We start from the raw sequence: 144,179 nt of genomic DNA, 5'->3' as shown, positions 1-144,179 counted from the left end.
TAAATATATCCCTTTCAAGAAGCAAAATGACGCAGTTCGTGTCTTCTTTGCCAGGCTTAGCAGCCACAAATGTAGTGCATTCATCTATTGCCACCAGAAATGCTTGGGTCTTCCGTACTTCTTCCCCTTTCTTTTTAAGTTCAGCGAAGTCAAAGTGAACTATACTTCGAATGATTTGCCAGAGTAGGTTCGCAAAACTATAAGATTTCTACGAGGTCTGAATTTTGCCTTGCCTATTTGGCACTCATGGCAATTCTTGATGCACTCAGCAACATCAGTTTTTATGTTTTACGGTAGGTCCTCTAGAAACCATTGCGTCCACCTGACTCAGGTGTGTTATGATATAGACGCAGTATGGTTGAAACATACGTCTCAGGTATGTGCACCCGGCCATTCTTCACCTATAAGTTTTGTGCTCCCTTCCATAGATGGGCAAAGTTTACACTTTAAGCGCTCGCTGCTTAAGATACGTGAAGTCTTGTCAACGCATCAGCACCCCGACTATTCAGCCCAGAGTGATGTTGCACTTCGAAACTGAATTGATGAATCTCGCTGATCCATCGGACCATCCTTCCTTTAGGCTGACCTAATTGAAGGCTTGTAAAGGCTTGATTATCAGTGCAGAACTTAAAAGTGCGCCCTTGCAAGCAGCTCTTGAAATATCTTAGAGCCATGACTATTGCGAGTGCCTTTTTTTCTGTAGTTGCGTAGTTCATCTGTGCTTTAGAAAGCGTTTAGGAGTAGCAGCCAATCACTTGTTGCCTTCCACTGGACTTCCGCATGTCTCTTTGATAAAGAACAGTGCCATTTCCATAATGTGAGGCGTCAGTTTACAATTCCAAAGGCAAATTAAAGTGAGGCAATGTGAGTATAGGGTCCGATGAAATGGTCCTAACAAGTTCAGCATAGCAACTTTCGCATTCTTCGGATCATATGAAAGGGACGTGTTTCTGCTTTAAAACTATCAGGCACGTTGTATTTGCAGCGTAGTCTTTAATGAACGCTCGGAAGGGGACTGTGAATCCCAAGAATACTCGAACAGAACGCAATTCGCATGGCTTGACGAGTTGCGAGATACGTTGACTGCTTTCCTCCTTCGTGCTCTTCGTTCTTCCACTGAAAGCCTTGCTGAGAAAAACAAGACAAAATAACTCACTCTTGTTGATATTAATTTTCAGTCTTGCTAGACTGATTGCTTCAAGAATTTCCGATAAGTGGATCACCTGGTAATCCCTTGTTATCAAGTAGACGACCATATCATCAACGTAGACGCTGCAGAGCTTTCCGATGCACCCTTTTAGAACCAAATTCATCATTTTTTGGAACCACGCCCGTGAATTTTTCCACCCGAACGGTATACCCTGCTGTGCTCGTATATGCCAAAATGTGCAAGAAATGCTGTGAACTTCGTTTCTTCTTTTAATGGGACCTGCCAGTTTCCTTTACATAGATCTATTCTTGAGAAACATTCACAGCCACCCGTCTCATCAATAATTTCGTCTATGCGTGGCATTCGAAAAGGGAAGAGTTCTGTTTGCTTGTTTATTAATTGGTAGTCCATGCACAAGAGGATTGATCTGCCTTCCTTGGGAACTATGGTTATTGTTTAAGCAAATGGTGAAGCTGATGGTCTTATAATGACAGAATCGAGTATACCTTGAAGCTCTCGATCGAGCCAGAACTTTTTCACTTGACTTAAGCTATAGGGCTTTTTCCTCACAGCGAACACATCTCGCAAATCAAATGAAACTTTTATAGCCGTTGTAGGTGGTGGATATGTGCCTGCACAAATTAATTCTGGAAAGCTAGACGCAACATCTTCAGAACCTGACGCAGTTCTTCTTGTCTTCTCAATGGTTGTTCCATATCTTCTTTGTTCATCTGCAGTGATCACGTATTTCCACAGTAAATTATTATTTCAAAGTTTCATGTCTGGCCTTGATAAGAGAAAATCAAACTCAACCCCAGACAATACCTAACATTTTGTCGGTATCTCGTGGTCTCTAAACTGGACCTTTGTATCTGCCCATCGTTTGAACTCCTGCGAGGCTCCATCGTATAACTATGGACTCTAACTGACTTTCCCTTGGTAATGTTCGCCTCGTTTGAACCCCATCGTTTGAACTCCTGCGAGGCTCCATCGTATAACTATGGACTCTAACTGACTTTCCCTTGGTAATGTTCGCCTCGTACACAATTTCTTGCATTTATGAGGCTGATTTATGCCCCAGTGTCTACGAGCGCTGTCGCTTTCCAGCCATTTACAAGCATAGGGACGAAAAGAATGTTAGTCTTAACAAGAAATATGCTCTCGTTTTGTTTGATTGCTTCATCGTCATTGCAGTGTGACTTCGTAACTATTTCCTCACATTCAGTCAGCCTCCTTTGCGAAATTACGGTCTCGCAATGATGCCTACACATTGGGTAACTTTGCATATTACTCATAACCAATTTGTCAATCCCCTGCCCTGTTGTCGGGCATGTGGTTTCGACAACAGGTGGTGGTTCTGAGATAGTGACATATCTTAATAATTATAGAAGGTCATCTACGGTGGAAGGCCACCTGATTTGGACATGTTTGCCAGTATTCCCTTCTCATTCCGAGCATGACATGTGGCACAATTGGTGAGTCGGGAAGCATGGGTTCCGCTATTTGTAACAGACGGTGCTTTTCAAAAAAGTAATTCAAAAGACACTCATCTTTCTGGTTATAGGCGATCGCCTTCTCCCACAAGTCAAGTGGGTTTCCTCTAAATGCATGCTGAAAGCTATTCCTCCATGTTTTAAACGGCTGCTTCTTGTTCTCAGAGATGCCAAGGTCGAACCATTTTTTTTTTCACATTTACTCCAAGGTAATTCCGCATCTGAAACACGCGATCAGTATCGATGTACCAGTTATTGCGTTCGCAAGCGTACTCATAGTACACTGGCCATGTAGTGGTACTAGACGAAATACCGTCGAATGACTCAGGTTCCACCGGTAATTCAACTCTTCTATAATTTGCAAGAGCTGTTATAAGAGCTTTCTGCTGCTGAGTTTGTTCCATTTGTATTGCGGCAAGCTTGGCGAGTGCATCTGAGAGATTAACGGGAGACGAAGGCGCGCGCATGGTTGCGTTGCAGTTAGCCGGAAGACCATGGCTTATCCAAAGGGGAGCTCACTCAGTTCCACGTTGAATTTTGCAGCACCTTTAGCAATGACGTCTTCCACTGTAGTGACGATGACATCGAACAGAGCCGGGGTGGTCAGCTCGTCTTGTGCACAAGCGATGTCTCCCTCATCCGGGGGATCGACCATGAATCAGGTGGTGAAGGAGCTGTTATCAATTTTTTTTAATAAGTTAGGCTGAAATGAAATTTATTACGATAACTCAATTTCCAAATGTGATCTCTTTATTCTGTCTTCCTCTTCTTCCCTTCTTTGAACGCTTTGTTATACGTCTTCAGCTTTACCTGCTTCCGTTCCCAACCAGGGTATCTTATATGTAATTTGTTGTTTTGTATAATATTTTTATATTTTGTGTAATGCCTTTCCTTGTGTAATTCAATTTAGGTATTCTCGATCTCTTACGATGCTTGTGCTTCACCTCTCCACTCTGTTTTTTATCTTTCTGTCTCTTCTTACCCCTTCCCAAGAGTAGGGTAGCAAACCGGATGTTTAGGTTAAGCTCCCTGTCTTTGGCGTGTCGTTTCTCTTTCTTTCTAATTATTCAGCCCATCAGTCATTTCTTGCCCTTCTTCTCACTTTTGTGCCATAGTGCGCAACGTGACGCTCTTATCGTAGTTTTCTTTGTCACGTGGCGTAGGTCAGCATATTCATTCATGGTTGCACGCTCCCATACGTGCTTCACACTGATTTCCCTGACGTGGGATAAAGCGTGTGGGAGTGACGAAGGGTGTGGCTGGTAGTCGGTACCAACGGGAAGGAGGGCCGGTGAGTGCGAGTGGACCTGAGTTTGAGCAAAAGTACCGGTTAGCGTGTGTATCAGGAAAAATTGATGACAGAGAGTTTGAATGAATGTAATTATGAACCTAAGGGATTGTCAGGTGAGTGTGAGTGGAGTTCAGTACGAACGTAAGTGCTGGTGAGTGCGAGTGGACACGAGTATGGGCATCAGTAAGTGCCGGTTAGGTGAATGAAAATGAGTGGGAACGCAAGTAAGCGTCGGCGATATGTGTGGGCTGCAACTTGAGTGAGTGCCGACCAGTATGAGTAATATCAATGTGAACATGTAGCCCGAAAATATATTGGTGAGGGAGTATGAGTAAGTATTCACTTATTATGCCGACCTATGCACATGGTGATTGCACTCAAGCCTTCTCATGGGTAGCAGAATCACTTGAGAGGCCCTTACAGCCTTTCTTTATGTTATCACTTTCAGGGCTATATTATAGGGTAGTTCTCGCAATCTCTCGGGCTCTCTTTTTTGTCCTAGTTTGTGTATTGTTCTGGGCAGCTCTTATGTACATTTGTCCATATTTTTGCCGAATTTGTCCTCCGGTTCCCTTTTGTGTGGTACCTGCGTCGGTCTTTGGGATGAATAAAGGAGAAGTACTCGAAATTCAGTGTGACTAGAAAGAAACAACGCAATGAGTAATAAGTAATGTCTAGTCATGGGATATGCGACATATTATAGCTGTAGAGCAAGCTTCTAAGGGGGTTTCTGTGTAATCTTAAGTAGGTAGGAATGGTACGTAAGTCAGAAACTTTGATAATTTAGTGTGTGAAAGTGATGAAAAGTTCGGCGCTTGGAATAAAAGGACAGAAGCACGAACGTTACAAATTCGTAACTCCGAAACCAAAAACAGATATCTCAGTTCTATAAACTGCAGTTGTTAGGGCATATAAAGCGGAGAAATTTCATATGTAATTTGCAGCTTATGTAATTTTGTTTCAATGTCTACGAGGATTTTGGAAAATGTTGCAGTTACAAATTAGTGGTTTAATTCGGAGAGGCGAATAATAAATTTTGTCCTCTTTAGAAGCATTATTCAGTCTATAGACGGTTGCAGAGGCTTGTCGACTTAAGGTACTGCTATAACAGCGCCAATATAGGGGGAAAACACATGCGTCTATTTCTTCACGTTTGATACGCAAACTTCAACACCCGCCGTGGTTGCTCAGTGGCTATAGTGTTGGGCTGCTGAGCACGAGGTCGCGGGATCGAATCTCGGCCACGGCGGCTGCATTTCGATGGAGGCGAAATGCGAAAACACCCGTGTACTTAGATTTAGGTGCACGTTAAGGAACCCCAGGTGGTCATAATTTCCGGAGTCCTCCACAACGGCGTGCCTCATAATCAGCAAGTGGTTTTGGCACGTAAAACCACATAATTTAAATTTAAACTTCAACCATCACCCGTTGTACCATGCTCCATACTCGAGGAAAGCTTTATTGACGGTGTACTTGGCGGAATTTCATGTGTTTCGGTAGCTAACCTAGAAAACGCAGCTACAAAGCGGGTCACATTTTCTAGCGCATTTTTGCAGGAGAATGAATATAAAATGCAGAGTTACCACAGTTAACCGCAGTCTCGCTGCACAGTTACCAAACATTGAATTTGGCTTAAATTATGCAGTCACCGTAGCTCAGGTAAGTGTCGCTTGGAGACGAGAGGCTTGATGTACGTTTACCTTTGATGTTTATCTCCGTTTAATGCTAACTGAATCGAATTAAAGCTGACGTCGCTCTTCATAAGGATGACAATAATATACTATTACCCAAGTATCCCAAGCATGCTCTTGTTAACCAGGACAGTCAGATTTAATCTCTCTCTCCACATTATCAGAGCTGATAGCAGAACTTCCATACTCCTATGTTTATTAGCAATTTACTTACTTCGATAGAGGCGGCCAGTTTTGAAGCTCGACTCCTCTTTATTTTGATGGAACGTAAAACGATCTTTCGTTGTGGGTTCTTCATCAGTTAAAAGAACGAACTCGAACTTCTTTTTTTATTCTTTTGTTTTTCGAAGGAGCAGGAGATTGGGAAGTACTTGCGCTATAAGCATAAAAAAAGCAATGTTGTTCAGGTTATGTTTTTTTGCAAGTATAGCTCGAGATCTTAACGGGAGACTCGTGCTAAAGCCCCCTATAGAATGAGTAAATTACGTATGAGAAAATGCATTTGTGTTTCCGTTTTCAAGTTCGCAAAAGTATTAGAGCTATAGAAAGAAATTCTCGAAGTGCAAAAACATCTGCCGACAGCCATTGGCTATGTTTCTTTTTTGTAAATTCCATGTGGCATTTAGTCCATGATATCGAAGCTTGATGTTGTTTATCGCAAGACGCAAGCACGTGTTGTCTTACGACAAACATGGTCGCAAGCGTTAGAGATCGTTCAACCGCCATTCCAGTGCCTCGATGAGAGGCGAGAGTACCACGATCCGCAAGCACACGTAGAGTTAAAAAACCCACCTGCCTCTGTGAACCCACAGCCGACGACTACATGAACTTGGCACTTGATCACTTCACGGAATTCCCGGCTGACTCAGTGCGCGGCCGTCCCCAACTGACGAGGTCACTTGTTGCTCGGGCAGCCGAAGTCACCGATGGGAGCATCTAATCTGTGAATTGAAATTTTTGGACGGCTATAGCGTCATTAGTAACTGCCGTATACGATGCCGGGAGCAACGCAAAGCCTTTAGTTATGTATCGAAATCGACGGTTCCCCTGGAACGTACAACCTTTTATGCTACTGTCAATACTCCTGGGAGAGCGAGAAGACGGTATTTCATTTTGACTTAGGCTAATATTTGATGTCCTTCTGCTAACTTTGGCATGAGTCCTTTGGCTGGTTGGGCAAATAAATTATGGATGATAGAATATATATTACGCATTACAAAACTGTGTGTCTACAAGGGGCCCCATGTAAGTTGTGCCAAAATTAAAAAAAAAAACACGGAAAGTGCCAGGCGACTAGTCGCACGGCACGTTTTTGTGTTTTGCTGGTTTTCTTTCAGGACTTGAAAAAAAAGACTTTTAAGCTGCACGTATAAAGCAACAGAAAGGCTGATCGGAAATTTTTCATGATAGTCTAGAATTTCCTGACAGATACTTTTGTTCTGATTATAGTATTGGAGACTTTAATTAATTATAATAACTAATTATGTAATTAGGCAAAATACATAAAATAGCCTGACTTTCTCCAAGCGACGGAAAACAACATTACCTTGGTTCTGTCCAGCTATGTGGCACTGGCATATACATTAAAATTTTGGCGCAAGTTATGTGGAGCACCCTGTGTTTTATAAACACAGCTACGTACCTGCGTTTAAAGGAGCGTTCTTTTACATGAGCCAACATGGCAGTGAGCGATGATAGCTAACACTCCCACGGCTAATGTACGCACAAACGAATGCCTAACAAAGTGGACAGCAGGATGGCCGCCGGCGTAGCTTTAAAAGGAAACTTAGCACGAGAAATGGAGAAATGCTCTCATGAGACAACCGCTCGACCGAATTAATTTTTTTTTGCGTTATAGCGAGTAGGCTATATGTTATCGACTGTAGGCAGCAGAATTTTCATTTAGGGTTTCATATTACTTAGAAACGTTCCCAAATATTAGTAAGCATAAAAATATTGAAGCACACGGCTTTTAAATCCGTCAGTCCTTAGCAAAAAGACAGGTGCCACAGTTTTGAACACTGTGATAGTTAGGGCACCTTATGCGGAACATTTTGATACTCCGTAACATTAAAAAAAAAGAAATGTTGTGCTGAGTGTTTTGCAACAGTCCTACTTATAAATCAGTGATATAGTTCACAGCAGTGTAACGCATTATTTTTGTCCGCTTAAGATGTCTCAATAGGCGCAATTTGCAGAGTTACGATATCTTATATATTGCAAGTCACTCAGTTGTAAATTTGATACCTCGGTTTTATCTAGGTTTGCAATTCATATATAAAAGGATTGACCCCCTAAATAAAAAGAAATGGCTTGCTACGGTCACTATCTTCTAACGAGCTCGTTTAAGTGCAAGAAACCTCATTAAATTTGGTTCATTCGATGCCGGGCTAAACAATTTCTCCGTTCTCTTGTATTTAAATAGGAGATCCTGAGCCAAACCTTTCTTTTCAGCGGTAAATCAGCGCAACGACTGATAGGAAGGATGTGGATTCGGCTCCCACATGCGGCAAGTTATATTTTCGTCCGCTTTCATTTCCCTTACCTTAATACTGCAACATTTTAATGAGACATAACAATTCAGCGTGTGGTGCTTCAGCCTTTCGTCTGTTTATTCGTATGATTACAATTTAAGGTGAGAAACACGTGGAAATCGATTATGTTCGTTCGGTGCTATTGTAAAGGGTTGAAACAAGGGACCACGTCACATTTGAGAGCGCTCTGAAAAATCATGTTTGGCAGTCTGGATTTGCATGACTCATTCACGTCAATGTCGGTCTCCTGGCTCTGACACTCTCGCAGCGGCGATACGTAGCTGTGCCGCAGACGAGCAGTCGCATACGTGGTCAACGAGTGCAGCTACCCGATCGAGACTCGTCTCGTCGCAACCCGCCAGCACCATGCGTGCGGTCTGTGGGAGGCGCCGCAAGAACAGCTCGTGCTAAATTGGAAGTTTGCTCCCGTTTGCGGAGTCGCCACCCAGCAACTGACACAACCGGTGCAGGAGTTGTGACGGTCGTTATTCGCCGAGTTCCTCGGAGAGGAGCTGTGCCTTTCAGGTCGTCGTATGCTGTGTCCGAAACTGTGCCCGCTATCAAGTAATCTACGACATCGGCGATGTCCGAGGATAGCGCGGCGACGATGTGCAGATAACTTTCTTTCTATGAAGTGACGAGCTGGAGTTGAAAACGGGCCACTACTTGCATAAACCAAACTCGAGGATTCTTGTGCCAAAAGCTGGGAAAGTGAAGCTCTGCGGCGATGACAGGAGACGTAATCGTGACGTCTTCTCCGCCAGTAGGAGCAGGAGCGGCGTCGTCCATGGCAGTATTCGAAAAAAAAAGTAAATGTCCTGGTCACCACTCATTGGGAACTCGGTTTAGCGAAGGCAAGTAATACATGCTTTGCCAGGTCGAGAACTGAGGGTCGACTGGCTTTATTCCACAGTAAAAGTAGGTTTGCCGCGTGGCGGTGGTGGCGCCCCTGGCGGGCAGCCACCTCCCTTCCCATAAGGAGCAAGGGGGCAATGACCCCCACGTGGAGGCCAGGCGATCGAGGCAACTGGATTTCCCAGAAGCGGGGAAAACGTGTAGTGAGGGACGGTCGCTACAGGCTATAGGGAGACTGCTATGTCTGCAGAGCGATTCATGACCAACGGGACGTGGTTGCTCACCAAGCGGGCCTGCATAATTTTAGTTTATGGCGCAAGACTTGGGAACTAACTTTAAACACTAAAAATCGCCCCACGTGAACTTTTTTTCACTAGAGCACGCATTCAACACCAGGCATAAACCATTTTAAAGCTACGCTGAAGAGGGTACATTAGGTTGGGTATTTATTTTATTTCCATGGAATTTAACTGGTAACACAGACATTGACATGGTTAAGTACCAAATTTATTCAGCAAAAATTTAAAACACTCTTCAGACGCTTTGAGACATGGCGTGCCTATCATGGAATATACCGCAATTTGAATATGCTGGTGCGATGCTAGATACTGAACTGCAGTGACTGAAGGGTGCAATAAATTGTAGAATAAGTGGAGCCATCAGATTTGCAACAAATTTCTGCCCATGGACAGTACGTGTAATGTAAATAGAAACTCGGACCAGACTTGGAGTATTACATACAGACGATTGACAGCCCACTGCTGGACGCGGCCATATTTTAGCAGAGTAAACTAAAGAGCATGATGTAGACAAAGCCTTAAAAAATCGCTGGCTCTCCCGTAACTGAGAGCCAGCAGTAGATGTCAGCATGACATGGCTACTTGCAAAGGAGATTGGGTGGAGATGATAATAGCCACAATCTTAAAATGGATGTGGTGCATGTTCGCAACGGTACACCCCACCCCACCACACCACGCCATACTGTGCACTGCTTGATATGGAGTCTGCCCAGTTGCAAGAAAAAAAAACCGGGTGAAACCTGCACGACAGGCAGCGAAAGACACCAGGAGACAGAGTGCACTGCCCAGCTTGAAGAATGAATTGAATTCTGTGGTTTTACATGCCAAAACCCCGATTTGATTATGAGGTACGCCGTAGCGGAGGACACCGGATTTATTTTGACCACCATTTTCGATCGCCTCTATCGACATGCAGCCGGCGCGGCCGGGGTTTGATCCCGCGACATCGTGCTTAGCAGCGCAACACCATAGCCGCTAAGCCAGCGCGGCACCACGCAGCGTGGCGCCATCTCTCGAGATGACGCAAAACCCGCGCCACGGAACTCGCGGGCCGCTGGCGTTCAGTGCTCAGCGCCAAACGATAAAAACTAAATATATAGTGCCCTGTATCTGCCTTTTGAACGTCGCCACTGGAACTTCAGCGTACTAGAAGCTACAGTTTGAGTGTATTGTGAACAGACGTTGTGAAGAACTTGGAAGCAATTTTTTTTGTAACTTGTTTGGGCAGTAATTAGCGTATGTAATGCGGTCCTGTGCAAATGGTTGGGGGCCAGAGACCGCATTATTTTATGTTTTGAGTGGTTGCCCGGATGATCTCGTTTTGTCCTCGCAAACGTGGCCGGCTGTTCCCGTTCGAGTGCCCTGGTAACAGCTCTGGCTTTTGGCTCAAGGTCACTTGAAGGTCGTCGACAATGGGAGCTAAAAGCATTTCATGCTTTAAATGTTTGTAGGTAAGAGGGGCGCTGACCCAAACTTAAGGTTTACTACTGGTGGGCTTCAAAATTATGCAGCTATAAAAAAAAATAACACCAAGCACGGAACATGTGCTTGCACCAAGGTAAGCACCAGGGCAAGGAAAATTTTTAAAGTGACAACAAAATATTTTTGCAGTTACAGCATGTGCCAAACGCGCCGTTCCGATGCTATAAAAATATTTTTCGAGGATAAAGCAAGGTTAAAAAGATTGCACCGCTTATCGATTCATGGGTTGATGGATTTAATTGTGTTTATTTATTTATTTAGGGAGTATCTGTTCCAAAGCACACAGTTACCATGAGAGACGCAGTATTAGAAATCGGCAAGTTAATTTGTTTGTACTGCCTGGAAGAGAGAGAGAGAGACGACGCAATGGTGACGACTGAATGACGACGATGGCCTAGTGAGAAATGCATAACAACGATGGAATGACGACAACGGAAGAATGGTGACTGCACGACGACGAAACAATTACGGCAGAGCGACAACCACGGAATGACAATTCTCTAAGTGGCCCTCGGTACATGAGCGTTTTTGCAAGCAGCCTTAGCCGGAAATCTAGCCCCCGAGCTTGTACTCGCAGCATAAAGGATTTATCGCCGTAGGAAGCGCGTTCGGAGGCACCTGGCATGTACCTATAATCGGCGCAAACATTGCGACATTAAATTAGACTAATATGCGTTTCCAATATGGTTAGGTCCCTGTGAACTAGAAGCTAGTAGTTACAGTCCCTCAACGTAAAGCTTTGGAGCGCTTATTTATAAATGAGGTTGGGTTTCTTTTCCCTTATGAAATGCTTTTATGTGTTTGTCTTCTAAAGGAGCACAAATGTTCTAAACATTCATGACAGTGCAGGATGGCGTTTCTGTTTCCTCCTTTGCCTGACAGTTCCCCCCCCCCCCCTCTAGTGGCCGGATCACTGCATTGCTACGAAGGCATTCCTGCATGCCACCGAGTTCCCTCTAAAGCCCAAAAGTTGCTATTATCGTTCGCTCACTTCTTTATTTCCTGTCTTGCCAGCGCTTGCTGCCAATTTTCTGAATTTTATGTCATGGTGGTCGACCGCTATAGGTTGCTCGCGGTAGAAAGCCCACGTGGCGGCGTTTATTTTTGTGAAAAGAAAATGAAGGTTTCATTAGACATGTTAGGTTTCTTTTCCTTTTTGACTAAGTGACCCAACTTGTCAGGCGTTCAGCCCAAAGTCATCATAACACGCTCTTTTTTATTTTTCCGGGCAGTAAAAACTTGACTATTGACTTGTTGTTTTCATTGAAATTTATTGAGCTTGAGATATTTCTACATACACATCTCCGGGACTACGTCACGGCGAGTCGGTGACGGGGTTTTCAGGTAAACGTGGAAGTGTTATTTTGAGGGCGAAAAGCGCGTCGCATCTACGTTGGTTTGCGCAACAGAGGTGCGATCGGAGATCTTTGTTCGATACGCGTTCTGTTCGGTTGCTGCAACGTGAGAAAGTGGCAGTATGCAAAATTTGTGAGAACGTGGCGGTGAGTGCAGCCAGTCGGCAAGCCAAGCGGTGAACTCCTCGGAAGTTGACTTCCCTCGTTTGTCGTCTGCTTACAGACAGTATACTACAAAACGAAATGTTTCTCGTCTTCCAGTGAATGAAATGTTTATTTAAAAAACATGCATGTTTTTCTTCTCAAGCTTAAAGACGTTTTCAAATAGTAATACGTGTGACTACTACAATTTATAGCTATTAGTTTGTTAGCGTCCTCTCTATGAGGTGTCACGCACAGCGAGAAAAAGAAGTAATAAACGACGGGAGCAGTGGCGTACTTTTCAGGAGGTAACAACATTCTAGTGGTTCGCTGGCACCCAATGATGGGGTCGAGTTCGCCGCCCAACCAACACACTATTTGTTTCAAAAAGCGAAAGCGACGCTGAATTCACTTTCTGCCATTTCTTCAAACGCGTTTCGCACCTCCACTGCTCTCGTTCCTCCTAAAGCTAGGCTAATGCAACAAACGAAGTTCCCATCACATGCACCATTTCCTCGGATTGAACTATGGATTGAATCCGAACGTGCCATTCTGCGGCCGAAGCCGCCGTTTGAATCCAATCCAATCCACCAGACGCGCCATGCGAGGCCGGCCTCATACGAGCGTATGATCGCTCCAAACTTCCCAACTCCCGTCGCGTTCGGCGCCTAGCAGACGACGTGGTCGGTAGCAAGATTATTGACAGAAGCGTGTCGTCATTTTGACGACACCAAAAACCGGGCTGCGCCCTGCGGCTGGTGACGTCGGCGCGGAGTAGGCTAATCGCGCACTCCCGTAACCGAATGAACGCGCCGAACAACGATCTCCGATCGCACCCCCCAGCTTCATGTACCGCGTCTGTTCTTTCTTTCTTTATTTATTTCTCTCTGTGTTTTATGCGCGTCCGCCAAGCTGGTTCATCATTCCGGCGAGTTGTTGCGCAGTTCGGTACGTAACACGCACGAAAACCTCAGTGGAATCAGCTTTTTCTGTTTCCCACAATACGAGAAACGGCGACAAGCGTGCGTGCTGGCAATGCACCGCGACGAATGACAGCCCTCAGAAACCGAGGGAATGAATTCACTTATTTCGAAAAGGGAGGACTAAAGGTCGTTAAGTCTATTGAGCTCAATTGCACATATCTCGAAAACTCGAAAGAAGTGGCTGCTGCCTTGGCAGTGTCCTGGTTCTTTCATGCTGCATCATGTTACTTTAGAGCGCGTACGATCGCGGAAACCACGGGGACAAATGCGGTCACGCTCGCGTTTACGTGATCACATGTAGGCAGCTCCCTACTTGACGTATTGCGTTAGATTAGTGCAAACTAATCTGAGTGAAAACTAAATACACTATACTAATGGGCGACTTTAATGCCAAGGTAGGCAAGAAGCAGGCTGGAGACAAGGCAGTGGGTGAATATGGCATAGGCACTAGGAATAGCAGGGGAGAGTTATTAGTAGAGTTTGCGGAACAGAATAATATGAGGATAATGAATACCTTCTTCCGCAAGCGGGATAGCCGAAAGTGGACGTGGAGGAGCCCGAATGGCGAGACTAGAAATGAAATAGACTTCCTAACCCTGGCATCATACAAGATGTGGACGTGCTCGGCAAGGTGCGCTGCAGTGACCACAGAATGGTAAGAACTCGAATTAGCCTGGACCTGAGGAGGGAACGGAAGAAACTAGTACATAAGAAGCCGATCAATGAGTTAGCGGTAAGAGGGAAAATAGAGGAATTCCAGATCAAGCTACAGAACAGGTATTCAGCTTTAACTCAGGAAGAGGACCTTAGTGTTGAAGCAATAAACGACAATCTTGTGGGCATCATTAAGGAGTGTGCAATGGAAGTCGGTGGTAACTCCGTTAGGCAGGATACCAGCAAACTATCGCAGGAGACGAAAGATCTGATCAAGAAACGCCAATGTATGAAAGCATCTAACCCTACAGCTAGAATAGAACTTGCAGAACTTTCGAAGTTAATCAACAAGCGTAAGACAGCTGACATAAGGAAGTATAATATGGATAGAATTGAACATGCTCTCAGGAACGGAGGAAGCCTAAACACAGTGAAGAAGAAACTAGGAATTGGCAAGAATCAGATGTATGCGTTAAGAGACAAAGCCGGCAATATCATTACTAATATGGATGAGATAGTTCAAGTGGCTGAGGAGTTCTATAGAGATTTATACAGTACCAGTGGCACCCACGACGATAATGGAAGAGAAAATGGTCTAGAGGAATTCGAAATCCCAAAGGTAACGCCGGAAGAAGTAAAGAAAGCCTTGGGAGATATGCAAAGGGGGGAGGCAGCTGGGGAGGATCAGGTAACAGCAGATTTGTTGAAGGATGGTGGACAGATTGTTCTAGAGAAACTGGCCACCCTGTATACGCAATGCCTCATGACCTCGAGCGTACCGGAATCTTGGAATAACGCTAACATAATCCTAATCCATAAGAAAGGGGACGCCAAAGACTTGAAAAATTATAGACCCATCAGGTTACTGTCCGTTGCCTACAAAGTATTTGCTAAGGTAATTGCAAATAGAATCAGGAACACCTTAGACTTCTGTCAACCAAAGGACCTGGCAGGATTCCGCAAAGGCTACTCAACAATAGACCATATTCACACTATCAATCAAGTGATAGAGAAATGTGCAAAATATAACCAACCCTTATATATAGCTTTCATTGATTACGAGAAAGCGTTTGATTCAGTCGAAACCTCAGCAGTCATGGAGGCATTACGGAATCAGGGTGTAGATGAGCCATATGTAAAAATACTGGAAGATATCTATAGCGGCTCCACAGCCACCGTAGTCCTCCATAAAGCAAGCAACAAAATCCCAATAAAGAAAGGCGTCAGGCAGGGAGATACGATATCTCCAATGCTATTCACATCGTGTTTACAGGAGGTATTCAGAGACCTGGATTGGGAAGAATTGGGGATAAAAGTTAATGGAGAATACCTTTGTAACTTGCGATTCGCTGATGATATTGCCTTGCTTAGTAACTCAGGGGACCAATTGCAATGCATGCTCACTGACCTGGAGAGGCAAAGCTGAAGAGTGGGTCTAAAAATTAATCTGCAGAAAACTAAAGTAATGCGTAACAGTCTCGGGAGAGAACAGCAATTTACAATAGGCAGCGAGGCACTGGAAGTCGTAAGGTAATACATCTACTTAGGGCAGGTAGTGACGGCGGATCCGGATCATGAGACGGAAATAATCAGAAGAATAAGAATGGGCTGGGGTGCGTTTGGCAGGCATTCCCAAATCATGAACAGCAGGTTGCCATTATCCCTCAAGAGAAAAGTACATAATAGCTGTGTCTTACCAGTACTCACCTACGGGGCAGAAACCTGGAGGCTTACTAAAAGGGTTCTACTCAAATTGAGGACGACACAACGAGCTATGGAAAGAAGAATGATAGGTGTAACGTTAAGGGATAAGAAAAGAGCAGATTGGGTGAGGGAACAAACGCGAGTTAATGACATCTTAGTTGAAATCAAGAAAAAGAAATGGGCATGGGCAGGACATGTGATGAGGAGGGAAGATAACCGATGGTCATTAAGGGTTACAGACTGGATCCCAAGGGAAGGGAAGCGTAGCAGGGGGCGGCAGAAAGTTAGGTGGGCGGATGAGATTAAGAAGTTTGCAGGGACGACATGGACACAATTAGTACATGACCGGGGTTGTTGGAGAAGTATGGGAGAGGCCTTTGCCCTGCAGTGGGCGTAACCAGGCTGGTGATGATGATGATGATGATGATGACGACGACGTGGACAGTAGTTTGCTTGTGTAGCGAACAAGCATTTAGACCTCCTGCCAACCCGCCGCGGTTGCTCAGTGGCTATGGTGTCAGGCTGCTGAGCACGAGGTCGCGGGATCGAATCCCGGCCACGGCGGCAGCATTTCGATGGGGGCGAAAACACCCGTGTACTTAGATTTAGGTGCACGTTAAAGAACCCCAGGTGGTCGAAATTTCCGCAGTCCTCCACTACAGCGTGCCTCATAATCAGAAAGTGGTTTTGGCACGTAAAACCCCATAATTTTAAAAGACCTCCTGCCACATCGATTGATGCAATACGGGCACTTTCAATCACCGCCGAGCGAGATGCGTATAGAGTGCTGCGACACGGGCATTTACAATCGCCATTTTGCTCGATCCAGATTCATTCAATCGTAATCGAGCGTCTTAGATCGCGATCATAGATTTCAATCGTCCCCACTCTCAATGCTCATTGAGCTCAACCGCACATGTTCCTGAGCATGCTGTGTGGCGTTGTCGAGGGCTCGCAGCATTGAATGCGCTGCAAGGAAGTGGGTGACCAAGGGTGACGAAGGGAGACCAAGGAGGTGCAATATGGAAAACTGAAGGCCTGACACACAATGTTTGCCAATTATAGCTGCAGAATATGCCATACGTTTGATTAGCAACAGCCTGTCAGCAGTGGATGCTCGTGAAAGGGACATTAAGTTTGCTCTCGTCTATAAGAATATTTACTGTATTTTTAACATAACGAAACATTTATTATTTGAAGAACTATTAAAAATAATTCAGAATTGTTGTATTCAAATTATTTCATATTTTAACGGCTCTTCAAAGCAAAGCTTGTCTGATGTAAGACACCGCTGTGCGTGTACGAGCAGCATAGCGTGCTGGTATATCTTGGTCTCTCGTAATTTAGACATTCAAGGGCGAATATATTATGTACGCAGCTTCCGCCAGTGTAAGTTACGCTGAATATTGAACATGGCTGCGAAGCAACTACGCACTTCGGCAAGAGTGACACGAAGTGTTTCTATAATAGCAGAGTATAATGTTGGGCAAGTTTTTGCATAGGTTTAACGAAATAGTTGTGGTGCAACGTAATGGACAGGAAACACAAGATGGACAGGGTAGGACAGGAAATGCTTCTATAATACGAACGTCCGTAGAGCGGGGTGTAAACATAGAGCTCCTGTCGGCCTGGGGCGTTTTTCATAGGAAGGTGGGTCACGGAATGGCAATATTCGTCTACTGCCGTAATAAATGCCCAAGCAAATGTCCGAGAGAAAATTGGTGGTATATTTTTCTACTGCTCGTGCGCAGCTTCTGCATTGCGGAGTTATTCTGTCGACTCGGCGATAACGCACCCACTTTACCTGCTAGCCTCGAAATTTCCTCAAGGGCCATATGAGCTGCAACGGCCAATCATATGTTTAACCTTTGTGAGCGTGCGCGGCTGCAATATAATGGGAACATTGATGCAAGAATGCTGGCCCTGGGGGACAATTAGCCCGTGCGTGAATTGAATGAGTGAGTGGGTGCTCTTTCTTGTTATTTATTTTTTTTGTAATAAAACGATGGCGGCTGTAGCAGAAAGCTGTGATTGAGGTACCTCGAGGAGCCCAAACTACGCGGAAACATACGAATGTAACAGATCATAGGATAATAAATATTTTTATTGGAAAAACAAGAAGAGGAACTTTCGTCACAGTCCCCCCCCCCCCCCCCCCCCCCGCTTATTTTCCCCTGAAACGCAATATGGCGCGAAAAAACAAACAAAATATGCGAAACCTTTTCTGAAAAAACAGAAAGTTACCTTAGTGGTAAAAAGTATAGTTAGCGAAATCTTCATAACTGAATGAACGTAACAGCATAAGGTACGCTTATTACGAGACCAGTAATGCATGCTTAATAATAATGTCAAGCCAGTTTATGGCTTTTTGACTGAGTTACCGTGGCATTTCGGTGTCGAAACATAAATATTTCATTCAATTCGAAGCCCTGAAATCACACCCATCTGGCGAACATCTCTGTAGAACACATGAATGTCACAATTGCAATTTTGGTAAGTGGTCTCTTAGGTAATTTAAGTGGTGCTAACTGCGGAATAATCCAGCGTTAATTCACGAATATTTATTATTATTATTGGCTCCGGACAGGCCGCCATTGGAATCTGAACCTGGCAACGTTTAACGTTAGAACGCTATCTAGCGAGGCGAGTCTAGCAGTGTTATTGGAGGAATTAGAGGGTAGTAAATGGGATATAATAGGGCTCAGTGAGGTTTGGAGGACAAAAGAAGCATATACAGTGCTAAAAAGCGGGCATGTACTGTGTTACCGGGGCTTAGCAGAGAGACGAGAACTAGGAGTCGGATTCCTGATTAATAAGGAAATAGCTGGTAACATACAGGAATTCTATAGCATTAACGAGAGGGTGGCAGGTCTTGTTGTGAAGCTTAATAAGAGGCACAAATTGAAGGTGGTACAAGTCTATGCCCCTACATGCAGTCATGATGACCAGGAAGTCGAAAGCTTTTATGAAGACGTGGAATCGGCGATGGGTAAAGTCAAAACAAAATACACTATACTGATGGGCGACTTCAATGCCAGGGTAGGCAAGAAGCAGGCTGGAGACAAGTCAGTGGGGAAATATGGCATAGGCTCTAGGAATAGCAGAGGAGAATTATTAGTAGAGTTTGCAGAACAGAATAATATGCGGATAATGAACACCTTTTTCCGCAAGCGGGTTAGTCGAAAGTGGACGTGGAGGAGCCCGAATGGTGAGACTAGAAATGAAATCGACTTCATACTCTGCGCGAACCCTGGCATCATACAAGATGTAGACGTGCTCGGCAAGGTACGCTGCAGTGACCATAGAATGGTAAGAACTCGAATTAGCCTAGACTTGAGGAGGGAACGGAAGAAACTGGTACACAAGAAGCCAATCAATGAGTTAGCGGTAAGAGGGAAACTAGAGGAATTCCGGATCAAGCTACAGAACAGGTACTCGGCTTTAACTCAGGAAGAGGACCTTAGTGTTGCAGCAATGCACGACAATCTCATGGGCATCATTAAGGAGTGCGCAATAGAAGTCGGTGGTAACGCCGTTATACAGGAAACCAGTAAGCTATCGCAGGAGACGAAAGATCTGATCAAGAAACGCCAATGTATGAAAGCCTCTAACCCTACAGCTAGAATAGAACTGGCAGAACTTTCTAAGTTAATCAACAAGCGTAAGACAGCGGACATCAGAAACTATAATATGGATAGAATTGAACAGGCTCTCAGGAACGGAGGAAGCCTAAAAACAGTGAAGAAGAAACTAGGAATAGGCAAGAATCAGACGTGTGCGTTAAGAGACAAAGCCGGCAATATCGTTACCAATATGGATGAGATAGTTCAAGTGGCTGAGGAGTTCTATAGAGATTTATACAGTACCAGTGGTACCCACGACGATAGTGGAAGAGAGAATAGCCTAGAGGAATTCGAAATCCCACAGGTAACGCCAGAAGAAGTAAAGAAAGCCTTAGGAGCTATGCAAAGGGGGAAGGCAGCTGGGGAGGATCAGGTAACAGCAGATTTGTTGAAGGATGGTGGTGAGATTGTTCTAGAGAAACTGGCCACCCTGTATACGCAATGCCTCATAACCTCGAGCGTACCGGAATCTTGGAAGAACGCTAACATAATCCTAATCCATAAGAAAGGGGACGCCAAAGACTTGAAAAATTATAGACCGATCAGCTTACTGTCCGTTGCCTACAAAGTATTTACTAAGGTAATCGCAAATAGAATCAGGAACACCTTAGACTTCTGTCAACCAAAGGACCAGGCAGGATTCCGTAAAGGCTACTCAACAATAGACCATATTCACACTGTCAATCAAGTGATAGAGAAATGTGCAGAATATAACCAACCCTTATATATAGCTTTCATTGATTACGAGAAAGCGTTTGATTCAGTCGAAACCTCAGCAGTCATGGAGGCATTACGGAATCAGGGTGTAGATGAGCCATATGTAAAAATACTGGAAGATATCTATAGCGGCTCCACAGCCACCGTAGTCCTCCACAAAGAAAGTAACAAAATCCCTATAAAGAAAGGCGTCAGACAGGGAGATACGATATCTCCAATGCTATTCACAGCATGTTTACAGGAGGTATTCAGAGGCCTGGAGTGGGAAGAATTGGGGATAAAAGTTGATGGAGAATACCTTAGCAACTTGCGATTCGCTGATGATATTGCCTTGCTTAGTAACTCAGGAGACCAATTGCAATGCACGCTCACTGACCTGGAGAGGCAAAGCAGAAGGGTGGGTCTGAAAATTAATTTGAAGAAAACTAAAGTGTTGTTTAACAGTCTCGGAAGAGAACAGCAGTTTACGATAGGTAGCGAAGCACTGGAAGTGGTAAGGGAATACATCTACTTAGGGCAGGTAGTGACCACGGATCCGGATCATGAGACTGAAATAACCAGAAGAATAAGAATGGGCTGGGGTGCGTTTGGCAGGCATTCTCAAATCATGAACAGCAGGTTGCCACTATCCCTCAAAAGGAAAGTGTATAACAGCTGTGTGTTACCAGTACTCACATATGGGGCAGAAACCTGGAGGCTTACGAAAAGGCTTCTGCTGAAATTGAGGACGACGCAACGAGCTATGGAAAGAAGAATGATGGGTGTAACGTTAAGGGATAAGAAAAGAGCAGATTGGGTGAGGCAACAAACGCGGGTAAACGACATCTTAGTTGAGATCAAGAAAAAGAAATGGGCATGGGCAGGACATGTAATGAGGAGGGAAGATAACCGATGGTCATTAAGGGTTACGGACTGGATTCCAAGGGAAGGGAAGCGTAGCAGGGGGCGGCAGAAAGTTAGGTGGGCGGATGAAATTAAGATGTTTGCAGGGACAACATGGCCACAATTAGTACATGACCGGGGTAGTTGGAGAAGTATGGGAGAGGCCTTTGCCCTGCAGTGGGCGTAACTAGGCTGATGATGATGATGATGATGATGATGGTGATATTTAACAGTGAGGTTAGTGTGTATTCAAGTAGTACGCAACCATAATTAGTACGGCGCGTGGGACATACCATGTGACTTTTAATTTATCGACTACGACCGATAATTACACAGAAATAATTGCACCTAAAAAGAAATAAAGCCATCCGACGAAGACGTGACAACCAGACCACCCTCTGTTGCATCTGGGTCGCAAGCCCCAGTGGTAGCGTTGGCCTGGCGGCCTGGGGCACAGCTGGAAGCATCCGAAGGTCCTGGCAAAGGATCAGTCGACTGCTAACAGAACAACTTGTTTATTATAGCATCGCAAAAGAATGGCCGGTCAGGTCGACCGAAGTGGAGAAACGGGAGACCACGTTACTCGACGGTAGAAATCGAAGCCTCTCTTGGCGTCCGGGGGCAGCTGATTTTATACTCTCGGAGTCGAGGGCAAGAAGGAACGCCTCGATAGAGGCGCACGTGACGGCGGCGCCCGGACACGTTGAGACGAGAAGCGACGCATCCGCAGCGCCGGCGCCGGTCAGACCTCCACGCTTCACAGTTGGGGAGTTTCTCTCCCCGGCTGCCGCGCTTTGATAAGCGTGGGCACCAACATGCACACACACACACACACGCACACACGCACACACACGAAGACACGTGGCATTGAAACATGCCTGGACGCGCTTGGAGGAGGCGTTGCGACAGCGCTGAACTGGCCAAAATGTCCGCCGCTGTGAACGAAGCCCCAGCGTCCGCTGCATCCGCGCCGGCTATACCGCACGTCGGAGGCGAAACGTAACATCTCTCTGTACCCTGCAGGGTACCAAGTAGTGAACAAACCATAGAATAGAAAATGTGACGAAAGGGCGCGTTAGTCGTTCGGCGATATTGTCGTTCAGCTCATTCTACTGCAGTAATTCTGATATGCTTCTCTCCCCAACCACAGAATAATTTCAGTAAATAATTTTGATAAATATAAATTAGCCGTAATGTTATTTAAGGTAATACGTAATCCTTCCCCAGTATATATATTTTCTGAGGCTGCATTGGTTAACATAAACCGTACAAGATTTGCCGCGAACAACAATTTCTTATTGCCACTAATGCATACTAATTATGGTAAACAATCTGGATATTTCGCAGCATTATCTACTTGGAACAGCCTCCCACTAGATGTCAAGCGCTCTTCGTGTTTGGGTTCCTTCAGGAAAACATTGTTCACTTTTCTACTAGATAGCCAAAATAGTCCGCATATCTAAGCTATTCACTTCACTCCTGCTCATTTCTTTTCGTTTTTCATTATTGTTTAGTTTCTTTTTCATTTGTGGCCTTTATAAATATTTTTGGTTTGTTCTGTTACGAATTCATTAAACTGCTATTTTAATTCTACGACTAGCTATTGAGATGATATTATTTTGCAGTTTGTACTACATTTACTTTGTATAATCTTTCACTTAGTGACTACTGTATCGTTGTTTTATGCTGTGTATTTGCTCTCATGTAAATATTTTCTGAAAGGAGGTCCCCTTTCAGCCACAAGCTCTGGGACCTCCTCCTGTATATTTGTGTAAGCATGTATATCTAATTAAAGAAAAATAAACTGAAACTGAAACTTACAATACACGACAAGGAGTATGTGAACACTGAGTTAGAAGCATATAAAGGATCAAAATGCGTCGCATTAACCAGCAATCTTGACAACCTCTCTGTATTACCTCTCACAAAGACAATGTCGAGAACTGAAAGCCCGTTTGGTGCAGACCTGCTTCTGTCCAACAGAAGCCGGCACACAGCAGTATGCCCGAAAACTATGGAATGCCTTCTTTGACTGCGTGTAGCAAGTTCGTCGTGTCCTTCCTCAGTTAGCATTTAATTTGAGCTAGTCCTTGTAGTATGTAGCATGTAGTACGATTTCATTGTTTTCCGTGAGGAACTGTCGAGCAATGCTGACGACAGCGAAATGTTAAAATAGTAAAGTGCGCATCCTGACTCGTCGTGGTCGTGAAAAACGAGCATGCGTGCTCGAAGTGAAAATAAATAAATAAATAAATAAATAAATAAATAAATAACTCAATGGTGGCCAGGCACTTAAACACAGGTCTGCTCGCAGGGCAGAATCGGGTCCTGTAAGGTCCGTCCGTGGGCAGGGTCACCTGTGCAGGATTCACTGTCTGCAAATAGACTGTGACCAGTCGAAGAATACATGCGGGAATGCCACTAACTCCTCGTAGATAACAGTAAAAATCTGTGCGGCGATTTAAGACAGGACGTCATGCTTTAAGATCGAGACCCCATTGAAAAGCATGATTTGGAAAAAAAAGGTTGACCTACGCGTTTGCCGTGTTATCTGCTAAAATAAAATTCAGCGCTATATATATATATATAGATGTATGTTTGTATATATATATATATATATATATATATATATATATATATATATATATATATATATATATATATATATATATATATATATATATATATAAAGCGCTGAATTTTATTTTAACATAGCACCACGAATTGCTTCCCAGAGGAGTTTGCTCCATTGAGCCCGAAAGCAGGATGGACAGTTGAGCATTGCTGTTTATGAAAATTAAGCAAGGCCTGGCAAAACAAATGTTGTCATATAACAGCGGTGTTATATCTCATGATTGAAGTTCCTCCTCGAACTACAAAAGATATATGGTTGGAAGATGGCCACCCGGGAACACTATTCTGTTTGCTTCTTTTCTTGTGTGCAAAAAGAAATTGACTCCTGAGCTATGCGGATGCAGTACGCCTATAATTTGCAAGGCCGAATGCTGCCACGGAGCATATGGCGGAAACAATCGCTATCGACGCTTCTTTAAGCATTGTAGGTATACGCAAAGGCTGGGCGTTTTGGGGTTTAGAATGAAGAAAATTGAAAATTGCCGTCGCTTTTGCCGAGAACGTCACTTTATTGTACACCGCTTCTGACCCTTCTCAGAACATTCTGCTGAACTCGGGCCTGCAGTGTTGGCGGTTGTACGTGCATGCTTAAAGCGCCGGCTTGGTATAGCACTGGATTCGATCTTGCGTAATTTTGCGGCTTGAAACATCAGTAGTTGAATGTGGGATGTGCTGCGCAAGCCTACGACGCAAGTATAAAGTAGCGCCGCAGAGGCTTCAAAGGGTACCGTCCGGAATCCAAAGTCCCGATGGAAAAATTTAGATATCACTGCTAAACGTGAATGGCACCAAGGCAGAATTCATTGCCAGAGCTAATGGACACAGAGAACAGCTCTTAATGCCACTGCACAGCTCATTAGCACTTTATTCAGTGAAGGCCTCCATTTTACTCTATCCTTCACTTCAAAATGCAAGCCTTTGTTTGTTTTTACGCATTAGCTCTCTCCAAATTGCAGACGCTATCATCACAGGTGAACGCTCATATCTGTACAATCCAGGGCTTTCATATGTTCGATCATGCTTGCTGTGAGTGGTGTAACATTGTGCTAGCCATCCGTTGAACGAACTAGGCTGTGAACATGCGCGACATGTCGGACGTTATTTACGCGGTATTTTTGCTTTCAGGAATACCTGCTTTTCGTTAACGGAAACATAAGGTGGTTTCAGCTTAGCTCGAACTGCTTTCAGTAAACAGCAACTTCCCCTTAGGACATCTACTATGTCGCGTTATGTTTTGTGCAGGACTGCCCTGATAAATTTTGTGCAAGGTAAGAAATGCATAGCAATAACACTGGTGCAACCATTTTTTCTTCTGTTTTTACATGACATTTTTTAGACCACCTCATCTTCAGTGAAACAAAGTAAATCAATAAACAACAAAAGGTAAAAAAGGAAACAACGTTAAAATCAGTTTACCGCAGTAATGAAAGCCGGATCTTGTTAAGAAGATAATGTGGACACAATGAAGCGATGCCGACACCACCCCCAAGCAGGAACTGCGCGGTGCAGCCACAATTGGTCGAGCGCCTGAAGCGTTAAATCTGTAAAACGAAAAACAAGTCCTGTTACCACACTTGTTTTTCGAATCCATTACTAAAGGAGTGTTGTGAGCAACGGTGTTTTCTTCTTCGGTGTTCGCTGCGCCGTGGGCCTCACCTTACGATGAAGTCGAAGAGCAGGTAAAATCTGAGCTGGTTTCCCTCGTCCTTCACCTTATTGGAGCTTGGCAAAAGTGCACAGCGCTAGCTCGACAGAGTAAAAATAAAACGCGAGCATCGAAAACGGGTATGCTGGAGGTCACTAGCCTGGCGTGCAAACAGGCAGGGCGTTGGCAGTTTGCCGAGGCGGCCGCGCTCGCTTCGGGGCTACACGTGCCACTCCCGGCTTGACGTTTTCGCGTCGAAGCGCTGAAGCAATGCGTGGAGCTCCTTTTGAACGCTTCGTCTGCAAACACAAAGTTTGCAGAGGAACACAAACACAAACGCAAACACAAAGGTCTATAGATCCTTAGCGCTATAGCAAGGGAGAATGGGAGCTTTAACGAGAGCTTCTGCGCCGCCAGCTGCTAGCTGAATGCTGGCGCATGCTGTTATAGGGTACTGCAAAGGCATCTTCCTTTAACTGCGCTCGAGCACTTTCAGATGCAATTTACCGCACTAGCTGAAGGAAGGTTCGTAGCCGGATTCAGTGCACCATGTAATCGTGGCCATGTGTATTGCGCATAGCGCATCACCTGGCGGTGGGTGTATGAATAAGAAAAAAATTGACCTTGTTAGGTCAGTATTTCACACATTTCGTCAATATCTGACTCCTAGATAGAAAGTCAGTCCTTTTCAATGCATTTGAATGCACGGAGATCGCATGCATATGCAGGGTGTTTCAGCGAACACTTTCGAAAATTCTTAAAGGTTGCCCGTGGTAGATAGCACAATTCTAGTTCAAGAGGTGGTCCACTCATAGTGGCGGACACTGCTTGCCCAAAAAATTGATATGCATAAGCGAACAATTAACGAAAATGCACTAATTACCTTTCTAACTAATTACCGTACGGCCCATATTGCAGTTTACAAATTCTAACCGTGGAGTTCGCAAAGCGGATTCACTTGGAACAAAGGAACGAATTCTCAGGATGACACCAGTTGTGAGATATTGATTCCCGAACTTTGTGGAGAAATGCATTGGCGTTTCAGGTTGCTTGTGTGCTTGAATTCATAAAGCGACGTTTTGTTAAGAAAGTAACTCCTACAAAGTGACAATGTACGTGGCCTTTCCTTCCGCTTTGTATGTTACAACAACGACAACAACAAAAAAAGAACAACGCTGTGCCAATATCTCGCTGTTGTTCAGCTTTTAAGTTTGTGTGTTGTTTTATCGCACTACGTTTCGGAAATTTGCACATATTGGCGTATCTCTGAAGTCATTTTTGGAATACAGTTTTGATTTAGAAACAGCGTTCGGAACGAGAGGCAGTGTCAGAACTGCATTAATACCGGCTCGTAATCACAGGGGTATGTCATGAGAAACATATTGTTGCATCACTGTAACCTTGCCTCAACAATCCTAAATATTTTCTGCTCGTCGGAAAAGCGCAATAAATGACAGTTGACAGGCCAGATGTAGAGAAACCGCACAGATAGGAAAAGGAAAGAGAAAAGTGAAAATAGGTTAGAGGTTGCACAAAAGAGCGATCTTTTACCAAGAAAGGAACATGTAAGTGACGATAGCAGCTATAGCACGGCGAGTGGTCGTCTAATCCAGTAACACTGTTTATGTTTGTCTACCCTTTATAAATGCGACATCGCACATTCCAGAGCAGTGCACGGTGCTCGCGTAGTGTCGAGAGCATCGTGTACACTACTCGCGCACCTCGTACAACCTGATTTGAACAACCGCTCCCGCTACTGGAATGACAGATACTGCACGAGGAAGAGGCAAGAAGAAGAGAGGAAAGGCAGGAGTTTAACCAGACGAACGTCCGGTTTCTACCGTGCAATGGGGGACGGGCCTACAGGGATGGAAAGAGAGAAAGAAGCGAAGGGAAATAGCCCTAACTGCACGCACATGTGAAGATGCGCAGCATCGGAAGTGTACACAATATTTCCAATATAGCAAGCGTGTCTTGCGCCAGAGCCGAACATTTAGGTGACACATCGGTGAAAGCGACCACCAGGAAAAAGTTCTCCTACGCTCGACAATATGATTAGCATTTTAGACGCAGAACAGGTTTAGAGGAGTCGCTTTTCCTTCACCCGCAACGCAGAAATATTTCCTGTGCCACAGCAAGGAAGAACTCAGTGGCCCCTGGCGGGGGCCTCGGATACCTGAGGCAGTAGTAGTTTTGGAGGAAATTGAGAGATGGCTCCACATCAGGTGCATCTCAATGTAGACATTTCGATTCGCAATAACAAAGCAGCAAGTAGCTCTTTACGCTATAAAGTTGCTTGAGTCCAGGAAGGAACGGGAGGGCGTAGGGTTTGCAAAGCCATCGTTGTGTTCTCATCGTGGCTGTTGCTTCGCGGACGTGTGATGCACAGTAATGCGCAGTGGCAGGGAGGCGGCATTGCTGCTGGCAATCCACACTTTGTGGTTTTCAACTTAGTATGTAGCAGAAGCTGTTTTCGTTATGTTCATCACTCCTAAGTATCAAGGTGTGGAGCACTGCCTCATAAAGTTAACTCCGACCACAGACAAATGTTGAGCTCGACAGTGCACCTTAAGCTCTGCATTACACAAATCTGGTAACTTTATCTGAAGCTATTTATTAAGCTATAATAACCATGCTTACATTATTGAATGACGATGGCTATTTCAAAACAAACTTTGTTGAAGTTGAAGTTTTGTTCACAAATAATTTATTGAAAGTTTTGCCGCCAATCTTTCATCGCCTATCAAACAGTAGACGATGAATTTAGTTTGCAACTGCATTTGCGTTTCTTTTTTTACAACTTAAGCTCGCCAAAGCTTGTACCGATCACCAACAGCTCAATGTTTCCATGCAAGTGATGAAGCAGCATGTACTCATAAACCATTCTAATTCGATATAATGGGCACTGGTGTTTAGAAATGATCCTCTGTGAGAAAGGAATGCAAATTATGATTGCTGCTCAAGTTGACGCAAGCTTGGCGCAGTTGTTCTGCAAATGCGCGACTAGACGCGATTTTAATGAAGTGGCTACAAAATGATTCCGATGTCTACAGGTTGCAGATGTACTGACGTCTCTACAACGTTAACAATCAATAACCATATCAATATCTAGGTAGGTGTGATGGCAGCGTGCCGGAGCATCGGCTAGGACAGTAAAGGCGAACACGAAAACATCGGTGCTGCAACCTTGATGGGGCACAAAAACGAGCGTACTGTGCCAAATAGAACAATGTCAAATATCCATTGAAATTTAAATTTCTACAGGAGGCATGCGTTTGGATTTCAATAACTTTTTTCACTGTGCATGCGATTACTTTTTTTGTTATGCGCTAGTCATCAGCTCGTTTATTTGTATTCTTTGAGCATATAATTACTTGCATTTGAACGGCAGTGGAACGCCTGCTTTATGGTTTTTCAGTAATTCTGTTTGCAGGACAGTATTTTGGGTGCACTGATACAGGTTGAGAAAGCCCAACGCGCCACAAGATCTCTTCTGAACTTTCTATGTGAAACGCGCTTATAACACTAGCCTTTAGAACATACAGGGTGCGAATGAGAGTGTACGAAATGTGTTTGCGTGAGGATGTTTAGGGTGGACTCAATTATTTCTTCGCGTAGTACGTACTATAGTGCACAGTGCGTGGTAGTGTGCATATCTCCTTGTGCTCTTCCATTGTCATCTGGTGTCTACGTATTCCTAACCTTGTCTCTCCCTCTTATAGTATAGCCCGGTGGGGATTAGCAGGCTACAAGCATGCTTCGGCCGATCCCACCTCCTTTCGTTTTCATTGGAAGCTCCTTCTCCTCCTTTGTTTGTATTACAGCACGTGGGTGTTCCAGAACTTGTTAGGCTACTTGCCTATTGCTACGTGCTCCCTCAAGTCTTTTTCTTCTCGTTGCCTGATCATCTGTATTCTTGCGGTCGCGTTCCGGCCTCTGCCGTCGACACCGGGATATGTAAGCTAAAACAAGTTATTATGAATGGGGCGGCCTATGTCTTTCATTCATTATTAATTTTTTTTAAGACAGTGTTAACAGATGCTCTTAAGGGACTCAGCTGAAGGTAAACATTTGTCTGACTGGGCCGTGTCGCCGGTACAGTAGCAATATGGCAAAACGGCAGGGAGACACTCACTAGGCCACACAAAAAACTAAACTTAGTAAACATGTTTCTAAACTGTTCGATACATAATTCAAGGGGAAAAAAGAAGAAAAGCTTGCCTTATCCAATTTGCTAAGTACTTCAAACACAAAGAAACATATAAATCACATTTTATACTCGTAGCTTAACATTTGCATCACTCTTGCAATATTTCTTTTTATATTATTCTATTTTATATATTTATTATTATTCTATTCTATATTATATTATGCTTAAAAATTAGTCTCAAAATTCCCCGATTTAGGAGGTCCAATACTAAGGGGTATTCATTTAGAAGGTCGAAAAGTTGTACTTTGCACTACCAATTTTCGATCTCCGTATGTTGTTCTCCAAGGTGGTTTAAATATCAGGCCTTTCCTGGAGTTACAGCCAATCATTTTACCGCCGCATTTGTTTTGGAGAGAACATTTGTCTGCCCATAAAATCCATGATGTTTCCAGAAAAAAATAAATGTTGTAGTATTGTTAGTATTATATATTTGTTATAGTATGGTTTGGGCAGACTCAGTACATCCCATGTTTGCTATAGTACGCAGTACACGGTTTTGAAATGTTTGAAGAGACCTTACGTTAGGTTGCGTATAGTTGGCGACCAAACCAGGCAGCAGTAACTCTAGAATGTATAAGCGCTTATTAATGAGTGCGTTTCACATTAAATGGCAGCGAAGGATGCAATCTGTTTAGCGCAGTTAAAGCACGAGAAATATCGTTTTTGAGAACACATAAGTGGGGTGACGAAGACAGGTTCTCATGGAATATGTTTCCCAGGAATATAACTGTTGATGCTTGTTCAATGTTAGATTTTCGAAATTGTAGATGTAATTGCTGATGCGTTATCTTTACTTTCGATTTGAATATAGTTTGTTTTATTGATGCTTATTGGCATTCAGCCATAAACTTAATTGCCGCAACCAAGTGCTAGCTTGCTCAAACATGTTTATGTATCTCTTTACCTGATAGGAACACGTAGTATCACCCGCATATAACATTAAAACAGCCATGAATATTTAAAATATCATTAATGTATAGTTAAAACAAAATAGGCCATAAGACGGATCCTTGTGGCACCATACAATTAATAACCTGAATTTCAGAACTAATCCTATTTATTATTGTGTGCTGCATTCTCCAGGTGTGGTAGCTTTTTATTAAAAATAAAGCGACACCACGGATTCGATAAAAAGGTAGGTTTTGGAAAATAACTGCTGCACATGTTGTAGTCAATTGAAGGCTTTCCTAAAATCGAAAATGATACCAAGAGTTAGCGTTCGCGTTTCTATGTTGTCCAGGATTTGTTACTTTATTTCGAGTAAAGTGGTTTACGAAGATTTACTGTTGCAAAAATCATATTTATCACGTGCTTTTGCTTAATATGCGTATAAAACCCTGAGATTCTTCTGTTAACATGTTCAACTTCAGAAAATATGGAAATTGTCGTGTGGTGGCTCATATCGTTAACTGGGAGAATTTCGTGGGCAACAGTGACTTTTGCTAGCTTCATTTTATCTGGAACCCACCGTTGGAAAGAATGAGATTATATATATGTGCAATAGTAACGCTTACAACTTCTCTAATTGCCTTCAAAGGCCTCACTTCAGTGTCCTTTGCGCAAAAAAAAAAATATACACAGCTGCTTTTTAACAGTTGTGCTTTTACTTTTCTTCTGACGATACTTGACTTTGTGTTGACGCCGCAAAATACTAGTACATCGTTTTTCAATGTTCCTTCACCGTAAATCACACACAAAAGTTGCGCGCGCACGATGTGGACAGAGGTTTTATTTTATGGGTACAACTAGACAGTGCATTACTAAGACTGAATGAGATAACATTTTGTGTGCCTATTCTCGTGAATATGCGTAACGTCAAAGAGAAAGCAAGAATGAGCAGCTGAAGAATCCCGTGGGCGCATCCATGTTTGATCACATGGTGACGTGTCCATTGCTTGCCTCCGTTGCATCCGTGTTTACAATGAATGCGCATGACACCCGGTGCTACTCGGCAAACGCGCGTTTCGGCGGATTTTGTAGACAGTGAATAGGGGGACAACACGAAACTTTGGCCACTGCTTCAGAGGTGACATGTAAGCATTTTCGGAGCTCATTGAGCCTTGCACGAACAGCGTGAGCAGCTGCGTATAATGTTCTCATATAATATCCGCAGTACATAAGTGGGGGCTGGAAATCTTCAAGCATTCCCAACTGTATCAATTTTCCGCTTATGAATTAAATTAGGATCGGTGCGCCTTGCTCTTTGTTCTTTATTTGGCTAATAATTTGAAGGAGAAGCTTGTCATGTTTCTCACTCAACAAAGTTCCTAGACATGGTCACTATCTGATAGCTTTTTTTCTGCCTGATCCTGCGATGGTGTTCTAAGTGGCGATACATCTGTCTTTGCTGCGCACAAGGACGTGTAAGGTAGCTGCTCTCTACGTTGTGATAGCTTGTAGCAAAGACGTATTATCGATCACCAGTCACTCAGTTACTCTGTATCAGCGCGCATATACATGTAGAAATAACAATTACCATTCGCATATGTGAATCAGTCGAATACAAGAAATTGAATGTCAGATTATTTATATGTTATTAATGCAGCCAGCCATGCGCGTGCCACGGCGACACAACACAAAACGTTCAGCTTCGAACGTTTGTGTGTTGTCGGTGTGGTCGCTGTCACTCATCCTTCGGCGCACCGATTGCAGTGTGCGCCCATTCACTTATTTTTTGATACGTTGACCATGTAGTGAGCGTACGTTTGCATGTTGGCTGATGTAAATGTGTGCAGATAACGTGCCAGAAACTTACTATACCAGGAATCGGCGCTACTCTCTTTGTGATTGTGTAACAAGCGGCGTTCCGACGTTGAGCTTCTGTCTTTGGAGGTTAATGATTCAACGCTGGCATATGAGCTAACTTTCTTTCCTCGAGAAAAGTCATGAATCGCGAAGGGACGGCAACACAAGCAGTTCTTATGTAGCTACGGTTGGTTGACTTGATCACACAGATTTACTCCATCCCTCAAAGGGCCCCTCACCAGGCCTGGTTGTTTTGAGTTGACAAGCGCCGCACATACAAGGCGCGTTAACGATCGCCTCTGCTAAGTATTACCTCGCTGCGCGCCGCGGAAAGAACTGAAATTTCTAATCGAACGCCCTTCTCTTCGCGGGCGCCGCGCTCCAAGCCGGAGAGTCAGCGCGTATCGCACAAGTGCGCCTACGTAGATGGCAGAGTTGTGACGCCGATCGTAGCGGCACGTGATTTCGAGAATTATTCAAGGAGACATCTGTTATTTGCGTAATATGTTTCTTTAATAGGCGAATTAAAATTTAGAGATATAATAAAATACACAAACCGAATGTCTGCGTGTTTCTCTTTTACTTCGCATCGTAGCAAGAGAGGTGTACTTCCCTTTTCTCTACTCGTTCCCACGTCGTGCAGTCGCGCGCTCAGGCAACGAAACTATGTCCTTCTCAACCGTGTTCGAGCGCTCGATCATGTTCTGTGATCTGTTTGTGCCTGCCTCAGTATATGTGTAGCACTGTTTTATACTGCCAGACAGGTGTTCTTGTGCACAGCGCGCAAAATCGTGCGCTGCGCGAAACGTAACAAACGCAACATCTCACGCCCGATGCCGTCAGCAAAAGTTTGCCGCGCAGCAAAAAAAAAAAAAAGAAGGAAAAAAAAACGAGGAAACAAATGAAGGCGGGACCCGGGACATATGTCTCACGCGATCCTCAAGTTTCGGTATGGGAGAGCGCAGGGAAGGAATATCGCTTGCGGAGGCTAGACGGGGCAAGTGGAGAGAGTGTCTCTCTTGGCATTGGCGCTCGCCTCTTGAAATCACGATTTTACGGCACAGAAATATTTCTATCTTGGCTATTAATGAACCAATTCGAAAAATTTGTGCGGCAGAAGGCTCCCTAGAAGTCCCGTAATAACGTGCAGCGTATAACTGAATGAGAGGAGCATTCCGGGCATGTTAATAATCCATTACTGAAGTATTACTGCGCAAAAAAAAAAAAAAAAAAGACACGGACGTCAGAGACGAAGACACGCCAAGCGCTTGGTGTGTCTTCTTTTCTTACGTCCGTGTTTTTTGCTGCGCAATACTTGAGTGATCTATAACCGAAGTTTCCTATGCGGCCTTGGGAAGGGAACCTTAATATGCTAGTCACCATTTTTTTTGCCGCCGAGGACTGCACACGTCTTCCCTTTACAGCCACACATTTTGCAGCATGATTGGAACACTGTGCGTTAGCGAACAGCGTTGAATTTTAGACAGCTTATTGCACAATAGTAAGGCAGAAGTGGCGATGGTTTCGTATTCGTTCGCTTTTGCTGAGGCAACGTGCAGCGCGTTGCCGAAAGTGCCATCTGATTCCTCTAGAGCAATCTGTTCCGCAAAAAGTGTCTATAAGAAACACGGAATACAAGGAATATGAGGAGATTAAGAAGAAAAAACGAAAAAATAAATAAAGTCATGCAGCGGCCAGGACAACGCGAGGTCATTATGATGAATCTTTGGCGGTGTCGTTGCCGAACATTCTATCTTTCCACGGCTGAAAAATGATGTATTTTTTTTTAATCAGGCAATTTGAGGAAACGATCTTCCTTTTGCATTTTGAGCAGCTATCACATCGTACGCATTATTACGCGTCGATAACTTAAGGGACACTAATGTGTTTGCTCGTACATCCAAAATGTTGCTTCGCAATTTAATGGCATTTTCTGCCATTTCTATTCACGTAGCCAGTTTCTCCGCGTGTTGCTGTCGTGTAAACTCACACATGTCGTCTAGCTATCGTTTTCGTAAGATGTGGGACCTTAATGTGCACCTTTCCGCGTGTGTTTTACTCGAACAAATATTTACGCTCACGTGCTGAAGCAGGGTGCCGCGGTCAGCTTATAACGATGCCGACCTTCAAACGAGGAAAATTTGGCAAGTTCGCAGAGCCAGCCTCGGGGAAGTGGCAACCGAATAAATATTTAAAGCTTCCTCTCTAACGCAGTGATGACCTCGCTCCTATGCTTCACGTGTGACCACACAAACAACGCTTCGAAATTCGAAACTCGAGGGCCAGCGAGCGCGTTCACGTTGTGGAGGAGAGAGGCGCGGCGGATTCTGCACAGTGGGGCCCGTATTCACAAAAAGCTCTTACGCTAGGATTGTTCATTCTATTAGCTAAGATGGCCGGCCGACGACAAAGAGCACTTGCGAACCAGAAGCTTTGTGAAGTCGGCCCCAGTTCTGTATGGCACACGAGCTTTACGACATCCCGCTTCGTCAACAACAATGACGTGGCATTTCAGCCTGAGCACAATCGAGAGCAAAAAAAGGACGCCTTTTTAACCGTGGCTTCAAGTCAACGTAGTGAATTCATTTCATCATAACATGTGGCCTTTTTTGTTCTGTGGAGAATGCGAAAAGAAACATGCGCTACGATGTCCTATGATTGTCGTCTTAATTGGCTCCGAGAAGACAGTGGGCATTGCGTGGGCATAACAGAGTACGTAAATCTCCGCACAAAAAAAAGGCACCGACTCGATCAACAGCCGCCGAGACCATGACTGCGCTAAGCAGCTTCCACTTCAGTGTGCCCCTTCATATGAGCAGCAGTCAAATGAACCTTTACATAAGCAATACTCTAAACTGGTATTCCCTTCAACGGCACTGAGCACTGTTAAGTAACTGTTGCCAGTTTGTACCCCTGCAAGAGGACAAATTCATCTTAAGCGCTGGTTCGGGTTATCGGTCACATGATGAAATTTGTTCTCGGCACCATCAGATGGATGAGTCAGGAACCATTCTCAACCAAGATGCACACCTCGAAAGCGGCACATAAAGGAGGTATTGTTATGGTAGCAGATTCTTGTGCGGAAACTTCGCTTTGAACGAAGGCGTCCAATGTGTGACTCTTCAGGTACGCGGGGGCTCAGAGAAGGCAAGGATCGACGCAACCTACGGCGCAGTGCCGCAAATCTCGGAAGCCATGCAGCTGCCTAGTTCCCTTCTGCATACTCTCCGCTTGATGGCGCTGCACATTTGCTAGTTTCACAATACTTCTATGTCTAATTTTACTCACAATGTTGATTGCACATTGCCGAGGCTACCTTAATGATACCCGGTAATTTTAACAGGTGAATTTCCTTGCTTGCAAAAATGGTTTTAACCATTTTGTGACTAAGGCAAAGCAAGTTACAGTGCGATTCATTTCTCTCTCTCTCTCTCTCTCTTTCTCTCTCTCTCTCTCTATTTTTTTTTCGGAGAGTACAATGCGGTGAAGAGACGTGCAAGATGTGCATTTATTGGTAAATTAGCTAATGTGAAATCAAAAGCGAAGAACAATCTTGAGCATTGCATAGGTAAATTTAAAGGTATAAAACAATTTTGAATGGAAATAGCAATTCTGAGGGCGCAATTTCATGCGTGGTGCACCTTCCTTACTGACCCAGGGACAAACTGACCTGTCAAGTCGACTAGGCCCGCTTCTCATTGTTGAAGTTGCCCTCGTGTATTTCTAAGCTGCAATGTATATGAAAAGAAGGAGAAAATGTCGTTATGCTAGGATGTAATTAATATGTCCAGTTAAAAGAATATTGTAGAGTGAAGTTAGGCCATAAATCAAAAATTTTTTTTTCCTTTGAGAGGTGACAGAAGACGAGGACTGTTGCTTGTTTGGTGGGCTTTTACCTGTAGACCTTAATTTATACCCTGAAAGAGGGATTTTAAATTTGAGATGCAATGTTTATTGCAACCCCTTAAAATCATTTTGCGAACTTGCTGAGTAAGCCTATAATAAAACTATATTTCACCGAAAATGCAATTCCGTTGTGAAGTGTAATGACCAGAACCCCCTTCCCCCTCAAAAAATGAAGAAGAAACGCAAAAAGGAAGAAGAGGAAGAGAGGCAGAAATAAAAGCACGCCTGCCTAGCAGTCGAGAGAGAGAGAGCGAGAGAGAAAACTTTATTTGGTCCATTAATGGTTTAGCGTTCGGTCTTCGTCTTCATCGCTGCAGACGCTTGACCTTCTTAGCAGGGTTGGGCCCCTAGTCCCGGGCTCCACTGAGCCGCGCTGCTTCGCTTGTGTGCTGCACCATTGCCCTTTGGGCGGCGAACTCGCAGCTGGTGAGCCGGCTCTCCCACTGCTCCGCACTCGGGGTTTTGTGTTGGTGGAATTTGTAGTTCCGTTTACACTCCCAGGTTATATGGTAAACCGTGGGGGTTGCCCCGCACCACGGGCATGTGTTCCTAAATTGTGTAGGATATATCTTGCTTAGTATATGTAAGTTAGAGTAGGTTCCCGTTTGCAGCCTCCGCCAACTAGCTGCTTCTTGCTGTGTTAAGGCTTTGTGTGGCGGGGAGTATCTAATTCTCTTGACTCTGTGGTAGTTCAGTAACTCTGAATAGCCGATCTCCACGGTGAAGTGCTGTCCTAGGGCGTGTGGCCGCTCGACTCGGTACGTGATCTCGCGAGCCAGGCTGTCTGCCCTTTCATTTCCTTCTATCCCCGTGTGTGCCGGAATCCAGATTAGTTTGTTGGTTGCAGTGTGTCTGAGGTGTTCTGCCTTGCGGATGATAGCTAAGGCAGCCCTGCAGATTCTACCCTTTGTGTAGTTCCTGCATGTCTCTTTTGAATCCGTTAAAATGAACATTGATTTGTCTTTCGATAGCCCTCAGCCGCCGCCAGCGCAACAGCGACCTCCTCCGCTTCCACTATCCTGGCGCTACGTGTAGTTGCGCAGGTGATTAGCTTGCCTGCGTTGTCAACCACTACCGAAGCTGCCTTAATGTAATTTGTATGTCTATTCCATGGATACAGTGTAGCATCCGTGAAAAGCATGTTTTCTAGTTTGGCTAAATGCCTTTCCACATAATCTGCCCGCGCCTGCCTTCTGGCCGCGTGGAGATTTGTATCCATGTTTTTCAGAATGGGATTGACATGCAGGGTCTTATGGATCTCGTCGGGTATATCGGCGGATCGATCGAGATGCCTCCTTGGGTCGCGACCTAACCTTGTCAGGAGCACCCTTCCCGTAGCCGTGTCTCTGAGCTGGTGAAACTGAGCTCCAAGCTGTGCTTCTGCCAGTTGGGCGAAGGTGTTGATAATCCCTAGCTGTAGCAGCTTGTCGTTCGGTGTGTTTCTTGGTAGGTGGAGGGCCGTCGTGTAGGCCTTCCGCAGGATTTTCTCTGCTTGTTCCGTTTCACTCTTGATCTTCGGGTGGTATGGCAGCGAGTAGAGAAAACTATGCAAATAACACTGAGAAAAGCTCTGCCATTAGATGCTTAGGAAATTAGAATTTTGGCAGCGCAGAATGCTGGCGATGTACCCTGCGGTCCCATTATGTTGCTAGAGTTTTGTAGCATATGGAGAAAACGCCTCGTTGTTTATCATGTCAACGTCAGTAATATTTACGTTTAAGTTTGCTCCGGGGAAGCCATTACTGAGTTCATTTGAATCAGTTAACAAAGGAGCCCATTCCCTGACTTCCTCCAGAAATCAGTCACTCACTCACACACACACACACACACACACAAAAAAAAAAAAAACATAAATATACCTAGAGTCCCTGGTGAGCTTGGGTTGGATAGCGGCGTTTTCAGTTTGTTAGAATTAATGTGTTGACAGCTAACGAAATTTGGCCTCCGAAATATTTAAACACGGTTTTCTTCATGGCACAAAAAACTTTCAAGTTTTCGGCTTTGTCTTACCTGTAAATATCGTTCTTCCAACATTTTACTGTTATTTTATTCCTTATTCCCACCGTTCTGTAGAATGTTTCAAACCTCAAATTTCCCTAAACGCGAATTATATTGTCAGCCTGTCAGCGGTCCTATGCACGCCAGCAGAAATCTTTACCTCCTGATAAAGAGCTTCTCTTTTTCTCTCTATAAGTCTGTTATAATTTGTGGTTTGTTTTTCTCCACTTGTGTGAGATAATAACAACAAGGCAATAAAGAGCTACAAAACAGGGGAGAAAGGGGAGGGGAGGTTCTTGGTTCGAACCTCAGGAGCACTATTATATTGCTGTATTTTCGTTCGCAAGGCTTCAAAAATGACGTTAGAAGGAGCCTTGATGTTACAGCAGCAAACCGTGACGTTACAGCTATATCCTTATACCTGGCCCAGGTTTGCTTAGTTCAGTAAAGCTTTTGGAATGCTGAATTTGCGAAACAAAATATATAACGGCCTAAGCGTGGCGCCAACTAATAAAGTACAAGAGTATTTTGTACTTCATCGTAGATGCAAGGCCGTGTACATCATTACTGCCTGCTGGATGTTTAGGCCGCTGCGTATTTCACCTTCCTAGTAAAGCTTCACAGTGGATACTTTTGTGGGAATGCGTACACAAGCTATAACATAGGGCAAATTGCATAAAATATGCTTTGTAAATTAAGAGTACGAAAATGCTCGCAGAAGATGCATTTCATTAGAGGAGTAGCATGTACTTAATAAAAACAGTGTTTGATAGACAATTCAAATGACCAGTATAACAAAAGAAATAATTAGCGAGAATGAATTGTGGGCGCATGTTTATTTATTTATTTATTTATTTATTTATTTATTTATTTATTTATTTATTTATTTATTTATTTATACATACTGCAACCCTAAGAAGGTTATCGCATGAGTGGGGTACAAAATCAAGGGTGCCACATACACACAGCAAAAGGGGGTACACAAGTCTAAGGTACAAGGCACACAGCAAAGCACCTATGTAATATGCTGAAACAAAAAACGGTCTCAATACATACATATATGCATATAAACATAGTGTATAATACGTGGTCCTAGGAATCACGGGCATCAACCAGTGATTGCCTTATCAAAATTATCAAGTGTCAATTTTTGTATGCTAAGAGGAAGCTGGTTCCACAATTGTATGGATCGGGGAAAAAATCATATTTGAATTTGTCAGTGCGGGCGTGCAGGGGTGTTATATTTAGAGGCTAGAAATTCCGTGTGTCAGACGCTTTAGCAAACTTAATGTATTGCAAAGATGAGCAACGTTCAGAGTTAACCAGTGGTGTAAAACAGTTTAAGACTGCGTACTTTGGCACCATATTACCACGTCAAGGCACCCAACCAACTACTCTGAGCTTCCCATTTGTTACAAGGTTTCGTTAGTGGTAAGAAAAAGACTGCATACGCAACAATATTCTATTCTTCTGAGGTATTACAACTTCTAATATGCAATTTAGATTACCTCTAATCTTGCAGTTCGTAGCGACAGTGTAAACATATTACATGTCGAAATAGCATCAGAGCCATTGAGCGGCAATGAATAATCGCAAGGCATTCCTAGAGACCATGAATGCCTTCTGCAGCGCAGCCATGACCAGCTGCTCAATAACATCTTCCCTGTGCCTCTTTCCTTTTTTCGAGGTTACAGCGATTTACTTTCCTTGTTATTCCTACTGGTACCTTCTGTTTGGACGAGGAAAACTGGCCACGGTGACCGCCACTATTTGAAGAATGTGCTGGCCTTGCCTGAAGAAAAGAAAACCACCTGCTATTTCGGTGCCGGCGCGACTAGATTCTTATCGTCGAACTGCACGAACCTCAGTTGCCTGGAACCAATAAATAAATACAAACAAAGTTATAGAGGGAAAGAGAGAGCATGAGAGAGAGAGAGAGAGAGAGCACGTGCTTGATTTATGTTTTGAAGCCCTAATACGTGCCAAGGGATATTTTATTTGGTAGCTTCTGGTTCTTTCTATATGTCTTGCGTATCGAAAAACATGAGCGTTGTTTAAGTTATGCATATGTGCACTGCTGCCGACTAAAGTTTTAAGCACGCTAAGGACATAGTATTTCTTAGCTATAAAGCACTTTTATAGTTACGGCGTTAAAGCGTGTATCTGGCAGCTAAGGCACATGTCAACCTTGATTCAACGCAGGAGTGCATCACGTACAACAGAAGTTAAAAACAGTGAACCGGCAAAATACAGAATAAGAGAGACAAACCAGAATCTTGAGAGCGCTTGGGACCAATTTGGTATCATCGACAATGCAGATGATGTCGCTAGTGTGAGCGTAGAAGCAAGAACAATGACATACGAGTCTCTTCAGCATGGACCTCTACGCCGATGCAACGATAACATCACTACAGAAATCATCATGCTGTTCAGCACGCTGTCAATAAAGACGTGTGCGTTGACCACCCTATAGGGAGCTTCCATCTCGGTTCATGCTTCCTCAGTCACTGGCTTTGCATTCTGCCACACACTGGTATAACTGCAGCCATACCTTAAGCGTAACGGGAAATAAATAGACACGTCGATGGTTGAGCACTTGTTTCTCCCGTGTGGCGGTATCTCCGGCAACAACCTCGCTGACAAAGCTGTCAGGAAAGCACATGAAGGAGCAACCCGTGTTTCTGTACCTTTACCGCGGACTGACGCAGCCCAACACTTAAGCAAGCTTGCGCACCGTATGACATTATATAAGTGGGACCCACCTGAATTCACCCAACATCGACTGCATTCCCTCGACCCATCTATGCAACTACGGTTGTTACCAGGGCTTTCGCGAAATGAGGAAGCAATGCTGTGCCGCTTAAGCTTGGGCGTCGCATTCACCAATGCCTATACGTGTTTTATTGGAATGGCTGGCAGCACCGAGCGCAATGCCTACGGTGTCGAGGAGACTATAGAACATCTACTGTGCTAGTGCCCATCTTTTGAAAATGAAAGAAATGACCTCTGCACAGCTTGAAATCAGTTAGGTAGAAAACCGTTCACCTCGAACGAGATATTTGGACCATAGCCCCGCATATCGCAGCTACAAAGGCCACAAAAGCGTTGCTGCGATATTTAAAAGCTACCAGATTGAGTCACCGTCTGTGATTCGGACTGAGTGACGGATAAATATCCCCATTGGACTTTCTCCTCTTCTTTTAATCTTTCCCTCCCCTTTTTACTTTCCCAGTGTAGGGTAGCCAACGGGGTACAGCCCTGGTTAACCTCCCTGCCTTTCATTTTAACCTCTGCTCTCTCTCTCTCTCCTGCTGCTAGTTCCGTAACTCTATGGCCTAACAATTGTGCAGCGCAAGATGTTATTTGCTCTTCGAACCCGCTTTCTAGCGTTTTGCAACCTTGTACTGCACGACTTTGTGCGACCCTCGTTAAGCGCCTTGACATAACTGCACTGCTTTCTATGTTGCTTTTATACTTGCAGGGCGGCATGCAGATTGTCTAAAGTGACGCATTTCAATAGCCGCGTTCAAGGTGACGTTGCCTTTCCTTCTGCGCTTGTGCGCTGCCGCCTCGAGGATTTGAACTTCCTGTTTCGTCTATTGCACGTGGATTAGAGTCCCGCGCGAGTTCTCGTTAGTTATTTCCTTGTCACTCAGGTTCGGCGATTGTTGCTCAGCGTGCGCTTCACTCGTGACCTTCAGTATTGCCCATTCCTGAATGCTATATGCAACAGGCGTGGCGTTTCATCGCCACGTGAAGTTAATCTGCCCAGGAGGAGTTGTGCTTAGTAGGCAATTCTTGACATACTACAACTCGCATTATATCCCCAGCGTGCAGTTAACGCTCGAGTCGTGCGCACGAGCCACGGTAATGGCATTCGTCAGGCTGTCTTTGTGTCTTCGTGGGATGAATACGGCGGAAAGTACTGCCCATGCTCGCCGACAGCCTTGAGGTGTGGAACATGGTTTGGTCTGCAGAGAGTTGGAAGTTTCCCATCTAGGAGACGAACTAGCTTTGTTTTGGAGTGACACATCATTGCTCGGATCTTTTGAGAGGCCGCCAATCCTAGATTTTCATCATCATCATCATCATCATCATCATCATCATCATCATCATCATCATCATCATCATCATCATCATCATCATCATCATCATCATCAGCCTGGTTACGCCCACTGCAGGGCAAAGGTCTCTCCCATACTTCTCCAACAAGCCCGGCCATGCACTAATTGTGGCCATGTCGTCCCTGCAAACTTAATCTCATCGGCCCACCTAACTTTCTCCCGCCCCCAGCTACGCTTCCCTTCCCTTGGAATCCAGTCCGTAACCCTTAATGACAATCGGTTATCTTCCCTCCTAATTACACGCCCTGCCCATGCCCATTTCTTTTTCTTGATTTCAACTAAGATGTCATTGACTCGCGTTTGATCCCTCACCCATTCTGCTCTTTTCTTATCTCTTAACGTTACACCCATCATTGTTCTTTCCACAGCTCGTTGCGTCGTCCTCAGTTTAAGTAGAACCCTTTCCCGAAGCCTCCAGGTTTCTGCCCCGTAGGTGAGTACTGGTAAGACACAGCTATTATACACTTTTCTCTCGAGGGATAATGGCAACCTGCTGTTCATGATCTGAGAATGCCTGCCAAACCCACCCCAGCGCATTCTTATTCTTTTGGTTATTTCCGGCTCATGATCCGGATCCACCGTCACTACCTGCCCTAAGTAGATATATTCTCTTACCACTTCCAGTGTCTCGCTACCTATTGTAAATTGCTGTTCTCTTCCGAGACTGTTAAATGTTACTTTAGTTTTCCGCAGAATAATTTTTAGACCCACTCTTCTGCTTTGCCTCTCCAGGTCTGTGAGCATGCATTGCAATTGCAGTGCCTAGATTTTATGGCACTGAAGTTAACACTTTCATCTTGGCTGCATAGTGCTCACGTGCCTGCTTCGGGACAATTCTCCTTGCTGGGGCTTTCTTGAACGTAGCCGAATTTCTAGTAGATGGCAACAACGGTTTTGTACGAAACAGCGGCTGCAGAACCTCATTGCCACGCTCTCTTACAGCCATCACCCGCTTACAAATCACTCGTACTGCCATGTCCGTCCCCTCTGATCCATTCTTTGATGTCTGCAAAGTCGATGCAAAGAATTAGTGCGGGCAGGCGAATGGAGGTAGCTTGCTAAACCTTTCCAAACAGAGGAATCTGTCGACAAGAATCAGTCCGTTAAGTTGCCTGATAGAATATTAAAACACATAGCTATTAACAGAGTTGAAGGAATGTAGGAGGTGTGGGTAGGCACAGCGGAAGTCGAAGCGGAAATGCAATTTTCGAAGAATCCTCAAAGAAAGAAGGATAGGGATTTATATATGAAGAGAGAGAAAAGGGTGCATAGAAAGGCAGGGAGGTTTACCAGAGGTAGTTCCGGTTGGCTACGCTGCACGAGGGAAGGGTTAAAGGGGATAAAAAGAGAAAAAGAGTGGAAGGGGGAGATAGAGAGAAAGCGAGACGAGCACTAACAAAGCGGGTACACTATAGAGTGGTAGGGGGCGGCGTTCTAAAAGTCTATCGTGAAGCCCCTTACACCGCAGGAACATTAAGAATGCGAGTAAGGCGTTCAACGCGGTTGTTCTTTGGGAGCACTGACCTAAAGCTTTTAGTTCTTACAGTGGACGACTGTCCAACTGGTCCTGTACTCTGCACATCACTTGTCTCTGGACACTATATCGCGGGCAGACACAGATAATATATGCGAGCGTCTCATCGCTATTGCATGTGTCGCACGTGGGCTGTTGGCCATACAAATAAGGAAACAATATGAGTTCGTAAATGCAGCACCTAGCCACAGAGGGTACAGCATGGTCTGTTCACGTCGTGGTAACCCAGGCGGCAGGTGCGTCTGTATGTACAGAAACAACGAACGCAAACGACACATGGGGAAAACGTTCGAGTCCCACAGGGGCAAAGTACATTGATGGGACATCAATCGGAGCCCAGCCGCACCGTCTGTTCGTGAAAGTGGAATGAAGACGCATTGACCACTTTCATCTGCAGTTCGGGCGGCTTTGTCGGCGTGGTTATACCCGCGGATGCTGCAATGTTCTGGAAACCATTGAAATATGTTGTATTCCTTATCATGGCTGCGATGATGTACGTATCGAATTTCTCAGCTCAGTTCTTTGGGTCCGTGGCGCATTGGGCTTTGCATGCACTGAAGGGCTGCCTTGGAGTCACTAAGGACTGTCCATTGTTGTAGTAGTTCATGATCAATGAAATCAAGTGCAGCACGGAGGGCCGCAAGTTCTGAACCCATCGATGTGGTCACACATGAAGTCATTAATTTGATTTCTTCAGATTTTGCCGCGATGATTACTGCAGCAGCAGAGCTGTTGAGTTTTACCGAACCATCTGTGTGACGACATGTTGCCGGAATCTGTGCACGTTGTGAATGTGTTCCAAAGTTGTTTGCTTCAAAGCTTGTAATGGTGCTCCAGCTTTCGTTCCGACGCCTGGAATTGTCAATTGTACTTGCGGCCGGTGCAGATGCCACAATGGGTCTGATAATCATGTAGCAAGCGAAAATTGTGATGGCAAGTAGGACTGATGTCTTACAATACCTTTGGCAAAAGCTGAATGTGGCATCTTTGCTGGCAAGCAAGCAAGATGGTGTGAGTGAATCCGAGTCACATGTCGGATGTGTGCGCTCAAGACATATCTGTCAATGTAGACTGTCAAAGGAGCGTCTCTGGCAATGGCTACTGTTGCAATCGATGACGTAGTTTTTGGGACACCAAGACAAGTCCTGAGTGCGTGTGCTTGCTCACTCTGGAGTTTGCGGATATTTGTAGTGCAAGTACTTCCTATTACCGCAGGAAGCCCAAAACATTGCTTTATATAGTTGCAACATAGATTGTACTGTTGTGCCCCAGGAATTCCCGCCCAGAAACACAAGAAAGTTGACAATGGTGACAATACGCTTTGTTATGTGCGAGACGTGAGGGCTCCAAGACAAGTCGCTATGAATGATGACGCCACGAAATCGGCGCGTTCGTCCGTATCGTACGGTTTGGTCAGTAATCCGCAAAGCATACGGGGCCATAGCTTGGTGGGTAAAGGCAATGAATACACATTTCTCAGGGTAAGAGCTCCAGGCCTTGCCTTCTCAGGTATGTTGACACGGCCGTTGAAGCTTTCTGAAGTCGTGCGCGAATTTGTACACGTGTCACTCCTGAAGCCCATATGCAAATGTCGTCTGCTTATATGGAGAACTGAAAGGTTTGCGGTAACGAATCAGCGAGACAAACGAGCACCAGGTTGAACAGGGTTGAACTTAATACTTCGCCTTGCCGTACACCGCGAATGGTATTGCTAGACGGCGTTGGTCCGTCTTCAGTCAAAATTAACAAAAAATATCTTCCATTTAAATAGGTGCGTATGCGGCGTAAAGCATGTCCATCAATCCCTACAGCTTCTAAGGCCTCCAGAATTGCATAATGATCTACGTTGTCATACGCACCTTTAACATCAAGGAATAAGGTTGCTGTGATTCGTTTCAGATGTTTCTTATGCTGTACATAGGCTACAAGATCAATAACGATATCCATTGACGAGTGACCGCGTCGAGAGCCAGCCATTACCTCTGGATAGACATAAAATTCTCAGTACCATTCTAACCATGTAAGGATCAGCCTCTCTATTACCTTTCCGACACAGCTGGCCAGTGCTGCTGAACGGTAAGATGACAATTCTAATAGAGATTTACCAGGCTTGAGGAGTAGAACAAGGTGACCGGACTTCGACGTGGTAGGGACTAGGCCGTCATGCCATGATGCGTTGTATAGGCCAAGAAGTGCATCTCTGGCCTCTTGACTAAAGTTTTCAAGCGCAGAGTATAGGGTGCCGTCGAGTCCTGGTGATGAAGATCACTTGATCCCAGCAAATTCGCCCTCCATTTCTTCGATGGAGAAAGGAGCGTCCATATGATGATCTTGGGAGCAATAGGGGGACAATAAGCATAGGTTCGCAAAGTGAGTATTTGAACGCCGGGCCCGCGATCCTTGCGCAGTCATCTTCGGCTACGTCGAATTCTCAGCGTCCTTGATGGAGGGCTAGAGATTTAAATGGACGGCGCTGTTGAGGAGCTGTTCGAAGTCCGCGGACTGTTCTGCAGACAACGATCAGGGGTTTACGCTGATCGAGAGACTCACAAAACGATTTCCAGCATTGATTTTGCAGTACAGCAAGGCGACGTCGAATTTTCTTTTGAATGCATCTGGCCTCTCTAAGGTCGTAAACTGATTTACTCCGTCTGTACCGTCGCTCCGCTCGCGAGCGGAGTGCACGGAGGCTGTGTATTTCCACATCAAAATCTGCGTATTTCTCCAATGGCCGAAATGAAAGCATAGTAACCTGCATAGCCTTGGTGATCTGAATTTCTAGTGTAGAAGTAAAGCCTTCGTGGCAAGCGTATTCCATAAGTCATTCAAACACGGGCCAATCTATTGTTTCTTTAAAATTTAATGGAACGGATTTGTTTAAGCATTTGATCCTCAGGTAAGTAGGAATGTGGTTGCTCTCGTGGGTTTCTACATCTGCGAACCAATGGACGCAGCGAGGGAGGAATCGCGAGACAAAAGCTAAGTCTAAACAACTACTGCACGTCGGCCACACAGAAAAATGGGACTCCCATCGTTTAGACAGCAAAGATCATGGTCGCAGGCGAAGGAAGCGAGGTTTCTTCCTTTGGAATTTACTTTGATGCTTCCCCAAAGTGAATGATGTGCGTTAAGTTCCCCAACAACAATCCATGGACCAGGAGTCACATCTATAGTGTCGCTCAGTCTCTGTCTGTTGAAACGACTTGATGGAGAAAGGTAAGCGCCCATTAGAGTGAACGCAAGTTCGTGTTTTTTCATGGTCAAACAGACATACTGATTACTGACATTTGGCCGCACTGGCTGAACAACGTAAGTCAGTTCACACTGTATGTAGATGATCACTTTACTAATGTCATTACAAGTCTATGATACATAAGGTTCATAGCCTGAGATCTGGACGGGTTTCTGTAGGTTCGGTTCACAGACGACAATAATGGGGAATCGATCGGGGAAAACTTAATGATGAAAATTAGCAACACGAGATTTCAGTCCACGGGCATTGCATAGTAGACGCTTGCTTGACATGTCTAAAGGACGGCTGACGTGGTAGAGCCATTGTGCTTGCTACTCGAGGCTCGCAAGAAGCGGATCCAGAACGTCCAGCACTTGCAGTGCACCCAGAGCACATGGCGTCTGCATGCCGTTTATGAACACGCGAATGACTTTAATTAGAGACTTGATTATAGCGATTACTTGCTTGTCTTGGCCTCGCACGTGATCTGTGCCGTCCATGGTGCGTCGGTAGTCCACCGTCGATATTTGTTGTGCTGGAGGACATAATGTCGGAAGTGCAGGCCAGTCGTTTGCAATAGGCGTATTCACTGCGTCACAAGCCACCATGTTGTTAGTATGGGTAAGCGGCTTGGGAGCACCAGCTGCAGGAAGTAGCGTCTGTCTCACGACGGTATCAGTATTTATGGTAAACGAAGATCGCCTGCGGTGACGGCGGACACGACGCCGTCGCACTTTGGCGGTGGCCTTTCTGTGCGTTGACTTGCCTCTTACCATTTGTTTTAGGACTTTCAGCTCTGTCTTGTGTCTCAGGCAGTCTTTCGACAATGCTTCATGGGACCAGAGCAATTGGTACACTTGAAATCAGTCGCACAGCAAGCATCAGCGCTGTGCTGCTCAGAACATTTGGGCCCGCGGTCGAATTTTCGCATATGCCGTTTACATATTCGATCTTCAAACAATTACGGCACTGAAGTGGTCTTGGAACGAACGGCCCCACTGGATGATGAAAGAATCCAACTTTCACGTGTGATGGCAAGCTTCCTCCCTTGAAGGTTATCTTTACACAATGTGATTCCCCTAGGCGATGAATTTCCATAATAGTTACATTTGCTGTGGCGGATTTAACCAAAACAGGCAGATCGTTGTCGTTGATTGTCTCATCGATATCATGCAGATCGTTGCCGTTGATTGTCTCATCGATATCATAAATCAGACCCGCCGTGGTTGCTCAGTGGCTATGGTGTTAGGCTGCTGAGCACAAGATCGCGGGATCAAATCCCGGCCCCGGCGGCCGCATTTCGTTGGGGGCGAAATGCGAAAACACCCGTGTACTTAGATTTAGGTGCATGTTAAAGAACCCCAGGTGGTCGAAATTTCCGGAGCCCTCCATTACGGCGTGCCTCATAATCAGAAAGTGGTTTTGGCACGTAAAACCCATAATTTAATTTAATCATAAATCACACCTGATGAAGTATTGCTGTCATGTGGTATTATGGTGAGAAAATTTCTCTCTCCCGGTATTGTGACAGTACTCAAGATATCCAGCGCTTCTCTGTTCTTGACATCTACCGCGATAATGTTCTTGCGGGTGTTAATTCTCACACCCGTAATCTCACTCAGAACAAGAGCCTCCAGTGTGACACATATAGTTTGCCTGTTTAGCCGATTCAGGTCATCGGTCGGCGTCTCGGGAAAGAGGATTGTATGAGCCCTGTCATTGTTATTTGCCATCGTTGTCGTCCTTGTTGAAGACGAGGAAGCAGGGACGATTCTCTTCTTTCCTTTTTGCCTTACAACTGTTGAGTAATCACCGTCATCCAACAGATCATCTTCTGAAGCAGAGTAGTGCAGCAGGGTGGCCCTCGCTGCCTGTGTCGCTCATGAGGTGACTGCGCTTCCTCGGAGCGCTTGACGCTGTGACCTCTGTCTCCTCCGGACGTCGAGCTGACTCCGCTTCCATCGCCGAAGGTCTCGGGAGCTGCACCTTCTGAGAATACGCAAGAATACTCGTAAAATTTGAGCAGTGGAAAACGAGGTTCCGCACAAGAGCTACTTCTTCATCTTCGTCTTCTTCGGATTAAGTTGGTACGCAGGATTGTCAGCAGACTACGCACATACTAGCGGCGCTTTCAAAGAGTGCTTGGTAAAATCATAAAAAAGCGTGGGTGTTCGCCGTTGCAGCCGCTGGACTTGTAACGTTCTAAGTGATCTTCATGTAGACGTCTGCAGCCTGGAGAAATATCCTGAATATGCCTGCGTCAACAGAAAACGTGTGAAAATCCTCGTGGGCCTCATGAATACCTGCTGAAAATTTTCCTACACCTGCTAAGCTTATGGCTTTATAATAATAACGCTGCAGACAAACCTTTAGACAGGTGAACGAACATGAACGTTTATGCGTGTTTATTTGTTTCGCTTTTAAAGATGCCGGCAAATGCGTCGCTCACAATTGTATGTCGCTATCTCATCTGGTAAAGAGCACCTCTTCTTGAGGAGTTCGATGACCCTTGACACATTTTACTATGAATGTCCTTCATTGCAGTATGCCGATTTAATTTGGTACCGAACATCTAGTCAACAAACTGGAACTCACAAATAACACGGGCCACGGTGGCCCAGTGGTTATTCTGTTGTGCTGCCCATCACGAGGTCAAATGTTCTTGACAACGGGTGACAGCGGCTGCGGCGGTTGCATCCGTATGGGGGCGGAATACGATAAAGGCTAGTGTAGGATACTTTGGGTGCGCATTAAAGAACCCTAGGTTGTCTATACTAAGGAGGAAATCCAACTTTGGTGACATTTATAACCAGTATGTTGCTTTGGGATGTAAATTGAAATAAATAAATAAATAAATAGATAAATAAATAAATAAATAAATAAATAAATAAACTGGGAGTGTGATTTCTGTACTCCTAATGCTCAAAGCAATCAAGGGCCTGTCAAATCTATTTATTGAGGTAAACCTGCAACCTCTCTCACTGTGAACAATTATGCTGACGCCGACACTGAATTGAATATTCACAGTCATCTTGAAACAAAAAACTACTTACTGCATGAATGCTTACTTTATTGTGAAAAAAAAAACAGACAAGGCTTTGTTTTGGCCAGATGTGCTGAAACAAAAGTATATTGTTCTGAAAAAAAGAAAAACACGTATAGTTCTGATATTGTGAGCAGAAGATTTGGGTATCCTACATAGTACACCATGCAGTTACAGGTTTATGTTGTTAATATACAGAAAGGAATTCTGATGGTTGAAAACATGTAAGAAATAACCGAGCCATTAAATACTTGAAACATTGATGTAAAAATATGGAGCGTATTTGTTGCAGTTCCATCTAGTGCGAGTTTAAAATTTAAATTGTACCATACTTGGCTGAATCATTGGTATACCAAATATATAGGCAATATATATGGGCACGACACTGCATCAAGGATGGAGCACTTGCCGCTCATGCTGTTTCAGATCACCCTTTTCCTGCATGCATCGGCTGCCACGTACTGCGCTGGTACGCCTATTGATCTCCCGCCACCGGACACATTCGAGGCACCGGCAAATCCGCCACCTTTAGAACGCATGCCCAGCTTCGATTGGCAACCGAGACAAACAACGGTCACATGGCCTGTCACTATCACGGCACGAGACAGATTTAAGCTGGCGTCCGGAGAGTTCCTGTTGGGGCACGACACTGCATCAACTTACCGGGCATGCTATTTCAGGTTAGCTTGAAAATTGTACCGGCCTTGCAAGCAGTAAACGCTACCTGTTTTTTTGTGTCGTGCCCCAAAGAGTGGTTGCATATCGTATACTATTGTGCTTACGGAACAGTGTGTTGTTTTAGCGATTTGTTATTAATTATGCCTGGCAATATTGAAACAAATTCAGGCCCTGAGCATGATGACGTTGTGGCGACGGTCTTAGCAACAGTTCAGGTGATTATCTCAGGACAAGATAAAATAAGGAAGAGCTGCTCGCAACAAAGAACTGGCACGCATCTGTATATGTCGAGTTGAGGCAGCTGTCTACAAGAATTGGCGCAATTGAAGTTGACACTGCGGAGATCAAAAACTCCCATAGCGCTTCGGAATTCAGCTAATCTTTTTCGGCTTGTAATTTACCGAACAAACTAAGGATCCTACACTCCCGCTGTGAGGACGCCGAAAACCGAATGCGAAGATCAAATTTGCTTTTCTTCGCTATTTCTGACTGTGCTTCAGAGTCATGGTCTTCTGCCGAAGAAAAGGTTATAGCACTCAGCACGAATCGTCTTGGTATCAATCTGCAATCTTACAAATTGAACGCGCCCACCGCCTCGGCCAGTATAATGAAGATAAACGTAGGCCTGTCATAGCTAAATTTACCTCCTTTAAAGACAGGCAACGTGTTTTCGAACATGGCTATAAATTCAAGGACACTGGTTTTGCCGTGCGTGAGGATTTTCCCCTTCAAACACGCATTGCCAGAAAAAAATCTTCTTGACTATGCTAAATCTAAAAAGATGCCGTTCAAGCTTAACATCGATAAGTTGAGGATTGATAAACAGGTATACATGTATGATTCTGCTTCAAACACTGTGCTACAGTCTTCCAGATGGCTCAATCGTGCCCCGGCAGTACGTCCACAGGATATTAGTACGCGAGCTTCAAATGCTTGCAGGCGACCATCGGAGCTTAAGGTATCATTCACTAATATTCGTAGCATTCTCCCCAAGCGTACTCAACTGTACTCTCACTTAGAAAGCAAAGGTACTGACAACTTATTATTAACAGAAATTTGGCTCAACTAAGACGTTGCTGATCACGAAGTTTTATTTGACACCGAGAATTACATCATTCACCGGAATGATCGGACCAATAGAAGGGCGTCCTAGTCGCCAATAAGAACAGATCGAACATTTTCATGTTAATGTTTTCTCCCCACTGGAAATCTTGTGGGTTTGTATTCCTTCACAAGCGCAGAAGTGCCAATTTGGGGTAGGTTACAAAGCACTAGATCATACGAACTCGTACATTTCAGACTTGACTGATAACCTTAATGCAATTAAACGGAAATTCCAAACAGCTCATAGCTTCCTTTTGGGCAACTTCAAATATCCTGACATCGACTGGAAATACCTAACATCCCGTTCTACCGACTCTAATGAATTCATAGAGCTTGGTCTAGATTTCTCATTTGTCCACATAGTAAATCAACCTACCCGCGCTGATAACATCTTGGATTTGAACCTTACGACTGCTCCCGAGTTTGTTAGCCCAGTGTTTTTAGGGAAGGATTTAGTGACCATCTGCTTCTCGAATTAACAATTACTACGTCCTTTTATCAGCGTATCACAAGGTCCAAACAAATCTTCGATTACAAAAAAGGAGACTACGGTGCCATCAACCTCGGTTTAGAAAACTTTTGCCGCACATATAGTCCTACTTTTTCTGGCAGACCGGTCAACGAAAACTGGACTTTATTTAAAGAAGAATTAACAGAGCTTTTTCATTCTTACATACCGCGAATTTCGTTCCGGGTTAATATATCAAAGCCTTGGTTTCACAGGTCCTTGCGCACGCTAAAGAAAAAAAAGATAGTTTATTTGGGAAAGCAAAACAATTAAGAACCATCAAAAATACTGCCAAGCTGTACGCAAAGCTAAACACACGTTCTGTTCATGTGATCTTGAATCTCTTATCAAGAATAACCGGTGAAGATTCTGGAAGAACATATCACCGAAAAACAAGGATGCTGATATCTAACTACAAGACGACGTCGGGGCGCCCATAAGTAAACAAGAGTACCCGTTTGTTTTTAACACTTTCTTTAGATCTGTCTTTATCAAAAACACCATTCCAGTATCCCACAGCTAACCGATGTCCACTATCAGTACATGGAACCTATAAACGTGACTGCTACTGGAATTGCATCTTTAATTAATAACCTCAGGTTATCAACTTGCTGTGGCATTGACGGCGTAAATGCTAGAATCCTTAAGAACACCGTAAACCATTCCAGCGTCATCCTCTGTAACATATTCGAGCAATCATTGTCTACCGGGCAAATACCTGATGATTGGAAAATCGCTTAAGGTATTCCCATTTTTAAAGCTGGTGATAGAAATCATGTCAGTAACTATCGCCCTATATCTCTAACCTGTATCGCATGCAAACTTCTTGAACACATCGTCGCATCAGGCATCGCGCATTACCTTGAACGCAATAACTTCTTTTTCCCAAACCAGCAAGGATTTAGGAAGGGATATTCGTGTGACACGCAGTTAATAGAATTCACCAGCGAACTTTTTTCTAACATGGATGAAGGTTTCCAGACTGACTGCATTTTTCTTGACTACTCCAAGGCATTTGATCGCGTTCCACACTCCCGCCTAAAAACGCCTATCGTCGTTGCACTTACATATTTCAACGATCTTATGATTGCGTAATTTCCTGTCATTTCGTAAGCAGTTCACCGTCGTTGACGGATATTCATCCGATTTAACTGACGTCTCCTCCGGTGTTCCCCAGGGCAGCGTCTTGGACCCATTACTGTTTTTAATCTACATCAATGACCTGCCGTCTACCATTACTTCAACCATTAGACTTTTCGCAGACGACTGCATATCATATCGGAAAATTAGCTCACCCTCTAAATACCTTGAACTTCGGAATGACTTAGATCAAATCACTAACTGGTGCACATCGTGGCAAATGACGCTGAATCCTGACAAATGCAAAACTTTGACTTTTACCCGCAAAAAGCCGCCTTCAGCATTCCCATATTCACTAAATTCTAACCCTTGTGCACATGCGACTTCATACAAGTACCTTGGCGTATATCTAACTGCCAATCTTTGCTGGAAGACTCACATTAATAACATGACCGCCAACGCATCGCGTACTCTTGGCTATCTGAAACGTAATCTTCGAGATGCCCCATTAACCACTCGCAAACTAGCCTATCAGTCTTTTGTTCGTCCTAAACTTGACTTCGCCTCGCCCATATGGTCACCGCATCAGGCATATCTAATACAATCACTAGAACGAATTCAGAACCTCGCGGTACGTTTTATAACCAGGAAATATGACTGACAGACTAGCGTTTCTAACCTGAAGTTCTCGCTATCACTCCCGACACAAAAGCTGCGAAGGAAGGTCGATTTTCTCTGTCTTTTCCACAAAATAATTCATAGTCAGCATCCTAGTACCCTCCCCCTTACCGAACCACATCGTACATCTCGTCCTCTTTGTAATAGCCACAGCTTTAGGCTCATATTTGGACGAACCACGGCTTTTAATTCATCAGCGCTTCCGGGTGCCATAAGCTACTGGAATGATCTTCCTCATCGCATCGTTGCCATTCATGACTCTGCAGTCTTCAAAGACCAAGTACTGCTCTGGTTTTCTTAGCTGTTTTATTCACTGCCTATTACTTTGTTAATCGCCCCTTTAGCCACCATTTCAATGTTCCTTCAGAGATTGCATATACTGTGCAATATTTTCTATGGCCTTGTATTTGTAGCTTTATACCTGTCATTACTTCTCTGCGTCCTGTGAAACCGTTACCCATTGTATAATGATGCATGAGCTGCTCCTTTGTGTCCTTCCTTTTCTGTACATGCCCCCTCGCACAATACTCCAATTTGGAGCCTGTGAGTATTTTGAATAATATTCATTCATGAATTGATGAATATAGGCTGGAATGTTTAGAGGGCTTCATTTACCGTGAAGTTTTGCATTGAATAGTCTTTAAGAAACTGACGCAAGCCAGATGGATGCCTTCTTCTTGCTCTGCGAGTTCCCTGTTGCTGCTGTTGCAATGAGGTCTTTTAATACGGCAGAGCCCACGCTATGTCTATCATACAGGGTTGGAATATCTTTCTGACCCACCATGGCTGCTTAGTGGCTATGGCGTTGGGCTGCTGAGCACGAGGTCGCGGGATAGAATCTCGGCCACGGCGACCGCATTTCTATGGGAGCGAAATGCGAAAACACCCGTGTACTTAGATTTAGGTGCACGTTAAAAAACCCCAGGTGGTCAAAATTTCCGGAGTCCCCCACTACGGCTTGCCTCATAATCAGAAAGTGGTTTTGGTACGTAAAACCCCATAATTTAATTTGTAATATTTTTCTGACATATTTAGGACAGTTATGGTACTAAGACAGGATATAGCCGGCTATATTGTTATATTTTGCCACCAAATATGACCTGTAACGAGGAAACAAATGTCCGCTCTCCACAAAAAGACAACCCATAACTGCACACTGTATCATACAGGGTACGTCACTTAACTTGAGCCAAACTTTAAACATATGTAAATGCTACGTAGCTGGACAGAACCAGGGCAAAATTGTTTACCGTCGCTTGGAGATGCTCAGATTACATTTTGCATTCCGCCTAATTAGACGATGTGTCCTGATTAATTAATGAACTTGTGAATTATTATAATTAGGTGAAAAATGTCAATGAGAACATTGTAGAACAACATAAAAAAACTCACGATACAGCTTTCTGTTGCTCGATACCCGCTACATAAAAGTGTTTTCTCGAGCGTGGAAGTAGCCCGCGAATACCATCTGCTATCTGCTAGCGGCCTGGTTCGCTCAGATGGTAGAGCGGCGACCCCGGAAAAGTGGTGGTCCGGGTTCGAGTCCCAGACCAGGACGAATTTTTCTTCAACTGCGAAGCTTTTCTTTCGAGGAAACCGTTTGAGTTTCCTTTGTAGCATTTAGCTACGTTTGGGTAGCTAAATACATCAATGAAGGATGTAAATACATCCTTCATTGATGTATTTACATTAATCGACGCGATTTCTATAGATAATTTTTTATTTCAAATAGTTGCGTTCACCTTCAGACATAGCCTCCACAAAGCCTGAAAGGCACGAAATCACTATTAAAGGGATAACTATTATTTGTTTTACGGCCGAGTCTCCGTGGGTACATGCATTTGAAATAATATTAAACATTCATTTCGGCGAACAAGCTCGTTCACCCACGTCTACCGGTAGCACGCAGTTGTTAGAGCAAAGCTGTTTATGGTGGGGGGGGGGGGGGGGAGGGCTAGAGTTCCGTGCACTTTTCGTGTCCGTCAACAAATGAGTGTGAGCAGAAACTTCCATTATCAGCAATGGCCCGTTCCACTGCTCGCGCGTTAGTCGTCGTCTTCTACCTCAGCTGGCTCGCTGGTGCCCCTCGGCGTAACCGCGCGAACGCGCTCGTGCCACTGCGCTCGTCGTCGTCTTCCTCCACAGCTGGCTCCGATGCCGCTGGTCGTGCCAGCGCTCCCATACTGTCCCTCCCTCTGCGAAGGCGCTGACGGCACTGGCTCACTTCCAGTCGGTGCGGTCATTTCAATCTCAAATTCGTGTATCGCGAAAAGAAAACACGAATGTATATAACGAATGGATAACACGAGTGAACGCCGGTGTATAAAAATAAATGTGTGTGCGTGCCTTTCGCCACGGTGATCACCGATCAAGACAACAAATGTGTTCGCGCCATTTGTTCAAAATTCTGTGTCACCTCTCTGTCGTGTGCTACACAGCTCCCCTGGTCACCCACCTTCACAGAGGGGAGTGGCCCATGATACACTTCTTTTTTGCTCATTCACCGTCATTCTACTTGTACTAAGCAGATATCTACATTGCAATGAGGAGGTCTGGGAAGGGTCACCATTTTTTACAAGATGTTTTTTGTTATGCTGCTGTGTCGTCGCCGCAACTCCGGTACTTCTACGAATCTTTGTTGTCTTTCGTGCATAGTGTTTACGTTACAATGAGCGCGAGATCGCGGGATCAAATACCGTTCACGGCGGTCGATGTTCGATGGGGGGGGGGGGGGATACGAAAACACATTTGAACTTAGATTTAGGTGCACGTCGAAGAACTCCAGGTGGTCCAAGTTATTACAGTGTCCCACACTACGGCGCGCCTCATAATCACATTGTTGTTCTGGCACGTACAACCCCATAATTTTTTTTCGTTGCAGTATTGTAGAAGCGTAGGCTATCTGATGTAGCATTGTGAAGAATAAAATAGCGCAATACACAGGACAGACAGCGCTCCTGTTACTTCGTCTTGTTCTCCGTCATTTCTATTGCGGTAATTTATCCTTCGAAATGTTTACGTTTGCAGAGTTGCCAAAATGAAAGAGTCATGTAAGCTGGATTATGGGCTTATTTTAATAAAACGAGGCTAAGAAATGTTGCTAGAATACGAGTTTGAAATGCCGCCCCAATCTTTTATTTTTGGTCTCTGTCATTGAAGCCGTGCAGCCTTAATTGCTTTACAATGCAGTATGCTATTTGTGAATAATACGTATTAGCGTACTGGGTAATTTGCTTCTTAAGAAGACGAGTTACTTTTATCTTTACGTGCCCACAAGCATTTTCGGATTTCACGCTGAAATAATTTTTTGCGCGGCTCAACCAGTTAACCTGGTTGACAAATGAACTGTGATGTAGCCACCCATAAGTTACTGGACAGTTAATCGACGAACTCGTCCCGCCATAAAGAAAGTAAGACTTGCTCTGTAGGTTTTCAAGTAGAGGTAAAAAGCAGATGGCTACAAGTGATTTTTGTGGGAACACCATATTCACATACATAGCTACATTGCCGTGGCACAGAACACGTCGAGCATATAACTAAAAGCCTTCTAGAGCGCGTATGAGTCTCACAATATTTATAGGGAAGAGGAAAGGAATCGATATGCCACACACGGCAATGGAAACGTACAACAGCACTGAAACAAGGCACAAAGAGCAATTTGCATGAGGTCGGAAATAAAATTTGGCCTAATTATGAAGACTTTAATTTTCTGACTAAGAACAATGGTGGCCGCTGATTACAACGTTGAATAAGTAAGACACTGTACCATCAGAATAGCACAAATCAGTACGGATGCAACGCACCAAATTAAAGCACGAACAGCTGCTTAACATAGGTATCAAAGGGGAGAATCACGCTAATAAATAAACACGGAATAAGATTGTCACCGAAAAACCTGAGGAGGGAAGAAAATATTTACATATTTACTAGATCATTCGCATATTTTCAATATTAGTATATACATATATATATATATATATATATATATATATATATATATATATATATATATATATATATATATATATATATATATATATATATATATATATATATATATATATATATATATATATATATATGGAGAAGCATGTGAAGACAGCAAAATTCGGCACAAGGCACTAAGTAGAACGTATAATATTTAGCTTTATGGGAATGATGTACCGTTGCCGATACCTAGGACGGGGGCTAATGTGAGGGGCGGAACTGATGCTCTGACTTCGCTATCTTAGTGAACTGTGGCGAAGCCAAATGAGTCAATAATAAGGATGCAACTCAAGCATTCGTCAAATTAATTAGCCCTGTATGTCGACTTGCCATTTTTCATTCTGCAGAAAGTTTTCCTGCAAAGGTAGGTAGCGCGAAAAACTGACGTGCACCCGCAGGCAATTCCTTGCGGTTGGGAATTATTCGGAGCCTAGCAATTTACAGAAAATAATTAAATGTTCTTTTTGTACCTGTCATTCAAGATTTCGTTTGACAGCAGTCAATTACTTTTATTTGAAAGGAACCTGGCCGTGCATCCACATCGCAGCTAAAGGGGTTTTGGAACACTTGTAGTTTCTCCTTCCTGCAATAAAGGTCACAGAACCCCTCCCAAAATTCCACGTGCAGATTGCCGAGGATTCGTGTTGCAATAACGGAAGAAAATACCATATTTCTATGCGCAGTAATACTTGAACAGCCGCAGAAATGCTCCCACTTTCGATTGCGCACATGATACTAAAAAAAGAAAACACAAAAAAAAAACACGGCAATTTTAACCCTGTACTTTTTATGTCCATGTGAAAGACTTGAATGAGGTGTACCTCTCCTTGCAGTTTCACATCGAACTTCTTCATGTGGTTCGTAAAGTAGACGCATAAGGCCAATTTCCAGGGCCACTCGAAACAGTACAGTAACGGTTCGGGATGAGCCTTCTGCGCACGGAACTATTTATTCCTTCCCTAGGGTAAAGAAATGAGACAGTACTTTTCCAGAGATCAGCCATCAAATTGCCGTGTAATGAGCCACTTCTACGAATTCAGATTTCACCGCATTTGGAAATTTACGGAACTGGTGGTGGTTTAAAGCTTACGGCTCCACATTAACTGCTGAAGTAGCATGTTTGAGAACTCGGGGAACGCCCACGTGTACTTCCCACTGAGGAGCTGCTTGTGAATCGTGCACAGCAAATAGACCGTCACTGAGAACTGAACAAATTTAGCAGCGTTTATACTTGCCCTGCCAGTTATTTTTTACCTCCGGACATGTCCCCCCCCCTGACCCCCCCCCCCCCAAATAAATTGTTGCAGATTTTAGTTTGCCAGAGTGAGCTGTACGCTGAGAAAGTGTTTCTTAATTCGTTAAAGATGTCCTCTACTGTTTCCGCACCACACAAGCTGTGGACTGAAGGAAAAGAGAGAACGGAAACCATAGGGAGGCAAACCAGGTCGCACCTTGTTTGCTACCCTACACCGGAGGAAGGAGAAGCTGGCAAAAAATTTAAAAGAAGGAAAGGCAGAAGGAAATGTCTGAAAACGGGGTTCTATAGTACACAGAACTATTTACATTGCATAGTTGCGCAGGCGAAAGCTTTCTGGGCCCAGCGTGGGCACACTCGAGAAAGCGAAGTGCATCTTCTGCCATGATTACTGAAACCGGCCAATCGGAGCTGTTGCCGCATGAGGTCTCTGATTGGTCGGTGCCGTCTTGGGTGGCGTAGTACCGGGGCAGAATTTTGTAACTGCAGTGAAGCAGCGCCACAAAAGAAGCGTAATAGCATAAAGTCTGGAGGTCCCTGCGTGTTAGCATCTAAAGCGGGCAATTTCGTTATATGAATTTACAGCTTACGCGCAATTACAATGTTTACGAAGGTATCGCAATAGTCCTACTCACAAATTGTTGATATATTTGAAAGTGGCGTATAGGACATCAATTTCGCCCGCTTTAGATGTATTATTGAGGGGGCAGTTTACAGAATTGTGATATTGTTTTTAATATTTGACTTATAATTGAAGCTTACAGGCACAATACTTTTTTTCCGTTTCACAATGTTGAACAATACTTGTGAAAAATATTTATGGCATAAATAAAAAAGCCGCTTTAGAGTGGCACTATTATTACTTCTTTTTCTTTTAAATCCCACAAACCCGCCTCATTTTCGTGCAATAGTAGCCATAAAAAATATTTTCTGTTCCCGTCCATTTTGGTAGGAGCCCCTGAGCTAACGCTTTCCCTTAAGGCTACGCTGCATGCGAAATTAATTGATTGCCCATGTCTGTGCATGAACGCATGCTGTATTTCGTGTACTTCTATAGAATAGCCCAAATAAGTGTGTGGACCATCTGCTACTAAAGTAAACCCGTGAGGCTCCATCCAGGCTCCATCCATTTTCCTAAGACAAAACTCACCCGCAGAACATCAAAATACATTGTATTTCCAAGCAAAATGGCACAGACATACACACACGTATTGACTAGATTTGGCTGAGCAGAGCTTCTGACGAGGAAATTCCCGCTTACGTGGCCGCGTCAGGCGACGTCGCATTTCTGTAAAACAAGCCAAAACCAGCCACGTGTTACACTGATGAAAAGAACGTCACGTATCGGCCAATATCAATGATGAGCACTCCGGAATTCCTTTATAGCGTTGCCGCAATAATGCACGTAAATATGTAGCAATTGTAAAATCGCCTTTTCTGTCTTTATTGTGAAACTTCATAACTTATTTTTTGCATCAATGTGAGCTATAGAATATTGCGATTGCCATAACACATTTCGGGAGAAACATCAAAATAATGGCATATTGCTGTCAGCCAGGCGCCAAATGATAAAATGGTGATACAGTGCCATTAGCAAAACGATGGTCCAGCTTAACTTTCAGAATATTCAAAAAGAACGTGTCTTTCTATTGAGTTATTGACACAGTGTTGTCTTCGACGTCCGTACCGCGGCAAGCACGTTGCGCGTCGCGGCTGTGAAGTTCAAGTAGAAAGCCCCAACCAAGGAATTTAGGCTTACGCGTGCTTAATATTTAGGGTGCATCTGTAATGCAGTGCGAGATTAGCATTTGCAACAGAACTTACAAGCATGAAATCAAAATTTGATTTAGATATGAAGTCATAATTTAATTTGTGGCATAATAATTGCTGCAATTCTTGAGAAAGCACGTTAAAGAACGTCAGGTGGTCGATATTGCTCGCAAGTCCCGATTATGGCTTGCCCCATAATGAGATCTTGGTTTCGACGCGTAAAACCCGAGAAGGTAATTAATTTAGATGGCGATTCGTTAGAATAATTGTGGCGCAGATGCGAGGTCTGAAGCTGAAATAACCTTTTCTAATGGAATGTCGCTTCATGAAGATTTATCGCTAGCAAGATATAAGTATTACACTAAAACTCTAAACGGCCTTAAACACATCCATTTAAGGACACTGCACAAAAATTTGACAGTAAAAATTAAAGTCAGACACTTTTATACTCGGCCTAATGAAGCAAGTTTATAGAATTGGCTGTATACCTAAGTTACTATTAAAGTGCAACGCTGGTTCAAAATATTAGCTTTAGACTGATTTTGCCATTTCTTTTTTGATCAGCTGCAGTTTGCGGATTTAAGCAATCTGCTCGAATATATAGTCTTAATGCAAAAAGATTTCTGGCCTTTCGTCTCTAACGAGCGGAACAAAAGGATGGTTTCGTTGGAGTTTCTTTTTTTTCGTTTCCACAAATACATGCGGAAAAAGGCGAAATGTCATATGGGTTATCATAATTACTGCAAATGCAAGGTTACTTACGTTCCTAGCAGGATCGGCTTCCACAGACTGCATCTATTTTGAAAATTATCTCGTTCCTTGGTGTACTTGTTCAACTCTATGTGAATTACGTTGGGATTCTGGAGCGTGTATTCAGGCCATTCGACAACAGGTGGAGGTAGCACAGGTTTTCTGCAATAAACATAATGTAATTAAAAACCAGCAATTATGACAAGCTAACTTCATAAGGTGCGACCAAAAATGTGCTCTATTTACGACGTAATAGAACATTTTTACATTGAGTCGTGGTTCAATTTGCAATTGTACGAGTACAATTTTCTTATTATACACGCAATCTCATAACACAGCTTAAAAACGAGCCTTTACTATTTTCTCTGTGGAAAGAAAACCTATGTCGTTTTATGCAACACCGTCATTATCGCCTTAGATTGAATTACTAATGACCACCGCGTTGTATTTGCACGCTTTCTGGGTGCGCTTACCCTGTTTTCACAAACGAGGACCAGATCTGGACGATGTTCTTCATGAAGATCTCTTCTTCCGGCGTGTAATGGAGGCGGTCGGCATATTTGATGGCATTTGGTCCAAGATGCTGTGCTAGCAGCTTTCCATCTTTGAAGAAGGGCAGTGATCCTAGGGTGTAAGCAATGTCCTCCGCGTGAGCCACTCCCATCCATTTGGGCCAGAGACTGTGGGTTGCCCGGTAGTTGAACAGGTACCTGTAGGTGTGAATACCCTGTTCGGCAGCTATTTGCCCGAAGAAGACGGTCGGACAAGTGAACACTGCGTCGCCAAGCATCCTGCTTATGGTGGCAGCCAGTTGTTTCTCAGAAGGTTGTTCAGTTGTGTCGCCGAAGTAGCCTTTCACGAGCTTCTCGCCGTCCACAGTGTCGATGTTGAACATCTCCGACATTAAAAAGGAGACTAGAGTGCGATAATCACTGTAGAGCAGCTTGCTGAAAATGGGAATCGATTCCTTGAGCAGGTTGTAAAACACAGTGCCCTCATCAGCCACTGACCCGAGAAGGATTTCTTTGGCGGCCAAGTGCTTCCAAGTGTCTGCGGATAGCACCTTGCCCGGGATAAAATCGTCGTTTTCTGACGGCGGAAACATCTGTTGTGTCATGTCCAGGGAATCGAGCTTCTCGAATATCGCTGGTGCATCCATTTTCCGCAGGCAGGTGGCAATAGCCTTGCCCTGGTCTTCAAGCTTTTTATGTTTGTCGTAGCAGTTCATTGCCAAAGCGGTGAGAATAATTTTGGCTCTGCCTCCGAATGCAATGCCGAGGATCAGGGAGAGTGGGGTGCCGCTTTGCAGCACCAGTCTCTTGAAGAGGCCGCGACTGTAGGGGGACAGTGAGTGCAGGGCCGCGGATATGCCACCGGCGCTCTGGCCTAGTAGAGTGACCTCGTCGGGATCACCACCGAACCGATCAATGTTCCTTCTGATCCACTTGAGCACAAGATTCTGATCCCACAGGCCTATGTTCCCCTGGATACCAGCCGCCTTGGAGTCAAGAAACCCAAAGATGCCGACGCGGTAGTTGAACGAGACAAAAACGACATCAGCGAGAGCGACGAAGTTCGACGGGTTGTACACGAACAGAGATGAGTCACCCCACTGGAAGGCGCCGCCGTGTATGAACACCACAACCGGGTGCTTCCTGGAGCATGCAGCATTTTGCGAGGAGCATGGGGCGGCGGGCTTCCATACATTGAGGTAGAGGCAATCCTCGGACGCCATGTGGGAGTAGTCGACGGTCAAGTTCGGCAGGAACCTCAGTGGTAGCTGCCAACAGGGCTTCGGCATTTGTGTGGCGTCCAGGATTCCCCTCCATCGAATAGCTGGCTCTGGCCTCCTGAACCGCAGAGAGCCCACTGGTGGCACGGCGTATGGTACGCCCAAGTACGCTTCCACGCTCTTGCCGTTGATGCTCAAACATCTGCCACGTATCAAGCCCTTTTCCGTGCGAACGACTGCATTGCAGGTTGCTGCTCCATGGGCGAACAAGCGCCCGCTTGCGATACATGCCAGAACGAAGGCAGTGCAGAGCACCGGCAGTAATGAGCGCCTTCCAATGTCGACAGAGAGGGGCAAGGCGAGTCCCATAGTGATTGCTGCCAACAGGAAGCCGGTCCAAACTGCTGCCCGTCGGCTCTCAACGGAGAGTCACGCGAAACTGCTATGCGCGACCGAAAAGGAGGCATCCTTTTTATTCTCACTTGGCAAGGTTACGATACGCAGAGACGGAAAGAGAACATAAAAACTTGAGGAGAGTTTGCGATCAAGCGCTCGCTTTCTCTGTTTCGGCCAGGATAGGGGAAGGGCACCATTAATAAAGCAGAAGGAAGCCGTCACGTTTACACAGTTTTGCATGATAACCCCGCTAGGTGGCACGTGTCCCTGCGTTGTTGGTGTACGACCGTGACCGCACGTATAATAACACGGTTTATATTTTTCGGTTGCCCCACTCTTTCGTCTCGTTGCTTAATGGGGAGGGGGTGAGAATATTGCTGGCAAGTGGCCCGCGAGAGATAAAAAAAGAAGTATACCATAGAAACAGAAAGCGACAACTTTGGCTGTAGACCTCAGTTAGGCTTGAATAATTCATGAAAGTGCTGAAACTAGCAGTCACGTAGGACATTACTCTGGCATGCACTGGCCGTACTTCAGTGATCTTGCTGTCCAGATATTAACAGAGACGGAAAGGGCAGCCATTCTGTGGAGTACCTTCTTGTGACAACTGATGCGTGTCCAGCCTGTATGGACGTTTCCTAAAGCATAATCCGTTACTAATTTAAGACTCCCTCTCATGTAGTGACTAGTGCACGAACCGGACATCTCCAGACAAAGCTCATAAACTACGTGTCGCAATAAGCTACACAGCCGAATGCGCAAAAATAAAATACCAAAGAAGGGCTCTTAGGAAACCACTATCGTCGCCACGTTCTTTCTTTTTTTTTATCATAGAGCATTCCTCAGTCCATACCCTCAGGAACTGTTGTGTATTCAGTGTGGATCACGTACGCATGGAAGGAGAGCTGAGGCGTGGCAAGCATGTTTGTCAACTTCCTGACATGAGAAATGGAGTTTCTTACTTTTTTTCTTGAAATTCGGCCAGGTGTTCCTTACGGCAGTAAGCACTGTTGTATTTGCATCTTCTGCACCGCCCGTATAACAGGTTGTTGCTGAAATCGCCCGCAGCCTTATCTATCCGGACGGAACGGATCCCCTGAGGCGGAGGCGAAACCACCTTAGAGTCTTCTATCTGCATTTCGGTCTGCGCTACATATACGTATATAAAATGAAAACACATAAAATTTTTTTATAATGCTTTTGCTGCACATTAAAAAGAATCATCATGGTGCACCTATTGGTATTCGGGACTTAATGATGCGCAGTTTAAATTATATACCAGGTGTTTATTTTTATGCGGAACACTTTTTTTTATAAGAAACTTATATCTGAGCCCCTGCCATGTTTGCAGATAGACTACCTGGCTGGGCGGACATTAACAGCAAGAAAAATTTAGACTAATTTCGCTAATTACGTCAAATGTGGACATAAACTGTTTAGTTATTCTCTTTAGGGCAGACGTAATTGCAAAATTGAAGCCAGCGAGTAAAGTGTAGTCGTGTATCCTTAGTAAAAAAATTGTAAGACTAGCGCTACTTTCGAGGAGGTGGCTTTAAAATTTGCTACGAAATACGTTGGCATTCCAGTTAGGTTTCCCGAACCCGTGCATCTAACAGTTCAGAACGATCTTAACTGGAACATTACAATACACGTTTACATGCGCACCCACGCACACACATACTATGCACAAGTAACAAGCACACACACCTAGCGTCTCGAGCGTCTGGTTCAACCTAGTTTCCCCGAGGCAAACTAATAAACTGCGCCTTAACTCTCATTACGTTCAGTGGCTTCGGTTCATACTTTATTTCAAAGTCCCTTAATTTAGATAGCAATCACTTATTTCGTTTCAGCATAAGCAACCGCGCACCGAGCTCTTTTGTGAAGTTGCGATCGCTGCTAATTCTTCAAGAGCTGCAGCAAAAGAAAAGAAGTTACAATTAGAATATACGAAAATTGTTCTCTGAGTTTCTCTACATGACACCACTGACCGCGAACCTCTAGGACTAAGAGTTTTCCGAAAATAGAATTAGCAATCACAGACAGATCATGTAGACTCCCTTTGTGTGTGTGTATGTATGTATGTATGTATGTATCTATGTATATATATATATATATATATATATATATATATATATATATATATATATATATATATATATATATATATATATATATATATATAATATAGTGTGCGTGTCCTTGTGCAAGGACGAAAGGACGATCACGTACCAATTATCATGCTCTCTCGGCGCAGTTTGTTACATAGTGCCTTGTTTTTTACTCGTCCCTTCCGCAGCTTCGTTTTAAGAACTTCCTCAATAGAGCCTCTTTAGCTGCTGTGTCGGCTCGATAGGTAACGTTGGGGGCATGAACTGCCTTTTTTCCGCAATGTGTGCGCCGTCAAGGAAGTAACAATGACTGTTGTAGCAGAAGGCGCAAACGTTCGTGTACACCACAGTTTCGCCGCGTGTCAATGTTACCGGGGAGGCCCTCGTAACTGGATAGCTGTGGCGACAATAAAATAATAATACGATGATGTACCCAGGGGCATTTGCAGTTTTAAAGAATCAGTAACGATGTCCATTCCTATATATTTGTCCTATCAATGTTGCTACAGCTACGCTGTTGGAAGAGAAGTAAATGTTTCCGTAGCACTCATCTTGCTTTTGTTTTTTAGGTCAAAAGCCGCAGTGACGCGACATGACTAGCGCATCCAAAAGCGATCAAAATAAGTGCTGCTTTGTGTTGGGCCTTTTGGTATTAGAACTTTGATAAATTTTTTAGCTCCCTCAGGGGCATCTGCGTCAGAAGCGTTTGGTGTGTTGCGACACCACGTATCCGAGCACGCGAGGGTTGGACCAACCCGCGTCTAACCGCGCGCGTCTTAACCGTGTCCGAAGAAAATGGGATCCTGGAGGTTGAGTTAATGCCCGGTGTTTGGACCTTTACGGCCTCTCGGCGGCGGCAACATACTTCTTTGGCCTCGGCTTCACGTAGACGGCACGCCCGGAGTAACCCATCCAGGGAAAATCGGTAGTTGCCCTTTCCTGTCTATCTCTCTGAACTTCGTCTTTCTCTCTGACTTCCAACCTTTCCTGTATCCTCCTCTCTTCCTCTTACTTCCGATTTCCAGGCAGCAAGGGTTAACCTGGTGTAGTCTATCCAATCTAGGATATGTTGTATTACGTTAGAGTAGCTACGTACAGCTGGCGTCTCCGTTTTCTTCGTGTCTCGCAGCGTCCCCTTGTTTGGCTCGGTGGTGGGTAGCTGGCGTAGTTACTAAAATAAAATAAGGTATTGATAACTTTTAGTACCTCTCCCCGACTGCCTTATCGCCCTCTTTCGGAAAGAAGGCGCACCGAATAAACTTTCAAATTTGTTGCCCAATGCAAGGAATCCTTTCTGGACTACCACATGATACATAGTCAATGCCCCGAAAAAACAGTAAGAACCCTTTCACCATTCACTGTTGCGAAAGTTCTTACCGACGTGCAGGGTCCAAGATACACTAAGGAGGAAAGTGAAAAGTAGAAGGCAGGGAGGTTAACCAGAATAACGTCCGGTTGGCTGCCCTGCACCGGGGGAATGGGAAAGGGGAAAACAAAGATCAAAGGGAGAGAGAGAAGGGAAGGAAATAGGAAAATTGCGGTGAGTTCGCTGACGCGTGTGGCCTTACAGAAATTGCATTAATAGTTAAAGATGGTCGCACAAGCCCGTCGTCCTTTAGAAGAACAAAAGCGCCTTCACCGCTTTATGGGCCGAAGGGCGACGGGGGCTGTGTTCCAGCAGCACCTGCACAGAAAGCGGCCGATTGTCCAGTTTTTGGAAAGCTTTGGCAAGTTCTTGTCTCTCTGGGGTGTATCCTGGACAGTGACACAGCAGGTGGTCGATGTTTTCTTCGGTGCCACAGACCTCGCATGCTGCACGGTCAGTCACTTCAATTAATGTAGAGTATGCTTTTGTGAAGGCAACTCCTAACCAAAGGCGACAAAGAAGCGTAGCTTCACGTTGAGGAAGTTCGAGTAGAGGTCAGAGTTGCAAAGAGCGATTTAGTCGTTGCAGTCATGTAAGTCGTAAGTTTAGCGAGTTTCCCGGATACCATATCACTAAAATGGCTAGCGTGATTTACTGCTTGAATTATTCTGGCTTTTGGTGATGCCGAAGTCACAGTAACCCTACATTTCTTCATGAACACATCTACGGGAGTGGTATCAGATGCTGATCTCTTGAATCTGAGTGAAGAACTGTTCGAATTATGGAAGCAGCAGGACGTTGTCAGAGTACAAAGAATAACGATTAAACGCGACAACAAAGAAATCCCTACAAAACATCTAATTCTCACCTTTGCTACAACTGTACCGCCAGAATCTCTCAATACATGCTATACAGAAACACGAGTGAGACCATCCATTCCAAATCCACATAGATGTTTCAAATGTCAAAGATTTGGGCATGGCTCACAAGCTGCCGAGGTCGTCTCACTTGTGCAAAATGTGGTGAGCAAGAGCACGCTTCCGACAACTGCAATGGCACGTGCGCTCCATTGTGCGAACTGCGACGGTGATCATGCTACATATTCCCGATTATGTCCGACGTGGAAAAAGGAAAACGGTATTATCACACTGATAGTTAAAGAGAACATATTATTTCAAGACGCGTGGAAACTTGTTTCACTCGTTCATAACGCAGGGTATGCTGGCGCGGTGCGAAGGGGGCAACACCGCAAGAGACTCCGGCGTCTGCCCGGCTCACAAAGAGTGCGGCCTTGGCGACAGCAGCCAGCGCTGCTTCGCCTTCACTGAAAGAGGGCCCATCGACCTCAGGGTTGGTAGGCTCCAAGGCTTCACCTGTTCAGGCAATGCCTTCCCGACGAACACGCCGCTCACAAAAGCGAACGTCCAGTGCCTCTCATAAGGCAATGGACACCACTCCAAGCCAGACGGTGCAGCCAGCACTGAATGACTGCCATGAGTCTCAGGACCGCGGCCATAAAGACAAACTCCGCATTAAGGGGAACGGGAAAGGGCGTGTAACCTAAACAATTTTTCCTCGCTAATCCCAGATCATACACACTTCTTTTAATATGGAGACAAATATTACAGTGGAACGTCAGGGGACTTCTACGTAACCTCTATGATGTCAAGGAACTCCTGCGTAAATATAATCCAAAGGTGCTGTGCGTCCAAGAGACCCATTTAAAACTTGCACAGACGGGCTTTCTACCACAATTTAAAATTTTACGCAAAGATGGTGACGATGCGCTCGCTTCGTCCGGTGGTTTCGCAATTGTAGTTCATAAGCGTGTATCATGTCAGGCCTTAGAACTCCGAACGCCTCTTGAGGCAGTTGCGGTTCGAGCCTTTTTGTTTGGAAAACTCGTTACAATCGCTTCTATCTACACACCGCCCCACTATAGATTCCAAAGAACAGAATTTATTAGTCTAATTGGTGAGCTGCCTTAGCCTTCCGCACTAGTTTGGGACTTCATCGCCCAGAATACTCTCTGGGGAGACTCTTGATGTGATGCCATAGAACATTTCCATGTTTCTTCATGCGCATGCTTATTAAATAAAAAGGAGCCGACATTCTATAGTACAGCACATGACACGTACTCTGCGATAGATTTAGCTATCTGCTCTGACACACTTCTGCTATGCCTAAAATGTGACGAAGTTAAAAGCCCATATGGGAGTGGTCATTTTCTCCATCTGCCCCAAAATTTTAGGAGAAACTTAATTCCTCCCACATACCTCTCAATGGAAAGTTGCACCCACGGATTGGAAAAAAAAAATTGAGGGAATCACCTATATGCAACGAAACGCTTTTAAAGATTTTAGTGTGAACTATTCTATTGCTTATTTTATCGCTTTTATAACTGACGCTGCGGTAGAGTGCACTCCGCAAACGAAGGGGACTGCAAAAAAGAGGCACGTGCAGTGGTGGAATGAACAATGCAAGAATGCGTGTAAGGAGCAAAACAAAGCATGGTGTTTGCTACGTCGTTCTTCAACGCCAGAAAAGCTCATAAACTTCAAGCAAGTGAAATCCCAAGGCAGACGAACGCTACGTATTGCTAAAAGATAAAGCTGGGAAAAATACGTCACCAGCATAAATTCCTATATGCAAGAAGCCAAAGTCTGAAAGAGGCTAAGAAAATTAATTAGTCCACAAACTTACTTTATGCCTTTGGTCGATGATCAAGGCTTCAGCCTTCAAGACCAGGTAAATACTCTCGGACATTTCGAGCGTGTGTGTAGCTCTGCGAACTACTCACAGTCATTCCAGAAACATAAGCAGATAGCAGAAAGTAAGGCACTGAACCGTAAATGAAGGGGGACTGAACAGTACAACCATTATTTTAGCATTGCAGAGTTCGAAGCTTCTTTGAACGGCTGTGCAAAATCTGCACCAGGAGGTGATAGTCATGTACATAATGGTAAAACATCTTCACTCTGACATGCAGGTGGCTCTGTTGTCTCTTTTCAACATTACCTGGGCAACAGGAGGCATTCCATTGACATTGAAAGAGGCGATTGTCGTACCTGTCTTCAAGCAAGGTAAAGATCCACCCTCTGTAGCAAGCTGCCGGCCCATAGCACTCACAAGTTGTTTATGTAAACTCTTTGAAAAAATAATAATTTCCGGATTTTACAGTTCCTTGATTCAAACATGCGCCTTGACCCATATCAGTTTGGTTTTTATAGAAGGCCGATGGATGACAGACAACGTCATTCACATTGAAAAATATATTCGCGACGCTTTCATACACAAACAGTTCTTTCTTTCCGTGTTCTTGGACATGGAAAATGATTACGATAGCACGTGACGGTATGGAATACTACGTGATCTATCGGAAATGGGCATCCGCGCAAGAATGCTTGATGTAATCGAAAGTTATTGATCAAATCGCACATTCCGTGTCAGAATCGGTACTGTACCCTCGAGACCATTTATACAGGAAACTGGGTATCGCTTTGTGGCGTGCTTAGTTGGACACTCTTTATCATAAAAATAAATTCCTTGCGTTCATAAATATCGCGTAGTATATTTTATTTGGTATACGTTGATGACGTTCAGATTGGATTTAATTCATGTACATACCGAGACAGGTACAGCTTTTTCTAAAGAAGGTGTCTAAGTGGGCCGTTGAAAATGGTTTTAAGCTCTATGCCAACAAGAGAACCTGCGTTATTTTCATACAAGAGAGAGGCCTCATAGCCAATCCTGATGTAGAACTTCAGGGGCAGCACATACCTATGAGCACAGAACACACATTTTTACGCATAATTTTAGACACGAAATGAACCTTTATTTTAAACATAAGTACCTTAGAAATAAACGCCTAAAAACCATGAACATTCCTAAAATTCTGTCACACAACGTGGGGCAGTGATAGGAAGTGCATAATGAACATTTACGAGAGCCTTTTTCGAACACGCTACTACGGGGCCATAGTTTATCAGTTGGCTACTCCTAGCGCCTTAAAGAGGCTGGATCTTGTCCACCACGAAGGTATCCGCCTGGCAACCGGTGCGTTCAGGACAAGTCCTGTAGAGAGTCTTTAAGTTGAACCAAATGTGTGGGCGCTTCATATTCAGCGGCCGTACTCAAGTTTTATGTACTTTGTGAAAGTAAAAGCAGACCGCGAACATCCCTCTTAAGCAAGTGTAAACAACATGGCATCTGCAACTTTCTTTAATAATCGACCGGCAGTTAGAGAACTATTCTCACTGCGTGTACGGAAACTTAGTCAAGAAATGGATGTTCCACTTTTTGAAAATCCTCTAATCGCTCTTGTCACAATCAAAGAGCAGCCATTGCCACCGGGGCAATGGCAGTTCGTTGATTGCGATACATCATTTGTTGAAGTAACAAAGAACGCTCCCCAGGTGCACATTCAAATGCACTCTCTTGAAGTTCAGTCGAAGTATTCTTGCCAGGAGTTTTCCACAGATGCCGCAAAGTCGCATGCCGGCGTTGTATGCAGCCGTCGGCCCCTCATTTTCAGAATCTAACGTCCTGCATTCGAAAACAAGCATCTTCTCTGCTGAAGCATATGCTGTACTGACAGCTGTTAAACATATATAGAATACAAAAGTGCAAAATGCTATTATATTCACAGGCTCTCTTAGTGTCGTAAAATCTCTAGTGTCACTCCAGAAACACAACAATCCGGTACTCAACGAGCTACATTCACTCCTGTGCACAGTATATACATCTACTGAGCACGTTATGATATGAGGGGTGTTTGGTCTCAGGTGCACTGAGGACTTGCTTGCAGATGAAATTGCCATGTGAATCCATTGCAACGAACTCTCTTCCGTAAATATGCCAGCCACAGACGTAAAGCCGTTTTTGAGCAAAGAACTTATAAGGCATTGGCCACAGAAGTGGCACACCAAAACCTCCACTTAAATTAATGTAATCAAGCCACATTTAGGAAATTTGCCACCAATAACAAAAATACGGCGAATAGAGATATTTTTAGGTCGTCTTAGGATAGGTCATACGTATGGCACACACTCTTATCTGTTTACCAGTAGTGAACCTCCCATATGCTCAGATGTGGGCTAGACACTAACCGTCTTTTATGTCTTGCTGGAGGGTAGAGAAATGGAAACTTAAAGGAAAAAACACTTCCCTTTAGCCTACCGACAGAATATTCTTTTTCATCCCGCAATGTTACTATGTGCTGACCCGTTTTCTGACAGAAAATCAATCTTTAACTTTGTGCAAGTTGTTAATTCATTGCAAGTTATAGGCTCAAGGATTTCGTAGCACAGCACCTTGCCAGAGGCTGCTGCTGCGGTAGTAGCATATTGTAAAGCACGTTCCTACAGGCCCTTGCATTTGGGGGCCTCATTGAGGCAGTAGTGCTAGTGGCATTTATATATTTTAGTATCTTATTCCATCAGAGCATATCTTTTCGATTCATAGCACATATGACAAGTCATTGTGACCATTTTAATACGTATATATTTATTTTACTACTGTTTTAGGCTCTCATATATATCCACATTGCATTGTAATAGCTAACCACGATGCCATTTGTCATTAATTGCATCATTGAGTGCATTACAACATTGATTGGCGCTCCTTGGCCGTAAACATAAGACATCACATATTGTCATCATCATCATCATCATCATCATCATCATCATATTTAGCACCAGTTGACGGACGAAAGGGAGGCATAGATACTCCTATGTACTTAAATTAGCCTGACTTTCAAACAATAGTTTTCGCAGTTGTAGATTTGTGATAAATTCAGAAATCTCCGAGCTCGCACGCCAGGGTGCGAGAGAATCTCATGTTGAATACCAATGGTGGAGTCGGAGCAAGTTTTTCTGCTCGTTTCGGAGCAAGTTTGTTCCAATGACTGAGTAAGAGCGGGAGTAAAATGTTCCAATGAGAGAGTCGGAGTGGATTCAGAGCGGGAGTCATTCCGTGGAGCAGAAAAAGATGCTGCGCCACAATCGGCGGAGTGGACCGGAACTCTGCGTGACGTATTTCCTTTACCACGTTTGTCGGCTGGGAGGCGCCACCGGTCACGACTCGCGAGGAAGCAAAAGCTGCTGCACGCTTGGCGAGATATCCATTCCGCACTTTAAAGAAAACGACAGGTGAACGGCGCTGAAGAGACAAGTGACCGGTGCGGCCGGTGCGGCGGTGGTGGGAGCAAACAGCGGAAGGAAGTGACAACACGCAAGGTATCCTGGGTAACTCGGCGATACAAGTTCCGTTTCCGCCTTGCTCCGGCGGCGCAGGTTGTGTTCCACTCGCGGATTTGGAGGCGTTGCTCTGCGCCAGAGTCGCGTGCTCGCTCGCGGAGTCCGTCGGCTGCTCCGACTCCGCCATTGGAATTCAACATCACACAGGAAGCGAGCCCTGCCGACTCACTCAGCTGTCAGCCTCATTTCAATGGCACCAGCTGACGTACGGTTTGCACATGGGAACTGGCGGGAGAGAGGTCGAAAGGGGGCGGCGCTAACAGGCCGCACTTCAGGCTCTCGTGGAGGTTGCTGCCGAGCGATCGATTGTGTTATGGATAACTGAGTTCTGAGGCGACGCCCTTACTTTCTATCATGGTTCTCAGTGATGCGGTTACAGTCCTGCTAATCGTCGGGTTGAGTGCGTGCACTGCTCACTCTCTCCCTCCCTCTTTTTATAATCCTCTTTACTCACTGTAGGGTAGCAAACCTGGAGTCCGTCTAGTTGATTTACCTACATTTGCTCTGATCGCGCCCGCCATGACCCCTCACAGCACCGTCAGACGAAAATTGCACAGTGACGAAGTAAAACACAAACGAGGTCGCAACCTTGACTGATCGCTTTGGTTATCGCTTCGCGTGACGTAAAATCGAGTGGTGTGCCTCTTAAAGCAGCGGGCTTTCCTCAGGGTCTCGGGGAACGTCCTTGCTGCCCATCTTATGAACGCACTGGCGTATAATAAAGCAGGGGACACGCGTACCGTATAATGAACAAGTTTCTCCGGTCCCGGCCACTTACTTTTGTCTTACTCACGTCCGTAAGCTGAAAGCTACGCCCTCGTGGAAATAATTGATCGAGAACACTGCTAATAAATGAGACATATTTGCTTTGCGCGGGGTCGCAAGGTGAGATGAGTCCAGCGGAACTGGGGCGCGGGAGACCAGCCTCTGAACGCACATCGCAAAGTACGTACCTAATTCGCCAGATGGTGAAGGCTTGCTCTTCCACACCACGTCGACGACGAGCACGGTATTCAAGCGCAGCTTGGCTACCTTCTACCGCCACAGTTTCATGTGAAATAAAAAGACTGAGATTTAAATTTTTTATTCTATTTTCGGTGCCAAAATGAACCTGTATCGTTGACCATTTGTCTCGTCTCGTATATTGTTTCCTGGAGACGGAATGGTTGATTTCAACAGGTTCTGTGTGTACGATTCTTCAGAATCCTTCTATTTCTCAGTAAATGTTTCTCCTGGCATCATTTTGGTGCAATTGTGGCTGAATAGATGATATTGAAAGCCATAAATTCATCAATGGAAAAACCGGAACCGGTACATTTTAAATAGAGTAATCTCTGAATGCGCGAAAATCAAACGAAAGAAAGTCTGTTACTCCCATAACCGTGTAATCATTCTCAAAAGGCCGGATTGCTTGTGCTAAAGAAACGCATCGCTACACAATGTCATTTAGCTTTGTTTACCTGTAGTCTCGCTTCGTGCTTTAAATCACAGTTTATGCATCAAGCTTTTCTTTTTTCTGGTGATTGGACGTGTTTAGCGTGTTTATCGTATTTCCTTGTTTGATTTTCTTGGCTGTGCGCACTAACATGCATCTGTTTCGATAGTACATTGCACCTAATAGTCAGGGCTGTCCTTCTGAACATGGAGCCCGTAATAATGACTGCACTTTTAATTAGTCTAAGTTGAATGCTTTCGCTAGGCTAGCACTTTATTTGGCGTGTAAAAACTGGATTAGGATCACCACTTTGGTTATTTCTCTTTGTGAAATACACTAAAATTAGAAGGATGTTAGAAGTTAGAAGGAAAGATCAGCACGGTTTGTGGTAGTAAACGCTCCGCCCCCTTTGTCAATGTGCGTTTCCTACAGCAAATATTAAAAGAAAGGGTCCTAAGGATTGTAGTACATGATAACAAAAATATCTAAGTAATTTACGCTCTTGACAGTCATGCGGGTGACTAAGCTTTCGTGTAGTAGTTTACGACGCTATATGAATTGGCGGGAAAATGTCGCAGAAAATGGCAAGTTTATATTCACATTGGGATTTCTATTTCTTTTTCTATAGCGAACAAAAATAAATATCTGTAAAAGTTCTATGCTCTTGCCCCTCATGTTCTTGATAGCAATGCACCCGACAAACTTTGAGTTTATTATGGTAACCTCTAATCTACCGCTGATCGATTCGGCTGAGGCTCCGTGACGAAGATCACGAAGAGGCATTCCTATCTTTTCGCATCTCCGCTTTCCATAAAAGTTAGTTCCTAGACCTCTACCGAGTTAGTAAGCTCATAAGTTTCACCACATACGAACATGTGCTTCTTGTGGTGTCTTCATATTTATTGAAAGTCTCGCGCTTCGGTCGTTCCCCAGATGCCCAATATGACCTGATTTTCCTGCCACGTTTTGGCTTTCAATAACCTTGAAGGGTGATCTTACATTTTGTTCTAATCGTGAGACAAGTTGATGGCGAAGTTGTTTTGCTACTGAGCTCGAGGTCGCCCGCTTTACGCCTCCCAGCCTGACCGCAATTCTGCACAGGATGACCGAAGTGTGGCTGAGTCTGATGTTACAAAGATTTATCTGCCACTCTGCTGCATTCGCAATTAGCAAGTAACAGATGTGTCGAATTCTGTGCTCTCGGTGGGTCACTAGCTGTGCACTGATGTTCCATACAGAGCTGGTGAACTTCTTTCGGCATGGAACGTTTCAAGTATACGAGCGTTTTTCTTCTTTCATGTGCCCAAGAAGTTACCGGAATATTTACTTCGAATAAATAAATAAATAAATAAATAAATAAATAAATAAATAAATAAATAAATTATGGGGTTTTACGTACCAGAAATACTTTCTGATTATGAGGCACGCCGCAGCAGGGGACTCCGGAAATTTCGACCACTTGGGGTTCTTTAACGTGCACCTAAATCTAAGCACATGGGTGTTTTCGCATTTCACCCCCATCGAAATGCAGCCACCGTGGCCAAAATAAATAAATACGGCATGACGCAGATAACCTCACCATGCGTGCCATGCGGTCGCGCATTACGCACTGTTTAGGGTTCGGCCAACTTTGCTATGACACTGTCGACAGGGCCGTCCCATTGCACTGTTGTACTATATCCAAAACCCGTTCGGCGTATTGGTCGTGGGATCGAATCCCGGCCACGGCGGCCGCATTTCGATGGGGGCGAAATGCGAAAACACCCGTGTACTTAGATTTAGGTGCACGTTAAAGAACCCCAGGTGGTAGAAATTTCCGGAGTCCCCCACTACGGCATGCCTCATAATCAGAAAGTGGTTTTGGCACGTAAAATCCCATAATTTTTTTTCCCGTGTATTCGGCGACAAACTGACCGAACAGTCTCGCGACACCTCGCGAAAGAAGCCAGAAAAAACTTCGCTTTTCGCTTAAAATAAAGCTTCCCTGCACCTACGGCACTGCCGCTTAGTAACGTCTACTCAAGAATTGGTAGCTTTGCAAAAATAAGTGAATAGAATGGAATAGATATCAATATATAAATAAATATAAATTAATACATAGCGCGCGCAAACCCCATAAACCCAATAACGTTCGGAGCATGCGCAGTGATAAAAACCTTATTTGTTCACGTACGTAATGCGTTTACGTCAGGGTGCAAACGCTACTGTAAAACGGGCTACTGTCGCCGTCACCATCGTTGTTTTCTCTCTCTCTCTCTCTCACACACACACACACACACACACACACACACACACACACACACACACACACACACACACACACACACACACACACACACACGCACGCACGCACGCACGCACGCACGCACGCACGCACGCACGCACGCACGCACGCACGCACGCACGCACGCACGCACGCACACACACACACACACACACACACACACACACACACACACACACACACACACACACACACACACACACACACACACACACACACACACACACACACACACACACACACACACACACACACACACACACACACACACACACACACACACACACACACGCGCACACGCGCGCGCACCCACACGCGCACACGCGCACGCACACGCGCACGCGCACACACGCACGCACACACGCGCACGCGCACACGCACGCGCACAGACACCCACGCACACACGCACGCACACACACGCGCACACACGCACGCATACACGCATGCGCACACACGCGCACACACGCACACGCACGCACACGCACGCGCACGCACACGCACGCACACACGCGCACATGCGCACGCACACGCACGCACGCGCACACGCACGCACGCACGCACGCGCGCACACGCACGCGCACGCACACGCACGCACACACGCGCACATACGCACGCACACGCACGCACGCGCACACGCACGCACGCACGCACGCGCACACGCGCACACGCACACGCACGCACACACACGCGAGCGCATTTGAAAGATTCAGTTTGTTCAGGTGGAATATATGAGGAAGCGGACATTACTTGCACGAAAAATATAAGTGACCATGTAGCTAACTTATATATATATATATATATATATATATATATATATATATATATATATATATATATATATATATAACAGCAAGAGGCATACGGCGGGAAGCACCTCATCATTTCTGCTATATTTGCCTTGATTGTACTCTACGCCGTTGTACTTGTGCTTCTTTCTGCATGGTTTCGCTATATAAATGCTGCCATATGCGGTTAAAGGGGATCTGAGAACTGCTCTCTTGCTAACTGATTGGAGAAAGGTAATGTCTAGGTGAGTGCTTGTATTCGAAATTTTGAACACACGCGCACACGCACGCACACGCGCACACACACACGCGCACACACACACGCACACACACACGCGCGCGCACGAGCGCCTTTGAAAGATACTGCAATTCAGTTTAAAAGATTATGGGGCTTTACGTGCCAAAACCATCAATTCAGTTTGTTCAGGTGGAATATATGAGGAAGCGGGCATTACTTGCACGAAAAATATAAGTGGCCATGTAGCTAACTTAGAAGATGTACTAGTACGGTTTCTAAATATACCCTTGAAGTTGTGACGTTAAAACTGAGACGTAGTGAAGTCATATCTCCTTAGCAGCAATCCTAAGATTAGCATCACTTTCGAGCCATATGTCCCCAAAATGTGCTGGGCATCATCGATGCAGTTATTGTTCTTCTAAACTGTAAGAGGGAGCTTCTTTTGAAACTGTTAGTAGGAACGCCATTGTATTTGGTACTACCGTAAAAAGCCCGCACATAATATTGGCCCGCATATATTGAGAGGCGAGATACGAAGAATTGCGAAAAGCGAAAAAAAAAAGATTCATGCGTATGTAATATACGAGTGAGGTAAAGACGGCGAGAACGCTTACTTACTTTGGGCTTGTCCCATTCTTCGGCGCCCAAAAGTTCTTTAGCATTCTGCTTCACACAAAAAGGGCTTCCTTTTGTCGTCACCAACTGCGAATGGTGCTATCGGTCACGACGAACTGCCTCCCGACGGTAAAGTTGCCAATGTTCTCTGCAGGTGAAATCGCCTTGCTCTTGAAGGCAGCTGATCGTACGGCGTTCGTGGTCCTCACATTTTGCTTCTTCACCACTGCGGAATAAGCAAATGCAATGTCGTGAAAGCTTGCTTTTCACGTAGTTAGAACGTTAGCTCATGCGCTGCTGAGGTGCGCACTTGCTGTGGTTGTAGGTTATGGCAGCCAAACCCACACCATCTCTATATGGCGTCTTGTATACACTAGAGGATTATGAGGATGATTGTAGCCGCGCAGCAATAGCGAAATTAGAACTTTGATCCCAATACGTGTCGTTTACGTTCGTTGTCTTCGGACATACGGATGCACCTCGCGCCTGGGTTACCACGACGTGAACAGACCATGTTGTACCGTCTCTGGCTAGGCGCTGCCTTTAAGAACTCACATGCTTTCCTCTTTGGAATGGCCAACAGCCCCACGTGCGACACATGCAACAGCGAAGAGATGCTCACACACATTATCTGTGTCTGCCCACGATATAGTGCCCAGAGACAAGTGATGTGCAGATTACTGGACCAGTTGGACAATCGACCACTATCAGGACTGAAAGCTTTAGGTCAGTGCTCTGAAAGAACATCCGCGTTGAAGGCCTCACTCCCGTTATTGAGGTTCCTGCGGTCTCTAAGCTCCCTGTCTTTCCTCCCCTTTGTCGCCCCCCCCCCCTTTGCGGTCTACAGGGCTTAACGATAGACCTTAAGAACACCATCCCCTACCGCTCTATGTACGCGCATTGTTAGTGCTCGTCTCGTTTTTTCTCTATCTCCCCCTTCCACTCTCTTTCTCTTTGTATCCCCCTTAACCCTTCCCCCCGTGCAGGGTAGCCAACCGGAACTACCTCTGGTTAACCTCCCTGCCTTCCTCTGTATTCCCGCCCTCTCTCTTGAGCCCAATTTTCTGGCTGAAATTTTGACTTGCGTCTGCATATAACACGAGGCGGAAATTTGGAACACTAATAAGTGGAAAAAATACTCGTATTTAGACGGGGTTATTGTGATGAATTTTAGAGATGGATATGTGGAAATTGTTGCTAGTCTTGCTATTTCCGCTAAGCTGACATGACTTCACACCTGCTCAATTTTATAATTTAAACCTGCAACATACAGTGACAAACACAAGGTTAGTTAGTGAAAGTTTTCAATTACACTTGCGTGAACATTGCGAGTTTCCGCGAAAATATTGTCACACTTTTCATGATAACCCATCTGAACGGGACGAAATGTACTTCCGATACTATTTAAAAAAAAATTATAATTAAACAAAAATTAGGATAAACGTAAATCGCATAACTTTCTTGTTGTTTAGAAGGCACATAGAAGTTACTGTAAAATACTGTAGAAACGACTAAAGTAAACAAATGCAGAATATGCTCGTAGGAGAGAAATAAAGCCATTAACGAAAATAGTACACGGTAAAATATAAATAGCTGCTTCTACAAGGTAAAGTGTGTACAGAACGCTGTCTCAATGAACGGCAAGAAGGACTTTGAGGAGTGAAAACACACATTCTTAAAAGAGAACATTGTACATATATCATCTCATGTGCGAAATGCTTTATTAGCTACTCTGCTTAATTGTTTGCAGGGGTAGCGGCACCTTGTGATGCATGTATAGCATCGTAATGTTATCTTTTACTGTGAATAAAGCTCCGCCCTTTACACATTTCCAAACTGGGTGTTTCAATTACAGCGCCACCTGTATTTATTTTAATTATTCAGTGATGTTTAACACTAGCATGAAGAGATAATCTTATCATCACCTTGAGGCCAAAACAGTGCTCTTCCTTGAGTTAGGAAATAGAAGCGATTTATCTGGCTCTGAAGTGCATCACGAACAGCAACAACAGAAATCAATTTGAAGAGTTCAATAATAAAAAGAAACGCTTACTTACCCTTTCTATAAGCAAGCTTTTCAGGCTTTTGTAAGTTTCTAGCTGTGCCTTTAAATTACTCTTGTATTGCCATTCATTTCCTCCCTTGACGCATTGGTGCGGCCTGCTGCCTTGTGAACTTTTTAGTTAATTGGGAATAACGCAACAATTCTTTTATTAGATCACAATTCATCCATCGGAGTTCATGCTGAACGCACTAGCACTAAACATATTGCACGTCATTGTTGCTTGTGTGTGAAATCAAAGAATCAAGCAGGCAGACAAACGAAGAGCAGACAGATCAACAAAGCGTCAGGCCGGCAAACGAAATGAATAAAATAAGAGCCGAGCAAAGAAACGTGGATGGGCTTGTTGCAGTTTGGCCCGTGTTGTCGACTTCGTTAGTTTTTGTTTCTTCCTTTTTGCTTGGCTCTTCTTCTTGATTGAAGGAGCGTTCTTCGGGCTTAGACCTGCATATACACAGTGAAAGAAGCACACGTAAAAGAAACGTTACATCTAGCTGCGCTACTAGCACATTCAAATTTTGTTTTTTTTCAAGACGAGTGTCCCAAAATGAACTGACATATGACTGCAGATTACGTAGCGTGGTCGAACGCACTTCATTGAAAGAAAAGCTTTAGCTGCCATGCGTTAGCTGCGGGGCGCCTGAAAAAAGTATTAAATAAGTTTCCTCATGTCATTATAAAGCAATAATTCAATAGTTTTTCCGACAACGGGCAAGAAGAATGGCGATAACGGTGCCTTGTCGAGAACTTCGTTTCATTCGATATTACATACAATGCAAGACGTTATTCGAGGCTAAAGTGGGGTCTCCGCGATAGTTTGTTGTGCATGAAGCATTCCAAAGATACAGACCGCTGCGCAGTTTCATCTCTCCTGGCACAAGAAAAAACTATCTCAATAAAACTTGCGAACTCATTACATAATAGAAATGCATGCGGTAATAAATTCTGTTGTGACAGTGGCAATTTGTTTTGGCGTTGCACGTAAAATTTAGGAAAGTCGTCTAGAAAGCACGCTAGCCACAAAGGGAGAGGAGTGTTTTCAGCGCTTAGTTAAGTGAACGCGGTTTATCCATCAGTCGTGCTTGTGCTTGGCCTGTGCGTACACCCATGGGAATGGCTCTTCGCAAGAAACGTGGTAGCCTTGCAATTAAGGCCGGTAATTGATCCGCCTCAGTTTCTCTTGTAATATCATATATTTATTTAACGACACGTCCATTCTCTTAGTAATGCTAGACAGCCTGAAACTTTCTTGCACACTATGGATGGATGCAAACAACTTTATGGAAAATCCGGCAAAGTTTAACGACCCAGGCTCAGGTCTCGCATGAGGGGCCTTCGAGGCCTTGCCTCTTCGCCACCTCTTGGGCACGCTGGACTGCCCATTTTTCTGTCTTGAGCTTGGAGCTGCGCCGAGTGGCGGCACACTTCGACGGAAGGGCCTCCGGAGCTACTGCCATTTTAGCTGATATAACAGGACACCCCCACAACATGTGTGAGAGTGTCGCTCTAGTTACCTGACATAACTTGCAAAGAGCACTCGGGTATTGCGTGGGGAAAATGTGCCACAATCACGCCGGACTGGGGAAGGTGTGTGTCTGCAGTTGTCGCCAGACGACTGCCTGGCGACGTCTCAGTTTGGGGTGAAGTGGAGGCATATATCCGTGTGCCTAACTGGTAGTGCTTGGCGACGTCGTTGTATCTGACTAAGCGTGCCCTCGTGTTTCGCGCCAGAAGGCCCGAACTCGAAAATGAGGTCTCCGACTCTGCACGGGGGTCATTCCTCGCGCAGAGCGGTGCGCTACCTCCTTCAAGTTAGGGGGGACCCTTGTTGGGGGGGGGGGGGGGCGACGTGCGTTGGGAACCACATGATTTATCGAAGTGCTGTCGACCAGCTTTTCTTCGGATCTGGAGAGCTTCGGAGGAAAGGCGCCCCTGCGCGTAGTTACGAACTGCGGATTGTGAGTCGCTAAGAGCTACCTCGCAGAGGGGGTCGCTAAGCGCAAGCGCTTCCGCTCTTTCTGGGTATTCCGTGCTCACACTATATGCGTGCGTAAGCCGAGAGTTGATATCACGACTACCATCATGAACTGGTGTTCTCGTGTGTATTCTACCGCTTCTACGAAGCGCGTAGTCCTCTTCCCACCAAACGAGCACAGCAGTGCCTTGGCACGAACCTGGCGTCGGCCCACGTTATGTTGGGGGTGCATGTTTCGTGGGATAGAGGCTGCTATCAGCGTGTCGCTTATGTCGGGTGGGATGGCCTGCTTGACGCGTGTTGGACGTGGTAATTGAAGCAGAGTTTCTGCGGGATGGTGCCGACCCATGGCTGTCAGGGACATGCGTTCGAGTTGCGAGGCTCTTTGCGCATCCACAATTTCCTCAAACGTGTTGTGTACCCCCAGCTGCAGCAGACGAGCTGTGCTCGTGGACTCCGGTAGGCCAAGGGCGATGTTGTAAGTGTTGCGTATAAGGGTGTTGAGTTTCTCCCTTTCGGTGACATTCCGGTTGTGAAAGACACCCACATATTCAATGTGACCGATTGCAAAGGAGTCTACGAGGCGCATGACGCTGTCCTCCTTCATACCCGTGTGCTTGTTTGTAATGCGTTTGATCAGGCGGATAGCCGCTGTAACCTTGCCTTGGATCTTGCGGATACCCGCCGTGGTTGCTCAGTGGCTATGGTGTTGGGCTGCTGAGCACAAGGTCGCGGGATCGAATCCCGGCCACGGCGGCCGCATTTCGATGGGGGCGAAATGCGAAAAACACCCGTGTGCTTAGATTTAGGTGCACGTTAAAGAACCCCAGGTGGTCAAAATTTCCGGAGTCCTCCACTACGGCGTGCCTCATAATCAGAAAGTGGTTTTGGCACGTAAAACCCCAAATATTATATCTTGCGGATAGCTTCTACGTTTGGCCCGTTGGCTGCTATATGCATGCCGACCATGCGTATCTTCGGGACAAACGCTTCTAGAAACACGATGTATTGTGGGCAGGCATGCGGAAAGTCTTTCTTCAGTAAAGGTATAAGTAGAGGAGATTAGGTAGGTTGCCGCATGCGCCTTACTCAACCAAGCGGTTTCGCCGAGAGCAAGCCTAACTACCACATCGGATAAGGACCGAATCTGGCTATATGCCAGCATGGCCAAGTAAGGCGAGACGTACGGATTATTCGCTCTGTACTTAAAGCAGAGAAACAAAATACACTTTATGTGGGGTCCTGCCCAAGCTATCGAGCTGAAAGGGACGTACGCACGTGATCGCAGTGCATTGGCTGAATAAGAATGCGCCATATATTGAATAGCATCCTCAGGCATGCAACTGGACACATTTCGTGCCTTTTTAGTCTTCTCCTCACATATCCGCCTTTTAAGGAGGATTTGCACAACCTGTACATTGCGGCTCTGGTGGCCAATTATCCAACACATTTTTTAATGTTAAAAACCTTCTTGCTACTGTGCCGATCTCATAAGCAGAGCGCGTGTATTACTTGCTATAGCAATTTACACCGTCTAGACTAACCGTGCCATCAGTTACATCAAACCGCGTGTTACGCTGTAAGCATATAGTGCAATAGTGAAGCAACCACTGTTTTTCTGCATGGTACAGGTAGGAAACCTGAGAGTGGTGTTGGGAAAGAAGCAGGCAGGAGCAGACCCTGCCAAAAGTATTTGCATTTGAAGACGAAAGTTAGTGTGTCGTTTATGCCAAGTACTGTTGCGGAGAATTAATAAAGGTAAAAATGAGACATCCACCGAGTCGTAGCAATTCCTACAAAGGAAACCCACACGGGTCCCTCAAAATGTGGAAAATGGAGAAAAAACCCTCGGCGATGAAGCACTTTCCTGTAAGCTCTCTATTTATGGAAGCAAATTATACACTTCACGTGAGGGCTCGTGAAATGTTCAGTGCTATTGCCGTGACGTCATCATCACAATTTCTGGGCAACCGTCGCAAGTTATTTTGCGGTGTGCCATACAAACAAAGCAGTCTCCATTATCGAAACACAGGTGGAGGAGCGCTAGTTTGGTAATATCAGGGCATAAACAGAAGCAAGTGCGTTTTCATGACATCTTCATATAAACTGTTCTCATGTTGGACAGACCAAACAATTGTCTGTGGTCTGGTATTCCTTAGAGGTGTTCAAGATGCACACATATCAGGATACCCTTGCACAACGCCTTTGGTGTCCGTTAATGTAGCCAAACAGCTAACTTTAGGATGTGGGAGTTTCATCGGCAAATCTTTATTTATGGCTTAAAACCCTTTGTACATTTTCTAGATCAGGAATTATTCCTCTGTATTACCGTTCTTTCCTAACAGGCTAAGCGACATGACCGAGAAACGAAAGCTGAGGGTCACAACTGCATCATCTGGGTGCCATAACGGCAATTTAGCGTTGTTTTATTGTCTACTCAGGCTCACGGCCCAGCATTCTCCCAATTTTCAGTTATGTTCCTTTTCATTGGATGAGCAAAGCGCGCGCATATACAACATAGTCAACTCAGCCACTCACTTAAACCTATCACTCGAATTACTCACGACGTTCACGACTTATTTCTCGAAGCATCGCCATCGGTGACTGCATTTACTGTGCCACGGTAACAATGTGCAGGCATAGGGTGTATGGTATTGTACAATGTGTAGATAGTGTGCCTGAGAAGAGAACATCCCTCCGCTCTCCCCCCCCCCCTTTCACAGAAGCACATTATTTGTGTCCCAGTCGCTAATTATTTCACCTTTTATTAACGCTTACACCACACCTGAGTTATCCAAAAAATTGTCTCTCTCACCAATTTGTTTGCCACATGACGGCAGGCCATATGTCGTTGGTATCACGCAGCTGCAGTTAACCACTTCTTTAAAACACTTGCTTCAAGCTGCTTAAAACGCCCTGTATATTCTGAGTCAGTGTATCGAACTTTAATCACGAGTGCCGCAAATACCATAGCTGCTTCCACACGGTGAATGGAATATTTGGTTAAATAAAGCCCGACTGCAATTTCTTAAGGACACCTGAAACGGGTGTTCGCGAATTTGAGTCAACTTTCTTGTGCACACCTGGCCGTCTAACTTCATAAGCTAGCTCTGTTTCTGCTTCATTCATTAAAATATTTATGTTACTTAATTCTCGTCCATGTTTGCAGATGTTGCATAACTGACGAGCTAAATATACCATTGTTATCCTGGTGCGCGTTTGTGGCAAAAAAAAAAAATGGTGCATGGCATGCCTGCGCTGTGTAGTTCACGATTTTTCCACAACTTGTACTTACTCCCTGAGAAGCACTGGTTTCCACACTTCACATATCTTCCTCTTCGGCTCGACAATGGTCGTGTAGTTGTTAGGCTGAAGGTAGATCACCCACGGCTCATCAAACGTGTACCGTGGCCACTTGCCACCTGTTAACGGCACCTTCGGTTTCCTGGGAGGAAAACAAGAGGGCTCTTCAAGAAGGAGCAATGCCGCATTGTGTTCTCTGTCAGGTATCTCTGCGGAAAAACCCTCTGTTGTGTTGTGTTTCAATATCACCGCCGCGGCTCTAGTCCTTGTTCAATGTTGTCATGCCACATCTACATTTCATTTGGCGCATTGAGCAGTCACTAAGCGATCAGGGTTTTCCTTATTGCATAAAGTTTGCCCGTTTATGGTACACATGGCTGCATTTTAGGAAGATCAATGTGAAAATGTGAGGCAAGTCGAGTTCCCGTCAGTATCCTTGCTTAATAAAGGCATCGTTGACGGAAAATTTTTTCTATACGAATCAAGCACGTCAATAAATTGGCGCACTTTAATGAAAAATGAAAGACGATACGCCCTGTACAACACAACCATTCGAAATTTATCTGCAGGATGAAATCTGACACAATATGCTCCATGTACTGGCGCGAAGTTGTAATGTTGCTGAAATATATGTTCAAAAGAGTGAAATGGCATTCTAACAACCGCCACAAACAACCAACAGGCGTCAGCCCTTTCTTTTGCATTGATGTATTTCATTGAGATGTCATCAGGCTCTCACAACTGTAGCTGCAGAGCCTGTGTCATTGGCACATAGCCACTCCGGGGGATCGGCCAAGATTTGGGCAGCCCAAAATAAATGAACATAATACTTACTTGACTTGAAGAAGGAAAGCCAGACAGGACGAGCTCTACTTCAAACAAAACTTTCTTTTGAGAAAAAGACGCCGTGTGGACTGATGAATAGGCATGTTTATTTGAGAATAAACTTCAGTTTGAAGGAACGCTCGTCTGGTGTGATTTTATTGTTGTGACCTCGGCTTTTGCGCTTGAAGTCAAGTGTGAATTCTTCCAAACTCGCACAAATTTCAGTTCTTGTAGAATGTTATATAAGATAAAGAAGTTAACCATTAGTTATAAATATGAACGTTAGAATCAATATAACCAACACTTGGTGGGCATAAAATACATGTACACACTCGACAACTTCAGAGTCCTTGTGGGGCGCAACGAATTTCAGTTCTTGAAAAATATGTTATACGATATAAGGAAGTTAACCATTGTTCATAAATAGGGACGTTAGAATCAAAATAACCAAAACTTGGTGGGCATAAAATACATGCACACACTCGACAACTTCAGACTCTTTGTGGGGCGCAACGCTTTAATCAAATTACCGAGGGCGGATGTGTGCGCGGCTAAACTCCACATGCGGTGCGCCCAGAAAGCAAAGGAGTCCACTACTTTCGCGGCTCCCTTGTTTCTAATGCCTCTGTGGGCATCTGTATGAATGTTAAGAAATTGATAGCGTGATTATATGTTATTAGCTCCTGCATTAGCTGATAGTTGACAAGCGTTCAGTGGGGAGCCCCACTGAAGACATCCAAACATCAACAAATGGCTACATCGGTGCCGTGAACGACCATGCCGATTCATAGCAGCTGAAGAAACCCAGTCCTTCCTATGGAAGGTCAAAATGTATATTGTGGAATTAATACTGTGTGCTCCTGCACATATTTAAGCAGCACCGGACATGCATGGCCGGGTTAATCAGGATATAAAAATTTATTTTGCTATAGAGCACCCTCACATCAGTGACAGTAACTCTAGTTCAAGGGCTCCGTAGCCCATTGAAGCAGATAGAAGTGAATGACATAACTCGTGCTCCAAAATTTGTCTTAGGCCTGCAAGAAACCATTGATTTGCAAGGAACATGATTACTTGTAACCCACTCCCATCTGTGAAGCGTTCACAGGCCTTGAGGGTACAATAAATGAAATGAGAGAAATGAAAATTTTTTATTTCTCGTTTTATTCCCTCGCGTGAAAACGCGCATTTGAACTAAACTTTTTATTCTTCTCAAGCAACGTCCAGTTTCATAGGTGCGGGTACCATCATATTTCATTGGGCACTTCTGTGCAATTTTCATTTCTCGTACGGCGTGGTAGCAACATAATTGGCCACTCACGGTGGTTTCGTCCTATAGCTGCGTGTTCTGCGTGCGCGTGCCAGCGCCTCACTGTTTCCGACCCGCCGCCGTGACTTGACGTTCCGCTGCTAAGCGCACGGTCGTGGTGGCAGCATTTTGATGGGGGCGACATGCGAAAATTCTCGTTTGCAATACACACATCGGGTGCACGTCAAACAACTCACGGTGATTAAAATTATTTCGGTGTCTCCGCTAAGCTGTTCATGATGTAATGTGGTTTTGGCAGGTAAAGCCCAGAAGATTTTTCAAAAGTATTTTTGTTTGTGATAGCAAGTGAGGTACGTCGCCTCATTTACATTGCTGGATGCGCCTGAAGTCCTGCTTGGAGAAAGCTTCGCACGGACGTGGTGGCACAGCCCATCGGCGAGCAGGCTCGCCCGTGCCTACGTGCCACGGTGCGCCGTGCTCTTTATGTCGTGCCTTGATGCGGGCACTTTCCGTCGTCTCTTGTATCGCCGATCATATGACCGTTATCGGCGCCTGTGTCGTACACCCTGCTTTTTCATCGTGCCGTTCCGGCGGTGTTGGTTGTTATATCGCAATGAGGCTGCAAGTCGAAGAATGCGGCGAGGAGGAGTCCCACGGAAAGTGGTCCTGACCACTTTCCGCGATCTGGGCCTTTTGGTGGACACAACGATGGCACTCACCTTCACGGCAGGCACAGCCAAATGATGGGTAGCGCGCACGGAAGCCTGATAGCTTATCTCAGTGCCATCACGGGGCTCCCCCAGCGCCTCACGTCCCACGAGGCGTGACCGTGGCGCCCGCGCGCTATGTCGGCCAGCAGTAGGGCCATGAGACATACGATGAACTCTGTCTCGCTTGTGTCTTTTACGTTCATCTTTTATGTCTTTAACCCTTTCTTCACAACGCTCTCCCGCTACTTTCTTCTATTGCCGCAGGATATTTCAGGTGCCCATGTAGTACAACGTTGCAAATTAGTTACCTGGCCCACGGCCATATAATCTTAAGTACAATAAATAAATAAATAAATAAATAAATAAATAAATAAATAAATAAATAAATAAATAAATCCAACTGCGGAGCATAAGGACCACACTGGATGGGAAGAGCAGTGCCAGACTGCCACGCCGCCTCCGTCGCCGCCTTTGCATTGCTGTTGCACGGGGATTTGTTAAGCCGCGGAGCTAATCAAGGTATGCGTGGGCGTCCGGTGGTGGCTGCCTCTGGGAATCAGTGAACCCGCGTTGCACTTCGCGAGTTTGGCAGTTTGAGTACCTCCGGAGCCTAATGGCGGCTTCCCCTCTACCAAATGCGGCGTGATGAGGCGGGTATTCTAGCCACCCTAGCGCGGGCGTTGCCTCGTTCTCAAAGCAAGGTGCTGCGGGTTTCGAGTCACTCGCTGCTTAATGCGCCGAGGCCGTCGACCACTGCGTTCGTGTAATTCCCGCTACCTGTGCCAACACGTGTGCGTAATTTATCTGCTGCGCGCCATCATTTGGCTCCAGTTTTGAACTTGCGGCGCAGGAAAGCGACGCAGTTGACTATAGCGTTCTCAGAAATTGAGGCGTCGCGTCGTAATTACGAGGTCGACAGCTGTACACAAATAAGAAAAGATATTCACAAGAAGATTTACTTTCACCACTCCTTTACTGAGGTTGGTTATTTGACCCTCTGACGTGCGAGGCTAACGTTTCAGTGACGACTGCTACACTGACACCCATGGAGGAAGGAAAAAGTTAGGAGAGAGCGTTACATCATGCAGCCAGCCTTGGCAAGCGAACGCTCCGTGAAGCCAGCCCATTGCACAGTGGCGTCCCAACACGCGACCTCTTGCGTCGAGATCACTGAGCAAGAATCGAGGTTTGCTGATACGTTTGGTTCCCAGTAGCTATGCCAGTAGTTTTCATTCGGTGCGCGCTTCTTCGGTTGCCCTTTCGTGGCTCAGCCTGCTCAGCGGAAACACTAAAAACAACCACGCACTTTGATGTGAGATCACGTGTTGGGCCACCACCCTCGGCTTCAATCGCATTGTGCGATGCTCCCTCCTAATTTTTTTCCTTCCTCCATGCTAATACCAAAGTCAGACGAGCAAATTCAGGGGCACTTCGAGCGAATGCACTTCACCTCGCTGAGTTTCACATTAGGCGGCCTGTTGCTGGACGTCAAAACGAAGTGTCACTCGGAATGAATGACGCTGGTCATCTATGAAGCCATATGGGCGGATATGGCAACAGGCACGTACGCAGGATTTTTTTTCGGGGGAGGAGGGCCCAACCCAAGGTAACTTTTCTATGCAAATGAGGCGGAGGGCACTTTTAATAGTACAAATGTGAATAATCCCACCATTTGCCATAAAGACGCGTAAAGCCGCAAAAGAGAATTGAAATAACGTGTACCTCACAGGTATGCCTGTGGCATACACCTCTTTCTTACTTGGCAAACAAAGAACCACATCAAGTGGACTCGTGCATGAAAGATTCGCAGGAAGAACCTTGCCAAGAACAAGTTAACAAGCGAAAGTGCAAAATAAAGATTTCTAGTAACGTCTTTTAAATTAGCTCTGGAAGAATTTTAGAGAAATCAATATTTGCGGAATGGTCACAGTTCTTTTGCATCCCTCGTTTACTGCTCTACCAAGTAGCGAAACCGACTTGTGTTGTTATTTGGGAAGTTGCGTAAGGATGCGTGGTCACCAGTCCCGTACAATCGCGTAGAGTGCAGGACGCTGCGGTTCTAGACGTATTGCGCACACCGCGGAACGTTAGAGCCCCGCCCCTCCCCCTCTCCCAATTGGCACAGCAGGGAAATGGCTACGTCAGAAAGCTCGATTGATAACTGTAGAAGCGTCATTCAAAACACACGGAATTATTCTCCAGTTCCGGCGGCGCTTTCTCTACTTCCTTTTTAAATAAAAAGATGTTGATCCATAAATATTTTCACAGACAATTTTCGCTTTTCCTCCCTGTTTGGCTTTTGCCTTTGCTTTCTCGCTTAGTAGATGGCTTAATTGCTCATCTCCTTGCGACTCTTGTTTCGAGTTTCCAATTTTGCACGAAAAGTGCTGTACAATATGGGAAAAACCAGACGAGGTAATGGGTGACAGTCATATTGCTTATGAGTTTAAAGGTTATTGCAGGGTCTGATTATCGACGCTGTTTCGCAATATTTTATTTTCCACCTTATCTAACCCATATCGCGGGTATATCGTTCCGAGGATCTGCCAGCGTCGCGCCGAGGTGTCACTCGAGGAAATAATGAAGCAAAAGGAAAAGTAAAACGCAACTGGCGTTTTCTCCGGCCACAACTTGTTCCTCGAGCATACAGACCAGCCGACTATGAACCGAATCCCTTTCCCGGCCCCTGGATCAGTCTAAACAAAGGAGGTTGAACTAACGAAGCAACAGGGATGCGCGTGATCGTTGATTAGATGGTGACATAAAAATTGTGTTGGTCATTATAAATAAAATAAAATATTATAATTAAAACAATAAACTACGCCCTGCCTGCTGCAATAGATGGTGACAACTGAATTCATCTTGAGTTAATCGCCTGCGGCCACCGAATCGATGACTAAACTGGCATTCACAGCCCAGGAGATGCCGATAACTACCGCCATCCAAAAGGAGTGAAAAAATTGACAACTATTCCACTCCGTGAAAATGGAATGGCAGCGAATGCTGACGACAGTCAAAGCTCTCAAACGAAAAGCAAAGTGTTTCACATCCGCTGCGGGTCGGCCTGAAGATAGTGCAATTTCGGGCCGATCCGCGGCGAAGGTGAAGCAGGCGTTAAGCCCCCCGCATACGTGCGCCAATGTCGAAAATATTGCAATGCCGGGCGGACCCGCGGTGGAGGTGAAGCAGGCATTAAGAACTCTCCCTACGTAAGCAGATCCCGAAGATATTCCAATACCGGGCCCACCCCGCGGCTGGAGTGAAGCAGGCGTTAAGCGCTCCCCACACGTGGGTCCATCCCGAAGGTATGCAGTGCAATGTCGGGCCGACCCGCGGTGGAGGTGAAGCAGGCATTAAGCACTCCCCATATGCGGGCCCATCCCGAAGATTCCGAAGGGCGCGTTATAGGTTCCGGAGTCCACAGGGGTATGTGCCATTGATCTTGGACCCTTTTTGCACTACAACCAGGATCGGCCCACATGATAATTTTTTCTGTTAATGGACGCCGAAAATAAACTACGGAAGTTAGACATACATTGCTTTCGCTGTTAACGGCAGAAAAATGTTGACCGCCGAGTATATTGATTCGTCGACGCTTTAGGAATGTGTGAGGAGTGGTGCCTTGGGCGGATAGGGGGGGGGATATGCCGCTTAATTTCGGGGGGGGGGCCCCCCCGGCCCCCCCGGCCCCCCCTTGGGTACGTGCCTGTACGGCAAGCATTTGCAGTTTTAGAAACCGTTACTGTTCTATTACGAAACGATGCTCATGTACAAGAACTTCCGCCATCAAAAATAAATATACTGTAGTCCCATTAACACGTATGTTTGTTTTGAGACAATACAAACAAGGAACGTATGCGAAATCCACAGGGTCATGATGGCGGCATCCGTCAAAAATGAATGTTTCAAGCGTTTTTTGGCTTCAGTGATGTCACAAAGACGGTCATAACCTTCGAAATCACGAACAAGTGGTCTTAGTACCGACTCGGCTGTGAGCATTTTTATTTATTCTTGAGGCATTGCTATCGAAGCTACACATTTTAACGCAGCGCATTTAGTTCCTCGAATGCACTCGATGGCAAGTGAAAATTGTGCTTCGCTAACACTACATCACAATAAAATCATGTATTACCTACGCAGAATGTGACGTCGCACTGTTATTGTGGTATCGTATGTCCTTATTTGCCTGTTTTCTTCTACTGACAGCACTTGCTGAACATATTGTCATCGAGACGCAATAAAAATTGGTTGTTAGACAGTGATGCGGCTTGTCTTGTCTGAGCATCGCCGTCCTTTCTGTCATTGTTTCCAAGTCTTCTGACTTTATTTGTTCATATGGCAGCGTTTGCCTAAGAGATAGGGTTGAATTGACTCAAGAGGGCATTTGGAAATTGCGTGCCATGTATTTGTCTTTTTTTGTGGAGTTCAAATTACCGTTTAGGAATGCTTTCCTTCATGTCATGCTTTTTATGCGAGCACGTGAGTGTGCGTGCAGCCCAAACCCGAAACTCAACTACCATGCCACGAATATTAGGCAGCCTCTTCCGTGCTCACGCACATGTAAGTCAACTCCAGCGAAACGCAACGATTTGATGCTTTTTGTTTTAACTTTATTTTCATGTCAATGTGCTGAATTGGATTTGCTACCGTTCCACTAAGCGGCAACTTCGTTTTTTCTTATAGCAGTGTTCAAGAAAAACTTTTCTACAGGACGAAACACTGCATGAAAATAATTATATATGCTCTCCTCCAGTAAAGAAACAGTTGTTAATTGTCACTTGATTCTTTTTCAATTTTACGCCAAATCGCACGTTCTTTTCTGCTAAAGCCTTTGTATTTGCGTAAGTGTGTGTCAATGCTTGTGTCCCAGCATGAACTTCCTGAGCTGGAAATCGATTTCATCGTTCTAGTGCACTTGAGCCGATGTTCATACAAGAGGCAAAATTTTGTTAAAACATTGCCATTTCTTTTAGGCCATGCATGTTACATGATATGCCTAGCAACGATTAATGACCCTACAGGCGGACACGTTAAGGTCAACAAGAGCAACTTCACAAACATGTAGATTTGGTATTCAAATGTTGGCTGGACTCTCCAGTCACTTATAACGTTTTATTTAAATAATTAAACTCCCTACACCCTGTTTTATATCAGGGCGCTCATACTTGGAACTATGAAATTCCTTGTAGCTTTCCTTTTTTTTTCAGGGGCAGCAGGCACTGTTTTGCACACTCTGAAATTTGGTATGCTTGAAAGTGTGCGAATGTGCAATTTTGTGTTTGTTATATACAGGCGCCGCAAAGTAATAAGTTAGTGGCGCGACATGCATACCAAACCGTATGGGGGCGTGCACAGACGGAGACACGTGCGTAGCCTGATATGCAGGGCTTCCCAACTATAAGCACCGCGATTTAAAAATATGCAAATGCCACAGAACCAAGGTAATGTTGTTTCTCATCGGTTGGAGATACCCAGAGTATGTTTTCATTCCGCCTAATTAGGTAATTAATCTTTAATAATATTCAACTTCTCAAATATTATAATTAGGTGAGACGTGTTAATGAGAAAATTGTAGAACAACGTGAAAAACTCCCTATACAGCTTTCTCTTGCTCTATACGTGCTACATAAAAGTGTTCTTCCGAGCGTGAAAGAAGCCAGCGAATAAACGCAAAGTGCCTCGAGCGGTCGGTAGAGCGACAATATTGCGTGTATTCGCGTGCTTCTTTCACAATCGGAAGAGCAATATTGTGTAGCACGTATTGAGCAAGAGAAAGCTGTATCGGGTGTTTTTCATATTGCTACACAATTTCCTCAGTGACACTTTTTATTTAATTTTAATAATTGAGAAGTGGATAAATTATTGACGCTAATTCTGTAATTAGGCGGAATGCAAAAAATAATCTGAGTATCTCCAAGCGGCAACAAACATTACCTTGGTCAAATCCAGCTTTGGGGCTTTTGCGTATTAAATCTGGGTGTATGATAGTTGGGACACCCTGTATACTGAGGCATCTTAGTCTACACGGGTGTTCTTACTTTGCTTGCATTTGACCCGAATAATTAACTCCGTGTCGTATATAGACGGTTATGGCAAGACGAAAGGGTGTATGCCGAAACTTGACCTGTGGGGCCTTGAAAGCCTAGAAATATGAAATTTTAAATGTAGTTACTATTCTTATGATATTGAGCATAGTCATGCCGGCTTCAACAGATACGAATAAGTGAAGCATTCACATGCTCTTTTTTGTGACGTTATTCACGGAGTTAGTGTTATTTTCGTCACTGTTTTTATACGCCGCATGCGGGTAAAAAATGCCCACTGATAAGTGCGCCAAGTATCCGAGATTTGTCACGCTTGACACTGATTTGTTCAGAAAATTTAGAGTTTATACCTCGTTAACATAACTGAAATAGTGTCATGTTGCGGCGGTGAGGAATTAGACCGTAGCACAACGGACAGTCACAAAGCTCACCCTTTATTGGGCGCACGTGTGCCGACGAAAACTTGTTGCACTCGGGCCGAACGGTAGGGGCGAGATCACACTCGTCGAAATATAGCAGTTGAGACGTGTCGACCATTTATACTCGACTCATAGAAAGTTCCATCATAATCTCTGGCGCTAGCACAAGTACTACAATATACAACACTACAGCACTATGCAGTCTGATTAAAATAGGTTCGGCGACAACTTAGTCAACAGGCAGAATGGGCTACAAGAATCGGCTATCGTGCCGAGCGATGATGTTTAACATTTATTAGCCCGTGAAAAGCGCTCACCGGGACAAGATAAACAAGTACACATGCCAATAGGAGTTTTGAAGCCGTATGAAATTTGTTGACCTTAAACACCACCTAAGCAAGGACAGATGAGAAAGAATAAAAATGACAACAGCATGCGACAGTGGTTTCTGGATGATGGCGTGTACAAAACGATCTTTAAGTGAACTACGCTATACCCACCACTCGACGGACGAAATCCCTGGTATTCATTCGCGAACCATGCATCACTTGACTGAAGCTCATAGAATCAGGGTTCTTGTAGCACGTCTGCGTCCGCTGTGGACCAATGACACAATTTTGGGCCCACATTATCCTTCAATAATTGTGGCAAACGGATGTGTATTTTGGTGGAAAAAAAGCATACTGTGGGGTCTGGCAGCGCGCCCTTTATTGCTTCTAGGCTAATACAAGCATGACTATATTGCTTTGGCTTATTTTCATCAAGCTGATTGGGAAGATCGAGTATATGAATAACAACTGTATTGGGGAGCATCTGTGATTAGAGCATGGCTTATACTTCTCAATTGATGCGGTGTGGTGCTTAATTGCCATTGGATGTATAAGGTAGAACAATAAGCCTTTTCCAAGCTTTGGTCTGTAGTTTTTCTCAGACATGCGAATTTTTTATGACGTACGACAGGTCGCGGATTTGCGACAAGGTCAGTTGTTTGTGTCGAATTGATTGATTGATTGATGATTTATTGATTGATTAATTGTGAGCTTTAAAGTCCTAAGAAACACGGGGAACGTGACAGATGGAAATTCACGACGATTAGCAAAATGTCAACAAGATGAAAGTAGGAGCCAACGTGTTGACAAGTAGACTTGTCTTTCGTCTTTTGTCTCTCGTCTTGAAAAAGGCAAGACCACTTGTTGAAACGTTGGCTCCTGCTTTCATCTTGTTCTCATCTTGCTCATCGTCTTAAAGTCCTACAGCAGCACACACGCAATAAAGGACGTAGAAACGGGACAAATTGGTCAGTTGGTGGCTTTTTGTGGTGCTTGGATCACAACGTAAATGCAGGACCCAGGGCGAAGTACGCATCAAGGAAAGTAAGAGCTGCTGCTGTGGAGGCCTCCGTATCAATTTGGATCATGGGGTTCTTTTAAAATACATCCGAACAGCGATGAACAAGTGTTTTTTTTTCATTCCGTCCTCATTAGAATGAGCACGCCGCGTTCGGAATGGAACTCGTGCTCAGCAGCAGGTGGAACGTCCCTGAGTCCCCGCTACGGGTCCAGTGTAGGAGCGATGAGTTCCGTTCCGTTACACGTATGTGGTGGCCGCTATATATAAGGTAAGCGGATGATGCTGTTCACTTCACATATGCACAAAAAATTTGAGCAAAGAACCGAAATGGTCGCTTCTTTGTTGAGGGCTTGGTAAAAGCCATCGCAGTCGGCATGGGTCACTCTGATGGCCAGTTGTCATGCACGCCGGTCCACACAGCTTTATCCGCCCATAATAATGCACAATCCATTGCCGTGTGCAAAACGACATATGCTCAACAAGTTCATATCATACTTGCGCAACCTACAAAGAGGGCACGTTTCGGCCAGAAGGCACACCTTTTGTGGCTCTAATTATGCCGTCATCGTGTCAGCGTGCGTTGAGCTTGCGCTACCATTACCTTCTGGTCGGAGGACAACCACGAATTTTGCGGAAGGTGTCATAGCATGAGATGATAATATGATAATCTCTTAAATAAATCGTAAATAAACGGTATATTATTATGATACCATCAACAGACGCTCAAGGGACGAGCCGCCACGAGAAAGGCGATGAAGTGTCTGGAGTCTTGGCGCCACTGAGTGTCTCCTGGCTGTCTGGCTCCATTGTGAATGCAGCGTAGACAGACTCTTTCGTCTGTGTCTTCCCACTCGTAACAATTTAATTACCGCAACAACACAAACTGGAGTTACTGTACTTATATTAGCTTATATGCCTGTTCTCATTCCGTGTATTCATTTCTTTTACCATTCATTCTGTACAATATGAAACACAAATGGCAGGACAATGGTGAAACGCCGCTGCTTACCTTAGTTTATCTTTCATAGCAAACCTGTGCACCTTGGTTTGCTATGAGCTTGGTTTGAAGTGTGACCTTCGCATTCGCTGCATGAACATAAAGCAAGCACGTGCAGAAAAAGAAGTTCGTGCTCATTAAAAACTAAAATATACTTATATCAGTACGATTTTTGTACAGAACGATGTAGAAACTGTAAGAAAAGAACACCTTTGGGGATGCATAACAAATGAGGCAGAGAGAAATAGCAAAGACAGGATAGGCAGGGAGGTCAACCAGACGAGCACCAGGTTTGCTACCCTACACTGGGGGTGGGGGAAAGGGGAATAGGAACAGGAAAAGAGGGCGAGAGTGAGCACAGAGTGCGTGTGGGAAGATGCACAGGCAGAAAAGCGCCGCACTTGGTGGGGCATAGAAAAAGGAGATTTACGGGTACTTGCTTTCCACCTACGTGCAGGCATCAAGAACAAAAGGGTCGAAATCTGGGCCAGTTGGTACATACTTGAACGAAAAAACCAGTCAAAAACACAAAGGACAAGAGGGGACGTTCACACCACAACGGCTGAGGTGGTGAGAGGTCCACTGAGGTGAGAGGTTCATACGTTCACACGACTGAGGTGAGAGGTTCATACGTTCACACGACTGAGGTGAGAGGTTCACACCACAACGACCAGTCGTTGTGGTGTGAACCTCTCCTCTTGTCCTTTGTTTTTTGACTGGTTTTTTCGATCAAAAACAAAATTAGCACAAGTTTCTATAATGTTTCTTGAGACGCAGAGCGCTTTATATACGGCTCACTCAAAGGGTCGAGACTTCTAGACTATACATTTTATCGCTCACGCCCATGTCCGCTTCGCATTTTGGCCTCATGCAAGCGGTAATTGTTGCTTTTCATTTGTTTGCGTCCGGATTACTTGTATACGATCGATGCGACTAGATTGCCAGATGCGGCTCAAGATTTAAAAAAAAGGATGAATATCTTCCAAATGGAAGCCTTGATGACATGAATATGTCGAACCTGTATCCTCGCACGCAGTCACATTTTTGCGCTGCTTATGAAAGGATCTCAATTATTAAAATTATGACACGCGTTACTTTATTGAAATCTACCGCTTAATGCCTTACTTCAAAGGTGTAAGAGCACCCACCTAAGAGTTACAAAATACTTCAAAAGTAGTAAAATAAGTGATGAGAATATGCAGAAAACTGCCTGGCTGAGTAAAAAAAAAGAAAAAAAGATAGCTTTATATTTTTATACAGTGCATTGCGCGACAACTGTCGCCAACATTTCACGATACGAAAAGCCAGTGATTTTATAAGGCACATCCCCTTGGAAGGAATTAAAAAAAAAGTCCCAGTTTTGAGATAAGTGCAGTCGCACTAGCGACAAAAATGCGCTGTTCCACTGACTTTATTAACATAACACATTTTTTCTGCATTGACGTTCAAAAGGTACTGAAAAACCAATGCATTTCGTCCCAAACTTTGGGAACTCATATCTCCAAACTGGTATAATCCTCCGAATTTGATTACAGCAGTTTGGAGATATGAGTTCCCAAAGTTTAAGAGTCGCCGGCCACGATGGGGAAATTGCAGTATGCGCATGGAGTAATTAGTTTAAAATTTATTCGCCAACTATTGTTAAGGAGTCAAACATTCACTTTTATTTTTTGTGCAAATAATGTCTGACTCAGAGAATAACCTCGCTCAAGAAGTAAAATTCTGCTACATGTCAGGGGTAAATTAAAAAAAAATCTGTTAACGATAAAATAAAGCGCCCTGTATATATGGGCGCAATCTTTATGGTATCCGTCCTACGTACAGATATGCTCACCCGTCTGTGTAGAAGGTTCCCCAAGCAGTGACTATTTCCTCCATGAAGCTTTTTTCGTCAGCCGTGTAGCGCGCAGACGAGAGGGCCTCCCGACCCTTCGGTCCCAATGGCACCGTGTGGCGGGCTGTGTCGTTCACGAACACGAGTGACCCCGTGGTGAAGGCAAGATCGTCGCTGTGCGCGACTCCGAATGATTCGGGCCAAAGGCTGTACGAAGGACGATGAACGAACACGTATCGGTAAACGCTGACGCCCTGCTGCTGGGCTAAGATGTCAGCCATGATTTGCGACGGGCAGTAGAATGTGACGTCGCCGAACATTTCTGCGAAAATGGCCTCTACTTCTTCGGGCGTTTTGCGTTTATCGTCAGGGCCCCCAAAGTATGCCGTTGCGATCCTCCGGCTTTGCCACACAGGAATGTCCAGCATTTGCGCCATGACCAAGATAGCTACCAGTCTATACTCGGACAAAATCAAGTCTTCGAATCGCGGGAAAGCGAGCTTGAGGTGACTGAGAAACACGGGCCCTTCATTTTTGACTGTGCCCAACAGTATTTCGGTCGCGCCAAGGCTGTTGTAGGCGTCCACGGACAAGACCCTCGCCGGTAAGAAGTCATCTCCGTCGATGGGCGAGAACATTTGCTTGATGAAATCCACTCTTTGGACGGTGTCAACGATATGCGAGGCTTCCATTTTCTGAAGGCAACTCAGAATCTGCTTCTTTTGTTCGTCCAGCGTTTTGCTCAAGTCATAACAACCAAGAGCTCCGGTGATAGTGGTAAACTTTCCAACACCCCTGAAAAATAGGCCTATCACGAGTGATAAGGGGCTTCCGCTTTGAATGACGATCCTCTTGAACAAACCTTTGCTGTGGGGGGAAATAGCGTGCAGTCCAACGGATGCTGCCCCTGCACTCTGCCCACTTAGCGTTACTTTATTTGGATCGCCTCCAAAGTGTCTGACGTTGGCCTGTACCCACTTGAGAACCAGGTTCTGGTCCCAAAGACCCATGTTTCCAGGTATCTCTGAGTCTTCTAGGGAAAGGAAGCCAAATATACTCACTCTGTAGTTGAAGGTCACGAACACGACGTCTGTCAAAGCGACAAAATTTGCAGGGTCGTTTAAAAAGAGCGACGAGTCGGCCCACTGAAACACGTTACCGTCAACAAACACCACCACTGGCAGATTTACTTCGCATGATTCCGGCGATTCGCAAGCTGACGCCGGTCTCCACACGTTCAGGTACAGACAGTCTTCAGATGCGCTTGAGTAGTTCAGTGTTATACCGGCGAAAACTGGCAAGAGTAGTTGCCTGCAAGGCGTTGGCTTCTGAGTCGCTTGGTAGGTTCCGTTCCATGGCTTGACGGGCCGTGCTTTCTGAAATCTTAGTTCTCCTACTGGTGGTTCTGCGTAAGGTATTCCGAGAAACGCGTCTACTTTTCGGTCGCCTATCTCAATACGTGTTCCAGCTACATTACCACTGTCGGTGATGACCACCGGTGCTTCAGTTTCTGTTGCACATTTCTGGAACAAACAGAGGATTAACAAGACTTCGGAGAACACCATTCGTAACATGCTGCGACAATGGAGTTGCTGTAAGGACCGACGAGCGTCACTTGTTCGCATGATAAAAGGATTCACGAAACTGATCTCACACTTGCTGCTTCCAACGTAGACCCCTTCTTGTGCGATTGTGACCGGCGCTGGTATTTTGTCCTGCTGGGAACGAAAATGTTGCTTGCGAGTCTTTCATTTCTCTGACAGTTTGCCAAAACAAGGAAGTCGTGTTCTTGCGTCAAGAGCGTCGGTGACTTCGAGGTCAATGGAGAGAATCGCTGCCTTCAGCTCTGTTACATTGGCTTATGGCGGAACTTCGCAAGTTATGTCGTCTTTCCGGCTTCTTTGATGATACAACAAAACGAACGATGTATGACGTCTCTCCCATATGTACAAATAGATCCTTTTCTTTTATTGCATCGCTTACACCAGCCGGCCTTGCGTCAACACGTACTGTTGCCGCTAATATGGGAAAGACGGAAAGTGCAGGGTTATTGAATAGCACGGTTTATGACTTTATGAGTTGTGTGTTTCCAAAGATTTGTCCAACGGTGGCTTTTGGCGCTTTTCATCAGGCTGCGGGGGAAAATAAAACCAAGAATTGCGCCTTTTCACACCTTTCTAAACATTTTCCCGACGTCACGCCTCACTCAGCTCTTCGGTTTGATGATTCTTTGCTTACAAAAACGAGTTAGGTGCAGTAGAGAGGCGAATGCTTCATGTAGCGGGCGGCAGTTCTATATTAGGGCCGAACTCACCCTCACTAACTCCGACTGACCGGTTTAATTCTAAATACGCCATACATACTTGTCGTTAACATATTTTTTTTCAAATTGGCCCAAACCTATGAATACTCCAAGGGAGTTACTATTGCTGAAACCTGGGATAATTGGGTACTGGCACATTGAAACACGGTTACAAGGCTGTGGAATACGAAGACATCAACACGAAATGCGCATGATGGATGCTGTACGTAACTGACTTTGATGCGCGAATGTACATGCATGAAAACTTACACTCGATCGCGTCCACATTTTAGACTTGAAATATCGCTCAATTCACCCATCGCGTGGCCTCACCATGCACTCTTGTTCAAGTAGTATGTTTTTTACTCGAGATACCGATCGAAAGTATTCAAAAGCAGTCATATGCTTCTTTTATGCAAAAAGCCGCGTGTACCAATGTGAACTTTTCAGCCTTATGGGCATGAAGCAGACATGCACGCAGTGCATATGTGCTGCAAAACTCGCGCGTAAACTGACGTCTTTTTCAATAGTCTGCATGGCCTCCGGACCCCGTTACCACCTGAACTTATGCGCCATGCTTATCTAGTTTGTTTTTACAGCGCCTCTCGGTCTCATCAGTTTAACGGTCTCCATAGGAGAGGAGTATAATATAAACAACACCTTTTGTGCACGTGAGACGTTCCAGGCGCATGTGATGCTCTTCGTCATTTGAAATTGCCATCGTCACAGATCTTTCTGATCTACAATATTTTTTTACTGCAATATAAAATATACGGACACTCCAGGCGAATTTTCGTCGTCGTCGCCGTCAGCGTTGCCGAAAAGCTCGGCATATATTAGTACGCTTTATGTCTATGAATGCCGTATAAGCAACATAAATGCCGTATATTAATGCTATGCTATTGAACCGCCAAGTTTCTCACAGTAGTTCTCACGTTCTGGACTAAATTATTCCACAGAATTTTAGAGTGGCCGCCCGCAAATAAATACCATGAAACATAATATTAACAGCGCATAACTTTTCTCTTAAATCGCCTCACCGTTCCATAGAATGACGAAGAAAGCTAACATGCCGTCGTTTGCCCTGAAACAGGCCACATTGGGATTTTTAGATGAGGTGCACAGAGGCCGTATACATGTTTGCATCGATGGACCAGTCACGCCTACAAGTTAAGCTGCCGCGGTGATGCTTCCACCAAGATATGTCAAAATAGAGCTAAAAACGTCCCATACATCGTCAATGTCAGTTGCTTAATTGGTAGCCCTCCGTGCGTTTTTTCATTTCATTCAGGAGGAGGAGTCACTACATACATCGACAATCTGCTGTGATGCCATGGCAGCCCTCCATAGTTTATTCTCAGCACTGCGCCATGGATCACATGAGCAGCTCGTCGCAGAGATCAGCCAAGTCCACCATCGAGTAGTTGACAAAAGACGCGATACAATATATCAGTGGTTGCGGGCACGTACCCAAGGGGGGGCCAGGGGGGCGCCCCCCCCTCGAAATTAAGCTGCATATCCCCCCCCCCCCCCCTATCCGGCCTAGGCACCAATCCTCACACACATTCCTAAAGCGTCGACAAATCAATCTACTCGGCGGTCAACATTTTTCTGCCGTTTACAGCGAAATCAGCGTGTGACTAACTTCCGTAGTTTTTTACGGCGTCCGTTAACAGAAAAAAATCATCATGTGGGCCGATCCTGGTTGTAGTGCAAAAAGGGTCCAAGATCAATGGCACATACCCCTGTGGACTCGGGAACCTATAACGCGCCCTTCGGAATCTTCTGGATTGGCCCACATATGGGGAGTTCTTAATGCCTGCTTCACCTCCACCGCGGGTCGGCCCGACATTGCACTGTATACCTTCGGGATGGACCCACGTGTGGGGAACGCTTAACGACTGCTTCACCCCCGCCGCGGGTGGGCCCGGTACTGCGATATCTTTGGGATCGGTTGACGTATGATGAGTTAATGTCTGCTTCACCTCCACCGTGGGTCGGCCCGGCATTGCAATATTTTCGGCGTTGGCCCACGTATGCGGGGGGCTTAACGCCTGCTTCACCTTCGCCGCGGATCGGCCCGATATTGCACTATCTTCAGGCCGACCTGTAGCGGATGTGAAACACTTTGCTTTTCGTTTGAGAGCTTTGACTGTCGTCAGCATTCGCTGCCATTCCATTTTCACGGAGTGGAATAGTTGTCAATTTTTCACTCCTTTTGGATGGCGGTAGTTATCGGCATCTCCTGGGCTGTGAAGGCCAGTTTAGTCATCGATTCGCTGCCCGCGGGCGATTAACCGAAGATGAATTCAGTTGTCACCATCAATTGCAGCAGGCAGGGCGTAGTTTATTGTTTTAATTAAAAATTTTATTTTATTTATAATGAATAACACAATTTTTATTTCATGATCTATTCCACGATCACGCCCATCCCTGTTGCTTCGTTACTTCACCCTTCTTTGTTTAGACTGATCCAGGGGCCCGGAAAGGGATTCGGTTCATCGTCGGGTGGTCTGTATGCTCGTGGAACTAGTTGTGGCCGGAGCGAAGTTGTATACGGCTAGGGCACTTCCGTCGTCCGCGAACAACCCGCGAACTAGTTCGTTGGGGCATTGGGGCGCAACCGCGTGAACGCAGTTGTGCCATTGCTCACGGGTTCGTCGGCGTCGTCTCCTTCTACAGCTGGTTCCGTTGCCGCTCATTGTTTAAGGGCGCATGAGCCATTCATTGGCAAGAGGAAGCTATTAGCGTCATCAACTATCATCATCAGCGATGGCTCGAACATCGTCGTCTTCCACCGATGGCTCCTATGTCGCTCGTTATTCCGGTGTAGAATTTCATTTCTGTTTTGTCGTCGTAATGGGAAGGCTGCGTTATTTTTTTATTTACGGACGCATAATATATTGCTTAAGGGGGTATGAGGCATTCATTTTCTTAAGTGATGGACGCATTGAATAACAGAGGTGATACGAGAATGTCACGATGACCACTGTTCAGCACAATAAATATGTTCGTACCTTTGTTCAAAATTCTGTCACCTCCGTGTCGTGCGCTAAACAGCTTCGCTGGTCGACCACCATCACATAGTGGAATAGCTCATGATTTTTTTTGCTTTTCGTATTATTTTTCTTTCATCTAGCGCATTCGTTTCCCCCTCCCCTGGTGCACGGTAGTCAACGGGGGATAATCTCTGGTTAACCTTCCTGTCTTTCCTTTGCCTTTCTCTCTCTCTCTCTTCTTATACTAATAAATATCAAGTTCAAAACCACACCGGTACTTAAACCTGAAAACAATGTAATTTTTCCTTACGCGGCTTTTTTACTGGCAGCGAGTGTAGTGGCGCTGCGTGATGACATTACAGGCTCCACACGGCGGGTTTCTTTAGGGGTGCCAGGAATTTTCATCGCGTCTGCGTTAGTTGGACCTAAAGTCCGAATGTATTTTGTTCTTCTTGCTTTCGAAAATAAAGCAGAAAATATATGTGCGGACTTTGGTCGGACACGAGTGCATTTCGAACACCACCCGAAGAGTTCAAGCGCGACGTTAATAAACCCAGCCACGTCTGTCAGTGCTTCGTCCTTCGGGCGGACCTGACAATTTTTGTCTTTGCCGCACGTGGCAAGTTCCTGATCCAGCAGAAATGACCTAATTGCTGAATTATACTAAAAGAACATGCTTCGACGTGACATTTTTCATCGCAAAATTTTTACCTGCTTATGGTAAAATAAGGTAGACAGCAAAAAGCACACCCGCATACACGCGGAAACCCACATACAATAACTCCAACAAGGCCCCGCAGGCACCCCCAGAAGTGATTGCGTGTGTAAGTGTGTGCATCAATGCCGCTGTTACCCCCTAATTTGTTTTACCATAATTAGTTACTAACTAGACCAACATCAAGTCCTTCTATTTTATCGCATTCTCAATGCGCTTTCTTGTGTATAGCCTTCTTCTGCGGTCTTGCACGCTAATGTTCTTTTCAGGTCATCATGCTTTGTTTGACCCGCCGTGGTTGCTCAGTGGCTATGGTGTTGGGCTGCTGAGCACGAGGTCGCGGGATCGAATCCCGGCCACGGCGGCCGCATTTCGATGGAGGCGAAATGCGAAAACACCCGTGTGCTTAGATTTAGGCGCACGTTAAAGAACCCCAGGTGGTCAAAATTTCCGGAGTCCTCCACTACGGCGTGCCTCATAATCAGAAAGTGGTTTTGGCACGTAAAACCCCAAATATTATTATTATTATGCTTTGTTTGGGCAGGCGTTCACTGGGTAAATGGGTCGTTGCTAGGCGATGCTCACTATTTCATCATTCTTTCTTACGTTTGTTATCAGGAAATTGTGTATATATTGCAAGCAAGCGCTAGAACAAGTCGATACGCGAGATTTATTATTTTTGATTTTCAGTCGATGACCTGATGGGAAGCTGTGAATTTAAGTTTGTTGAAATGCGGCATCGTTCACCTAACCGGCCGACCGACCGGCCGACCGACCGACCGACCGACCGACCGACCGACAGGCTGACTGACTGACTGACTGACTGAGAGAGATGGAGAGAGAGAGAGAGCGAGAATGCTAGTCGCGTTAAAATAGAATTTTCTGTGCTAGCTGGGAGTCCGGTCATGGGGAAAAATTGGCGAGCAAGAAAAGTGGATGCTTTGTTCACAGAATAACTTGAACACAATATTCAGCATAATGTTTAACATATTTATGAACTAAAGAAGACAAAGTGTAATAATAACAATGAACAGTTCCCATGGCAATATTATAGACGATGCTGATGTAGAAGGCTTCGCTCCTGGCCACTTTTTCTTCGGAGGCGTCGAATTCTGCGGCTCTCTTGGTAGTTGTGCTGCGAGCGGTAGTTGCGTGCTTCCGTCGCTGCACAAAAGGCATAAAGAATGCTTGGAGGGTGCTCTATATATTCAAATCACAGGACGCACCCTGTACCAGCACTTAAAAACAAGTTTATTTACAGCGTGCAGTGGGTTGCTCATTTTCATTTTAAACACGTGGCGGAGAGTTCCTATCTACCTGCTCGCTATTTCTATTTGAACGTGGGTTTTCGTTAACCTTCTGCGACAGCTTTTTGTCTTGGTGTCTCTACAGTTCATTCCTGTTCTGTGAAATAAGCTTGAATAAAATTTGACTGTGCCTATGTGATCTCCCTTTCATTTAGCTTTCTAGCACAGAAGCTATTAAGAAGTCTGTTTATCCCAATGCTTCATATGTGTATTTAACATCGTCGTTCTTTCAAGTCTTCCTTTGTGAAAATGTCCCAGTTGCCGGTGCTGCTAATAAGAAATACTCATGATAAGTATTTATAAGAAAACTAGTGGCGGCTTTTAATTCTCAAGTGAAAGTATGTTGATGCTTACTGACTCTGACTTGTTTTTTATCAGACTGAGGATAACTCTCAAAATGGCACCGTGAGTTAAGGTATGCTGTAAATTTTTCTTCGCTTTACCGTAAAATGAGTGTGCGTCAAGTAGTACGACATACTAATTGTTTGCTTATTATCCTGAATCACAACGATGAGGAGTCTGAGGCTATAATAATTGGAATTTAACCGCAAAAAGACGAGAACGTGTATTGAACTTGGCTGTAGTTCACTGCAATAGCGAGGAAATTCAGTGCACTCAAATTGAGAGACGCTTGGGCTAGTTGCCTCGAATATATATGCGCACATGGCTTTTTCAAATAATCAGATGCTATACACAGACTGAACCCGCTGGGATATCGCAAGCTGTGCTTTATCGTACGTAGCACCACATTTACGTTTCCATAAATAATGCAGTATAATTGCTGACCCTTTGTAGTTATCTGTTTCGTGATTGAGGTGCCAGTTAGTAAGATATGAAAAACGTTGAGAAACAAGCAGGGCATTTAGACTTTTGTGCAGTGCTGTTCTCATGCAATGTAAGTAAGCTGGGCGTTTTTTTGTGTGTGACAAAATGTTTCTAAAAGGTATTTCATATTTCAGTAACTTATGAACTCGTCAGCCTGCCTACGCAACTGTTTGTATATCAGATGCAATTCAATCAGCTGTAAATAGACGTGTGCGCGCTGCTGTGCCGGTGACGTTTCTTTCTTTTTTAATTCGAGCGTTGGAATTACTCACGATTGTCCGCACTATGCCTAATGCGTAAGTGTACGTGGTGTGATAAGTGCGCACAATTGAACTATATGTAAATTGTGCGTTTATCGCGTTTTAAGTTTCTTTTTTCACGATTCACATTCGTTCTTCTATTATGATACCGCACGTACGTATTGAGTCCCATATTCGTGTAACTAAGATAATCCGGCTAGCAGGCAGCGACTCTGGTGCCCACATCTTCTTAACATGCATTCAATAATTAGAAAAAAAATTACCTTAGCAGATAGATGTATGCAAATGTTTAGTGCCCATACATCAACAGTGTCAGCGTAAAGTAAAAACCTAAAAGCCGACAGGAATCTCCAAACGTAATTTCTTTTGCTGATACTGGAATCTTCAGAGAGATCACACAAGTTTGTAGAATATATCATGAATACCACACAGAAGTTTGCGAAAGCACTCTGCCGGCGGCAGTGAATCCCATTATTTATGGAACGGTTCATCGTAATGTTGGTAATTAATTAGAGAATTGCAATACGATCGCACACTTTTCAGGATTTTTATCAATATCTAAACACGAGCTTGCACGCTTACTATATAGTTCAACCTCGACACGCCATGTTGTCTGACTATGGCAATTACATAAATATATTCTAATGGCTGCTTCTTCGATCGTTTATCGAGAACTTGATATTTAATTTCGGGTCTCAAAGATTCACTACACACTCTGTAGGACCCTCAAGAATATTCAAACAAGAAGTACTTAGTTCAGCAAAATTTAAGCTTGGTACGGTCCTCTTATCAGCGTGTGGCAATCGTTTAAACTTTGCTCACAGACACGTGCACAAACTCGTGGCGGACGCGTCGGGCGGAGGATGTGGACGAACGTCGTTCGACTCTAAACGATCCAGCCGTATAAAGTGCTAGCTGCTTCTCGACGTTACCTTGAATTCTTGGACTTTAAGTGGCTAATGAGAATTTGACAAGTGAGATCATATTTCTTCAATTACTGTGTACTGAAAACCAGATGGCTGGGGAAAAATAACTTGTTCCATTCGCTCACAGAGCGCTCCCATATTAAATAATGGCGCCTTTTGGTTGCGGCAGCTATTACACTTGCGGATGGGTGGGACATCTTAAAAACGTGCCACATATTCTGGCAAAGTAGGCTTACTTCTGTACTAGTCGGAAACAATAAGAGCAATGGCGGCAGATTGTTACTTCTATCAAAGGTATTTGTCACATAAAGAAAAGCGGCCGAATTTTTTTACCAACTATCAGAACACATTGGAAAAATGTAGATTCATAGATCTGCTCTGGGTAGTGATTGACTGATTGGAAATATTTGCAACAAGAACTTTATGTCACCGCCTTCTTCACAGCGTTCATCATCATCAGCAGCAGCCTGGTTACGCCCACTGCATGGCAAAGGCCTCTCCCATACTTCTCCAACAACCCCGGTCATGTACTAATTGTGACCATGCCGTCCCTGCAAACTTCTTAATCTCATCCGCCCACCTAACTTTCTGCCGCCCCCTGCTACGATTCCCTTCCCTTAGAATCCAGTCCGTAACCCTTAATGACCATCGGTTGTCTTCCCTCCTCAATACATGTCCTGCCCATGCCCCCCATTCCTTTTTCTTGATTTCAACTAAAATGTCAATAACTAGCATTTGTTCCCTCACCCAATCTGCTCTTTTCTTATCCCTTAATGTTACACCCATCATTCTTCTTTCCATAGCTCGTTGCGTCGTCCTCAATTTGAGTAGAACCCTTTTCGTAAGCCTCCAGGTTTCTGCCCCGTAGGTGAGTACTGGTAAGACACAGCTATTATACACTTTTCTCTTGAGGGATAATGGCAACCTGCTGTTCATGATCTGAGAATACCTGCCAAACGCACCCCAGCCCATTCTTATTCTTCTGATTATTTCCGTCTCATGCTCCGGATCCGCCGTCACTACCTGCCCTAAGTAGATGTATTTCCTTACCACTTCCAGTGCCTCGCTACTTATTGTAAATTGTTGTTCTCTTCCGAGACTTTAAATATTACTTTAGTTTTCTGCAGATTAATCTTTAGACCCACTCTTCTGGTTTGCCTCTCCAGGTCAGTGAGCATGCACTGCAATTGGTCCCCTGAGTTACTAAGCAAGGCGATATCATCAGCGAATCGCAAGTTACCAAGGTATTCTCCATTAACTTTTATCCCCAGTTCTTCCCAATCCATGTCTCTGAATACCCCCTGTAAACACGCTGTGACTAGCATTGGAGAGATCGTATCTCCCTGCCTGACGCTTTTCTTTATTGGGATTTTGTTGCTTTCTTTAGGGAATTTGGCGGCAGCAGTTGCGGCGGCATGTCCTCCTTCTAAGAAAATTCTTCTTGCCAACAGGTTGATCAGTGGACTGTGTTCCTGCTAGTCCTTGGTTCCTGCGTCGTCTGTGGCCACCGTGGTTTCATTTCCACGTGCGCTTGCACTCGCTGCCAGTGCTTTCAAGCGTCTGAGCCCTGTACTGCCTGCTGCGTCTGCGCGGACTGCACGTGGCTTCAACGAGGACCATATAAGGACGCACACAACGGCACTGATTCAATTTGGCGGCAGCAGTTGCGGCGGCATGTCCTCCTTCTAAGAAAATTCTTCTTGCCAACAGGTTGATCAGTGGCCTGTGTTCCTGCTCGTCCTTGGTTCCTGCGTCGTCTGTGGCCACCGTGGTTTCATTTCCACGTGCGCTTGCACTCGCTGCGAGTGCTTTCAAGCGTCTGAGCCCTGTACTGCCTGCTGCGTCTGCGCGGACTGCACGTGACTTCAACGAGGACCATATATAAGGACGGACACAACGGCACTGATTCAATTTGGCGGCAGCAGTTGCGGCGGCATGTCCTCCTTCTAAGAAAATTCTTCTTGCCAACAGGTTGGTTTATTACTTCTGTACACTACCTAAAGATTAATTCTGCCGCAACTGCTGCCCAAACTTCTTGTTTCACTGTTCGTAGTGTATATACTTCACTATGCCTATCACAGCGGAACTGGCGAAAAAAATTGCATCTCCTGAACCAGTGCTGAAAGAGAAGTTGGACACACTGATCGATGATTTAGTGTCACGAATTAACATCAAGCTACATAATGTAGGACTAGGTGAGCACGCTTCCCTCTGTGAAAGTGTTCAGTTCATGAACAAGGAACTAGACACGATAAAACTAAAACAGGAAGAACTCGTAACCTCAAATAAGGCGCTCTTGTCGCGTAACGAAGCCCTCGAAAGAAAAGTGGCTGATTTAGAGCAATATTCGAGAATGAATAATGTGGAAATTAGGGGAATCCCTACATCGCAGGGTGAAGACTGCGGAGTCATCCTGAAGCGAATTGGCGATGCTATCGAGTACCCTCTCTTACCCGCTGACGTCGACACGGCTCACCGTGTGGCCTCTAAGTCAAATGAGAAGAGCATCATTGCTCGCTTCTGCTCACGCGATAAGAAAAACGAGTTCATCTGGAAGGCAAGAAGAGCTAGGCTTCGCACTGACCACATTGGTTTCACAGGTGGCACTAGCACGCCTGTCTATGTAAATTACCACTTGACCATTGATAACAAGAAGATGTTCTCGAAGGCGCTGGCACTCAAAAAAGAAAATAACTGGAAATACTTATGGACAGAAAACTGCCAGATAAAAGCCCGCAAAACTGATGATAGCTGGGTCTATCGCATTTTCACTGAGTCCGACCTTCAAATCTTCGCGTAATTCACTGTAAATATTTCTTTCCCTTTTTTCCATGGCCTTGCTTTACCCCGTTGACGTAAAATCTTGTCTTACCGCAAAAAAAGGATAACTCATTCACTTCAATGCTCGTAGCCTTTGTAAGAACATAGATGGAATTAATAACTTGATTGCCTCACTTCACCATGTCTTCACTTTTATCTGCATATCGGAGACTTGGCTTTGTGATTCCGACAACAACATGAGCGGCTTTCCATCTTATCAACCGGAGTATTGTTATCGTCCAACTAACAGTCATGGTGGCGCCGCCGTTTTTGTTTCACAAGCTGTCACCTACGCTTGCAGATTTGATCTGGCAGTTAACCTGAATCATTGTGAGTCAGTGTGGATAGAAGTCGATCGGTCATTCCTTAATAACAATCAGAACTTGATCCTTGGTTGCATTTATCGCTCACCGTCATCTTCGCTTAACGATTTCTTGCTTTCTCTTGATGCAGTATTGTCCAAGTTAGCTTTTGAAAATAAGGATGTGGTGATTGTAGGTGATATTAATATTAACTTACTTGACACTGAAGCTACCTCGTAGACAACTTACACAGATTGTTTTGCTGGATTCGGTTTTGAATCACTCATTGACTGCCCAACTAGGGTAGCCTCTCGTGGGAGCAGTACGCTTATTGATCACGTGTTATCTAACATATCACCACCGCCTTGCTCCGGGATTATTAATACTGACATAACCGATCATTTTCCTCTTTTTCTTACATTTAACAATGAAATACATGAGAACGATAATAGCTACTTTACTTCCGTATTTAGTGCAGATACCTTTATTGAAGCCATCAGTGAAACTGATTGGTCGCCAATTAATTATTTGTCTGATCCCGAAGATGCACTAAACAAATTCTGCACTTTATTTTTATTGGCCGTTTCAACTAACACACGCACTGTTAAATGTGGGGAAAAGTATAAATATCCGTGCAACCCATGGATGACGGACGGTCTTCTATAGATAGAAAGATTAAGAAAGAAGGAAAACATGTACAAGAAAACTAAACGTCAGCCCTTTAATACTAGACTAGCTAGACGCTATAGTAGGTACTGTAAATAACTGAATGTTTTACTTAAACAGGCAAAAAAAAGTACCATGAAAATAAATTTGATCAGAATAAGGACAACCCCAAAAAGCAATGGCAGTTATTGAACTCTTTTCTAAACAAATCGTTTGTTGATGCCTCTATAACCAAAATAAATTACAATGGTCTCACTCTTTCTGAGCCCAACGAAATTGCTAATGCTTTTTCGGACTACTTTTCTTCTGTTTACACTAATAACAACATACATGCGCAGTTTCATGATACTTTGAGCCGTACGACACAATCATTCTTCTTGTTACCAGCTACACCAAATGAAGTGTGCTCCACGATTGCTAACCTTAAAAATACAGGGCCTGGCTTAGACAATATTTGTGTCAGGCATTTAAAACTGGTTGCGCATTTAGTTTGCGACACGCTCTGTAATATTATCAACCTTATGTTCAAAGAAGGTGCATTCCCTTCATTTTTTAAGAATGCCAAGATTATTCCTGTTTTTAAAAAAGGCGACAAACACACTGTTAATAATTACCGACCAATTGCAATTCTTTCCTGCCTTAGTAAACTCATTGAGAAATTATTTGTTAAACGTCTTAATAACTGCTTAACCAAGTTTAAATTGCTAAAGAACAATCAATATGGTTTCCGCCGAGGAAGTTCCACAAATCTAGCTGTTCTATCTCTAACTCACTACATAAAAAATGTATTGACTCGGGAAACTTAGTCTGATCTGTATTTTTAGACTTCAGTAAAGCTTATGACACGGTTACCCATCAAGCCCTGTTTAATAGACTTGACTCTTATGGTATAACCGGTCCTGCGCTAACATTCTTAAAAAATTATTTACTTGACCGACCATACACAGTACATGCAGCAAATACTTTCTCAGTAACAAAATGTATTAACCAAGGTGTACCACAGGGATCAGTTCTGGGCCCTTTGCTTTTCCTTTTATATATTAATGATCTTCCGGATTCTCTTAACTCCACCAACTGCGTTCATTGCAATTTATACGCAGATGATACAACCATATCTTCATCTGACAAATCTGTTACTACTGTTACTTCTAAGTTAAATATTGCATTAAGTAACATTATAAAATGGTGTAGCAACAATTACTTAGTTCTTAATCCTTTAAAAACTAAATTTATGTTATTCAAAAGTTCTCAAAGGGCCTTAACTTCTATTCCTGAAGTAAAGCTTGGAATTCATTCAATTCCCGTTAGCACCGATATCACTTTTCTTGGCATACATCTTGACCCTAACCTTACATTTCGCTCTCACTTCCAACACCTCAAGCACAAGACTGCGTTTGGTATACGTGCATTAATTGAAGCTCGCCCTTTTTTTCTCGTGAGGCTCTGCTAGCGTTGTATTATGCGTTCATTCATAGTCACATTAATTACGGCCTTGTTTCATGGGGCAACACGTACGCTTGTCACTTATCATCAATTCAACATATACAAAATCACTCAATACGCATTATTACTTCTAGCTCCATGCAATCCAATGCCTCTTTGTTACTTCGCGCGTATAATATCTTGTCTATTAATAATTTGTTCCAGTTTAACATACTCGTCTTACTCCACAAGTTGCTTCATAATAACTTTACGTATCCGTTCATTGCAACTGACCTTTTGCAGAATAAAAATATGAGCAGATTTGCGGCTAACAACAATATCTTGTTACCCATGGTTCATACCAATTACGGCAAAAAAAAAAAAACATCTTCCTTCGCTGCAATTTCTCTTTGGAATGAATTACCATCAACCATAAAATCCTGTACTTCTCTTGGAATTTTTAAAAATCACCTTAAGCATCATTTCCTGCGATAACTTAACTACGAAATGGCGGTGTACCTTTGACATTTATCTCACATGTCATTTCTTGTATTTCATTCATGCTTTTTTCCGACTTTCTGTTATAACGTGCTTTTTCGTGTTTGATTGTAAATGACATGTCTAATGATGTATTTGATCTATAGATGTTGTTTATAATACGCTAATTTGCTGACTATTGATATCACCATCAATGTTGTTATTATTAACCGAGGGTCCCATTACAGTTCTTTCACTTTGGGACCCTCGTCTGTATATTTGTCATGTAATTACTTCTTTTTTTTGGAACGAATAAATCTGAATCTGAATCTGAAAGGACTATGGTGGCTGCGTTTATGGTCGCTGCGATTATGGTGGCTGCGCAGCGTTCATTTCTTAAATTAATGAAAATTGATTCTAGGTGAAGTCAAACATTTACGCCATTTAACAGTTAGCAATATGACGTGGACGAGTCGCTTGCATTTAATCTGAAAAAGTCCGAACACCATGAAGCATCAAAATAAATTAAAACATCGTGTGGGTCCCATTTATTTGTGCCCATGGAGACACATTGGTACGGGGAGCAAAGGGAAACGCTAATTGAGTAAAGAATATTTTATAGGGTAATTACTTCTTTCGTAAATAATTTGCTGAACAATCCACTACTTAAAACCTCCTCCAGGCTGTCCAAAACGCTATTATGGGCTCCCATTGGCTTTCCAGCACTTAAATCAGAGCTTTTAGGTGCCACATTCAGCGTATTAAGACGGATAGGTTGGGCTTTGTGAGCTTAGAAGAGCACGCTCACACAGAAATAAATATATCCTATTGCTCTGTGAAAATACTCTTCTAGTGTGCACAATGTCTCCACAAACACTTAGCAGCCCGCGGCATGTTAATTCTATGTATCAAACAGAAACGTGAACGCTGACACCCACGCTTGAAGAACGTTACTTCTAGGAGCCGGGCTTTTTCCTTGTATCTCGACACTGCGGCCAACCTCGCCTTGTCGTTGCGTCCGCATTGCGCTGTCGCCGAGCTTACATAATGCGCCAACGTATACCTGTACCTGAAGCATAGCTGTACTAGAGTGGTTCACCTTGTTACGACAGCCTTCTTCCACAAATCACAGATCTCCGTCTTCGACGTTTGCATGATGGAGTAGTTGCGCGGCTTCAGAACGAGGAGCTGACGACTCTCTGCTGTGTATGCTGGCCATTCGAACCCGGCTGAAGGAAACTCTGGTTTGCTGAAAATACAGAGCAAGTGCTTGACTTCAGGGTAGCAAGAGTAAGGGCAGTACAAACAGCGGCTAATGATGTGCAGCAGAGACAAACAGCAAACAGTAGCAGAAGATATGCGCATGGTTACGCCTTTGATGAGGCACGCGTCACGCGAGGCCAGCGTGAGCTGCTCTGTATTATTGGTACGCCTTGAGAGAGAGTAAAACATCTTTATTAATAATATTTGAATGGCGAGAGCAGTGTGGGAGAAACCCTCAGTCCAGGGTCCCTAAGATGATTCCGGCGATGTTTCGAGCCCGTTGTACGGTTTGAAGCGGGCTGTTAAAATTAAACATACATTATAGACGTCGCCCCAGAGAGGTACATAAAATGTTTCGCAGGTACACCCGCGTAACGCACGTTGTAACTGCTGCAGAAGCACTTCCCCACCGGCGTGGACTTCGCTAGCGGGTAGTGGTAAATTAGCATAAATTTGTGCTTTAATTTTGTTACGAAAGCTCTTTTAAAGTGTCACCCGTTCTAATGAAACTGTATTTCTCTTCACCTGGTCACCTACTATTTCTTGCTCGTCTTCATTTTCCTCTGCTTGCAAGTTTCCTACTTTCGAGGTGCTACTTTCACATTCATTTAAAAAATGCGGATAATCTATTACTGTAAGTATCTACCCGGTTACGTATGAAATATGCACCGCACATGGCTATACATACAATTTGCATACACATGTATAAACATATCACTAGAGCTCATTCAATCAATGAATAAAAAATTAGCTTTAGCCAGACATTTGAAAGAATGCATACAAAAATAGTTGGACCAAAGAGGTCTTTATACGTGCTCAAAATTTGCATTTCTAATCTTTGTGTGCACGTTTATTGTTATAATGTTAATCTCAAAATTCATTTGATGAAAACTATTTGCTCTGTTTATTTTTGTAGAACTGTTCTTTTTTAAATAAAATAAATTGCCTACTCCTGTTTTTCCGCCTGTCAATACAAAATAATAACGTAAATATGCGCCTTCGAGGAGACGTGGTGATGAATTCGGAGTTTTGGGGGCGCACTTGTTACATTACACATTTGAAAAATAAATAGAAATAGTTAGTCCTTAGCTACAGAACAAAGTCCACGCTGAAGCAAGCTATGAGGATAATGCATTGTTTGAAACGAAAGCGCAGGGGAGATGGTCGCGGTGAGGCGCAGGTGGTCAAAATTAATCCGGTGTCCCCCGATAGCCCATGCCTCATAATCACATCGGGATTGTGGTGTTTAAAACCACAGAATTTCGTTAATTTTAACAATTGTCTGGTTAATGAATATAATTGAGACATGTTTTAAAGTAACAGTGATGCTTCACTCACGTTTTATTCTCAATACAATACGTTCTCGGAACGTCCACTGACGATTTCACTGGTTTTTTCAAGACTGTTTGATCGCGGGTTGCAATGAAATCCCCTGCCAAAATGCTTGATTGTATCCACTTTGGTATTTTTTCGTTGAATTAGTGCACCCTCGTATAAGTAAAAAGGCCTTCAGCGAGAAACGTTTGATACAAGCATTTGCATGAAAGCTTTTCACGATCGCCTGCCGTCTGTGATCTGGGTAATAATTTAGTGGATGGCCGCCGACACGATAAATAATAAGAAACGTTTACACGTGCCAAATGGGTTCCAAATTCATCTTCTGATTGGCTGCCGCCTTATACAGGTTTTGCGACTGTTTTATACAGCTAGAGAACGCACTCTTATTACAATCACTGAGTTAGTGATACATATAGCAATGTGTGCGCCCAGTCTGAGAACGCGTGCACGTATCCTAGAGAGATAGCACCATGATAGCGCTATTCCCCACGGCCACAATTGAGATAACAACTAAAAAGTTATTAATAATTTGATCATCATTAGGCATAATTTATTAACCGAAAGAATTAAACTCTTCAAGGTTGCCCATGTATGCGGAATGCGCTGCAGTAGCAGGTTGTTGGATCATTTCGATATAATGGAGAGAAGTAACAAAGCATGCGGCAATATACGTACTAGAGAAAATTTATATTATCATCTGACCCATCGGAGCACACTCGCAACATGTATCGCACGTACTACAGCTAGGCGGGCGCTGTAACGCCTGTTCGGCCGAAAAAGAAATATTTGGCATCGAAGACAAGGTAATCCCCAGCTACTATCTGCGAATCTGCAAAGAGCCTAGCTACTGAAGTGCGCATGGAATTTACGGACGCCTTAATTTTGCGCCAGCGCTTTAAAAGCAAGCAGTTGTTCCTTTAGGAAGCTGTCATGTACATCTGCTAAAGTGACGAGTTGCCATGTCCTGAACTATGGGCACTTAAAAGGAACTTAAAGCCATGCTGTGCATTTTGTTATTCCGTCGTCAAAATAAAACCATGTACTGCGTTTTCGTCCTTCATCCGCTTGTTTGTACATGCTGTATAACAAACCTAACCATGTCAAACCAACTAGCCGGCCAGCACATCCGGAAATTCTGAAAGGAAGTACGATATGGTTAATGTTGCATCAGGCTCTATTGTTTTCAATTCTAATTTTGCATTTATGTTGAAACTATAATGCACACAATTAAGACCTGATTGGACAACTACAAAATGAAAATAATGTGAGGTTGCTAAGGGGGCTTGACATATGACCATTATTCAGTAAGCGTCTACTGAAGGCGGAGTAAAATATAGCACGAAAGGCTACAGTATAGATAAAGTTACCAGCTGTAATGGAGTGCGGTGATCGCTGCATGAACATAGCGCCGTGCGTTTTCTTTTTTTTTTTTTTTGAGCGTACAAACGTGCATAAGACAAAGTTGTTCATGCGCTCTAATGATTAGAGGGTCAGCAATAGATTATACGAAAGTAAGAGGCTGCTGTCTGAAAAAAGAACGTTCGATGAATATTTATGCTTGGAAGGGTCGTTGAGATCGAAAAGCCTGTCCAGATGTCAAACAGCTTAGTATGCGTATTCACAAATAGTCCTTTGGCACGTGCCTTGATTCTTGGCATGAAACCACGGCAGTGCTGTTGGCACTTGCTGCCGCTTTTCTGCTTCAAGGGTATTCCTACAAGCGGCCTTTATATGAGCTTATTATGGAAGAAAGATCCTGGCTGATTCGAAGCTGCAGTGCTGCTTAATTACCACGTTCACGGGGAAATGTCATTTAGCAATAGACCGAGCGTTACGCAAATGAGGTGACCGCGTTTTTTGGCGTATCGTGACCTGGAACAGCGGTGTGTGCCGAGTGCCACGTTGGCTCGAGCAGAGCCGTGTACATGCACAGCGGCTGTTTTATGTCAAGACGTTCAACGTGTCATCCATTGCGCAGACGGGATGCGTTACCTCCACGGGAAGAATAAGTGATCATGAATGCTAAAACACTATGTACAATTCTGTACACTTGGCTGGGATACAAAAGACGAGTACCTCATCTATGTTACCAAAGCAGCAATCAAAAACGCAAAGCACATATTTACATTGGAATTTAATTACACATTTGGGGTTGCTGCAATAATGGAGAAAGCTATTTAAATGTAAGGGAACCTTTAAGCTGACCTGTTCATTGTTTACAAATTTAAGAAAGTATCGCTTTGTGTAGCTGTAATTGTTTAGTTAACGTCTTTCTAAGCACACAAATCCTTTTTGCAGTAACAAATAACGGACTTCAAAATAACAGCGTGACAAGAAATAACAGAGAAAATATTCATTTTCGGGAATGCTGCATGGAACAGTCGAATTCTTTAAACTTAGCGTTAAGTAACAGAAAAGTCTGCATACTTACGGTCATACGTTCACTTCAGTTACTATATACTGTATGGTAGTAGGATACGGTAATAGACTATGGTGGTGGTGCAGTAGGTATCCGCGTAACGTACCCTTTTTATGCATTCCATGCGATATTCTTAATATGATAATTTACTTTTGCGAATTAACTTACCCGTTCCGTATAAAGTGGGCGAAAGCTTCGACTATCTCCTTCATGAATATCTCTTCATCCTTTGTGTAGTCCTGCGTCTGCAGGAACCTTTTGCCTACGTTACCCAAGGGTTCTGTGTAGCGTCTTTGGTCTCTCATAAGGGGCAGCGATCCGAGCGTGTATAGCAAGTCTGCGCCATGCGCCACACCCATCCACGCCGGCACGAAGCTGTGAGAAGCCTTGTGAGCAAACAAGTATCGGTACACACGAACTTCATCCATCGCAGCGGCGTCGGCAAACAGTTCCGTCGGGCAGTCGAGGAATACGTCCCCGACGATTTCAGCTGTAATGTCCCTGGCTTGCTCGTACGTGCGATTGGCATCGTCTTCACCGTAATACATGTCAGCGAGCAGCCGTGCTTTCGATAACGGCATTTCAAACATCATCGACAGTGCGGCGGCTCCTAGCATTCTGTGCTCGTCTGGTTGCGCATCTGACAGTGCTGGGAAGGCTCTGAGTACCATATTGTAGAACATGGTACCCTCGTTCACCGTTGTGCCAATCAGGACGTCCCGAACTCCAAATTTTTCCCACGAGCTCGCAGTCATGAACGGGTGCGGGAAGAAAGTATCGTTCTCGATAGGGACAAACCATCGCTGAAGAATGCGCGTTGACTGTATCTCTTCGAACACACTCGAAGCCTCCGCTTGTCGAAGGCAGTACATTACGTCGCGTAGCTGATCACCTGCGCTTTCGTTAGTGATGTTGGAGCATTTCAACATTGACACTATGTTATTAAAACTGGCTCGCGTGTTGAAGACCTTGTTCAAAATCAAGGAGAAGGGCGCGCCGCTCTGCATAATGGCCTTCTGGAAAAGGCCCACGCTGTGAGAAGACTGTGCATGCAGCGCTACTGACATGGCGCCAGCGCTTTGTCCCCACAAGGTGATCCGGGCAGGATCTCCTCCAAAGTGGGCGATATTGTTGTTTACCCACTTGAGCACAAGGTTTTGGTCCCACAGACCCAAGTTTCCTCCAGACTCGGGATCTTGGGCGTCCAAGAAGCCAAACATGCTGACCCTATAATTGAAGGTCACGAACACGACGTCGCCCTCGAGGGCGACAAAGTTTGCGGGGTCGTACAGAAAAAGCGCTGAGTCGCCCCACTGAAAGGCGCCGCCGTGGATGAAAACAACCGTGGGAAGCGGCACATTACGGCAGGCAGCTCTTTTCCGCGTAGTTGCACACTCCTGGCCTCTGGCTGGCCGCCACACGTTGACGTGGAGGCAGTCCTCTGACGCACCCGAATAGTCGAGCGCCAGAGGGCCAAGCAAGTCGAATGGTACTTGCCGACAGGCGCTTGGCTTTGATGTAGCGTTGTACGGACCTTCCCACGGAGATACAGGCCGAGGTCTTCGGAAACGAAGCTCACCGATTGGAGGCTCGGCATACGGTATTCCGAGGAAGGCGTCCACTTCGGTTCCACCAGCTTGGACCCGCGTGCCCACTACAAATCCCGAGTCGATTCGCACTTTAGGAGAGTCTTTCGCAGCAACGAGCAATACTGCTGCAACCAGCAGAGAGGCCAGAAGGCATACCTTGACAGCAGTCATTCTCCTCCTACCAGGAAGATCCAGAGCTCACCGAAAATTGCTCTGCCTGGTATAGGTTACTCTGACGAGAGTCCGCTTTTCGTCCGACACGTGTGGCCATGTAAAGCCTCACTTCCTTCATCATCCGCTATGGTCAAAGTTATATGGCCTTCGAGAGACTTCAGGCGGAAGGAACGCTATTTACTACGGCGAGAGGGGCGCATTTTTTCCGCCTCATAATAGCGTTATCTTCAATCACCGCTCCAGGCACCACTCGCAGATTGTCCTTCGGCACACTTTTATGATTGCCGAGAGCGTTTACTGTTTGTCCGACCAGACTACCACCGTAATAGCTGAATGAGTAAGTATTCAGGGTCTTTGGACTAATAACAATAAGCAACGTTTCTCGCTTTTTTGCCACTTCTAGAATCCGCTAAATTGGACAATAATTTGTCCTCCTCATTGATAATTTTGAAGAATTCTAAATAAATGAAACGTCGATGCCACAGTCAGATGTGATTGTACCGTCGGTGACTAGAACCCAATACGCGCTTTCACTGAGGGGTCAGTCACCAAGGTCACTCACCGATTCGTACCTCACCTTCGCAGTCTATATCGCAACCGCAAGGCGGGCTGCTTGAAGCGAAATGTGTGTGTGCTTTGCTACTTTCGCCCCACCATGCTTTCGTGACTGTAGGCCAGCCTAAATTTATCAGATCAGTTGGATAGCACAGTTTAGAAGCATCGCATAGTTATTTAGTGTCTTCAGCCGACTTCATGCACGCTACTTTCTACTAGAAAATGATTAAGTACACGCACTAATTTAAGCTTGCAGAGTACGAAACTGAGCGATAGTTTGTTTTCTCGCGAATTGTCTAGAGCCTGAAGCTAAGGATGACAAGCGCAGTTCACTTGGTAGGCTCTTGTGTGAATCCTTGATTCTTTACTACATACTGTTTAGGGCACGCTGGTTTGCCTGAATGTTACTTCACATTACGCGCCATAACCGCCTTTATAACTGTCATGTACTGGCGTACTCAGTAGACAGAACGTACTAACGTATATTCCTCAGATCACAAGGCTCGAGTACACAGGGACATCTTGCACACGAGCTTCTAGAAGTGCAAATTAAAATAGAAACAGAATAAGAAAGCAGTAAAGGCAAAATCACACGGGCAGGTCCCTTCAAGACAAAGAAGGCTTATAATTTTTTGTGATGAACTATGGAGCCTGAGAGGAGATACGTTTCTTGGTCGCCACATATATACCTCGAGTAGAATATTTTGATGCAGCGTTTTCCACGCCTACTGCCGCTGAAAGGCGGGTTCAACTAGGTTCGGCTGAATATTCAGCTAGATAAAGGCTTATGAACTAAAATGCACTCTGGTTTTCTTAAGTATTGAGTTTCGTTCTGTCGTCTAATTTACGCCCGATATAAGCGGATTTGGCTTGATTCCCATTGAACCCTGCAGTAAACTCGAAAAGCTTTTGACCATTTTTAACTCTGATTTGTTGGGTGGTGCCGGTGGTGATGGTGGTGAGTTGTAGCAACAGGTGGGTTTAGCCTAGCGATCAAGGCCGGCATTTGCTCCGCCCGAGCGTCTCCTATAATATGCCTGTGGTGTTTCAGCACATGCCAATTTGTCCACATTTCTGCCCAGAATGGCACTTTCGTGTTTAGTCTCGCTTTTGCGCCTTTTTTTCTTAAGTTCTCGGAATGGCGGGCTTATTTCTCTGTTGCTTTATTCTCAGAGGCAGGAAGGACAGCCTTAATTTATCACGTAAGTTGGATAGCACAATTTAGAAGCTGCTACGTCGAAACAAGTTCCTCACCTCTTCCATAAAATTTTACCAGATTACGCTGCGACTAGGAAATACGTGGACAACTACGGTGCAGAGTAAACAAATAATGGCGATAATAGGAAGCTTTAGATTTGCGCGCCCGAGGCCTAGAATAAGAAGAAGTAGCAGAAGAAGTATTTATTTCCATATCACAAAATACAGGTAAGCAAACACTTGTCGGACCTGTAGCCAAAGGCTAGTTAATGGTCCGATAAAATATACACAGGCAAAAACCTAGCACAGTAGAAATAGGTAACATAAAGACAGTAACGTATGTCATGATAACAATGGAGGAAATAAGAATGGTATACGGAATAATATCCATTGCGATTATTTAACAAACAGTAACATCTGTTATGTAAATTACATACAACTTAATCAAGGGGAATAAAGTCAATATACTGTGCACAAAAGAAAATAGTTTACAATTCAAGCTTATAATGTTCTTAAAGAGCATACCATAATGCATAATTTATTTTTACAATGTTAGCCCAGAAAACACACCAGCGCATCTCCAAATGACTACAGTATAAGCTAAATTTATTATTGGCTCAATTCAATGCAAATCGATAATGACATGTGCATGAATTATTGTCGTTAACAAGGTCAAACAGTATTATTTGAGAGCCCTTTGGAAGTGTGAGGAATTAATGATTCTCTCTGGCAGTTCAGGGAGCAATCCACTGGGCTTACTACTGAACATAAAAAAAAAATGGGTACAAAAGTCGTGATCTCTGTTCTTTCCGCCCCACTTGAAACGAAGACTGGGGAACAAAAGACATAAATGCGCTTGTGCCTGTTGTTCCTCAGTCCTCAAGTGGGGCGAAAATGACATCGATGATTGAATTGTAACCAACTAGCTCAAAGCAATCCCCTTCAATACAATCTAACTTGCGAACTGCATCACAGCGCTGTCCTGCAGTGGTTACCAGCCCGCTGCCGAATACAAAGCAACATACAGGCTCACCATGCTGCCAAAACTGGACAAGACAGTTTGAGAGAAATGATCCAGATTCCCTACTAAAGAAAAGACACGGCGACACTGGTATCTGTACCAGTGGTATCTTCCGCGATTCGTCTGGACAGAGGCCAGCTACCAGCACAGAACGCTATATAAAAAAGATCCACCGTGCGACTTTTACATGCTGCGAGGCCGCTACGTGTTAGAGGGAGAGTCTCTGAAGGCATCACTGCACATTCAAAGGGACTCGAGCTTGTCGCTGCAGCCCATGGCAAAGTACTACCGGTGCGTTACGCGCCGCGAAGGCGCTGCTGACGCTCTTGCGGGCCACGAGCCTTAACGGAACCTTGTAAATACCTCTGTACGGTATGTATGTGCGTGCGTGCGTGCGTGCGTGCGCTTGTGTGTGCGTCCGTGTGCGTTCGTGTGCGTGCGTGCGTGCGTGCGTGCGTGTGCGTGTGCGCGTGTGTGCGTGTGTGTGCGCGCGCGCGCGCGTGTGCGTGCGTGCGTGCGTGCGTGCGTGCGTGCGTGCGTGCGTGTGTGTGTGTGTGTGTGTGTGTGTGTGTGTGCGTGTGCGTGTGTGTGTGTGTGTGTGTGTGTGTGTGTGTGTGTGTGTGTGTGTGTTTATCACTGTATACCGTACTGTATACTTGGGTTTAAAAATACCCAAGAGATTTAGAGATCCTAACGACTGCATAGTAGCGGCCGTCGTGTGTATTTACAGTCACTGTTTTTTTTTCATCACGAACCACTATTTAATTAATTGCTTTCAATTCGTAAACTTCTTAATTATTCCTTGAATCGCAAACATGTCAATTACAAAGTGATAGAGCACCTTAAATAACCTCCGAATCAAGCATTTATTTCGGGCTGAAGTGTGCCTAGTTGTTTTTTCCAAGAAATAACAAAATCCCGCGAAATACGCGAAATATCAAATAGATGCGCGCTCACGCGCCGCTACTCAAGCGCTTCCAAGCAATCTTTGAAAGATATACGGCTGCATTCGTTTATCGCCGCATCGTATAAGGATTCGTCATGTAGGATGGCTGGAGAGGTTTCGCCACCTAACTAGCGTGGTGCGATGAGCGTCAGCATGCGTGGACGCAAAAATGTGCTCGATCATGAGGCACTCCGGCTAGCTTTAACCTTCGAGTATCATGAAATAAAGCTACAAAAATATTCAACGAATGGTAAAAAAACAGTGCTCAAAAGAGCGGGGAAACAGAAAAAAAGGCAGCTCTCAGAAAAACAGGAAGAGCTACTTAGGAGTTGATTTCAATAAACAAATAAACCAAAAGCACGCAAGGCATCTCAGCCGCCCACAGCCAAAGGTGCAACTGGTTCAGCCATTTACCTCTTCTATCTCTTGAACTCCGGAAAAGAGGCAAAACAAAACAGTTTTTTACCTATTTATATCTTTGTCGCAAGCTTTTTTTATGTAAGGATAAGGTGATATCATGAAAGTGCGTTAAACAGTCACGTTTTACACCAGTTTTAAGCGGTTATTTTCCACTGCCACTTATAGCACGTGTTCGAACAGGTCACCGTCTGAACCGATTCAGAACTTGCTTCTTCCGAACACTTGTGCTGTTGCAGCTTTGACCAACGGTAGACGCTGCCTCGATTTTGACTCGCGGTAGACTCTGCTTAAATATGCCTTTCGGGCGTTCTGTGTGGTAGTTTTGCTACTATACATGCGATCTTTCATGTAGACCCACAAGAAGAATTCCAGCGGCCTCACGTCTGGCGACCTTGCAGGTCAGGGTACAGGTCCTTGCCTGCTAAACCACTGTCCAGGAAAAACCGTGTAGGATCACGCTCCAGATTGACTACTACTATGCGCAGGAGCACCATTGTATTGAAACCAGGTGCTCGGAAGGTGCGCACGTGGAACGTTGTAACAGAGATCGTTCACGGGGCCCTCTAGGATGTCGTTGACGTAGCGTTGCGTTAGTGTGTTGTGAAAAAAATATGGGTCAGATGATGTTGCCATCAAAAATACCGCACCACACATTAAACGACCACTGGTATTGGTGTTGTGTTTGTGCCAGCCAGTGGGGATTCCTGTCACTCCCGTAGTGTGCGTTGTGAAAATTAACTTGTGCGTTTCTGGAGAAATTAACCTCGTCCGTCCAAAGGACGCGAGTGAGAAAGTCCGGTTCTTCACATTTCGTGCAAATCCAATTGGCAATCTCTGTTTCCAAATCTCAGTCTTTAAGTTATTCGAGGATGTGCGTGGTACGGGAGCATATGATATTTCTTTTTATTCCTCCACAATGATGACCTTGAGGTTACGGTCTCCGCACTGGCGGGATGGTTAGCAGCAAAGACTGGCAAAACATTCGTTTCCGTTTCTTGAACTATCGTCGCAGTCCTGTGTTGCGTTCTTGTGAAGCTAGCCGTCTCGCAAAGGACTTCGCACGTTATAAGTCTTCTTGACAGACTAAGGCGTCCTCCGCCAGGTTACATGCGGCTTGGCTGCCTTCCTCTTGTCGCTGTGCGCCGCCCCAAGAACCAGGATCATTTTAGCCTTCTGATCATTAGTGAAGGGCATGACTGTCTTCTTGAAGAGTAGGTCGTGCACTGCCGTGGTACCGTTGACACCTTCCGTTATTATGTGCGCACTGACACGTCAAGCAAAAAATGATTTACGTAATCGAGAACAGCATATGCTGGCAGTACCGATCCACCAAAATGCATCAGATGGACATTGCCTGCGCAAGGCTTGTTTCTATTGCTAAATAGAACAAAAGGAACACGCGTTCTGGGCGCGTCATTCTAGAGAACAAGATGAATGCGTAAAGTTGCAGTCCTAATTGCACCGTTTTGGTTTCCCGGCTACAGGCCGTAATGAAAAGTCTGTGGCCTTGCAGGCGCCATAAAGCTTCATAAAGCCGGCACGTTTCGTTCTCCACAACTGGGAATAAACTTCGGCGACTTCAAGAATAATGGCTGACGGGGAAGTTGAGAGGAAGAAACTTTGCCTAGAGGACAGCAACTATGATGATATAACATCGAATTTTGAGCTAAGCGATAAAGAAGAGATGTGTGAGGATGCACCATTTACTTTGGTCACGTACAAGGAAGCCATCCCGGTTGTCTTTCGCCCAACAAGCGAAGGCACTACTTTTTGGCAAGTGAATCCAAACCGAGTGTCTGCCGAAATTGTTTCCGCTGCCAAAGAAAAAGTACAGTCTTTCAGGGCGACGAGAGATAGAAATAAAGTTCACAAGGTTTGCAATGTTGGCTTGTTGGTAATGCATCTTCACGGGGAGTATGGTAGCGCGATTCAAAGACGGGACAAGAGAAGACACAAAGGGACACACACAGCGCTGTGTGTGTCCCTTTGTGTCTTCTCTTGTCCCGTCTTTGAATCGCGCTACCATACTCCCCTTGGAGAGATAGAAGTTTCAGTGTCAGCGTTGCTTCCTTAGCATCCGCAAAACGCCTTTTGATGCTCTCAAATGTAGGCGGCCTGGAAGTCAAGCGCTTCATCCCAGAGTCCTACTCGCGAAACGTTGGGAAAGTAAGACATGTGCCTCTGTAATATACAGACGAGCAACTCCTTGACACCTTGAAAGATGCAGAAGTTATATCAGCACACAGACAGGTAAAGTATTACCGCCAAGAAGATGGAGCAGTAAAGTCACATCCACTTCACACAGTAATTCTGACTTTCAGAGACAATCGCCCTATTCCAGGAAGAATTAACTTGGGTTTCACCAATAATCCTGTCGAGTAATATCTAGGACCAACACTTCGCAGCTATAGTTGCCAGGGATTTGGGCACATGGCGAAAAAATGCCGCAACACACGTCGATGCAATATCTGTCCAGAAAATCATGACCACAAGGAGTGCAAGTCACTCCTTCAATCTATATGTGGGAACTGTGCGGGGCACCGTGCCGCCTCCTACTCAGGCTGCCCTCAGAACCAGGCAGCGGCACAAATGCGTCGACACGTACTTATCCATGGAAGAAAACCCCGAAGCAATGAACCCGCCCCAAACCTTGAGATTGTTTATCCAGTGCAAGGTCACTCACCTCAGTGGGCACCGGAACTACCACAACCAAGAGAACCAACAAGCTATTCCTCCTGAAGAGAACAAACAACACTGCAATCAAGAGACAGACCAAGAGACTCACAGTCAAGCGCCCAGTCTTATGCATCAATGCTATGGAAACCCAGACGACAACAGGCAGAAAGTAATACACCAGAAAGCTCCAATATTCGCAAACATCATTCTCAGCGACATTACGCACCTACTGTAGAACTAACGCCAGCTAATGGCGATTATACCACCGCTTCGCAAACACATATAATTTTGCCAATGATTTTCGCAGCTCTTAAGGCAATCCTATCTGCTCTACCGGAAGTAAACACCTACCAGAAGGGAAAGCCTTGTTTCCTCTGGAAGCACTATTGTGTCAACAATCCGGGCCAAAATTGCGGCAAGCAGTCAATGAATAACCGCTACACAAATGTCTCCATACTTCAGCGGAATGCCAACAGTCCTCGAAGGAAGTGTGCTGACTTTCGTAAACTGCTTGTACAATACAACTTTCCAATCCTTTGCATTCAAGAGGCGGAATGAATGACGATTTTCGCCTCTCCAATTATGTGATATACAAGACTTGTCGTCAAGGTGCTGTTAGCAGAGTACTTCTGTGTGTCAGAAAGGACCTATCATCTTATCAAATTCAGTCGGCTGATTAAGACTTTCCGGCATTCATCGCATGTAAAGCATCACTTGTTAAGCTCTGCATAACAGTGATTAATCTATATCTAGAACCTTCAAATCGGATTTCAGTCGAAGCACTAGTGGATATCTTCAAGATAGCTCATTCTAATATATTTATATGTGGAGACTTCAATGCCCACAATGTTATCTGGGGCAGTGATCATTGTGGTGCTCGTGGTAACGGTATTGAGTGCGCCATAGATAAAGGCAACAAGACTGTTTGAGTCGTCAATATTTCTTCGTGGATCTAATTATTTAAGCTGCATAGATGTTACTCTGTGTTCACATGATCTAGCGAATGGTATGGGATGGACAACAGATATGGAAACGCGCGGAACTGATCACATTCCCATCCTTGTAAATCCTCCTAACATGCACTAGGATATCATGTGTTATAGCAGACTAAACAACTGGCAAGCTTTTCGGTACCGCCTAAGGGATCAAATTAATCACCACGCAACGGTGCAAATATTTACTGAACATTTTCAGGATAATATAAACATATGTACAAAGAAGGTCTCAATTCCAAAAGATTATGCTGCAGTTCACGGAGAGTATGAACACCTAAGAGCCATCAGACGTCGATCCGAAAGAGCATACCGACTGAGCGGAAGTTTAGAAGCATACAAAAATGCTCAGAAAATACACAATGTAATGCGCAGACGCATGGAAAATTTAGGCAAACAGCGATGGCATGATTTCTGCGGCATGCTATCTCCTCACACGTCTGTGCCATGAATTTTTCTAGTAATTGGTTCTTTAAGCAGACCTGTAACAGAGCTTCCCGTTTCGGGCTCTCGCTGTAGCTCGGGACACGTGTGAGATAATAGTCGCAGATAAATTTTGCGAAGCCATTTCCAGACCTGATTTTAATCACAATGTGCAGAATTTGATATTTCAGAAGGGTTAGCTAAGCAGAAAATCCCCACCTAAGCCCAACACCCTCAATTAGATCATGCTTACACATTAAGCGAGCTTCAATGTTCAATTGCATGATGTCGCGAAAAGTCTGCTGCTGGGCCGGATGGAATTAAGTACAATATGCTTAGAAACCTCGGAGCGACAGGTACAAATGCTCTCTAAGACATCTGTAATAATTTATGGATAGAAGCAAATGTACTTTAATCTTGGAAAGTCGCTCGAATAATGCCAATTTTAAAACCGGGTAAGACGCCCTTGTGCCTTGAATCCTTCCGCCCAGTTAGCTTGACAAGTTGTTTATGCAAAGTAATGGAGAAAATGATTGACGCGCGACTTCACTGATAGTGTAATTAATTGGATGTGTTGCCCAACTACTTAGCAGGTTTTAGAAAACATAGAAGCATAATGGTTGCAATATTAGACATAGTAGCATGTGTGGATCATGAGCGTGCACGTGGAAACATGACGATAGCAGTATTCCTAGACATCAAGAGGGCCTTTGACACTGTTAGTCACGTTCATGCTCTGCTAAGTTTGTTGGAACTCGGAAGGTTCTTGCGATGGATTCCTGAATTTTTATCAGGTCGCAAAATATTTATTCAGACGGGTGAAGGAAAGAGTGCTGAACTTGTTGTCAAACAGGGATTACCACGGGGAAGCATACTTAGCCCTTTTCTTTTTAACTGCGTCATGGCTGATTTTATAAGACGGCCATCACAATTAAAGTTTTCACTGTATGCAGATGATGTGTGTATTTATACATGTGGGTCTAATGCTCAAGTGCTTGCAAGACGGCATAAATATCATTAACAAATTTTTGAGAGAGAGAGAGAGAGAGAGGAATGGTTCTGTCACACGCAAAGACAGCTATATTGCCCATCACTCGCAGACAGTTAAAGAATTTCACTCTTCATCTGGAAGGACACCCTCTAGTGATTGCCATACATCATGGCTTTTTCGGGATGCTACTTGATAGGCAGCTATTCTGGACACCCCATATAAAAAAAACTGAAAAACGAGGTAAACGCGATAGTGACTGTGCTTCGCAGACTTGCAGGCACAACATGGGGCGGACCAGTATCGTCCACGCTGACTGTTTACAATGCATTAATACGACAAAAAATTGCGCATTCCGCGCCCATCTTACACGGACTTTTCCACACGTCAGAAGAGCGACTTCAAAGACTTCTAGCTAGAGGACTACGCATATGTCTAGCAGCTCCACTAGCGACTTCTAGCTCTTTTGCAATAGCTGAGGCTCGCCGATCACCATTTCTAGTTTTGCGAGCTACAGAAACATGCCAACATTATTTCCATCTTCGAACACAGCATAAAAAGCACCCATCCGCTCTAGACAAAATGAAACAAGATAGAAGTTATGTACATAAAGAAATTCGAGAGAATGTTTATATATTGCCAAGAAATGATGTTTGAACTCGGACGTCGAATATCCTCCATGGCTGCTTACACTTCCAAAAATCGAATCGTCGGTAGATGGGATATTCAGAAAAATAGACATGTTCATTCAACCTGCTCAACAGCTAGCACTTTACCAGATATATATGCGGTATTCAGGATACACGCACGTCTATACAGATGGCTGCAGCCCAGCAACTTGTTCAACTTCAGCATTCATTATACCAAACCTCAACAAACAAGAATCATTTGAGACGATGAGCAAAACGAGAACAAGATGAAAGCAGGAGCCAACGTTTCGACAAGAGGACTTGTCTTCTTCAAGGCGACGTATGCTTTCCTCGCCACAGTATATATAGGTGGGGTTCCTCTAAAGGGGAGAGGGTGTAAGGCGGGTAGGTGCGGCAACGAGGGAAGGTGTGTTAGCGTGTCGAATTGAGAATAAAGGAATGCTGTGCACAAGGCCAGGGCCACTTTTCCCCCTGTCTGTCAACCACGTGTCAATGCACGCGTGTTAGCCGGCGTGTCAACGGGGTCTGACACACCGGCTGAAACAAAAAGGAGCAAGGAAACAAAAAGCATAGGATACGCCAAGAAACCAAACTAAGTGTTGTTACCTATAGCTTGAAATTTAGCATAGCGAATAGATTCTAAAGCTCCCTTTGAAACGTTTATGCCTATTGGTTGCAATGTCTTGAACTTATGGATAAGGTATGATTCTCTCAGAATCATACCCTATCATTTTTTTTCAGCCGGCGTGTCAGACGCCGTTGACACGCCGGCTAACACGCATGCGTTGATACGTGGTTGACAGACGAAGGGGGGGGGGGGCAGGGGGAGTGGCCCTGGTCTTGGCCTTGTGCACAGCATTTCCTTATTTTCAATTCGACACGCCAACACACCTTCTCTCGTTGCCGCACCCACCCGCCTTACACCCTCACCCCTTTAGAAGAAGCGCACCTATATAAACTGTGGCGAGGAAAGCATACGTCGCCTTGAAGAAGACAAGTCCACTTGTCGAAACGTTGGCGCCAGCTTTCACCTTTTTCTCGTTTTGCTCATCGTCTTGAATTTTCATCTCCCGCATTCCCCGTGTATTCCAAGAATCATTTATTTCGTGCGACTTCGTCCGCAACGGCTGAAGTGTTCGCAATCCTGTATGCGATAAAATTTATATTGTCTATAAGAGATGCGCAAAAATGGATAATGCTCAGCGATTCACAAACGGTTCCAACATCGCTCTGCAGCACGAAAGGAAAAACAGTTAGTGATAGTATAATATACGAAACACTTAAGAGGAAGCTTTAGCTCGGGCCCAACTCCGACGCGGCCTATTCAAGAACATATAAAACGCAAACACGTTTTTCTGAGTTAATCCCTGGACCGATTTTAATGAAATTTGTTGCATTTGAGAGAGAAAGTTAGATTCTAGTGACGGTTGCAAGCGGAATTTTGATTTATGTCCTGAATTTTGTTAAAAGAATATTCAAAAATTCGTAAATTCGAAAATATAGAAGAACGAAGTTTACAAATTCATAACTCTGCATCAAAAACAGATATCGCAGTTTTGTAAACCGCATCCATTAGACCATTGAAAACGGACAAATTCGCTGCGTTATTTTATATCATAGGTTAATTTGTTACGTTGTTTACAAAGGTTCTGCAAAAGTTGTATTTCCATATTACTAAATTTATTGAAATTCATGTATAGCGTATCAATTTTGTCCGCTTTAGATGCACTATTAGATGTAATTGACAGAAATGTATTATAGTTTTTCGTTTCTGAGTTACTGAGTTGTAAACTTGATAGTTTCGTATTTTGAAAATCTTTGATTTTTGCCAATTTTTAATAAAACATTGAGGAGCTAAACCAATAATTCGAGACCGACAGTCACTAGATTTTAAGTTTTTTTTAAACGAAATAAAGCTCGTCAAATTTGGTGCAGTGGTTGCCCAGAAAAACGAATTCTGCTTTTACATCTATTCAGATAGGAGCACCTGAGCTAAAGCTTCCGCTTAAAAAGACCTCACAAAGGTAAGCGAAGCGAAACGTGAAATAGCAATTCTGTGGATACGAGAGTATTGTAGTAATATTCATGGCAACGCAACAGTCGGTGAAGCTGCACGACAAGCGCACGTCAAAGATGATGTGTTGCGTTCCCAATATCAAAAAATGTATTACGCTGCATTAAAAGGGCAACGTCTTTCAATATGTGTACAAACACGTGGCTTGGCTAGAGTACTCAGAGCTCGGATTTATATCATATTGATCCATTTATTGAATTCGCATTTTCATGGTCTTCAGACAGAAATATGGAAAGCCTTATTCGTTGATTAAGGCTAGGCACTGCCTACACAAAACATTCCTTACACAGAATTGGCCGTGCGGAAACACGCAAATGTGATTGTGGAATTGTAGACGAAGATATATGTCACCTCCTTCTAGATTGCCCACATCACGACACACCAAGACGCCGAGTTAAATCAACTCTAATTACATTAGGCCGCAGAATTTTCCATTTAAAGAAACTTTTGGGTCCTTGGCCAACAACATCCTTGCAGAAGAGCGCTTTAAAAGCACTAAAGACTACTCGAAGACAGCGGCATTGTTCGCTGTTATTAACGCTTTTATTGTTCCTTTAGATTCAATGTCTCTGTATATATGTATGTGTTAGTAGATTAAGCTATGTTGACTGTTCTGTTATGGCTATACGTCATAATAATTTACGCGATATGTACCACCTGTTGACTTGAGACTGGGTTATTAGGCGGCAGTGTCATTTGTATTTTTGAAGCTTTTTTTCTACATAACTAAGGAGACATATAACTTGTATATTGTATGTACTATGTGTTTGTTACGTCGTAGTGTTACTGTGAAAACGTTGCGTGACAAGTCCTGGTGCTTGTGTGAAAAGGTTAAGATAGAAGATAGAACCATTCAAGAACTAAGGGGTGACCGGCGCCTTAAATTGTGCATCAACATCTCCTTATATCATATCAATGATAAAAATAATAAATGTCCAGCATACCATAAAAATTTCTTTCTCACTCTCTCTTCTAAGGGTCTTTCCTTCCGCCGGCTATTTAATAATCTGCGCGCCACTATATCATCATCAGAGTACGATCCTCATGCTGTTGGTAGCACAGTAGAATAGATGTTAGTTGTGTTTTGCGGTGTGTTTAACTGCTTTCGACATATCACACGAGAAATCATCGTCTTGCACTCTATCCGTGGTTACAGGCTCGCTCAAAAAGAAAGGCTTTGTAGATCAATCTTTCTTTTTTGCCTTATTTTCGCACTAATGAAACTTCGCTTTCACTACTGCGTGGCATCGATTTTTACGCTGCCAGCAAATTATTATTTAAGATTTTTCGCTTGTCTGAATTCAGCATAGTAGGTCCTTTTTGAACACGGTCGTTGTTTTCTCCATACCTACGCTGCACGGCTTTAAGTTACGACACTGTTCGCAGACCAACGTCATTTTGGCTCTCATGGAAAGTGTATACCCTGTACCTGCGTGGTTTAAGTTCGGAAATTGGGAGAGGGACCTCTATAGGAAGAAAGCGCTTGTTGTCGAGATTACGCTTTTACCATTTGGCCTACCGCAGCAAATCACTATGTCATTTTTAGCTTCTCCGCCAATCTTTCATCCTTAACGCACTCTTGACTTCAAAAAGCCAAACACCTGCAGAGTGTTCGAGAGCTTTCACTCGTAATGTCCTCTTTAGCCATGCTACGGATTTGTAACTAATTCCCATCTTACAATTACATTTTACATATCCCATCTTTCGTCGTAAGTCTTCCCAACCTACAATTATTCTGTTCAAGAAGTCGCTTTGAAGGTCATTGTTAGAAGTCCGCACCGGTGCATTGCTTCTTGCCCATTCACTTACTCACAATGTGCCCATATTTTACAGCAATCATTGCTATACAGTGCCCCAGCTACATTCGAGTAGTCGACATTGGTGGCGATTTGTCGGCAAATGCCTTGTCAAAATTTGGCGACCGGCAATAAAAATTGGATAGGTTTTTTCAAGGACGCAGCTGCAGTGGGATATGGGAGATGTCTTGTACTTGCTGCAGACACTGTACTGTCACTATGGGGTGGAGAAATTACGTAATTAAATACGTAAGTAACGTTTATTCGCGCATTGAAAACTAACATGCTTGATTTATATTACAGCTAGGCGGGGTCTTACGGTCTACTTTTGCAATCGTGCTCACTTTCTATTCGCAGTGGGCCGATTTGTTTTACAGCGGATGTTTGGGCATTATGCGGCAGAAGTAAGCCCCCTACTGGTGGTGCGCGAGACTGCCCTGTGCTCTCACTGGTTGGGGCTCCTGTGCTTCCCTGAACCTCCTGCGCTTGCTCCCCGTACGGAGACGGACACGTACCGCCGTGGTAAAATGGGTTGGCTATGCCTCTGTCTTGCTGTCCCAGTCACTTCACGCCGCTTTTAAACTCTACGTGTCGAACGCAGGGGCGCTATAACGGAAAACTATTCCAAACTTTTCTATTCAATTTCTGCTATCAGCCCTCCACGAATGGTCAAAAACTTTTTTCGACCACCCCCACTTCACCTGTCTGTCACGTGACGTCCCGAAAACCACGATACCTCCCCATCTGATAGGATGTGTACGCACTGATTATGCATGATTTGAAAGAAAAAAGAAAAACAGTAATTTTTGATTCAACCCCTTTTCGCCATTAGCCGTCGGCTATTGGTAAAAAGTTTTCGGGCTGCACCTACTTCACCTCCTGTCACGCGACGTCACAAAACCGCACAAACTCACCGCGTCAAAGTGACGTGTACGCGATAAAGATGCATTAATATGCGGACCAAAACTGAATTTTCTTCGGAATAGCCGCAGGCTGCCCCGTTCCGAAAGGAATAAAAGATGGCTGCCACCGATCGCTGAGACGCTGGCTACTCGCACCTGCCGGAGAGCATGGGTGTATTTGCGTATAATAAAACTTCTTGCGTGGCCGTGTAACGTTTTCGAGCCCTTTCGGCACGTTTACCACCTCATTCTGCCAACTCTTCTTTGCTGAGGGCCAGTTTTGGCGTCATTCTTAAGCTTCCGTTGCATGCCGCCATGATTTTCGACCAGCCACCACAAGCTATGTAAGGGGAAGCCGACCAATCGCAAACGCCGGCACCACCCTATTCATCCGGTTAGCGATTTTCAGTGCACTGGCTCTGCCCCAGTGAATCCCTCTCCACTTGAGCATGCTCCTCGCCTCTTGTCAGCCAATTAGATACGACAAGCCGCTCAGTGTTGGCAATGTTATTCGTTTTTCAAGCAAACAAAAGTGACCTGCTGTGAACGAGGAGAGCGTTTGATTCGTCTGTTCAAACAACCCTGCGGGTGACCGCCCGGTGCTTGCGTCGGCGGTTAAGCAAATTTGACGTCAGGGGATTGGAATATAAACATATTGGGATAGTTTTACGTTATATGGCCCCAGGAGCGCCGTAGCCTAGCAAGCCTGATATTTATGCAAAAAAATTGCACATTTGTAGGCCTCCTGATGAGCACAGGCGACAAAACGACCATCTGCGCACGTCACACGCATGATCGAGTAATGCTCACACACACACACACACACACACACACACACACACACACACACACACACACACACACACACACACACACACACACACACACACACACACACACACACACACACACACACACACACACACACACACACACACACACACACACACACACACACACACACACACACGCACGCACGCACACACACACACACACACACACACACACACACACACACACACACACACACACACACACACACACACACACACACACACACACACACACACACACACACACACACACACACACACACACACACACACACACACACGCACGCACGCACGCACGCACGCACGCGCGCGCGCGCGCGCGCGCACACACACACACACACACACACACACACACACACACACACACACACACACACACACACACACACACACACACACACACACACACACACACACACACACACACACACACACACACACACACACACACACACACACACACACACACACACACACACACACACACACACACACACACACACACACACACACACACACACACGCGCGCGCGCGCGCGCGCCCACACGCACGCACGCACACGCACACACATACACGAGCGCATTTGAAAGATTCAGCTTGTTCAGGTGGAATATATGAGGAGGCGGACATTACTTGCACGAAAAATATAAGTGACCCTGTAGCTAACTTATACATATATATATATATATATATATATATATATATATATATATATATATATATATATAATCATTTCTGCTATATTTGCCTTGATTGTACTCTACGCCGTTGTATTTGTGCTTTCTCCATGGTTTCACTATATAAATGCTGCCGTATGCGGTTAAAGGGGATCTGACAACTGCTCTCTTGCTAACTGATTGGAGAAAGGTAATGTCTAGGTGAGTGCGTGTATTCGAAATTTTGAATAAGGAATAGAATAATGCCTTATTCGAATTTATATTCAAATCAAATACGGTGTTATTTGAATCGAATAGTCTCCATTGGTAAGTACGAACATTTTCAATAGCTCCCAGGTTTTTCGATGTTCCTGGCGGATTTATGCTTGTGCTCAAGCCAACTACGATTGGAATCATCAGCGGAAGTCACCAGGATCACCTGGATACCAAAATTGCGGCAAGTGGACCCAATTTTCGGCTATTTTTCGACTCTGACGCGTCGTCCCGGCAGCTGCGTTCGACCTAGCGTCGACTCCGACCACTGCCCGCCGGCCAAGCGTCGGTGTGCCGCGCTGCCCACTCCTGGGGCTTAGCACGGCTGGATATTTTCGGCGAAAATAGAGGTTGTTGTTCAAGGGGAGGATATCTCTCCTGAAGAATTTTCCGAAAAGGTCGGTTGGTTCACGATCAACACAAGCCAGCAACGCGGCAGCCAAGATGGCGGCCGCGAAGGAGGAAGCCAAGGTGTCGGCTCGGATCGAGGAAAGAGACAAGATGGCGGCCACGGCCACATGAGCACCAAATCAATCAAGATGGCGGGGAGGAAATTGGCGCTGCGCTCCGTGGCGTCACAGCAACCACGCCTACCTACTGGCCTGCATAAGGTGATAATCCGACCGAGCGGAGGATTGAAAGCTCTATCTTTGGGTGGAGACGTGAAGATATATGAGATTGTTCGAGCCGCTGCGGGCGTGAATATGAAGGAGGCTAAGGAAGACATTATTCAACTTAACACCAAGCAAAACACCATTTTGGTGGGCACCATGAGTGAAGAAAGAATGGATCGCTACCTGAAGATAAAAATACTTCAGGTTGATCAGGCAAAATACGAAGTAAACGCCTACCTGTCAGCCCCCGATGGCAGTGGCAAAGGAGTTATTCATGGGATCCCGGTGGAACACACGGAAGCACAGATTCTGGACAACCTGGATTGTTCAAGGAACCCCAAAATCAGAGGGGTCAGAAGAATGGGGAAGACATCTACCTCAGTTCTCTACAAGCTTCCTCTACAAGAAGAAGTTTGAGGTGTGCAACGCATGCGGACATCTTGGGCACCGCTCTGATGTGTGTCCGGACCCGGTCGACGTCAAGTGCCGCGGCTGCGGTACCGTGAAGCCACCGGATGGACACGTGTGCGATCCCAAATGTGCTCTTTGTGGAAAGGGACATGAACTGGGCAACAAGAAGTGTCGCGAGATCTACCGAACTCCGTACATCGTCAGGAAACGCCGGTGGGAGCGGAAGCTCCAAGAAGAGGAGGCGAAGAAAACACCCCCGTCTGGGCGAAAAAGCCGATCAAGAAGCCGGGAGGGCTTCCGGAGCTGCTCCGGCTCCTTCCCTCGCCTCGATCACCCGGGCTGTTCCAGCTCCAGGGGCTGCTCCAGCTCCAGGGATCGTTCCGGCTCCGGGGTCCACTCCGGCTCCAGGGCAAGATCGTCGTCAAGGCCGAGGAATGAAGCCAACAAGCAAAGGGAGGTGAGCTGGGTAGATAAGGTCTCCCCAGAAAATACGGAGTCCGAGGAACTCGCCAAGATGAGAATCACGGTAGAGAAACTCATTAAAAGAGTAGATGACCTCGAAAAGGAAAACGCTATGCTAAAAAGGGAGAAGAAAGTAGCTAACGCAGTCAAAACAGCTAACACGATTGGAACCCACCCAACCGTTGAAAGCACTGTGGCGATGCAGGTAGATGACACCCGCTCCCCACCTCTGAAAAGGAAACCAGGCGCGATTGCGCCGCAAGAACCCACAATGGCAGATCTGTGCAAGAAAATGGACGACTTCCAGGCGAGCTGGGAGGCAAAGTTCGCATCAGTCATCCAAGCCATCCAGGCGCTATCGGAAGAAAGCCAGAAACACAGGGCCGCGTTGGTTAGCATTAATAACTGGCAGAGGGAAACAGAGCAGAAGGTACATGGTGGTTCTCACACGGCTGCGACCCTAATACCACTGGGTGATAATCCACAATTCAATCATGGCCAGTCACAATAAACACACGATTTGGCAGTGGAATTTCCGCGGGTACCGTCGCAAAAGAGCTGTCCTACAGCAGCTCCTTCTTGGCAAAGACAATCCGGACGCAATCGCTTTACAAGAAACTGCGGGGATGGCAAAATTATCGGCCTACATATCATTTAGTACAGATGATGGAAGATCCGGGGTAACCACCCTGGTCAGGAGAAACTTGGCAGTCGTTAAGCACGACACGGACGTTATCAACGTAGACCACGTCCTTGTTGAACTCATTCCAGCAAAAAAGAAAGAAGGCAGCCTCTTTGTTCTCAATATCTATAGCAGCCCGAAACAAAGGAAGGCCCGATTTGGAGCTCTTCTCCAGAAAACTCTGCGTATTGCCAACAGGCAAGCTTTGGTAGTGGTGGGAGACTTTAACGCCCAACACGCTGCCGGGGGGTACAGAAAAGAAGGAGTTAAGGGAAGGGAACTCTGGCTGGATGCACAGCAAGAGGGGCTCACCTTAATGACCGACCCCCAAACCCCCACTAGAACGGAGAATAGTGTCAGCATAGACACCTCACCCGACCTCACATTCGTCAAAAACGTGGGAGATGCAACCTGGGTTAATACCCAGGAAAACCTAGGTAGCGATCACTTTATTCTCGAAACAGTGGTGAGCGCAGGCCCTGCCAGGAGAAAAGGCAGAAACCAGCTAATTGTTGAATGGGATGCCTTTCGCGAAATAAGAAGCGAGACGGCAGTGAGTGAGATAAGGGATATTGATGAATGGGCTAAGAAACTGGGCCAGGACGTTAAAAACGCAACCAAGGAGATAACGGAGGACTCTGCACTGGAGATAACGGACAGCCACCTCCTCCATATGTGGGAGGCTAAGCTCAGCATGGAAAAACGGCTCAGGAGGCAAAGGTGGAACCGCAATCTCAGGAGACGGATCGCTAGGCTCAATAAAGATATAGAAGATTACGCGCTCAAGCTAACCAGGCAGAACTGGGAGTCCACATGCGATAGGATGGACGGAAACATAGGCCTAGCTAGGACATGGAATCTACTCCGCTACCTGCTGGATCCACAGGGCTGCAAAACAGCGCAGCGACAGAACCTTCAAAAAATTCTTCACTTGTACGAAGGTACAGAGGTAGATCTAATGAAGGACATACAGGAGAGATACATAGGCGACACTACCAAGGAACCCCTACCTAACTATGAAGGCGTAGGCAACTCCAGCCTAGACGAACCCATCAGCGAGGCGGAGGTGCGGGCGGAGATTGCCAAGCTCAAAACCAAATCAGCTTCAGGCCCGGATGGCGTTAGCAATAAAATGCTACGCAATCTAGACGATAACTCTATAACTGCATTAACTAACTTTATGCAGAAGTGCTGGGAAGAGGGTAAATTACCAAATCAGTGGAAAACCGCTAAGGTGGTGATGATCCCAAAACCAGGCAAGAAACTCCAGATAGAGAACTTAAGACCTATCTCCCTAACCTCTTGTGCAGGCAAGCTTTTGGAGCACGTTATTCAAACGCGGCTCAATAACTACATGGAGGATAATGACCTCTATCCGCATTCGATGGTGGGCTTTAGGCCCAGGCTCTCCACCCAGGACGTGATGCTACAACTAAAACACCAAATCATCGATGAGGAAACGGGGGACGCAAAGGCCATCCTAGGGCTTGACCTAGCGAAGGCTTTTGATAACGTCACACATAAAGCCATTCTTGAGAACCTTCAGGACTTGGGAGTAGGCGTACGAACCTACAATTACATTAGGGACTTCTTGTCAGACCGAGAAGCAAAAATCCAGATTGGAGAATGCCAATCGGATGACATTAAATTAGGCAGCAAAGGGACCCCACAGGGCTCTGTGCTCTCGCCCTTTCTTTTCAATGTGGCCATGATCAAACTCCCTGAAAGACTGGAGGCTATTGAAGGACTAAATCACAGCATATACGCTGATGACATTACGTTGTGGATAGCTAGGGGCAGCGATGCCCAAATAGAGGAGACCCTTCAAAGGGCTATCCAGGCAGTTGAAGGTTACGTCGGACCTAGGGGACTTAAATGTTCACCGCAAAAATCGGAACTGCTTCTATACCAGCCGAAAGGCAGGGCCAGTAAGGAGGAACCGCAAATCTCTCTCACAGCTGGGGGGATCCCCATTCCAAAAGTGGACAAAATCAGAGTTCTGGGACTTTTGATTCAGGCCAACAGCTTTAATGGCGAAACAATAAGGAAACTAGACGGCTGCGCACTGCAGACCATGAGGCTGATCCGCAGGATCGCCAACAGGCGGTCCGGGATGAGAGAAGCGAATCTAGTTAGGCTAGTCCAGGCCTTTGTGATAGGTAGAATAGCTTATGTTGCTCCCTTCCTCAATTTTAGGTCATTCGAGAAGAAGAAGATTGAGGGCATCATACGTAAAAGTATCAAACAGGCGCTGGGTCTTCCCATCCGCACTGCAAATGAAAAGCTTTTAGCTCTAGGGCTCCACAACACTCTTGAGGAGATTATTGAAGCAGTGAGGATCTCGCAGTATGAGAGACTTGCGGGAAGCCCTACGGGCAGGAAAATCCTAGCTAGGCTAGGCATAAACTATGAGAGGCAGGAAGGCATCAAAGTCGACCTGCCGCGAAGCGTGTGGAACCGACTAATAATCCCACCACTACCTCAAAACATGCACCCAATCCATCACAAGGAACGCAGAGAGAAACGGGCTCAGGCTCTTGAGAAGCGTTTCAAAAACTCGAAGGACGTGCTCTACGTTGATGCTGCAGACTATGGCAACGGCCGCATGGCCCTAGCTGTAGCGAGCGCTGAAACTAGACTGATAGCCAGTGGCACAGTTCCAACGGATTGCTCTCAGATTGGAGAAGAATCTGCCATAGCACTTGCAATTGCAAGTACTTCAGCCAAAATTATAGTAAGCGACTCTAAGGTTGCGGTGATGAACTTTGCCAGAGGCAGAATTTCTCCCGAGGCGAACAGAATCCGCCAGACCTGCAGAGATAGCAGGAAAATTGAAATAATCTGGGCACCTGCGCACGCCTCCCTCGCTGGGAACGAGGCGGCCCACGAATTAGCTCGAGGACATACATTCCGAGCTGGTGGGCTAGCCGAAGGCTTCACGGGGCAAGACCGCTTAGTGTGCTACAGAGAAATCACACAACACTACAGACTAGGGCGGGTTAAATATCCTCCGGCTGATGCATCCTTAAACAAGAGCCAGGCCTCCACTTGGCGTCGCCTGCAAAGCAACTTGTTTCCAAGCCCGGTGTCGTGCAGCCTCTACTACCCGGGTCAGTACTCCAGCCAGTGTAAGCTATGTAAAGCCAGGGCTAATCTTAATCACATTCTGTGGGAATGCCCACAGGCTCCCTCTGAGGGAAGAATAAAGTCTTTAGAACAATGGGAGACCTTATTACTCAGCTCCGATCCGGAGATTCAACTGAAGACCGTCCAACTGGCCGAAATCGCCGCTAGGGTCCAAGGACTCCTGGCCGTCGTCTAGGTGGGAAGACTTAAAGCCTTCCCTACATCTGTTGGACAAATAAAGTTTTACAATCCAATCCAATCCAATAGTTCTTTATAGTTCGTATGTTCTAACGTGCACCACCAAGGATAAAAATTTGGCAAAGTAGCGATCACTGTCCTTCCGGCGGCCATAACATATGCAAAACGTGACAAGTTACGTAGTGTAGCACGCTATACATCGCTCAGGGAGCGGTACATTTTCTTCTAAGCCGCTGTAATGTGCACTCTCCGAAGAATTCCGGGTATGCGAACAAACTGTCTGTTTGTTCGGAAAGCACCATTCAGCCGATTTAATAAGTGACACTTCTTAACGTGCAGTGTTACGGCAGAAACTTGCTAACATTGTGAACACCAGGATGTAATCTAAGATTGATATTAATGGTGAACACGAGTGTCTTCTATTCGAAAACTATTTGAACTGTGTTTAACATTTCATTCGATTTGTTTCGGTCACTGTTCCACTCGTATTCGATTTCGTCTCAAAATTACTATTCGTAATGTCACAACAGACGTATGCGAAAATGTGAAATGAAAATCTTTGCACACACGCCATCTATGCATCGACGTCTCAAATAATAAAGCATTTAAACGCACCCGTACGTCACGAGAGGTCGCTACCGGCAACAACTACACGTAGAAGTGTAGGCCGTGTCGGCGTCTTGGAGAACTGCCGAACGTGACCCGAAGTTCGCGGCCGGTTGTTGGCATCCGCGTCC

General features: G+C 44.9%; 2 protein-coding genes across 2 annotated transcripts; both read right to left on the bottom strand.

Annotated features, from left to right (window-relative positions):
* Nucleotides 1–60,368: 60,368 nt before the first annotated feature.
* On the bottom strand, nt 60,369–101,587 carry LOC142582153 (uncharacterized). Its single transcript, XM_075691549.1, has 6 exons — nt 99,744–101,587; nt 86,287–86,436; nt 81,295–81,460; nt 62,209–63,896; nt 61,748–61,897; nt 60,369–60,503 (listed from the first exon to the last, which is right to left on the bottom strand). Exons 1-6 carry the CDS (start codon nt 101,366–101,368, stop codon nt 60,473–60,475), a joined length of 3,810 nt encoding a protein of 1,269 aa, XP_075547664.1. The 5' UTR covers nt 101,369–101,587; the 3' UTR covers nt 60,369–60,472.
* Nucleotides 101,588–106,735: 5,148 nt separating this feature from the next.
* On the bottom strand, nt 106,736–121,677 carry LOC142582320 (acetylcholinesterase-like). The gene is made up of 3 exons (XM_075691889.1): nt 119,953–121,677; nt 115,864–116,013; nt 106,736–106,923 (listed from the first exon to the last, which is right to left on the bottom strand). The coding sequence occupies exons 1-3, from the start codon at nt 121,542–121,544 to the stop codon at nt 106,758–106,760; spliced, it is 1,908 nt and encodes a 635-aa protein (XP_075548004.1). The 5' UTR covers nt 121,545–121,677; the 3' UTR covers nt 106,736–106,757.
* Between the last annotated feature and the right edge of the window lie 22,502 nt (nt 121,678–144,179).

This window comes from Dermacentor variabilis, chromosome 5 (assembly GCF_050947875.1).
Source record: "Dermacentor variabilis isolate Ectoservices chromosome 5, ASM5094787v1, whole genome shotgun sequence".
Taxonomy (NCBI): Eukaryota; Metazoa; Arthropoda; class Arachnida; order Ixodida; family Ixodidae; genus Dermacentor; species Dermacentor variabilis.
This window is presented reverse-complemented; position numbering and strand designations above follow the sequence as displayed.

Coding starts and splice junctions, on each gene's coding strand:
- LOC142582153 (XM_075691549.1), bottom strand. CDS start 101,368: ATGCGAACAAGTGACGCTCGTCGGTCCTTACAGCAACTCCATTGTCGC. Junction 63,897..81,294: donor TTGCCGGCCTGACGCTTTGT/TGATCTGTCTGC, acceptor AGTTTCGCGTGA/CTCTCCGTTGAGAGCCGACG. Junction 60,504..61,747: donor AAGCCGATCCTGCTAGGAAC/GTAAGTAACCTT, acceptor CTTGTTTTACAG/AAATGCGACGTCGCCTGACG.
- LOC142582320 (XM_075691889.1), bottom strand. CDS start 121,544: ATGACTGCTGTCAAGGTATGCCTTCTGGCCTCTCTGCTGGTTGCAGCA. Junction 116,014..119,952: donor GCCCACTTTATACGGAACGG/GTAAGTTAATTC, acceptor CTGTATTTTCAG/CAAACCAGAGTTTCCTTCAG. Junction 106,924..115,863: donor AAGAAGGCTGTCGTAACAAG/GTGAACCACTCT, acceptor CCTTTTGTGCAG/CGACGGAAGCACGCAACTAC.